This window comes from Rana temporaria, chromosome 1 (assembly GCF_905171775.1).
Source record: "Rana temporaria chromosome 1, aRanTem1.1, whole genome shotgun sequence".
NCBI classification, from domain to species: domain Eukaryota; kingdom Metazoa; phylum Chordata; class Amphibia; order Anura; family Ranidae; genus Rana; species Rana temporaria.
The window spans coordinates 223,253,992-223,398,170 of NC_053489.1; positions in this window are offsets into that span (position 1 = coordinate 223,253,992).

Genomic DNA, 144,179 nt, shown 5'->3' on the forward strand with positions numbered 1-144,179 from the left:
GGAGGGGGGGTGGTTTGTCATGGGGGTCTATATTGATGGAGGGGGCTCTGTACTGAGAGAGGGGTTTTTTACTTAGTGGGGAGTCTGCACTGACTGAGGGAGTCTATACTTAGTGGAGGGGTCTGAACTGAGGGGCGACTATAGGTGGAGGAAGGGGGGAGACACCATGTTTTACCACACAGTGTGACACCAATCTAGTGATGCCACTGCAGCTGGGGGCTCTTCTTTCCTCCTCCCTCTCCTCCTCCTCTTCGCACGCATAGCTGTACTAGTGAGCGGCGCTTGCCAGCACAGCCACCCACTATGTTTCTTCCCCCACCTTCATATCGGCCAGGGAAGAAATAGAATAGAAAAGGGAGCAGAGAAGAGGATTGTGGGACATGTAGTTTGAGGACTGGCAGCCCCAATGTAACAAAGAAACTGCAGCCCACACAGCATGCCCAGCTGAATGGGAGAGAGAGACAGCCAGGAGCCGGGAAAGCTTTCAGGGAAGTGCACCCAGAACCCAGAGGGAGAGGACAGTGCTGAGAGAACACCATCAGAGAGAGAACCCCGCTGCCGTGTGCCACCAGAGGGAAAGCCACACAGCCTAGTGCCATCCCTGGTGGAGAAAGGAATGGAGTCATTGCCAGAATACAGATCTGGGCTCTACCCAGCGGAGTCGCCATGGGAAATGCAGAGTGAGCTGACTCCTGATCAGAGGAACCGTTGTTGCTGTATCGCTGGGTCAGGTGAGAGCCGATCGGCCATTATCTACTTATGTCCATAGGAACTGCAGTCTCTGACCATCTCATGTATTATATCTGCAGTCTCTGACCGTATCCTGTAGTATGTCTGCAGTCTCTGACCATCTCCTGTATTATATCTCCATTCTCTGACCGTCTCCTGTAATTTGTCTACACTCTCTGACTGTCTCCTGTAATATGTCTGCACTCTCTGACTGTCTCCTGTAATATGTCTGTACTCTCTGACCATCTCCTGTACTATGATTGCAGTCTCTGACCATCTCTTGTATCATGTCTACAGTCTCTGACCATCTCCTGTAGTATGTCTGGGGGCACTTTCTAACAGACTCTCTAACAGAAGCCCTCTCTGTGTGCATCAGAGAGACTCCCCTCCAGGTCTCATTAGTGTACGCTCTTCCTTTTTTTTCTTTATTGTTAAAGGATCATGGGAGGATCCCAGGGTAACAAAGACTTCTTAGGGGAGCATCTCTGTGTTTGAGTCATTGCCATAGAAATGTTTGTAAAGGGGAGGAGTTGGTAAGATGAACACGCCCACGTAGGGGGCGCCAGAAATATTTCTGCACCCAGGCGTCTGTGACCCTAGGATCGGCCCTGGTGCTCCTACATCTGTCAGCTGTTCTACCACACAATATTGATACTACTTAGACCGTTCATGATCATTTACAGTTGGATCCTATCTCCTGCTTCTCTATCCATCAAGCCTTCCAAAAATATATCCTGCATAACAGAACGGAAGATGTTTCACCTCTTACACTTTTGAAAGCATAAAAACTCACTGCATGGGGACATTGTATCCAAATAGCTTTGCAGGCCAAAAAAATCAAGAACCCGGGTCTTGCCCCAGGGAACATGTATTAATGAAAAAAAGGTTTGAAAACGGTTGTTTTTTCTGGAGCAGTGATTTTAATGATGCTTAAATAAAAATAAAAAATAAAGTGAAAAATTCCTTTAAATATTGTACCTGCTGGGTGTCTATAATATGCCTGTGAAAACCTCTTTGAGAACCCGGGTCTTGCCCCAGGGAACATGTATCAATGGAAAAAAGTTTTAAAAACGGTTGTTTTTTCTGGAGCAGTGATTTTAATGATGCATAAATAAAAAAATAAAAAAATTCCTTTAAATATTGTACCTGCTGGGTGTCTATAGTATGCCTGTGAAAACGTCTTTGAGAACCCGGGTCCTGCCCCAGGGAACATGTATCAATGGAAAAAAAAGTTTTAAAAATGGTAGTTTTTTCTGGAGCAGTGATTTTAATGATGCTTAAATTAAAAATTAAAAATTCCTTTAAATATTGTACCTGCTGGGTGTCTATAGTATGCCTGTGAAGTGGCACGTGTTTAGAACTGTCCCTGCACAAAATTGAGATTACTATAAGAAAAATGTAATTTAAAACTGCTTGCGGCTTTAATGTAATGTCTGGTCCCTGCAATATGGATGAAAATCATTGAGAAAAATAGCACAGACACAGACAGTACACACACCACGTAGCTTTAAGTGCACACTGCATAGGACACGGGCAGTACACACTACGTAGCTTTAGGTGCAATCTGCAGAGGACACGGGCAGTACACACCAAGTAGCTTTAGGTGCAAACTGCAGAGGACAAAGGCAGTACACACACTACGTAGCTTTAGGTGCAAACTGCAGAGGACAAAGGCAGTACACACACTACATAGCTTTAGGTGCAAACTTCAGAGGACACGGGCAGTACACACCAAGTAGCTTTAGGTGCAAACTACAGAGGACAAAGGCAGTACACACACCACGTAGCTTTATGGTGCACACTGCAGAGGACCCAGGCAATACACCATGTGAGAATACTGCAGCTAGCACAATCACCTGCCTGCCAGTAAATTAGGAAGAGCTGATATAGCTAAACTATACAGTGTATAAAAATATATACAACACCTGGGATGCATATATATCCTCTACACACTGTAACTTTAACTGACTAGCCTGCCTGCCTGCTCTACCTACCTGCAAAAAATGACACTCTCTCTGTCTCTCTCTGTTCTCTCTTAACCACTGCAACACACTACACAAGGCCAACCTGCAGGCGACCTTTTATAATGCGGGGCGTGTACTAAACCCCCTGAGCCATAATTGGCCAAAGCCACCCTGGCTTTGGCCAATTATGGCTCTCCGTTTTTTGCAAGCTGTGATTGGCCAAGCATGTGGGTCATAGTGCATGCTTGGCCAATCATCAGCCAGAAATGCACTGCGATGCCGCAGTAAATTATGGGCTGTGAAACGTAACTCAAATTTGGCGCGAGCGGCCCAAAACATTCGTAATTCAACGAACGATCGAACATACGATGTTCGAGTCGAACATGAGTTTGACTCGAATACGAAGCTCGTCCCTACTCTTCATGTAGAGTCCTCCTTTAACCAAGCCACACTAGTATTCCAATTACATCCTTCACTGCAGAACAGGCTCTCCCTAAATAAGGCTCACAAGGACGTTGATGCCTTCCTCATTGACGCTACCAAAACACATATGTAGAGTTTCAAGCATATATTTTATTCAAAGGGAAAAGAGCAAGATGCTTTAGAAGCCCATAGACTGCAATGCCCTGATGCTGACTACAAATCAATCCAACTTAAAGTGGTTCTAAAGCCTTGTTTGATTTTTGTTAAACTTACCTGCCCCAATTCACCTCTTCTTGCGTCCTCTGCTGGTACTTCTGGACCCTCCCCATGCTGAGTGTCCTGAGAGCAAGCTGCTTCTTCTGGGAGCACTTGTGTATGCTCACTACCGAGCCGATTCTTTGTATCTATGGGACACAGACAGCGTGACTCAGTCCCACCCCGCTCCCTCCTCTTTGGCTGTGATTGACAGTAGTGGGAGCCAATGGCTCTCGTTGCTGTGTCTCAAGCAATCAGGAGAGAGATTCCCGGGAGAGCCTTGGCTCTCCTGCACATTGCTGGATTGGGATCGGGCTTAGGAAAGTATTAGGACTGCGGGGGAGCTACAAAATCCTATGTGAGTTTTGCACTCTGTGCTGTCTATATTCAGAATGGCCAGATTCACAAAAGAGATACAACGGAGTATCTCAGATTCTCTGTCGTATCTCTCAGAGTATCTATGCGACTGATTCATAGAATCAGTTACGCATAGATATCCCTTCGATCCGACAGGTGTAATGGACTTACACTGTCGGATCTTAGGATGCAATACCGCGGCCGCCGCTGGGGGGAGTTTGCGACGTAAACCAGTGCCGGGTATGCAAATTAGGAGTTACGGCGATCCACAAAGGTTTTTACCGTCGTTACGTCGTCGCAAGTGTTAGATTTCCGTCGCAAAGATAGGGCACCTTTAATATGGTGTAAAAGTACTCCACCATGTTAAAGTATGCCCGTCTTTCCCGCGTCGCTTTTGAATTTTTTTAGAATTTTTTCTTTTTCCCGGCGTAGGTGCTTTGATCACGTTGCGATTCTCAAAACATTGGCGCGTCGTAATTTCGCGCAAAGCACGTCGGGAAATTAGCGACGGGAGCATGTGCAGTACGTCCGGCGCGGGAGCGTGCCTAATTTAAATGGTTCCCCGCACCATTTGAATTGGGCCGACTTGCGCCGGACGTGTTTACGATACACCTACGCAAATTTCCAGGTAAGTGCTTTGTGGATCGGGCACTAAATCTGAAAACTTGCGGCGGTGTAACGTAAACGGGTTACGTTACGCTGCGCCGCAGCTACGTGAATCTGGACCATAATCCCCTACTGACTACTTTTTACCTACAGGTGCTTGGACTAAACTGGAAAGCCTGATCACCTCTGAGGAGGTCCCAAAAGCGATAGTCTTTAAAAATCCTAAAACACCCAGGCACTAATGGGTTCACTGCCACCTACTTCAAAAACATTTCTGATCTTCTTACCCTTCTTTTGAAGGCATCTTTAACCATATCATCAATGGCCATAGGTTCCACCAGGAAACATTACTGGCAAAGATCTCTATAGTTCTCAAATCCCAGAGAGACCAAACTTGATATGAATTATATGAATTACCTCAGGTCTATGTTAAATATGTGCGCTATAAATCCACCCAAATCCCTATAAGTGTGTCACCTATCACAGGAATTTTTGGGGGTTAGGGATAGAGCCCCTAGCTATAGCAATAAAATTTAACTCAACTATTCCCGGTATTGCAGTAGAGAGAACTAGACAGAAATGCAGCCTATTTACTGATAAATTTAAAGGTTAAGTTCAGCTTTTTTTTTTAAATCTCAGCTTTCCTATGTACCAATATACCATCAATGTACCTCTGTTGCAGAAAAGAAAAAGCTTTCTCTGTTGTCTAGAACAAGCCAAGTCTTACCATTCTCACTGAATACATAGCCAGGGTCTTTCACATTTTGTACCTTACCTTCTTCTTACATTGATCGCTCATTTGGCAGAGTGTGCAGGAGCTGAGCGATCACATAACATCCTATTTGTAGCAGAGGTGAGTGAATACCCTGAGGGGGGGCACAAATGGTGAATGCATTGAAGCATGGAGCATGTGGGGAAGTTGTGTTCAGTCACAGGCTTCTGTATGGTGTGCGATGACAGAAAGCTCCACTCTGACCAGTCTGGAACATAGAAGCGGATGTGACGTCACCACAGCAGGGCAGACATCCAAGCTGGGGATTGTAATTCAGGAAAGTGCAGGCTATGCGCTTAGAGTTTACAGCTCCTTCTACTGCCCTTCTGTTCTTTGGAGGAGAGCAGTTTAAATACCTAAACATGATGTCAGCGGACATGGAACTATAGTGGCCAGCAGACCAACAATTGTAAAAATATTTTATTATAAAAAATATATGTTTAATGAAAAAAATAAAAGATAAAATATGTAAAAAAGATGAAAAATAATAAAAAGCACTATAATAATCATGTAATGGAACACATTGTAATACATACTGTTGGGATTTCTGGTAAGAAAAAGGATACAAAATACAAATAAGAATAGAGGGGAGGGTTTTTTTATACCACCCCCCCCAACTTGTGAAGAACTCGATGTCCAGGGCTAAGTAAAAAACTACCGCAAAAGTTATGCTGTAAAAACACCAAAGAAAAATGGGGGATTAAAAGACAGGAAAAAAGATGGTAAATGGGACTATAGTAAGGACTGTGTCTCTATTTCTTCATTGAGCCCCCCTGGCGAGAGAAAATTCAACGAGTATATCCAGTATGTCTCCTGCTGGCATAGGCGTTTAAACCATTCCACAGTAGACATGTGCAAAAGGAAACAATTTGTTTTGTTTTGTTTCGTTTTAATTCGTTATTTCATTAATTTTGTTAAGTTAGATTCGTTAAATTTGTTAAATTCGTTTTCGGAATCCGATCGTTTTCGACCGAATTAGAAAAAACATGGTCAAATTAGATCGTTTTCGACCGAATTAGAAAAAACCCGGTCGAATTCGATCGTTTTCGACCTAATTCGAAAAAAACCCGGTCGAATTTGAAAATATTTCTACCGGATTCGAATTCGATCATATTTTGATCAGATTTGAAAATATTTCAACAGAATTCAATAATATTTCATCCGCTATTGTTAATATTTCAACCAAATTCAGATTGGAAATGATTTAAACCGGATTGGAAATTATTTCAACCGGATTTGAAATTATTTCAACCGGATTGGAAATTATTTCAACCGAATTTGAAATTATTTCAACCGGATTGGAAATTATTTCAACCGGATTGGAAATTATTTCAACAGAATTTGAAATTATTTCCACCGGATTGGAAACTATTTCAACCGAATTGGAAATTATTTCAACCAAATTTGAAATTATTTCAACCGAATTTGAATTTTTTTTAACCGGATTTGAAATTATTTCCACTGGATTGGAAATTATTTCAACCGAATTCGAAATTATTTCAACCAGATTTGAAATTATTTCCACCGGATTGGAAATTATTTCAACCAAATTTGAAATTATTTCAACTGGATTTGAAATTATTTCCACAGGATTGGAAATTATTTTAACCAAATTTGAAATTATTTCAACCGAATTGGAAATTATTTCAACCGAATTTGAAATTATTTCAACCGGATTTGATTGTATGCATTTGTATTTGTATTATTGTATTTGATTAATTCCATTAAATTCTATTCTGTTCTTTACTATTCTTTGATTTTCATTCTATTGTTTTATTATTTTATATTCTATTTTATTGTATTCTTTTTTAGAAATCGATTTATATATTTTAGATTTTGATTCAAATTTGCTTTAAATTTTCATTCGAATTTGTTTTCGATTCGAATTGTTTTTGAATTTGATTTGAATAGAATTTGTTTTCGAATTCAATTCGAATTCGTTTCGAATTCGATTCGAATTCATTTCAAATTCGACTTTCGTTCGCGTTTTTCGAATTTAAACGTTTAAATTCGTTAATTTTGTAATTCGAAAATTCAGATGCATCCAAATTTCCGAATAATGAAAAATGTGTCCGAATTCGAATTCGTAACGAAACGAAATGCACATGTCTATTCCACAGCAGGAAGACCTCTGGGGATGGCCTAGATGACCCAGACTCTGAGGCCCATAGTGGATTTGCGATGTTCTTTGAGAAAATGTAGAGGGATACTATGTTTGTCCCAACCATTCTTAATGAAACGCCTTAAGACAGTCGTCATGCTCAGGTATTTAAACTGCTCTCCTCCCAAGAGCAGTAGTCCAGTAGAAGGAGCTGTGAGCTCCAAGTGCGTAGCTTGTACTTTCCTGAATTACAATGTTTGGCACATTTTTGCAAAAATGTTTGCATTTTCCCAAAATAATGAGTACATGTTAATATGCCAGAATTGAGTGAGCTCCTAACATCCTTGCTTTGCTAATGTGAAGTAATGGAGCAATGCGCTGTATATATTTTTTTATTTATCACAGATATTGTATACACATTCATTGCCACATGTTTTAGTGATTAAAGAAAAAATAATTGGACATGCACATGTCATTGGCCTAAACCTAAAACTCTACAATGTTAATGAAAATTCTTAAATTGAATGTGTATATTGAGGTTGTTTTTCTAAGGGAGTATAGATCTTTGAATACCCAAGCATGTGCAAGGGAAATAATAAAAATATATATATATATATATATATATATATATTTTTTATTTATTTCACGTGATTAGATAATTGAAGTGAACAGTTTCCCCTTTTTACTAACCCATATGGAAGAAAAATATATTTCCAATATATTTATTAAAAACAATTATATATTTTAAATATATTTACAATATATTGGCGTACGCAAATATATTTTTACATCTATTCCAAAAATGTAAATTAAAATATATTTTCCAAAGGCATATATTTGAAAATATATTTTTTTTAATATATTTGCCAGATATTTTTAAGCATCTAAAAAAATGCATTTAAACATATATTTTTAAATATACTTGTAAAGGCATTCCAAAATATAATTTAAATGCATTTTCCAAAGACATATATTGGAAAATATATTTTAAAAATATATTCTTCAGATTTTTTTTAACACATAAAAAAAGTAATTTTAACATATATTTTTACATATATTTGTAAATGTGTTCCAAAAATATAATTTTAATATATTTTCCAAAGGCATATATGTGAAAATATATGTTTGTAAATATATGTTTCAGATATTTTTGAACATATAAAAAAAATGCATTTGAACATATATCTTTAAATATACTTGTAAATGCATTCCAAAAATATAATTTAAATGTATTTTCCAAAGATATATATTAGAAAATATATTTTTAAAATATGTTTTTCTGAAAATATTTAGGGGCAGATTCACAAAGCGAGTACGCCGGCGTATCTACTGATACGCCGGTGTACTTTCAAATTTCCCACGTCGTATCTTTGTTTTGAATCCTCAAAACAAGATACGACGGCATCTGGGTTAGATCCGACAGGAGTACGTCTTCGTACGCCTTCGGATCTAAGATGCAATTCTTCGGCGTCCGCTGGGTGGCGTTCACGTCGTTTTCTGCGTCGAGTATGCAAATTAGCTATTTCCGACAATCCACGAACGTACGAGCGGCCATCGCATTCTTTTACGTCGTCTCTAGTCGGCTTTTTTCGGCGTATAGTTAAAGCTGCTATTTGGTGGCGTATAGTTAAACCTGCTATGTTAAGTATGGCCGTCGTTCCCGCGTTTAATTTGAATTGAATTGAATTAAATATTTTACGTTCGCGTAAGTCGTCCGTGAATCGGGATGGACGTAATTTACGTCCACGTCAAAACAATGACATCCTTGCGATGTCATTTAGCGCAATGCACGGCGGGAAATTTAGGAACGGAGCATGTTCGTTTGGCATGGGGACGCGCTTCATTTAAATGAAACACGCCCCCTACTCGCCGCATTTGAATTCCACGCCGTTACGCCGCTTGAGATACACTACGCCGCCGTAACTTACGGCGCAAAATCTTTAAGGATTCGAACCAAAGCCAGGTAAGGTACGGCGGCGTAGCGTATCTCAGATACGATGCGCCGGGCAGATCTTTGTGGATCTGCCCCTTAATGTCTGAGGCCTGGTACACACGATAGGATTGATCCGCGGATACGGTCCGCCGGACCGTATCCGCGGATAAATCCTCTGAGGATTTTGATCCAATGGAGTGTACTCACCATCGGATCGAAATCCGCGCCGAATTTACACCACGGTGACGTGTCGCGCCGTCGCCGCGATGATGACGCGGCGACGTGCGCGACACTGTCATATAAGCAATTCCACGCATGCGTCGAATCATTACGACGCATGCGAGGGACAGGTTCGGACGGATCGATCCGGTGAGTCTGTGAAGACCACCGGATCGATCCGCTGGAGCCGATTCCAGCGGATAGATTTGTAAGCATGTCTACAAATTTTTATCTGCTGGAAATCGGAAATATCCGCGGATAAATATCCGCTGGAACGTACACACCAGGGGATCTATCCGCTGAAACCGATCCGCTGATGGATCCTCTCGTGTGTACGGGGCCTAATAAAGACATTTCAACATATATTTTTTCTGACATTTTTGTAACTATGACATAGATAACATTCTGAATACATTTATAAGAGAGCCACTCCCATTTTAAAATGGTTTGTTTTACTCCTTTTAAAATAAAAAAATAAAATAAAAACCAAAAGATTCAAATAAAATATTTTTTTTTTTTTATAAGATTTTAAGCACATAATCCATTTAATACAAAGCAGATAAACCTCTCGCATCCACTTTCCATTCCCAAAGAATGTCATTCTGAATTGAGAACACTTGTCGGCGGACCAGCAAAATGTCTTAAAATACAGCAAGTCCAGTTAGTTTGATTTATTGATTGACCTGAATGAATGAGAACCTTCACAGACATCCACATCCATAGTCCAAGGATCTTGTCTGCTTACAGGGTACCGAGAGAAACTCCGGATATAAATCATCAATGTTCTGTTTAACCACTTAAGCCCCGGACCATATTGCTGCCTAAAGACCCAAGGGGTTTTTACAGTTCAGGACTGCGTCGCTTTAACAGACAATTGCGCGGTCGTGCGACGTGGCTCCCAAACAAAATTGGCGTCCTTTTTTCCCCACAAATAGAGCTTTCTTTTGGTGGTATTTGATCACCTCTGCGGTTTTTATTTTTTGCGCTATAAACAAAAATAGAGCGACAATTTTGAAAAAAATGCAATATTTTTTACTTTTTGCTGTAATAAATATCCCCCAAAAACATATATATAAAAAAAAAAAAAAATTCCTCAGTTTAGGCCGATACGTATTCTTCTACCTATTTTTGGTAAAAGAAATCGCAATAATCGTTTATCGGTTGGTTTGCGCAAAATTTATAGCGTTTACAAAATAGGGGATAGTTTTTTTGCATTTTTATTTTTTTTACTACTAATGGCGGCGATCAGCGATTTTTTTCGTGACTGCGACATTATGGCGGACACTTCGGACAATTTTGACACATTTTTGGGACAATTGTCATTTTCACAGCAAAAAATGCATTTAAAGCGGATGTGCCACTAAAAAAATATATTAAAAGCCAGCAGCTGCTGACTTTTAATATAAGGACACTTACCTGTCCTGGAGTCCAGCGCCGATCGCAGCAGATGATGAGCCGATCGCTCGTCACCCTGCTGCTCCCCCCTCCATCCACGGTAAGGGAACCAGGAAGTGAAGCGCTCCGGCTTCACTGCCCGGTTCCCTACGGCGCATGCGCGAGTCGCGCTGCGCCCGCCGATTGGCTCCCGCTGTGTGCTGGGAGCCGAGTGTTCCCAGCATACAACGGGGGACTGACGGGAAGCGGAGAAAAAACCCGTCTTTTGCCCGCATCGTAGGGCCGGAAGTGGGTGCAGATACCTGTCTGTAGACAGGTATCTGCACCCCCCTCCCCCCTGAAAGGTGTCAAATGTGACACCGGAGGGGGGGAGGGTGCCGATCAGCGCGACTTCACTTTAGAGTGGAGATCCGCTTTAAATTGCATTGTTTATTGTGAAAATGACAGTTGCAGTTTGGGAGTTAACCACAGGGGGCGCTGTAGGAGTTAGGGTTTACTTTGTGTGTGTTTACTAGTGTAGGGGGGTGTGGCTGTAGGAATGACGTCATCGATCGTGTCTGCCCTATAAACGGAATGACGCGATCGATGCGCCGGCACAGTGAAGCACGGGGAAGCCGTGTTTACACATGGCTCTCCCCATTCTTCAGCTCCGGGGAGCGATCGCGACGGAGCGGCTATAAACAAATAGCCGCGCCGTCGTCCCGGGTCGCTCCCCGAGCGGACCCGACCTCCGCATGTACGGGGGGGTCCCGATTGGAACCCCCACCCACGTCTAGCAGAGGACAAACAGGTACGTACATGTGCCTGTCCGTGCCATTCTGCTGACGTATATGTACATGAGGAGGTCGGGAAGTGGTTAATCCATGAATCAGTAGTTGCACTATTATTACCAAACTCCCTCATCAGTGTCTTTATGGACCTTGCTTTGTGCACTGGTGTGCAGTCATGTTGGAACAGGAAGGGGCTGTCCCCAAACTGTTCGCACAAAGTTGGGGGCATGAAATTGTCCAAAATGTCTTGGTATGCTGACGCTTTAAGAGTTCCCTTCACTGGAACTAAGGAGCCAAGCCCAACCCCTGAAAAACAACCCCACACCATAATCCCCCCTCCACCAAATGATTTGGACCAGTGCACAAAGCAAGGTCCATAAAGACATGGATGAGCGAGTTTGGGGTGGAGGAACTTGACTGGCCTGCACAGAGTCCTGACCTCAACCTGATAGAACACCTTTGGGATGAATGTGCTTCTGGAAGAATAGGACAGCCTTCCCAGAGGAATTGAATCTGTTATAGACTGGGATGCCATTAAAGTTCATGTGCGTGTAAAGGCAGGTGTCCTAATACTTTTGGCAATATAGTATATATAGTATATATACTGTATATTCTTTTTATACTAAGTCCAGTCCATTGTTTGGACTTAGTACCTGCCGAAGGGTAATTCCAGCAGCCAAATAAAAGGAATTGGGATATTAAAGTTCTCCCCAGCACAAAATTAAAACTCAGCAGATACACAAAGGGGGTTATTTACTAAAGGCAAATCCACTTTGCACTACAAGTGCAAACTACAAATGCAAAGTGCACTTGAAATTGCAAGGAAAGTGCACTTGGAAGTGCAGTCGCTGTAGAACCAAGGGGAGAAAGGAAAATAAAAAAACAGCATTTTAGCTTGCACATGATTGGATGATAAAATCAGCAGAGCTTCCCCTCATTTCAGATTTACCCCTCAGATTTACAGCGCCTGCACTTACATGTGCACTTTCAGTGCAATTTCAAGTGCACTTTGCACTTGTAGTGCAAAGTGAATTTGCCTTTAGTAAATAACCCCCATACTGTACACATACCACAGCTGCTGACTTAATATTAGGACACTTACCTGTCCTGGAATCCGGTGATGTTGGTACCCCAGCCAATGTTTCCATTGGCTCTCGGTTGCTGCTGCCGCCATTCCCTATAGGGGCCAATTCACACCACATGCAGTCCAGTGCGTTTTTTTTCTGCATGGAAAGTAGGTTATATGGTTTTTAATGACATAATTCACACCAGTGCTTGCAGTTCCAGAAAAAAAGTAGAGCATGCTGCATTTTTCCTGCACTGGACTGTAATGGAACACTGTAAAGCACATCAAAAACGCACTTAGAATGCACCTGAACGCACATGTCCTTATCTAAGGTTAAGAAAAAAAGGAGGAAAATGCACTGGAATGCTTTAAAAACACACCAAACATGCCCTGGAATGCATCAAAAACATGCATGCAGAAAAGCATCGGAAACGCATCAGCCGCAGCGAGATCTCTCGGAAGTGGGGACAGGTACCTATCAAAAACAGGAACCTGCTCCCCTCCCCCGAAAGGTGGCAAATGTGGCAAAGTAGGGGGGGGAAGCAAATAAGTGGAGCTTCCACTTTTGGGTGGAACTTCGCTTTAAGTGTCAGGCCCCGTACACACGACCGAGTTTCTCTGCAGAATTCAGCCAGAAACTCGGTTCAGAGCTGAATTCTGCCGAGAAACCCGGCCGTGTGTACACTTTCGGCCGAGGAAGCCGACGAGGACCTCGGCGAGGAAATAGAGAACATGTTCTCTATTTCCTCGTTGTTCAATGGGAAATTTCAGCTCGCCGAGGTCCTCGGCGGCTTCACAAGGAACTCGACGGACAAAACGATGTGTTTTGCCTGTCGAGTTCCTCGGTCGTGTGTACGCGGCCTCATATCCCTGCCCAAGCTGCACTGTTGTCATGTGCCAATACTAGGCTGGGCTGGAAGATAAATATGGAAGTGATGAGAGCTGCATTCTTGTGTGTGTGTGTATACACAGTATATATGTGTGTATATAATATATATATATACATACATACACACATACACACACACACACATAGAGTATATCTGATTATATATATATATATATACACACACACATAGCAGAATGAATATACAGTGTGTATGTATGTATGTGTATATATATATATATAGAATGCCTCTCCCATCACTTACTTACATGTATAAATATTTTTCTCATTTCTTTTTTTTCATTCCTTTTATTGGGATGTGGGTCTGTGATTTCTGTGCCTTCAATCTTCTAATATGTAAATCCTGCCCTGGGAAAAACTCTTCAAACAGACAGACTTCTATCATAATACAGGAAGACAGGAAGTGAGCTGGGTGGGAACCAGAGGGGTGGTGAACTTCCACCTCTCACTTCCTGTAAGGCCTAGTCTGAAAAGGAAAGCATGGCATGGTGGAGATACTCTGTATTCTCCTGGATGGATTCTCCTGGATTAAAGGTATGTCTTCTATCAAATAATATTAGAATTGTGACAGTTTGGTGCATGAGTTAAGTTGCATTTGTCTATTTCCTGCTGAATAGTTCTCATTCTGTGTGCATTCACCTTCCCAGTTACCATGCAGCATGTGCACAGTAATGTAATTTTATAGAGCTCCTCTTCCACAGCATGTCACTCTGCTTCATATAATATGTGTGGCTTATATCCAGTAACTGTGTAGCATACTTTCAGTGCACATTGCTGCATATAATATTATACGGATTCCATTCTTTATCCACTCATCATGCAGCATAGGGGTTGATTTACTGAAGGCAAATCCATTTTGCACTACAAGTGCACTTGAAAATGCAGTCGCTATAGATCGGAGGGGAAGATCTGAAATGAGGGGAAGCTCTGCTGATTTTATCATCCAATCATGTACAAGCAAAAATGCTTTTTTTTTTCCATGTCCCCTTCAGATCTACAGCGACTGCACTTCCAAGTGCACTTGTAGTGCAAAGTGGATTTGCCTTTAGTAAATATACCCCATTATAATGTCAGGGCACAGTGCTACCAATGTTTTATGTCTCCCTCCCCTTTTGCATATTATTATCTGCCCTGCTACTAGGTGCCAACAGATATGGATTTTTCCATACAGATACCAATTATGGGCCACCTTTCAGGCCGATAACAATATGAGGTACTGATATTCTGTTTACATCTAGCTGCCCCAGAAGTAGCCTGATATCAGTTGACACCTAGGCCTTTTTTGTATTCTAACAGCCACTGGCCACTGTCAGAATACAGGAAAAAAGAGCAGATAGCAGGGCAATCAATAGCCAGTTGCTATTGACTATTTTAAATTGCAGTAGCCAATAGCTAGTGGGCTATTACACCCGCCCACTGCCTGTTGTCAATCAGCAAAGGAGAGGATTTGAAGAACATTCTTCTTCAGGTCTTCCTCTGCTGATTGACAGCAGGCAGTGGGAAGGGGGCGCAATAGTCAGCCTAATTTTAAAATTTAAACAGCCAATGGCAGTCTGGCTATGGTTCCCCCACTACCTGCTGTTTACATTCAGGTGCCATCAAATAAAGTGTGCACAAAGAGGTTAGCGGTGTGTGTGGGGGGGGGGTGGTGGATGGGGTGTGTGTGTGTGTGTGTGAGGGGGGGTGGATGGGGTGTGGAGGTGGAACGCTAAATTTTTTTTTTTTTGGGGGGATTCTGACAGATGGGCCGCCAGCCGCTGTCAAAGCACCTGACCACGACTGACAGCTGGTGAATGGAAAACCGGAATAGGCACTTGGAAGAAGGAAACCAACAACTGAGACAACTTGCCTTTGGTAAGCAGACAACTTAATTACGGTGGTGGCACCTTCCATTTTTTTATATCACCGCACTCAACTGGCACTGTATCTGATCATCATATCTGCATCATCCTTCATTATTCATTTGGTCATCAGTGTTTAAGTTTTGTGGCGATATCATTAAGAACTTTTGAGGTTTGGTTTGCCAATTGTGTGCTGTTGGCATACAATTTTGGGATCACCAATTTGGTGTATTAACCTCTCAATGTTTATACATATAATTGGACATTCATTTTGTAAATTTATATACTAATTTTTCCGTGCACTCTGATTTTTTGTTTTGGTTAATTATTGTGCACCGTTTTTGGCATATCAGCCCCTGGATGCCAATATTTCAATGTGAATTGGTATTGGTGAAATTTTTGTATTTTAATCGAATTTTTTATATTGGCGCAGTCTTTTCATTTTTTATCTATTTATTGTGTGTTATTCCACCAGTACTGATTTTTTTTATCTTTATTTTCTGTTTGACCAATCATTTTCCCTTTCATTCTACAGTGTTTTATGGCAGAGTTAGGCAACCTTAGGCTTCGTACACACGACCGGATCTATCCACTGGGATTGATCCGCGGATCAGTTCCAGCGGACAAATCCGGTCGTCTGTACGGCCTAGCGGATATTTATCCGCGGAGATTCCTCCGGCCGATCGATTTCAAGCGGATAGAAATTTCTTAGCATGCTAAGAAATCTATCCGCTTGAATCGTGTCCAGCGGATTGATCCGGTCGTCTGTACAGACTCACCGGATCAATCCGTCCGCTCCCCTCCCTCGCATGCGTCGTAATGATTCGACACATGCGTGGAAGTACTTACCTTCCAGCGTCGCGGCGACACGTCACCGCGGATGTATTCCGCGCGGATTTTGATCCGATGGTGTGTACAAGCCATCGGATCAAAATCCGGAGGAGGAATCTCCGCTGGAAACGGTCCGGCAGACCGTTTCCAGCGGATATCCCCTCGTGTGTACGGGGCCTTAGAGAGGTAGAGATCTACCTGAACAACATGGGAGAAATCAAAGATCACTGGGCACAGTGTCCTCCAATGTTGCCTCCTCACACCTGACTAAAACCTATAATTGCCGTACTACCGCGCTGCAATCACGTGCCTTTCACTGCAATTATGGGTGTTAACATTTTGCCTCCTCACCACCTTGCAGAATGTCTGAGGAGCATTGCCTACCGCACTTGTGAATGAGCCCTTAGTTGCATTTGGCAATAGCACTTTTAAGGCTCATTCACATGTGAATTTGGGGGTGGTAAAACCCTGCCCCCAATCCCTACCCCCTTTAGCTTCTAAGTGGGGGTCAGGGTGCCATAGGAGGTGGATGCTTGAGAGTTACTATTAGCTCTCAAGCAACCAGAAACAACAGTACCAATGGGGATCGTTGGGTAACTGGGAGTTTACTGTACTACATTCATTATAGTATCAGTGAGGTAACTACATACTATATACACAAGTAGGATTTTTGTTTTGTGGAACATCTTTACTTTTACCTTGGGTAAAACCCTCCTGGAATATTTTTGATCTAGTGGGGGGTCAGCAGCAGACTGGAGGAAGCCCTCTAATCATGTAAAAGTACATTTTTCCATGTCATCAATTTCTAACAAATGAAATGAATGGATATAGTGAGAAAATAGGCCATTATGTTACTTAAAAAGTTTTTATGCATTTCCATAGATTTGCCTGGCGTAATGGATACTTTGAAAACCACAAGAGTGCAGCTAATAGTACTGAAGAATGATGGTGGAAGTTCATCCTGTGTGGGTGTATCGTGTGCATCACCTTCTGTCCCGTCTGAAGAGTTGAGCTCATCTCCTTGTCAAGTGTCGTACTCAAGGCCTAAACAGGTAGGTTTTCTTTTGGTACCGAAACATTAAAACGTATTTTTTTTAAATATCAAACATGTCCTACTCCTATTTACCTGCTCTGTTACCATTTTTGCACAGAGCAGCTCAGATCCTTCTTTTCTCAGGTCCCATGCCAGTGCTCCTGAACCAGAGCTCTGTGTGTCCAATCACACACTAAGCCTTGCCTTGGCCCCATCTCCTAATTAGCTCACTGGCTGTGATTGATAGCATCGGGAGCCAATAGCTCCCACCGCTACAGAAAGCCAATCAGCAGTGCAAGTCCCTGGAGAGACAAGGCTCTCGTGGACATCGCTGGATCGAGAGAGGACTCATGTAAGTATAGGGGGGCTGCTGCACACAGAAGTTTTTTTTTTTTTTTTACCTTCATGCATAGAATACATGAAGGTAAAAACCCTTGTGTCTTTACAACCACTTCAATAAAAAGTAACCTTTAAGGCGGTGCCTCCAAGCGGCTGACAGATGGAAAGAAGCAGGTACAGTTAGACCCTATGAAAACATCAGCTTTGACATGTAGACTGTAAGCCAATTTGACTGTTGTGTCAAAATGAGATATCTTGCTCAGTCTGAACTAATAAGGCAAGTTGTAGGCAAGATGTTGATTTTTATACAGATTTTTGAAAAGTCTACAATATTTTGATGTTTTTATACATGCTTAATTTTGTTAGTTTTATTTACTCAGCTGCATCTGTTAGACTCCTTTCACACTGAGGCAGTTTTCAGGCGTTTTAGCGCTAGAAATAGCCTCTAAAAAGCTCATAAAACTGCATCCCTTTCAGTGCAATGAGCAATTTCACACTGGGGCAGTGCGTTTGCGCAACATTAGAAAAAGTCCTGCAAGCAGCATCTGGGGCGGGTTGGGAGCGCTATAAATAGCGCTCCTAAAACGCACCTGCCTATTGAAATTAATGGGCAGTGCTTCCAAAGCACCCTAAAAGCGCATTAAAAACTGGACTTTTTCCCTTTAAAAAAAAAAAAACGCCTAAAAAGTGCTACAAAAACACTGCAAAACCGCCGGAGCTTTAGCAGCGCTGCAGTGTGAAAAGGGTCTTATATGGCTTTTGATTCACAGGGAAAATCTAATAAGTCTAATATTTTCCATTTACTTTTTAAAGCTGCTACTTTGGCAAAGTTTCCTGGGACTTCATAAGCTGTGATCAGTGACGCTGTTACGAGAAAAATTGCGGCGTTGAAATATCACCTGAAGGGAAACATCAGGAACCTCAGCAGAATACCACAAACTTTTATGTCATTAATGTCATTTACCACAGTTAACACCACTTTCTATTCCCTGTGTTGTAGTTTTTGTATATTTACATGATAATAAAGTTGTGTGTATTGTACTGCGTTATTGTTTTTTTTCCAAATGTTTGCTAGTTTTATAGGCCTACAATATATAAAATACAATATATAAATACACAGCATTTCAAAATGTAATAGGAATGTATTTTTTTAAAATTTTGCATTCAGAAGTACATTTACATTTATATTTAAAATATATTTTAAAAAAACATTCTTAATCTATTTTTCCGAAATATATTGCCATATATTTGAAATGCTACAATTTTGGCCAGATTCAATATATTTCAAAAATATATTTCAATATATTTGTGCATATATTTCGGAATGCATTGTGAAATATGTTGCAAATATATTCATAAATATATGTTAAATGTACTTCTGAATGCATTTAGCAATATATTTTTGCAGCCATAAATATATTGCAAAGGGCATTTTGGAATGCATTGTGAATATATTCATAAATATATGCGAAATGTACTTCTGAATGCATTTAGCAATATATTTCTGAATATATTCACAATGCATTCCAAAATGCACATTGCAATATATTTATGGTTGCATAAATATATTGATAAATGCATTCAGAAGTACATTTAACATATATTTATGAATATATTTGCAACATATTTCATAATGCATTCCAAAATATATTCACAAATATATTGAAATATATTTTTGAAATATATTGAATCTGGCCAAAATTGTAGCATTTCAAATATATGGCAATATATTTGAGAAAAATATATTAAGAATGTTTTTTTAAAATATATTTAAAATATATTTTACTTCCACATGGGTAAGCTCAGTAAAATATCACTTTACAAAATGACAGCCTCTACATCTTTAGCAGATCAATCTAAATTCATAAACTCAACATGCAAATAAACTCACCAATCTATGTTTTAAGAACACTATACTTATAACAGCTTTTGTTCTTCTTGGCATAGATTCCATGTTGCCCATGTATTCCTTTAAGATTCAGGTCCAGGTTGGCATGATTGAATAACATAATTTCTGCAGATGTGTTTGCTGCACATTCATGCTGCAAATCTCAAGTTCTACTACATCCTAAATGTGTTCTATTGGATTCAGATCTGGTAACTGGCATACCATCTGCATGCCTCAGAAGAAACTGAAACAGTGTTGGGTACATTTTCTAAGTCTCCAACTATCATATTTACCGTAATTGTACCCACTGCAACATCAGCTTTCTGGGCCAGATCCACAAAAGAGATACGCTGACTTAACTCGATTTTTCTAAATTTACACGGCGTGTATCTTTGCGCCCGATCCTCAAAACGAGAAGCGCCTGAAATTCCGGCTTTTCCGTCCTACCTAAAATAATTACACCGGCGCATTCTCGGGCGCAAATTACGCTAGGCACGCCGCTTTATTTGATAGGCAAAGATGCAAATGAGGGAGATAGGGCAATCCACAGAATTAAGTGTGTGCGCCGTAGATTACGCCCTGTGCGCACCTGTTAGTTTCCCGGTGGGAATTTACACTTTATAAAAGCAGCCCTAATTTTACACATGCCGTCTGAATGTCTGCTGAAGCAACACCATTGCTGAAGAGCTCAGCACACACACACTTTCAGGACTACATCTGTCTGCCAAAATGCCAGGACCATCAATGATCCTAGCTGCATTAGTGTCTATAGAGGCGCAAAGAAGGAGGAGGGCACAGAGGAGGAGGAGGAGGGCACAGGAGAGGGTATACCGCCCACGCCAAGATCTCTTTGGCATGCCTGATTCTGAAGTATTCCGCATCTTCAGATTTAACCGTGAGGCCATCCTTGAATTAACAACAATACTTCAGGATGATCTTACCAGCCCAACACAACGCTCCCATGCACTGCAGCCACTCATGAAAGTACTGGCAACTCTTCATTTTCTTGCCACTGGCTCTTTCCAATGCACAACTGGAGGCGTGGCTGGGATGGCACAATCCTCCATCAGTAGGTGTGTGCACCAAGTGGTCCCTGCAATCCTGCGGCGCATGGGAAATCAATTTCAAAAACCCACCCAGGAGGACCAGCGTTTGAAGACCATGACAGACTTCTATCAGTTTGCCAGATTTCCACGCACCATCGGGGCCATTGATTGTACCCATGTGGCACTACAACCCCCCCATGCTACTGAGCACATCTTCCGGAATCGTAAAGGCTGGCATTCCATAAATGTGCAAGTGATCGTAGATGCCCATGGCCTCATCTGGCACGTCTGTGCTAAATTTCCGGGATCCTGCCATGATAGTTATATTTACCGGTTGACCCAGATCTCCAGAGATTTGGACCAGAACATGTATGGAGACAGCTGGCTGATTGGTGAGTGACATGTGTGTCAGGTATGTCCCCCCATGATGCTGACATCACAAGGGGCACATGCATGACTAATATCCTCCTGTCTTTTCCCTTACAGGTGACTCTGGATATGCCCTGGGACCTCACATGATGACCCCATTCAGGAACCCCCAAACCCCAGGAGAGCAACGCTACAACCAGGCGCACATACGTACCCGGGCGTGGTTGAACGTACCTTTGGCCTTCTGAAGTCCCGCTTCAGATGCCTGGACAAGACTGGGGGTACACTGCTCTATTCCCCAGACTTTGTGTGCCAAATAATTGGGGCATGTTGTATACTCCACAACTTTGCCCTCAGAAGGGGACTGCATATTGACTTATGTGATGACCTGACCCCCGACCCAGGCAATACCCCCCCAACCAACTCTACCCGGTCTGCTGAGGGCACAGCAGCCAGGAGACGCCTTGCAGAAGGCATTTTTTCCCAGTAAACGTACATGATTAATGTCACAATAAGAATGTATCTTTTCCCTGTAAATGCACATCAATAAAGTCACAATGATAATGCATGAATGCACACCACTGTGGTTCCTAGCACAGACACATCACATGCACATCGAATTGGATTAGATCCAAGTCCCCCCCCCCCTTTGGGACTTGGGAGCAGTAACGCCACGCCACGGCTCCAATTATGTCACTGTGCATTCATACACCATTCAGGAACCTGGGATTGCACTTCTCCCTGGTCCTGGGGATCCCTACTCCACCAAAACTGAGGGTGACACCCTTAATTTCTCAGGAATGCCACCCCCCCACATTCACACATCATTCACACACATAAATCAAATCATAAGTACAGAAGACCAAATTAAATAATAAAAAAAAAATATGCATAAACAAAAAAACAAAAGTATCCCAGCAAATTAATTAGCGGCGGCGATTGCTACGCCTTGGCTGGGCAGGGGCACGGGCAGGGGCATGGGCAGGGGCACGGGCAGGGGCACGGCCACGACCACGGGCACGGCCACGGCCACGCCGTCGCGGAGGATGTCCATTGGGGGGGGTGAGCTGGGGAAGGAGGAGCCTCCTGGGGGGGATCAGCTGGGGAAGGAGGAGCCTCCTGGGGGGGGTCAGCTGGGGAAGGAGGAGCCTCCTGGGGGGGGTCAGCTGGGGAAGGAGGAGCCGCCCCTGCTGGCCTGCCCTCCATGGCCCCTGCAATGCGAGTGAGACAGGCAGTGAGGGCAGCCGCATTGGCCTGGCCAGACCTAGTATTGTCCTGCACAGCCTGGGTCAGGGCACTCAGCTCATGGGCCATGCGTGTTGTGGCGGTCTGTATGTCGTTCAAACATGTAATGACCGCCGTTGAGTTGGTGGCCACATCACCGAGTGCCTCCATCATTTCACCCTGGCTGTGCTCCATCTGCGTAATTTTTTGAAGTATTTTCCCAAGAGTGCGGGTCTGCCGGGCATTGTCCTTCAACACACTGGCCGACAGACGCTCGCCCACAGCCACGGTCTCCTGGGTTGGTCCCCTGGCTGCCGCTGAGTCTTGCGGGCCTGGAGGAGGGGAGAGAGTGACCCTGGTGACTGGAGGCCTGTTGGGGGAGAAGTGGGAGGGGCTACCCCTGATGGTGGCCTGACTGGTGCCAGCCTCAGGGGTAGCCTCAGGGGAAGACTCAAAGGTCATCATATCAGTGGCCAGGAGGACTTCCCGGCCAATCTGCATATTTTCGTCCTCCTCCCCCTCATCATCCTCCTCCCACTCATCCTCCTCCCCCTCAACCTCCTCCCCCTCAACCTCCTCATGAGTGGAGGTTTGGCCAATCCCCTCCCCTGGGGAATCCTGCCCTTCTTGGGACTCATCATCAGCCTGTCTTGGGGGTGGTGCTGCAGCCTGGCCCGATGGGCCTGCAACCTCCTGGCCTTCAACCTCCTGGCCTGCAACCTCCTGGCGTGTAACCTCCTGGCGTGTAACCTCCTGGCCTGCAACCTCCTGGCCAACTGTGGAGGACACAAAACAATCACATGTTTGAGGAACCACACACTTGGCACATCTTCCCTTCCCCCACCCACACATGCTAATCAACAGAGAATAAACAAAAAAACGTACCTGTCCTCCTAGGAACATCTGACGTATAGCCAGGCAGGCCCACCACCTGCTGTGGGTGGAAACACTGGGCCACTGCCCATTCCTCCTCCGTCAGTCTGACTGGGCAGGGTCCCCCTCCTCCAGTGCCCCTGGTATGGGCGTCGATCCTTGCCATCTTATTCCGGACGACGCTCCTCAGATCATTTATTTTTTTCTGTATGCCAGCGGGGGTCCTGGTCTCCCCCCCCCCCCGCCGCATTGATCTGGTCCGTGATTTTTTTAATAAGCTGCCTCCTCCTGGCCGGGTGGTGTTCTGGCTCTCAGGGCCATGCAGAAATCGCCCATATTTCACAATGCCCCGAGCAAGAATTTGCTTCTCTCCCAGGATGAAATTAAGCTTCCTGCGTTTGGGGGGCATCACATACACCACCCAGCAACAACAAACACACCCGACAAACAATCTACAATACACACCCAAAAACCAGACAAAAATATACACCACAAAAAACTAACCAAAATCTAAACACACAAGGACACAGCTAATAGTAATTCAAAAACAAACACGCACCAACAAACAAACAAAAAACAAACACCAAAAAACATTCAGCAAAAACACTAACAAACAAATTAAATAAAGACACTTCGCAAAAACAAACAACAACTAGACTCTCCAACTCCTCAAACACTTTTCTCACAAACACAACTTACCAACACACAAACAAACAGAGCAGAAGCAAATTGCTCATGGAAGGGAAACAATGGGATATACTTTTGCAAGGGAAGTGTGTGTGTGTGGTGCCTTTTACACACAGGGCGATCCTCAAACTAAGTACACTTGGCCTTTTACCTATCTCACTGATTGCACCGAGACCAGTTCTGCACATGCCCAGTGAGGTCCCGATTTGTGCGCGCATGCGCAGTACGGCCGGCGCCTCATTTGCATGGGGTCACGGCTCATTACAATGAAGCACGCCCACTTCCTTCCCACTTGCAAAAACCCCGCCTTACGCCTCTGAATTTAAGTTACGCTGGCGCAAATTTAGACGCAAATGCGCTGTGGATATGGCACTTACGACACCAACTTAGGGCAACGTAACTTAAATGACATAAGTTAGGACAAACTAAATTTGCACCGCTGGCTGAGGATCTGGCCCTCTGTTTTTAGCTGATAAAAGTGGAAACTGATGTGAGCTTCAACTGTTGGAACACATCCACCTTAAGGTTCAAGGTGCGTGCAAAAAGTGGTTATTTGAGTTACTGTAGCCGATCAACACAAGTCAGACTGGTCATAACCTTCCAGCCTTTATCATTACAAGGTGTTTCCATCCAAACAACCACTGCTATTGTGATTGTTTATTTCCACATCAATATAACTCGGTTGGATGCCCCTCTTACTAGAATTCTTAAATCAGGAGCCATTCAATCAGAGCTGTTTGGAGTACGAGGAACACCAATGTACCGGATGGAATATTAGAACTAATGATTTAATACAAGCGCATTTGGCTGATCATTTTCTGTGAGGCAAAATCTTCTGTTGAGTCATCCACACAAAGGGGGACTGGTTGAGCACTTTGGGTGATTTATTGAAGTGAGAGATCTGCACTTGCATCTTTCACATCATCTTTATCACTACTGCTTTTTTTGTTGGAATGGTTTGGCACTTATTATTATTTAAAGAGACACTTTGATACCCAGCACCTCTGAAATCTATGAACTATGAATGATTTCACATCTTATCAAACTAGAGGCAATATCCCCCTTCCCCATCGACCATTATAGCTGAGATTTTCAAATTTCGAAGATGAGCATTTAGGCTGGGTTCACACCTAATACCAATGCAGCTCCCAGCAGGGGTCCTGTGCTTCCCAGATGAATTCAGACCTGAAATTTACCTAAACACGCACAGGACTCCAAATTCGCACTGGAGCCACAGCGGAGATATGATTGTCAGCTCCATATCATGGACAACATGCAGTATATTTTCTGATTATTTCAGAAAATGTATAGCCTTTTGGCAACTAGATGGAGCGGACTAGCATAAAAAGTCACAGTATTAGAGAAAATACTGGGAGAACTTGAGCAGCCAGAATGAATGCTTGTGACATTTGTCCACCAAATGATTTATAAACAGACCCATAAGTTTTTTAAATAAAATTTCCACAATTAAAATGTATGTCAGACAGATACAAAAGTTATTTTGATACAGGCATATTGTGAGCAAATATGATTTGTTGTATGAACCTAAGTATTTTTACATACTAGTTCCATACATTTTTGCATGTTGGTTGTCCATTAATGGATTTCAAATCTTGTCTCTCATATTTTATCTTGGGCCAAGAAATTAAATAGAATAAAGGTTTTCTATGTGTTTTACAGACTACACATTTGCTTCTGTCATTAAGACAAGGTGCTAACTGTCAATGTAGTGTCTCACAGTACTGCCTGTGTCTAGAAAAGGTATCTTGCCAGGACCACTGAGGGTTTCTATTATGGACAGACAACCAGGGCCGGACTTACCATTGGCCTTGACTGGGCTCAAGCCCAGGGGCCCCACCCAATAGGGGGCCCCCTTTAAAAAAAAAAAAAAAAAAAATTTTTTTTTTTTTTTTTTTTTTTTTTTAGGGGTCCGGAGGTCCCCAGGGGCCCGGAGGCCCCCAGGGCCCCGGACGGCAACCCCCCTTTTTTTTATTTATTTTTTGTAAAAAAATGTTTTTTTTTATATATTTTTTATTTTTATATATATAATATTATATATATATATATATATATATATATATATTTTATTATTATTATTAAAGGGCCCAGGGGTCTCCAGGGCCCCGGATGGCAACCCCCCTTTTTTTTATTTATTTTTTGTAAAAAAATGTTTTTTTATATATTTTTTATTTTTATATATATATATATATAATATATATATATATGTATATATATATATATATATATATATATATATATATATATATATATTTTATTATTATTATTAAAGGGCCCAAGGGTCTCCAGGGCCCCCGGATGGCAACCCACCTTTTTTATTTTTTTATAAAAAAAATTACATTTTTTTTTTATATATATATATATTTTTTTTTATTAAAGGGCTCAGAGGTCCCCAGGGCCCCATGTGGCAACCCCCCCTTTTTTATTTTTTTTATAAATGTTTATTTTTTTATTTTTGTTTATTTTTTTATTTTTTATTAAAAGGCCCAGAGGTTCCCAGGGGCCCAGAGGTCCCCAGGGCCCCCGGGTTTGGCAACCTCCCTTTTTTATGTATTTTTTATAAATGTTTTTTTTTATTATTATTAAAGGGCCCAGAGGTTTATTTTTTCTTTTTATTAAAAGGCCCAGAGGTCCCCAGGGCCCCGGATGGCTACATATATTTATATATATTTGTTTTCTTCTTTATTTCTTCTTTTTTTTGTAAAGGCCCCCCCGCTTCTCAATTTGCGGCAGCCCCCACGCTTCTCAATTTCAGGCGGCAGCACCCCCACCCCCCCTAGGTTCTCTGCTTCAGGGGGCCCATGCCTTAAGCTGTGCAAGGGGCCCCAAAATTCCTGATGGCGGCCCTGCGCATACCTCCCAACACGCACGGATTCTGTGGGACTTTCCCGCACAGACAGCTTCTTCCCGCAGTCCCGCAAAAGGGTTAATTTTCCCGCACTGCAAGAGGAGGCAGCACGGAAGCAGGAGGAACCGGAGTGGTGTGTGGAGGACTGTGGCTGCTGAAGGGAAGATAGCCGAGAGCCGGGCTATTGACAGTCTGTGGCCCCGGCTGTTGGCACAGGTGAGAGGCACCCCCCCCCTCAACAACTGCAAAATCCCCCCCCCGCTCAACAACTTTAATGCGCTCCCCCCGCTCAACAACTTCAATTCGCCCCCCCCCGCTCAACAACTTCGATCCCCCCCAATTCTCGGCTCCAGGGGGCCCCTTCAACACTCAAGCCCAGGGGCCCCCACCACCCTAAGTCCTGCCCTGCAGACAACCAAATACTAGCTGTATATTACAAGTTTTAGGTGTCATTTTTTGGTGCTGTTTTAAACTGTATGGACATAATACAAATTTTGACAATATACGTACTATAGTTAAGCTCACCACAATTGGGTGTATCTATACTAAAAAATGTGGTAATACTGCGCTGTCAGTAAACAAAATATTGGAGATGCTGCAACTTTAAATGTGAGACACACACAAATTGAACAAATATAGAAAAAAAAAGCTGCGCAATAGATGTGAAAATTCCAAAAAACAAACAAAAAAAATGTGAAATAATTATAATATTGGTGTGTTAAATTCACTAAAACAAGTAGGTTGCCCTATTTGTATCACAGTCTGATGAATCCCAGTGAAAAAGGGTGAACAAATAAAAGTCCTCTTTCCCAAAAAAACGCATCAGATGATGTTGAAGATATGCTGTCCTCCTATAGGTAAATTAGTGACATCAAAACCCAAAAAAATGCAGAATAGTGATGTGATAGAAAAAGAAATCCTCCACCTCTTCTATAGCTGCCTCTTACCGAAAAGGAAGATCCCAACCAGAGATCTTCTGCTGGCGTGTGGCTTTCTACCCAGCCTGGGGATCTATGCAGCTGGATATCGTTTCTCCAGTATCCAATTATTCTCCTACCGCTCACAAATGGTAAGATGTAATTACAACCCGGTGAGGAGGGAAAAAAAGCTGACATAGCGTAATCCAGTAAACACTTTAATGTAAAATTAAAACGATAAAATTGCACTTACAATATGAAGATAGAAAAATTGCATGTCAAAATTTGTAGCCGGCCGGCTAACACAGCCTGTTCACTCCGGGACTCAGTCTGTAGTGATGACGTCAGCACGCCGCTTCTCCCTACGCCGTTTCGTCACAGGACGAAGTCATTTGTGACGAAACGGTGTAGGGTGAAGCGACGTGCTGACATCATCACTACAGACAGAGTGTGATTTGAGGCTAGAATGGAGGTTCACCTTCCAGCAGGACAATGACCCCAAACACACTGCTAAAGCAATACTTGAGCGGTTTACGGGAAAACATGTAAAAGTATTGGATTGGCCTAGTCAAAGCCCAGACCTCAATCCAATAGAACATCTGTGGTCAGACTTAAAGATTCCTGTTCACAAGAGCAAACCATCCAACTTGAAGGAGCTGAAGCAGTTTTGGGCAAAATTCTCAGTGGTAAGATGTGGGAAGCTCACAGAGACTTATCCAAAGCAATTTGGAGCCGTGATAGGCGCAAAAGGCGGCTCTACAAAGTATTGACTTTAGGGGGGTGACTTTTTCTGTTATTTTGTCCTATTTGTTATTTTCTTCACAATAATAAAAAAAAAATCTTCAAAGTTGTGGGAATGTTCTGTAAATTAAATGATGTAAATCTTCAAACAATCCATGTTAATTTCAGGTTGTGAGGCAACAAAACACGAAAAATGCCAAGGGGGTGAATACTTTTGCAAGGCACTGTATATTGTATTTGTTTTTGTAGAGCAGTGCCAATATTTTGAGGCTTGCTTGGGGACCGGATAATTATTAGAACAGAATGGGCTGGTTTGTGTTACTTAGTTTGTCCAACAACATGGTTCAAAACTGCTAATTTTACAGTACGTATAATGTACGCCAAATTGTGCTATTGGGAATATCATAACCCCTAAGGAGCTATATATAAATTTGTTTACAGTGTACTATGTCTTGCTCAGATATTCTATATCTTTCTTCCCAATAAGTGTTCATCAATGTTTCTTTCACTCTGTAGGTAAAAATCAATTCACAAAAACTATTGAACAAGATTTTGCTAGCTTATAATTGGCATTAATCGCGAGGTTCTGTGTGGTGTCTTTTGAGGAGAAAAGAACACTGCACAATTCAAGGTGGAGAGGAATTACAATTCTTGAGAAAAAAAATTCCAGTGAGAAGAACGAATGATTTCACAATTTTTTATTTTTTTTCAAGGAAAATTTTTATTATTTTCAAGCACAAATACAATAACGTACCGTTAGTATGGTACTTGGATACCAAAATAAACAGCGGTATACAGCCTATTAAACCAAATACTGTATGTTAACACTAATATTGTAGTTAAATACCGTAGTAAAAAGAGGTATACAGTCTATTGACCTAAGTATAGTATAGTAGTACCAAAACTGTAGTAAAATGCTGTAATAAACAGAGGTATACAGTCTATAACACCAATCCGAGGACTACATAAACCAGTAAAATCAGAAATCAAATGTAAAAGTCTACGTTGTTAACTATGACTTTATATCGAGACAGATATAGTATTCACATTTTGGACAAGTGTCCATGGCTTCCAGGCATTGGAATAGTTTGCAAGAGTACCATTTTGCATGGCTGAGAAGAGTTTGTTGTCTTTGACTAAATTTAGTTGTAGTTTAACATCTGATATATTTGGGGTTAAAGAGCTTTTCCATTTGCGCATAATACAGTAACTAGTCTAGCAGAAAATAGTATGTGCATGACTAAGGTTCTGAGGGTTTGTGGAAGAGATTCTATTCCCAGGCTGAGAACAGCTAGTGGGGGAGAAGGTTTTGTTAGAATTCCTGTACATTCTGAAATAAAGGAGAATAGCCTATGCCAGAAGAAGTAAATATGTGGGCATTCCCACAGAATGTGAATTAGAGAGCATGAGTATGAGCATCCCCTCCAACATTTATTATCATCTTGATTAGCGAATTTACACATTTGAATGGGGGGTAAGGTACCATCTTTGATGATTTTTCTGTGATAATTTCCAATAGCTAACACATTTAGAAGCTTTATGGTTGTATCGAATAGCTGTCCTCCACTGGTAGCCAGTAAAGGAGGTATGAAGATCTCTTTCCCATATTTTAAGTGCTGACGTTTTAACAAATGTAGTTTTACCCTGTAGGAGATTGTATAGAAGTGTAACCCCTTTCAGTTTAGGAGTAGTTGATGCCCAGAAAGACCATGCCTAGTAGGCAACTTAACATTCAGAAAGTTTTTTTCTTTTTTGCAGGTATGAGGCTATTTGCCTATGTGTGTAAGAACCTCGTGGAGGTATATGATGTTTTAATTGTATAGTCGAGAAAATAAGTTGGTCATTCTGCACTAATACAATGGTTGGCTTCTGATTTATGACTAATGTTTTACATATGTGGAGCTAATGTTTTGGTGAATAATTTATAATATTTGGGTAAAAAGCCATCAGGGCCAGGGGCTTTGCCCTTGGGAAGTGCAGCAATAGCTTGTGATACTTCTTTGATGGAAAAAGGGGCATTGAAATTTGCTAATCGTTCGGATGACAATTTGGGGAGATTCAAGGCTTCTAAGAAGCCTGTGATTCCATAATCAGTAATTTGTGATGTTGAGATGTCCTCTTTTAAGTTGTATAGTGCATTATAATAAGCTTGAAAAACACATTGTTTGTGTCTTTGGGATGGCACAGTTTATCTCCGTTTGTGGGGTGAAGTATGCATGGAATTTTTTGTTCTGCCTTTCTTTGATTAATTTGGGACACTATCAGCTTTGCTGCTGACTGTATAAAAGTCAGCATGCAATTTCAGTAAAAGTTTGGCATGTTTGGAGTTGAGAAAGGCCCTAAGGTAATTTCTTGCCTGAAAATTTGTATCACTCATTGTTAGTGTGGGGCTATTTTTGTTGAGCTTCTCCAGTTTGTCAATAGTGCCTAAAAGTTTAGTCACCTGCTGTGTCCTTTGACGTTTAGCTTGAGAGCTAAGTTTAATAAGTATACCACAGATGTATGCCTTGTGGGTTGTCCAAAGAGTGGAAGGGTTGGTAACTGAGGATTCATTAAGGTCAAAATAGTCTTTCAAGTGTTCTTGTACAAAAGTAGTATAGTCGGGAAGTAACAGTAAGTGTGGATCGTTCCTCTAATTAGTGGCAAAGGTGTGGACTGATTTGTCGTCAAATAGCATGGAAATGGGCGCATGATCTGGCAGCGCTATAGTATGTATTTCTAAAGAAATGGCATCTTGGAGAAGCTGTTTATCTCCTACGAACAGGTCTATTCTGCAATAAGTGCAGTGAGGTTTAGAAAAAAGTGAAGTCACTTTCAATAGAGTGGTGACATCCCCTGATGTCGAACAGGTCGTTAGCATGTAGGAAGGAAATTAGATTGGATTGCCAAGGTCTTTTTGGTGTGGGGCCCTTAATATCAATGGATGTATCTGGTGCCAAGTTAAAATATCCATAAAGGATGGTTCAACCATGTTTGGTCTTGTTACCTTTTTTCCCTAGTTTGCGAAGAAAGCGCATTTTGCCCATGTTTGAGGCATAAATGTTCACAATATTATAAGTAGTATTGTTGATTTTACAGGTAAGGATAAGGTATCTTCCCTCTGGATCTACAGTAGAGGTGATCAGTTTAAAGGCTACTGTGTCCTTGATAGCTATTAGTACCCCTTTTATTTCGTTTTGGAGAATTTGCAGAGAAAATATGTGTGAGGTTTTTATGAGACATATTTGGGGCTTTGTCTTGACAGAAGTACATATTTTGATGGCACAGTATATCACATTGGAGCCTACGAGCTTCCGATCAGAGGAAATACCGTTTCCCCAGGTGATTAAGACCTTTTACATTTAAAGATGTTATTTTGAGAAGCATGGTGAGAACTCTTATACTACAGTTGTAGTTGTGTTGTTTTATGACAGAAATTTCTGGCCAGCTAGAGTGAATATGGGCCAAATGTCTCTAGCAGGATGAAGTGTAGGTGCCATGACAAGAAAGAGGAGGACTTATTGTTTGATGGGAACTTACTCTCGGCAACAGGAACTCTGGATGTGGGGTTGTAATGTTCACATCTGGATAGAGTAAAGCGTTAGACTGTAGGCTGTAAAAATTGGAAAAGGGAAAAAAAGGAGCAGCGGAACTCTGCTTGAGCGGTGTATATTGCAACTTATAATTGGGGTATAAGGCTGACGAGCCGGGCTCGAGCAAACATTTCAGGGCTTGAACAAAAGCCTAATAAAGCTGAAGTGTTACAGGTGGTCATTTCATTATGGGGATCATAGTCATCCCAATCACAGTTGTCCTTTGTGATTACTAGTTTGACTGGGTGGCACCATTCGTATTTGGATCTGGTGGTTTCGGAGGGGTTATGTAATAGTGGCTAAGTTCTTTTTTATCTCAATATTTTTTATTGATTTTAAATGTGTTACATGTGTAACACAGAGATAACGTTCCAGATTCTATAACATCAAAAACATTCAAATCAGCACAACAGTCATGACTGATACCAGGAGGTTGTTCAGGTATTACCAGCAGGATTATATGAATAATGATACTCTAGACCAGGGGTGTCAAACTGGCGGCCCTCCAGCTGTTGCAAAACTACAAGTCCCATGAGGCATTGCAAGACTAACAGTTACAAGCATGACTCTCACAGGCAGAGGCATGATGGGACTTGTAGTTTCGGAACAGCTGGAGGGCCGCCAGTTTGACACCCCTGCTAGACCATTGAGACCAGGGGTGCCAATTATTTAGTGCTTTATTAATCCTGCCCTTGCTAGAAGCCATCATTAATTTGTAACTGTAGTGTAGGTTCACAAATTCAAGAGTGTTTTCTATAGTCGGGGTCTGGTTAGTTTTAGAGATTCTTGTTAGGCTTAGTCTGGCTGCTGTAGTGTGTTACTACCTGTCTGAGAGAGGTGGGGATCACTTCTATCGATAAATTCAGTATTGCTAGTGCCGGAGTGGGAGGTATGGGGCATTGTGTGATATCTGTCAACATACGAAAGATAGTGTCCCAGTAAGTTTGTATATATGAGAACTCCTATAGAATAGGCATTAAGTTGCCTTTTGCTGCATTGCATCTCCAGCAAATATGGAGTGGTAGCACAGAATGAGACTAGCTTTCTGTTTGTTAAGCACCAGCGTAGAGATATTATTTGTGTGAGCTCCCAAAGAGTGGAGCATTGAGTAGATTTGTAGATAGATTGTAAGACTTTTTGCCATTGTGCTTGAGTGAAGTTACCTCTGAGGTCTGTTTCCCAGTGAAGTAAAATTATTTTTATTGTGGTTGAGGTCGGGGGTTGTTTAGATATGTCCATACTTTGGGGGATAATGTGTACATTGGGATCGGTATGTGGGATAAGCAGTGTCTAACTTTAATATAATTAAAGAGTTCTGAGTTGGGAAGATTAAATTATTTCTGTAGTTAAGGAAACGTCTTAAAGGGGTTGTAAAGGTACAATTTTTTTTCCTAAATAGCTTCCTTTACCTTAGTGCAGTTCTCCTTCACTTACCTCATCCTTCAGTTTTGCTTTTAAATGTCCTTATTTCTTCTGAGAAATCCTCACTTCCTGTTCTTCTGTCTGTAACTCCACACAGTAATTCAAGGATTTCTCCCTGGTGTGGAGCGTCGTGCTCTCCCCCTCCCTTGGACTATGGGAGAGTCAGGACGTAAGGATTTCTCAGAAGAAATAAGGACATTTATAAGCAAAATCGAAGGATGAGGTAAGTGAAGGAGGACTGCACTAAGGTAAAGGAAGCTATTTAGGAAAAAAAATTGTACCTTTACAACCCCTTTAAGGGTTGTTCCTTGAATTAGATCTTGTATATGTTTGATACCCTTTGTTGACCAATGAACAAGAGAAAGGTTTGTGGAAAATTGGTGGAGTATTTCTATTGGCAGAGGTGGAGAGAAAGTGAAGTAATGTGTGGTTCTTATGTTGGATAGCTTCTTCCAAGCGAGGGCTGAAGCCCTCATTGTGGGGGGTAGTGCTGTTATGCTGGTATGGGAGCTCTGAGCGGAGTGCCTAGCAGCCACCTTTGAAGGCTAGTGCATGTTATTGTAGCTGTCTCTAATTGACCCCATAGGGTCTGGGGATGTGGGTGAAACCAATCTTGTAGTTGGGTTAGCACTGATGCTAAGTAATATTCCTCAAAGTCTATGGAACCTTCCCTTCCTGCAAGTTTATGTTTGGTGAGTTTGGCGTGTGCACGTCTGGGTTTTATCCCTTGCCCTATACATCTGTTAAGTATGGTTTGGAGAGACTTAAAATAGGATAGGGGGATAGGTATGAGAATGGTTCTAAATATGTAGAGTGGTTTTAAATTATGCCAATCTGCCTGACCATGTCAATTCCTGTTTCGCAAGATGCTGTGTATCTATCTGTAGCTTGAAAAGAAATGGTTTAAAAATGTCCGAAAATAGATTTTGTTAATTATATTATATTATATTTTTTGTCATTTTCTGCCAAAGTATAGGAGTTTTGGGCTTGTAGTAGGTTTCTGGTTGTGGCGTCTATTCCAATTCTAGGATATACGATTTTGTTGTATTTACCTTGTAATAGGATACATTACCGAAGCATTGAAGATTTTTTTGTACCTCTGCCAGGGAAGAAGCTGGGTTTGTGAGCATGAGGATTATGTCATAAGTGAATAGATTAATTTTATGGGATGTTTGGCCTATTTCAAATACTGAGATCGGGGGTTTTTGTCTGATATGTTCCGCTAGGGGTTCCATAAGCAAATAAAAAATTAGTAGAGATAATAGGAATCCTTGTCTGGTTTCATTTGTTATGTGTGAATAGCCAAAAAAAAACTTGTGCTGAAGGGGTGAAATACAATGCTAGTATGGCTTTTAGGATATGGCCACTAAATCCATTTTTTTGGAGAACCTTTTGGAGGTATGACCAGTGGATTCTTTCGAACGCCTTCTCTGCGTCCAAGGATAGAAGCAGAGAAGGCTTGATCAGAGTTCTCGTGTTATCTTTTAGGTTTAGGCCTATCTTACGTGTGAAAGAGTACTACTTCATCTATGTGTCTTTTATCAGTTGCTAATTAATTAATTAACAAAAACTCCCCCCGCCTTATATCTCTATATATCAAAATCATCTCATTGGGCAAGGCACTTCTTCTGAGGGGCACTGGTGCTTTTGCTGATATAACCTCCAGGACAGTGGAGCATGTACATGTATATCAATTTTACTCCCATCTTACTTCCCTCACAATCCTGCTTCTCCTAACTACAGTACTACAGATATTTTCCCTAATCTTGGCCCTCTGGTATCTAAATCCAGCCATACATGAGTCGAATTCCGAAAGAGTTTTTTCAAAAATCGTAACTAAGAATTTTCGTTCAAATTTTGCACCATTAGTTGGTTGTAGCAACGGCCGATGTTTGTGCGGCCATCAAATTTGAGTGATCAGGCATGTTAGAATTTTTTTTAAAAACAAACAAATTTCTAGAAAATTATGGGAGAATAATGCGACAAGTAAAATAAAAAAATAAAATAAAAAATGCGCATGAGCTATGACCTGGAAATAAAAGAAGATTCCCTGCCACGGAAATTCTTTTATCTAAATCAATAGTGACACTATTAGATCACAAAACGCTTGAAATTTCTGATATTTCAAAAATAATATTTGTCCGGTATTCGACCCATGTATGGACTGCATTAATTTCACCCCCTACACCTGGTACCCTAATACATAAGGTGCCAGGTGTATACATACACTCTCATTTCTATTGCCCTGCTTCAAAGATCCAGCCCCCCATCTTCATGTTCCCTCTAAAATGTCCACTTTGTCTGTAACAAACTATCCAGAAGACATGCCTTTATCTCTAGTAACCTACCTGCTGCAACTGAAACTTGGCCTTAGTAGTCTGCCTCTCCAGCTGCCCTCTCCCATGGTGGTCTCCAGTAAACTCACTCACCTAAACCACGGGACCAAAGGTAGGTGGAATTGGTATCCTCCAAACTACCTAAAGCACTTTCAAAATTCTCCCTTACTATTTCTCTCTCTTTTAGATATCACTATATTTCTCTGTTTTTCTCTAATTTCTCTGAGAATTGCTGTGATTTTTTATACACTTTGATCATTGCCAAGATTCTTTCATGAATCCCGTTTTGGCTTCCCTACTTTCTCTCCTTCCTCTTACATAGTTACATAGTTGATAAGGTTGATAAGGTTGTGTAAGGACACCAGTCCATCCATTTCAACCTGTGTGGGTGTGTCTGTGTAGAAAATCATTTCCCATGTCCCTGTATATTGTGTTCACTAAGATGCACATCTAAGAGTCTTTTAAAACTATCAATACTTCATGCTGACACTAAGTCCTCGTACACACGACCAGTTTCCTTGGCAGAATCCATCAAGAAACTTGGTGGGAGAGCTTTTTTGCCGAGGAAACTGGTCGTGTGTACGTTTTTCATCGAGGAAACTGTCGAGGAGCTCGACGAGCCAAAAAGAGAGCAAGCTCTCTTTTTCCTCAACGGGAGTCTCAAAACGGGCTGGTTTCTGACGAGAAACTCGAGCTTGTGTATGCTAAGAAGCCCGCGCTTGCTCAGATTAAAGTATATGACGGGAGTAAACGTGGCATTTTTAATGGAGATAACACATTTTTAAAGCTGTAACAGACAGAAAAGTGCAAATCGTCTCTTACCAAACTTTTATTTAACACGCAAACAGAAAGGATTAGCAAAAGCAGCCCCAAGAGTTGTGCAAGTGGAATCGAAATCCCCCTGCCGTTGTATGTGTTGCACATCACCGCGTTTGAGAACGAGGAGATTTTGTCTGTTACGTGAGTACGCAAAGCAAGCTTGTCGAGTTCCTCGACAAGCCTAACAAGGAACTCGACGAGGAAAATTATGTGTTTTACCCGACGAGTAACTCGGTCGTGTGTACGAGGCCTGAGTGTGGAAGAGAGTTCTACATCCTTATCTTCAGGACAGTGAAAAACCTCTTATGCAGCTTAAGGTTAATCTGCTTTTCCTCCAGTTTCTTTGTGTTGCCCTGTGTCTTCTTACACTCCCTGAGACTTAATAGTTTCCTACGCTGGGATTACCATTGAGATATTTGTATAATGCTATCATATCTCCTCTCAAGCGTCATTTCTCCAGGGAGAATAAGTTTAAGTGCTTGTAGTCGTAACTCATAATTGAGATCCTCCAGTTTCCTTATTAATTTTGTTGCCTTCCAGTTCCAGTACATCCTTCCTGAGGATTGGTGACCAGAACTGGGCAGAATACTCCAGATGTGGCCAAGTCAGAGTTTTATAAAGTGGCAGGATTCTCGTTTTATCTGTGGAGTAAATTCCCTTTTTAATGCATGCTAATAGTCTGCTGGCTTTGGTTACTGCAGCTTGACATTGCATGCTATTACTCAGTCTGTCTTCTACTAGGACACCCAGGTCTTTCTCCATCCTGGATTTCCCCAGAGGTTCTCTCCCTAGTGAGTAACTTGCATTTATATTTTTAATACCTAAGTGCATTACTTTACATTTTTCAATATTAAACCTAATTTGCCATGTAGTTGCCCACCCCATTCATTTATTGAGATCTTCTTGTAAAGTTTCTGTATCCTGTTGTGATGTTATTGCCCTACTTATTTTTGTGTCATCAGCGAACACTAAGATTAAGCTATTTATACCAACCTCTATACCATTTATAAATAAATTAAGCAGAATTGGTCCCAGGACTGAGTACCATTCTGAGTACTCACTATTTATCATCACCCTTTGGACGTGCCCCTGTAGCTAATTTTCTACCAAAGGAACAGTTACATAATCACAATCGTATCTGTTTCATGCTCTCCCTGTCTTCAATTCCATATCCCTCCAAGCAGGAAATGGTTACACAAACCTGTGACACTTTAAACCTTTTCTTCCCTATTTTTCTATGGACCGTCTCTATGAAAAAATATCTCCCTGTCCTGTTCTAGCTACTCCTGTCTATGACATCTCCGAAGACAAAGTCACGTTCTTGAGCGAGTATGGTGTTAAACAAAATCCCTGAAAACTTTCCCCTTTCCCCCCTTTATGTGCTGTTAAACATAAGTATTTCTCTCATTGTCACTCTCATTGCCACCCTCTCTTCCAGTCCTTGTAAACTTGTTTCTACCTTTAACTCTCTACTTTGTCCTACACTGCCATACCAACTAGATCCATCACTGCCCAGGATACCACCACTCTAAACAAATTAAGACCCTTCTCTTTTCTCCTGCTTAAATCCAGACTGCTAGAACACCTGGTCTATCATGTCTGAACTGTTACTTCACTGATAACAAACTTTGACAACTTAGTCTTAGTGTTTTTTTCCCACAAAACTCCACATACATCTTTACTCTTCATCTTACCCCTTCAGTATCCTTGCACATTACTAATTTACTAGTAGACATATCAGTATGGATGTCACAACACTCTCTAAAATTCATTCCAGGATGATAGCTGTACAGTAATTCTCAACTCTGAAAGGAGGACGACGAGCTCCACATCCAATCTGTTCAAATCCTTCTACCCTCATCTTCAAAATATGCCTTTCCTTAACCAATGACACCACTAAGATACTTTATTGTACCCATTTTACCCCTTGCATTAACTATTGCAACTCCCTCCTCATTGGTCTCTCTTTAAACATGCTATTCCCACTTCAGTCTATCATGAAAGGTACTGCCAGACATGTCCACCTTTCCAACAACTCAGTGTCTGCTGCCCCTCTCTGCCAGTCATTCCACTAACAATAATATTCAAAGCATAATTATAAAAAAACAACGCAGCACTAATAATTACAAATGACAGATTATAAATCAGAAAGCACATTCAAATAAGGTGCAAACCGAGCACAATAGAAAAGGAACAAAAAGTGGTGCAAAACAACTACAATAGGTGGATTAAGTCCATAACAAGTCCTTGTAAGGTTACCAGTTGTTGATGGTGTTCACAGAGACCTAACACTAAAAGAAGAGACCTTCACCTTCAAATCAATTACACAGCATCTTACTATAAACATTTGACAACCCTGAAAGGAACAGTAAAAAAACGCAGTTATACACCCACAAGTAATGGTCAGACCTCCAGAAATGGATTATCTACCAACTTCTCTAAAGCCATCCACAAATCTGTCCTGTGCTACATCACCAGCCTTGTCCCAAAATATCACCTTAACCATTTTTTTCATTCAACCCAAAACCTCCTAACCTCTACAGTATCTCCCTCTACACCTCTTCCATGCTTGCCACCATGACTTCTCTAGAGTCTCTGCCATCCTCTGGAACCCTCTACCCAATTATGTTAATGAAAGATGCATATTTAAAATCTTATATGAGATTTTGGTGACCTACTTTAAATAATAAGTGTCGCTGACCAAAATTCATAATTTCTTGCAAAGAAAGCATTGGGATTTTTGTTTGCTTGGCATATAGTTACATGTATGGATATGCATCTAACGATAGCATATGTATGATTTTATACATCTCTGTAAATGAGCATGTGCTGATGTTACAGTAAATCTTTTACTTAAAATTAGAACAAGCAAACAATTCATGCAGACTATCATCAATGCAAATTATTAGTCATTTACATATATTAATGGTAGCATTAATTCAAATTAACAGTTTGATTAATGCATCCTTGTGCTTCTGTTAATCACACAGACCACACATTTGTATTTTAGCCCCCTATGCTTAGTTTAATTTAACACATAGGAAAAGATGCAGGATTGTTCAGACTGGCCAAGGGACAGGTATACTTATAGGTTCTAACCCTAGAACACTCTTGACAATATAGGGTGATTTGGTTCCAGCTGTGTAAATGTTTTCAGTTACACTGTTGAGGCCTTGATTTTGATTTTCTGCCAAGACAAGCTTTGCTCAAGTTGTTTTTGGCAGATTATGCTGGCTGAGGAATGTCAGCATGACTTTAAAAATATGATGCTTTGCAATTCAGACCACAGATTGAAAGTTGAGCTTCTGGTACATTTTGCGATCTAATTACGAGGTTTCCAATTATGGTCTGAGAATATGCTTCTACATACAAACATGCATCAATGTTCACTAAAATATCACAAACTCAATGATTATCAGATAGGCAGACAGAATAATCATTTTGAAGTGTGCATTTTGAAGTGTGCAATATTTAAGTTGTGGCTAAGAATGTGTAAAAACATTATACATTTTTCGTATATGATCATTATTTTGTAACTAAATAATGATATTGTATTAATGTGAATTTGCATGAAAGATTTTCATTTTTTTTTTCTTTTATTAACATTAAAGTGGTTTTACTTAGGTACCCTGGCAGTATTTTGTACTCTGATTTCTTTCTTTAGTAAAAACTTTAATGATTTAACATTAAAGTGGTTTTAAAGCCTTAAGGTTTTTTTTTTTTTACCTTAATACTTTCCATGCATTAAGATAAAAGGAAAAGCGTCTTCCCCTCAATCCCCTCCCTTTTTCTTACCTATGCTCAATCCTATCCAACGTTGTGCACAAGAACAGTGGCTCTTGCCGTCGTCTTCCTCCTCATTGGGCAGACTGATAGCAGTGGGAACCATCTGTCAATCAAATGCTGTTACAAGGGAGAAGGGGCACTTGCTGAAGAGGAGGGGCTTGGAGCGCCAGCAGGGCGCTTTCCATAGGAAAGTCCTGTCGTGGTGATTGCTGTCACAGGAATCCTTGTAAAATGTATGTACTATGCATTTTTCAAACAATTTCATTAAAGTGGTTCTCCACTCTGAAACAAAAAAAAGGCAGATGACTTCTAATAAGAGGACACTTACCTGTCCAGGGATCCAGCCTAGGCGATCCAAGATGAAGTGGGGCCTTAACCCCTCAAGGACAGAGCCTCATTTTGAGATTTGATGTTTACTGGTTTAAAACATTTTTTTTTGCTAGAAAATTACCTTTTTGTTATTTATTTTACTTTCTATTTTTTATTTTTACACTGTTCTTTTTAAAAAATGTGCTGCTTTTATTCCTATTACAAGGGATGTAAACATGCATGACAGGACCTCTTAAATATGAGATCTGTGGTCAAAAAGACCTCAGATATCATATTTACACAAAAATTAAATAAAAAATAAATATGTATTTTTAAATAAGATAAAGAAAAATTCCTTTAAGAGCTATGGGCGGAAGTGAAGTTTTTTTATGTTGCTTCCCCCCTGCAATGGTATGGAGCTGGGTGGGGCCATCTTCCCCTCACTTGTCTCCATACCACAGAGTAGAGTGGACCTGATCACCTCTGCGGGCAGGCTCCGGTAAGCGTCGGACACCGGAGCACGGCGCCACTGATAAAAGTGATTTTGCAGCGACTCCACTGCAGGGACCCCTCTTATATGAAAGCCAACTGTCTGCTCTTGAAGAGGATACCGGGGTTATGGTAGCTAGCTACTGCCATGACAATGATTTTCCTCTTCAAACAGCCGACTTATAACGACGGCGGGCGAACGGCAAGGGGTTAAAACAATACAAATAATGATGTAGACCAAAAATGCAGAGAATAGCACTTTTATATAAGGTTTTATATTCAATTACCTGCATAAAAATACTCAAGTGTGAACAAAGTCTAAGACTGGCCATAGACGGTTTGAATCTTCCTGCTGAACTGGCCGAGATTCAAACTGTGTGTGAGAAGGCTGAATATGCCAAGTTGATCAACCGATCAACTTGGGTACTAACAGCCTACCGGATTCACTTGTGATTATGGCTAGTGGCTACTATACCAATAATCACTGTCTTCTGCTCCCCCCCAACGATGGGAGCAGGCACTTGCTTGGCAGGAGGAATTCCTGTCAGTGTTGATGGGGAAATTGTGCACATTTCTTTCCTGAAATAATGATAATATTTCAGGAAATAAGGCTTGCTTCACACTTGTGTGCGTCTGTTTTCATGCTTTATTATTAGTTTTTCACTATGTGTTTTCATGTGTTTATGTGCTTATTTACTGTGAGTTTTCTCAAACCTTTTAACTTCTCGATATATATATATATATATATATATATATAAAGCAACAGGATGCCAAGTAACATGGATTTTTAGGCATTGTAAACTGCACATTATAACACATAGGTATAAACAGGGCCTTTATCAATGGGAATTATGTAAAAAAAAAAAGAAAGTAAAAGTGATGGGTATAAAATCATCTCTCACTCCTCTCACTGCACAGTACCTGTTGAAATCTGTAGTTTAGCGAGTGAATTGGCCCCATTATATAGCTGCCATCTCAAACTACAACTCCCAGGGTTCTCAGTGCTTTGCATAGAAATCATTATGCTTGCTTGGTTTTAGCACTCCCCTTTGCTGGCCAGAGGAGAATATTGCATCATTTTGCATGATGTACTCTGCATATAAGTTAAATAAGTAGAGTCACGGGTGACAATATACATCCTTGCCGCACTCCTTTCTCAATTCTGAACCAGTCAGTTGTTCCATATCTTGTTCTAACTGTTGCTTCTTGACTTGCATACAGGTTTTTCAGAAGACAGGTTTCAGAAGACAGTATTTGCCACATCTTGTTGTGATCCACACAATCACAAGGCTTAACTGTAGTCAATAAAGCAGAAGTAGACATTCTTCTGGAACTCCCTTGCTTTCTCCATGATCCAGAAAATGCGTGCAACCAATCCTCTGATTTTAACATATACAGTTAGACAGTTGAATTTGGCTTGCTGTTTTCCTCAGGAAGCTTCCTGAGGACGAATTTAAACATTCGAAACGCGTCGAGGTGTGGGGGTACCACAATTTTCACACGACTCTGACCTCTGCAACGATACTGCACAGGCACTTCCGCCCGCTGGAACGCACCACGGCCGAGGCTTGGAACGCACGCCGGGGAGGTAGCAGTGACGCTGGACAGGCTAGTGCCGGCTTGGGCACAAGAGCATGTGAGTGCAATATTTGCTTTTTAAATGCTTCATGAATAAAACTGTTGGAACGTACTACACCATATGGGCATTTTCTTTTTCTGGGAGAAAAAAAAGAATCCAGAATGAGTTGGAACACGGAGGTTTCGGGACCAGCAGTGGAAACCGCACACCATATGCTTACATGCAGTTTACCTTTTTGAATCTGGTGAGAACATAGCGTAATAGGAGGTGGTGGTGACACTTTATATCTAAGGTGGAAAGTCACGAGTTTTTGGCAGCAAGGCACAAATTCCTGCACTACTGGAGACACGCTTTGAGGATTTTACATTAACGCACGATTGTATTGGACTATTTCATATAGAGATTGGTTACATTTTTGTATTTTACACTGTTGCCAGCGCATATGCGCTTCTGAGTTTGAAAAAAGGGGTGTTCTATTTATTATTTATGCATTATTTATTCTGAGTTTGGAAAAAAAGGGGTTTTCTATATATATTTTTGCTACATTATAGTATATGTTGAAGGGATAACGCTTTATAATAGTTCGTTTATGATTGCCACGTATAGTTTAATCATATAAATTTATTCATTTATATATATATGCATTTATATATTCATTTTTTAAAGTCAGCGCAGTAGTACAAATTGTACGAACACTTTTTCAAATCTTTACACTACTGCACCATCTTGGTGGAGTACACCACAACTGTAGCAGACTAAAACACCTTTAATTATATTATCACATACAATTTATTTTGTTTTTTGCGCCGGTACAACAACTCACAGTCTAATCCTCTGCTTTTAACATATACAGTTAGACAGTTGAATTTGGCTTGCTGTTTGGGTGGTAAGTGTGAGCCTGGTTATTACGTATACAACTTTATTTATACTTACTTTGCTTAAAAACGCATCTCATTCAAAGTCCCAAAAACTCCTTTCTCTCTTTGATCCAGCAAATGTCGGCAATTTGATCTCTTGTTCCTCTGCCTCTAAGAAATCCAGCTTCTACTTGTGGTAGCTGTCGGTCCACATGCTACTGAAGCCTAGCTTGTAGAATTTTCAGCATACCTTGCTAGTGTGTGAGAAGAGTGCCATTGTACGGAAGTTTGAACATTCTTTGGCGCTGCCTTTCTATGGTATCAGAATGTAAACGGACCTCTTCCTGTGGCCATTGTTGAGTTTTCCAAATTTGTTTGCATATTGAGTGCAGCACTTTAACAGCATCATTGTTTAGGATTTCAAATAACTCAGCTGGGATACCCTCACTTATGCTAAATTTGCTATTAGCAATGCTTTCTAAGGCCCACTTGAATTCACTCTCCAGGAAATTCTGTTCAAGGTCAGTGATTGCATCATTGTAGTTTTATGGGACATTTAGATGATTCTTGTAGTTCTGTCTATTCTTGACATCTCTTCTTTATTTCTTCTGCCTTTGTCAGGTTCTTGCCATTTTTGTCTATTATCATGTCCATCTTTGCACAAAACTTTCCTTTGACACCTCCAGTTTTCTTGAAAAGCTCTCTAGTCTTTCCCATTCTGTTGTTTTCCTCTAATTATTTTCACAGGTAGTTGTGTCTCTTCTTGCTATCCCTTGGAAGTCTGCATTCAGTTGGGTATATTTTCCATTTTCTCCATTGCCTTTTGCCTTCCTTCTTTGTTCAGCTATTTGTATGGCCTCATCAGATAGCTACTTTGCTTTCTTGCATTTCTTCTTCTTTGGGATAGTTTCATTGCTGTGTCTTGTATATTACACACTTCCTTCCATAGTTCCTCAGGTGCTCTGTCGATCAGATCTAATCCTTTAAATTTGTTTGTCACCTCCACTGAGCATTCACAAGGAATTTAATTTAGACCACATCCCACTTTCTTAAATTTAAGCCACTGCTCCCGAAAAAACATCAGTTTTAAAAACTTTTTTTTTTTTGCATTGATACATTACAGGGGCAGGACCCGGTCCCTAAACACTTTTTATGGCAATAACTTGCATATAAGCCTTTACAATTAGCACTTTTGATTTTTCATGTTCGTGTCCCATAGACTTTAACGGTGTTCGAATGTTCGCACACACTTTTTGTCTGTTCGCAAGTTCTGCTGCAAACCGATCTGGGAGGTGTTCGGCTCATCCCTAGTAATAACAAACACTATTTTTTCAACAACCAAAGAGGTGACTTAAAGGGGTTGTAAAGATAAAAAAAAATGTCCCCTAAATAGCTTCCCTTACCTTAGTGCAGTCCTCCTTCACGTACCTCACCCTTCGATTATGCTTTTAGATGCCCTGATTTCTTCTGAGAAATACTCACTTCCTGTTCTTCTGTCTGTAACTCCACACAGTAATGCAAGGCTTTCTCCCTGGTGTGGAGTGTCATGCTCGCCCCCTCCCTTGAGGGGGCGAGCATGAGAGTCAGGAGCATTAGAGTCAGAACGCCCACAAACACATAGCTTCTTTCTCTATCTGCAACATAGAGAGCGTCCTGTCTCTCCTGCTCACCCCCTTAAGGGAGGGGGTGAGCACGACACTCCACACCAGGGAGAAAGCCTTGTATTACCGTGTGGAGTTACAGACAGAAGAACAGGAAGTGAGGATTTCTCAGAAGAAATAAGGACATTTAAAAGCAAAATCGAAGGATGAGGTAAGTGAAGGAGGACTGCACTAAGGTAAAGGAAGCTATTTAGATTTTTTTTTTTTTTTACCTTTACAACCCCTTTAATACATGGACATCACTGGATGCTCAATACAGAAATCTGATTGATTATATTCTCTGCAGCCAAAGATGGCAAAGTGTTGCATGAAATCAATGAAAATAATTCATGGACAGCCGCACACCAAAATAAACCTAAAAAGGTAGCCTTTATTGGTGTAAAAGGATAAAAAGCTCTACAAAACACAGCACAACAAGCAGTGGGTTAAAAAACTGACGCATTTCGCAGAAACAATCAGTGCTTAGTCATAGCTAAGACTAAGCACTGATTGTTTGTGTGAAATGCGTCAGTTTTTTAACCCACTGCTTGCTGTGCTGTGTTTTGTAGTGTTTTTTTATCCTTTTTACACCAATAAAGGCTACCTTTTTAGGTTTATTTTGGTGTGCGGCTGTCCATGAATTCTTTTCATTGATTTTTTGCCTTGTGCATTGCCAGCACCCACAGTCTTTGAGGAGGACATTGATTGCTTATTGCATTTGCCTGGAGCGGCGGTCTCTTTTTCTTCAAATTTTTTCTATGACCGTGCAATTGTCATTCAAAGTGTAACAGTGCTGAAAGCTGAAAATTGTCCTGGGCAGGAAGGGGGTAAAAGTGCTCTGTATTGAAGTGGTTAACTGCATTACCACCTTATAAACCAAGTCTTTAGAAACACAAACCTTTACATTTATTTGTATCTGCTGGGGACAGAATTGTTCCTATTTAATTAAATGTCTTTCCGGTTAAAAAGGAATGTTTAAAATGTTACTGAATTCTATTGCTAGTATCTCAGTACTCTTCTGTGAGAGTTAACGTTTCCCTGAGATGCATTGAAACTAAGTCAAACAAGTGGATTGATTGTATTAACTAAGACTTTTTATTAAATATTGTAAGATTGGTTGTATATAGTTGGTGATGTGTCCTTTTGTATAAAAATCCCTATATCCCCTTTTAGTCACCTGAATACTGATTTATTCATTTTAATAAGGTCCCACTAACTCTACTTTGGACTTTTCAATGCCCTGAATAAAGGGTGGGATGACTTGTAGGAATCTCTTAAGTGTTTTATAATGGAGGAATCAGTCTGCTCACATTGATGGCTAGGTTATATCAGACCCACACATCATTTATTATGGAAGCATATATAAGGGTGATCATGCTCCATATATCTTTTCTGTTCCCATAAAATAGCTATTAAAGCATAGATATAGGAACACAGGGTATATCAGCTCAATCCAGGTGATAGTTACTGTATGTCTGTCATCCTGTAATATGGGCACAGGAAGGTTTACAGTTGCTGAGCCTTTTTCTAAATTTTTAATAAAGCAAGGAAAAGTTAGAGCCCCTGAAACTTTTTTCCCCTTTATCCCTGTTGCAGATTTTTGCTCACTTCCTGTCTGGTGAGTCTGTTGTCACCATAACAGTAAGTAAGGAGAAATCACACTCTCAGAGCCGTGGGTCACAGTAAAAACCTGACAGGAGTTCTAATCCTCCCCCATTCTATGTAAAACTAGATAAAAGCTTTCTCTTGAAATATACTTTAAAGGATAAGTTCACCTTAAAAAACAAAAAACAAACACATTTTGCAGCAAAAAAATTTGCATTTATTATTTGGTTTAATTATTATTAATATGAGCCTGTAAAGCACTGCACCTGTGATGAGCAGATCACGGGTGAAATCTTAGGCTCCTGCAGACTGTCAATGTAGCTGTCTGCCTGTACCTTGTATGGACAGACAGTTACAGAATGACAGGAAGAATCAATTAACTACCTAGAGCGCTCATCGGAGCTCTGGTAGTACATTGAGAATAACAAGCCATGAGCTGCAATGGATGAGGATAGTTGCAGTTCTCCCATTAACAGTACTCTGTAAATGAATTATGCGGCTGGGTGTGTGGAGCCTGGCACAGCCACATGTATTTTTAAAACTGTGACAGCAGGTGCAGGAAGAAGATCCCCAGCCCACTGTCACAACAGAAACTCAGGGGAGGGGGGATCCCAGTCTGTATATAATGTCAAATATTAGCAAATGTGTTATCTGTACATGCAGGTTTTCAAAAAAAAACATTAAAATAGAACATAATAGTATTATCACAAATATGCCTTGCCTTTCGAAACTACAACATTCTGTACCTTTTCTTCCAGCAAATGTTCCTCCCCTATCTATATATCATAAATTGGGTGACAATTCTCTTTAGAGAAGATGTTTTGCATGCACAATTTTTTTTTTAATTGTAAATTTTATTGAATTTTAACTAGAATGTACTATAATAAACATATAAGAAAAATAAAATCCTAACAGAAAAAAAGTAATCAAGTCAAATACAGGGTCAGAGGGTACATAATGCAAATAAATAAATAAAAAAATTCTGTTACTAAAGTTGTAAAATGTCAATCAGTATAAAAAAAATTGTAAACCTAATAGGAAAAGGAGGACTACATACAGCAATCTTATACAGTAAAACCTTGGTTTGAGAGTAACTTTGAGAGCGTTTTGCAAGACAAGCTACATTTTTTAATACATTTTGACTTGATATACAAGCGATATAAGAGTAGCATCATGTCACAACTGAGTATAAAATAGAAGGGGCGCCTCTAAGTGTAGCAATATGGTTACATTTAATGAAGGCAGAACATTCAGATACTCACATGGTTGATGAATAAAACAGGCACATATACTTATGCAGGCATCCGGGGTAAAGCTGTCCACATAGACCATCCTCCTCACTGATAGTGGTGAGAGTTGGCAGTGAGGATGACGGTCTATGTTGACAGCTTTACTCCGGATGCCTCTTTTAATCATCACCCATGTGAGTTGCTAAATGTTGTACCTTCATTAAATGTAACCATATTGCTACACTTAGAGGCGCCTCTCTTCTCTTTTATACTCTGTAGCTCCTACTGGATTTCACTTCTAATCCTCCTGGGGAGGCTGCCATTTGTGGATGGTCATTTTATTGTTACACAACTTATTACATTGCTATAATCTTTTTATATGGACTATAGACTGAAGGACTTATGGATAAATGGTTGTGGAACAAATCATTTGAGTTTCCATTACTTCTTATGGTGAAATTTGCTTTGATATACAAGTGCTTTGGATTACAAGCATGTTTCCGGAACTAATTATGCTCGCCAATCCAAGGTTTTACTGTACTAAAATAAGGGGAAGAGAGGGAAAATGACAGCTTGAGATATTTAATTTGCAGTATGTCTGTAATAGAATCAATGGAGCTGATTTACTAAAACAGGAGAGTACAAAATCTAGTGCAGCTGTGCTTGGAAGAAAATCAACTTCTTAAATCAGCTTGTTCAATTAAGTTTTGACAAAGAAACCTGGAAGCTTATTATTTTTATGTAGAGCTGCGCCAGATGTTGCACCCTCCAGTTTTAGTAAATCATCCCTAAGGCTCCATTCACACAATTGCGTTCCGTTTTGTGTGCAGAATCGCTGTGATTCTGCCCGTGATTCAAAAACACTGTATTACTTTGAATGGCACCAAATCGCGGTTACCATTCTGCCGCGATTGTTGCTAGACGAGTTGCGGTAAATTGCACAAACAGATTATGTCTGCGCGATTTTACCGCCATTTTACCGCAATTCAATAGGGGAGAATCGCGGCAGAATCAAGTCGGGATTTGGTCCCATTCAAAGAACTGGGGATCACAAGGGCATCCCATGATTTGCACCGTTTCTGAATCGTGGGCAGAATCGTGGCGATTCTGCCCGCAACGCGGAATGGAGCCTAATAAGTCGAATTTGAGAAGGGATGTTGTTGGTTCTCCAATATAGAATTGGAATAAGTCTCCTTGCAGCCATCAGTACATGAGTGACCAACTTTTTGGATAATTTAGAAATACCTAGATAAGGTAAGGATACAATGTACAGGATCTAATTGCAATGTAATTTGAATTAGTTAATCCAGTAGCTGCACAACTTTCCATCAAAAAGGTTGTATCCAAGCACATAGCAAAATATATGATGTAAAGTTCTCTTCTCTTGGTTACATCTTCAATACCCTGGGGAATCTTATGTTGTAGCTCCCAATGGGATCTGTGTTGGTGCTCCAGTGAACCTGCTTTCCTGAACCACCCAGAGCTCCATCCGCAGCAGTAAGTCCCAGGGACCACTAAATTAGCCGTGCACTCCTGACTCCAACGGTGTGCATCTGTCATCTGACCTCAGGTGACCTGACAGGCCCCCAAGCATAGCGGAAAAGGGCAGGCTCAATGTGGGGATTGTAGTTCTCAATGAGGCTAAAGAAGACTTGAGGCTGGGTAGGGAAGAATATGTTACACAACTTATTACATTGCTATAATCTTTTTATATGGACTATAGACTGAAGGACTTATGGATAAATGGTTGTGGAACAAATCATTTGAGTTTCCATTACTTCTTATGGTGAAATTTGCTTTGATATACAAGTGCTTTGGATTACAAGCATGTTTCCGGAACTAATTATGCTCGCCAATCCAAGGTTTTACTGTACTAAAATAAGGGGAAGAGAGGGAAAATGACAGCTTGAGATATTTAATTTGCAGTATGTCTGTAATAGAATCAATGGAGCTGATTTACTAAAACAGGAGAGTACAAAATCTAGTGCAGCTGTGCTTGGAAGAAAATCAACTTCTTAAATCAGCTTGTTCAATTAAGTTTTGACAAAGAAACCTGGAAGCTTATTATTTTTATGTAGAGCTGCGCCAGATGTTGCACCCTCCAGTTTTAGTAAATCATCCCTAAGGCTCCATTCACACAATTGCGTTCCGTTTTGTGTGCAGAATCGCTGTGATTCTGCCCGTGATTCAAAAACACTGTATTACAGTGCCGCGATTGTTGCTAGACGAGTTGCGGTAAATTGCACAAACAGATTATGTCTGCGCGATTTTACCGCCATTTTACCGCATTTCAATAGGGGAGAATCGCGGCAGAATCAAGTCGGGATTTGGTCCCATTCAAAGAACTGGGGATCACAAGGGCATCCCATGATTTGCACCGTTTCTGAATCGTGGGCAGAATCGTGGCGATTCTGCCCGCAACGCGGAATGGAGCCTAATAAGTCGAATTTGAGAAGGGATGTTGTTGGTTCTCCAATATAGAATTGGAATAAGTCTCCTTGCAGCCATCAGTACATGAGTGACCAGCTTTTTGGATAATTTAGAAATACCTGGATAAGGTAAGGATACAATGTACAGGATCTAATTGCAATGTAATTTGAATTAGTTAATCCAGTAGCTGCACAACTTTCCATCAAAAAGGTTGTATCCAAGCACATAGCAAAATATATGATGTAAAGTTCTCTTCTCTTGGTTACATCTTCAACACCCTGGGGAATCTTATGTTGTAGCTCCCAATGGGATCCGTGTTGGTGCTCCAGTGAACCTGCTTTCCTGAACCACCCAGAGCTCCATCCGCAGCAGTAAGTCCCAGGGACCACTAAATTAGCCATGCACTCCTGACTCCAACGGTGTGCATCTGTCACCTGACCTCAGGTGACCTGACAGGCCCCCAAGCATAGCGGAAAAGGGCAGGCTCAATGTGGGGATTGTAGTTCTCAATGAGGCTAAAGAAGACTTGAGGCTGGGTAGGGAAGAATATGCGCAGAGTGTGAGAAGAGAGGGAGAGAGCATTTTTTTTAACCCTTTACCTTCTACCATTTTTAGTTTTTTGTGAGTTCTTCCAGGTCAGATCGACAATACACTGCACAAGATGACAAAGACCTCATTAGGTCACAGCATCAAATTTTTTTCTTCCAGATCTAGACACCATAGGTCATCATCAAGGCCCAGGCATCACAGTGAACTAAGGGACATAATTTTGGATGAGTGGAGCAAGGTCCTGACATACACCTCCCTTCTGAGCACGATGGTCAAGCTCTATCCATTTAGGGATAAGGATGTGAAGCATCTATAAGCTGTCTCTATAGTTGTTGAGGTCTTGATGAGGCTAGCAAGCATGTCACCCTTGCTTGGAAGATGCAGTAAATGGCCTAAAAGTCAGACTGGACTCTTGTGGCCATGTTTAAAGCAAGGAAAATTTCAAGAATGTTTTTAGATGAAACGGCCAGAAACTCAGCAGTTCAGGAGGCAGAGCTGGTGTCGGTTTCAATGGTGAGGCTTCAGTCATCAATATTCGCATAAAGGCGCAGGTTATGCTCTCGTCAGTTATGGAAAAGTGAGCGCTCTTGCTGTGGCCTTGGCTTGCTGATCCCACCTCTAGCAGTCATGGTGTAAGATCTCTTTAAGGGAGCTTAATCTTTTGGCAAAAAGCTGGATAGCACCTAACCCGGGTCACAGCTAGCAAGTTAGGGGTTTGCCTCAGGACTGGTGGCTGCTAGGTCGGAAGACGACACAGTCCAACAGACAAAGTTCAGAGCATTTTGGATGACGTTTATCTACTGTCCCAAGACAGAGCTCAGGTCTTTTCAATGCTTTCAAGAGCCACCTGGAGCCCACTCAGTCTCTTGTGTATCTCAGTGCTCAGTTTGATATAATAAAGAGGAACATTGCTCTAGAATAGAATACTCCTGGCCCTGTCTTCCCACCTGCGTGCCTTCCGGAAGGGCTTTCTCCAGCAGTGGGAGTCAGGAAGCAGAATTCAGGTCATCTACATCAGCGCTCAAAATTTTAAGTCCTGAGCTACTAGCCAAGTCTTAGCCTTAAAGGTTACTCACCACCAGTTGACCAACCCTACCCCGCCTCGCCCCTAAACACGCCCTCATCTTATGAAATGACACCTAAATGTTTTATGCAGAATTAAGTTACAAATATAAATATTAACAATAACTTTATCAGTGCCCATTAGTGCAGCCTACCTGTGTCCAGCAGTGCAGCCTACCTGTGCCCATCAATTTAGCCTCACCTGTGCCCAACAATGCAGCCTACCTGTGTCCAACAATGCAGCCTACGTGTGTCCAAAAATGCAGCTTACCTGTGCCCAAAAATGCAGCCTACCTGTGTCCAACAATGCAGCCTAGATGTGCCCAAAAATGCAGCTTTCCTGTGCCCAAAAATGCAGCATACCTGTGTCCAACAATGCAGACTACCTGTGTCCAACAATGCAGCCTACCTGTGCCCAACAATGCAGCCTACCTGTGCCCATAAATGCAGCCTACCTGTGTTCATCAATGCAGCCTATCTGTGCTGATCAATGCAGCCTATCTGTGCTGATCAATGCAGACTATCTGTGCTGATCAATGCAGCCTTACCTTGGCCCAACAATGCAGCCTACCTGTGCCCAACAATGCAACCTCACCTGTGTCCAACAATGCAGTCTAACTGTGTCCAATAATACAGCCTACCTGTGTCCAACAATGCAGCCTACCTGTGTCCAGCAATGCAGCCTCACCTGTGCCCAACAATGCAGTCTACCTGTGTGCAACAATGCAGCCTACCTGTGCTAAAAAATGTAGCCTACCTGTGCCAAACAATGCAGCCTACCTGTGTCCAACAATATAGCCTACCTGTGTCCAACAATGCAGCCTACCTGTGGCCAACAATGCAGCTTCACCTATGCAGAGGAAGAGGATTGCCGGACGGATAATCTGAGAGTGGGGAACATCACTGTAACAGCTTTAATTTGAATTACTGTGTGTTCCCGACTTTTGCAATCACATACAGTCCCGCCTCCTGGCCTGGGTATTTTGATATACGTCACATGTCCTGGCATTGGACGAGTAATCTGTCTATCAAAGTACCCGGGCCAGGAGGTGGGGCTTTATGTGACTGCGTGTTACAGTGATGTTCCCGCTCTCTGATAATCTGACTACCTGCTCTCCTCTCTCTTCCCCGATTGTTGGGAGAACGGCTCCCATTCAACCCCGTCTGTCAGCAGTGCTCACCCCCACGCTCCCAGGCAGCCCCTGCTCACCAGCCATTCTTTTCCACTTGCAAAATTCAAGTAGGCGAGTGGAAAATTTGAGGGCTGATCTACATAACCTCAGTCAAGAGAGAGAGCCCCTGGTGCCTGCAACAGAGAAACTTACTCATTTGCCATTCCATTGCCCCCATTTCCTGGTTCACAATCATGTCCAATACCAGCAATATGGGATGGGGACTTACTGCCTGTCAGAGATAGCTCAAGGCAGGTGGGGCTGTCAATTCCACAAGATTGTGTTGAACATTCTGAAACTACGGGTAGCCTTTTGCACCCTATAACAAACAAAGCATCAGTGCGCTTAGGCTAGTCAACACTATGTCAGTCTCCTACATAAAGGGACAAGGGGGGACTCACAGCCTGTTCTCTATTACAGCAAGTGGAGCCAATTATGTCTTGAGCTCAGAAGAATCTAGCCCTCATCTTAGCTGATTATGTCCCCGGAGTCCAGAATATTCTAGCAGACTATCTTTCCAGATTCCAATTGGACAACAATGGATGAATGGTCTTTCTATGTAGAGGTTTTTAAGTCGATTTTGTCCCTGGTGGTAAGTCTAGAAGTTAATCAGTTTGTCTCCCCATGCATCAACAAATTTGAGAAGTATATGTGGGGCCGGTATCTCCAGGCCTTCAGGACAGATGTCCTGATGGATCATTGGAAATGCAGAGGGACCTGTGCGTTTCTTCCAGTCTTAGTCATCCTTGGGTTTCTATGAAGACTCAGAACAGAAGTTGTGGAGATAGTGGCAGTGATGCCTTATTGATCAAATACACCATGGTTCCCCTTGCTAGCACAGCTCAGCTACCGTAACCCAGTGCTCCTTTCCCTATGGCCAGACCTTCTGTCACTGGGTGCAATTCTACATCCATGTCCAGCATGGTTGCGCCTGATGGTCTGGTTCTTGAGATCAGAGGTCCTAGGCTGACCCTCCAGAGTCTTCTCCACTCTCATGAATACTAGGGGAGTGAACACAAACACAGTTTAGGGAATAATCTGGTCAAAGTTTGTGCAATACATGTCTGCTGCTGATGGATCATGTAATGATCCAAAAGTTAAAAAATATTCCGGGCTTCCTCAGATTTAGATCTGGCCCTATTGGTCAGCTCCCTCAAGTACAAGTGTACTTGTACGAGTACAAGTGTCAACATTATGGGCTTTCACAGGTGTATCCAGGTCTAGGCATCTTTTCCTGTCCGACAATTCTTCAAGGAACAACTAACCTCAGACCTCTCTGGAATTGGAGTGCAGTGTTTTAGGGCTTTCTCCATTAAAGACCTCTCTGTCAAGTTTGCCTTTCTTGTGGCTATTACGTCAGCATAAAAAGCCTCAGAAATTGAATCTTGAGTTTGACTTTCAACAGTGCATTTTCTTTGGTTCTAGGACTCTCTGAGATATTGTGAAGTTATATTTACCATCTACAGCTTCCTTCGGGTTTCAGAACACCTGTTAATTCTTTTTGCCAGAAAGAACAAAGGGAAACTGAGCAATTGGGGCATGGATTGTCCAGAAGGTGATGACTCGACCAGGAGTGTGTCTACATCTGGAGTGGCTTTGCAGCATGTGATTCCCAATGTAATCTGTAGGGCAGCCTTGTGGTCCTCGATCAATACATGTATGGCTCATTATTGTGTGGCGCCTGCTTCTTTATCCTCTGTTTATTTTGGTTTGAAGGTCCTGTCTGTTGATGGTACAAGTTAAAGCCTTTGGTTCAGCATTGCCCGCTCATAGGGTGTATGGCTAGCTATTTCCCATATATATGCTGCCATGGAGTCTGTCAGGAAAACTAAAACATGTACATTAAATACTTACTATAATTTTTCTTTCCTGATGGACTCCATGGCAGCAGGAGTTCCCTCTCAGTGTCATGAGTAGGCTAGTTACGGAATGCAGACTCCAGCTCTGGGCAAATATTTATGGGAGTCGGATACTATAGGATTAGAGAGGAGGTGGGGTTAACCCATACTTATGCTTCCATTTTTTTTTCTGGTGTGGAGAAAGCCTCTTGAGGGGGGCGTCCTGACACTCCTGCTCGCCTCCTTCCCCCTCAAGAGGCTTTCTCCACACCAGGGAGAAAGCCTCCCATATTACTGTGTGTAGTAACAGACAGAAGAACAGGAAGTGAGGATTTCTCAGAAGAAATAAGGACATTTAAAAGCAAAATCAAAGGATGAGGTAAGTGAAGGAGGACAGCACTAGGGTAAAGGAAGCTATTTAGGGAAAATATTTGTTACCTTTACAACCCCTTTAAGGAGAGATCTGGGTCAAAAAGACCTCAAATTTCTTCTTTACCTTTAAAAGCAAGAGATCAAAATAAAAATATTTTTTTCTTGATCTTTCGCTTGAAAAATAATATATATTTTTTCTTCCAGCCTTGACCAGAATAGACGTAATGACATCACTTTGGTTCTCCAAGGCTATACAGTCAATCAAAGACTGTTCACTCCTTGATCACTTATGGGAGCAGCTGGCTGCACTGCCGGATAATTTCTCGGGTGAACCAGTGGAAACAATAAGCCCCAGAAACACCAGGAGTGCTTCGGAAACTGTTCCAGTCACTCATGAGCTGTTTGGACCGGTTTCATAAGAAAGCCGCTGCATGCCGAAAAAAACAGTACTATGGCCTATATTTTAAGCCATAATCCTGGTAAACCACTTGCAAACTGCAACGTATACATACGTATTGCAGTCGGCAAGTGGTTAAAATGTGAATTTTCTGTGTTACTTGTGACCCAAAATCAATGTGCATTGTGAATAAATAGAAAATACATTGGCCCGGATTCACATACATTGGCGCATATTTATGCGGGCGTAGCGTATATCCTTTGCGCTATGCCGACGCAGCGCAGAGAGGCAAGCATGGAATTCAGGAAGCCAGTGCTCCCAAGCTGCGTCGGCGTGGCTTAGATTTCGGGGGCGTAAGCCGGCGTAGGTGGAAGTGAGTATGACCCCATGCAAATTATGGTCCGAGCGCGGAGCAGTGTTTTACGCCTGGCGTATCATGAACTTGAGCATGGCGTATCATGAACGCGAACGTATGACCACACCCCTGTGTGCATGCTCACAACTACGCCGGCGCAACTTCCTGGGATACGCCGGCCCACCAGCTTACGCCGAGCGCATAAATACGCCCAGCCGTACGCCTGTCCGGCGCAAAAGTACATCCTGCTTGTTTCCCCCCTGAAGCAAAGTACTTTTTCTGAGCAATGGCAGCTGCAAATGTTGGCAAGGAGAGGAGGAAGAGGAATTTTTCGAAGGAGGAGAGGGATGAGCCAAATTTGATAAGTACCTCCATGGTGCCCACAGTGCCAGGACCAGCAGGGCACGTAAGAGGGAGATCCTGGAGGAGATCACCCTGGAGGTCAATGCCATTGGGAATGAGACTAGGACCCCTGACGATGTCAACAAAAAAATTAATGACATGAGACGTCGGGTCCGTGAGAAGCTGGCCCTTATGAGGAGGCACGCCAGGGGCACGGGAGAAGGACCAGCTTCTGCTCTGCGGTTGACAGATGAGGAGATTGTCATCGCCAGATGTCTGGAGAGGGAGCAAGTGGAGGGCATGGAGGGCTTTGACTCCGGTGACCAGGCCTTGAGGACAGGTAAGTGTGTTTTATCCCCTATCCGGTGTGTAGCATGTGAGGGGGTGGAAGGGAACATTTGACAAGTGTGTGGGTCCAACAACATGTGAATGCTTTGTGTCATCCACAGATGTGCTTGAGGGAGCGGGCCATCGTCAGCTGCTGGATGACTCAAGCCATCCCCGGAGGAGTGTGCCCACACCTCTCCTCTAGAGGAAGTTGAGGAGGAGCATGGGAACCTTGAGGAAGGTGTCTACCTCAAGGAGGATACCATCATCCCTGGACCCTCCCAAACCTCCTCCCCCATCAGGGGAAGATCCTCACCCTCCCCCCATCAGGGGAAGCCCCTCACCCTCCTCCCCCATTAGGGGAAGCCCCTCACCCTCCTCCCCCATCAGGAAAAGCACCTCAAGGGCCTCCCCCATCAGGGAAAGCCCCTCCAGGGCCTCCCCATACAGACAGCCCCAAGCCTCTCCTGCCCAGGAAGGATACGCGCAAGACAAGGGGTGTTCCTGAATCCCTCCAGGAAGGGCTTGCGAGGGAACAGGCCCACCAGACGCGCCATATGGGTGCGATTGCCGTGACCTGCGATGTGTGGCAGACAGCCTGGCCTCTTCAGCCAAGACCCAGGCTGAATGCACACTGGCTGTGCAGGGCACCGCAGCCACTGTGCAGCAGTGCCTGACACATCAGGCTGAGCAGACCAGCTCGATATCTGAAAGCCTGCAAGATGTCAGTGCCAACTGCGCTGCTCTGGTCCCCTGCGTTGGGGAGCTGCAGGCCACAACATCAGGCATCGTGACAGAGGTAGGAGCCTGGGAGTTGCGGTACAGGCCAACACGGCTGCCATCGAGGCGGAGGGACGGCAGACCAGGCGCCACCAGCGGCACACCACCACCCGCCAGCTGCGGATGCAGGCTCAGACCAACGCAGTCCTCACCCGCATTGCCCTTGCATTGGAGGGCAGGCATCCAGCATCTGCCAAGAGGGACATACCAGGCGATGATCCTCCTCCTGATGCCCCACCCCCCCACCCGAGGCTCCCCCAGACAACTGAGGAGCCGGAGCCGTGGCACCATGCCTGGCCCATGACAGGGCAAATGAGTGCCTTTTTTTTTCTTTTCTTTGCTCAGGTTATGAGCTTTTTGTATTTGTTTGCTCAGGTTATGAGCATTTTTATTTTTGTAGTGACTGCACACGGTCAGTAGTGCAGGCTACAGTGTGACTGGTGTGTGAATGTGGGTGACATGCCTGCCAGCAAGGTGTGTCACCTTGGGTCGTCGGGGAGAGGTTATCCCCACGATCGTGTGAATGTGGTATGAGAGGACAGCAACACCATTGGGGCCTTGGTGTGGCGTTGCTGCTCCCAAGTCCTGCATGGTGGACTTGGGCTAAACCAATGTGAAATGGATATCGATCAGACCAGCTCGATATCTGAAAGCCTGCAGGATATCAGTGCCAACTGCGCTGCTCTGGTCCCCTGCGTTGGGGAGCTGCAGGCCACAACATCAGGCATCGTGACAGAGGTAAGGAGCCTGGGAGTTGCGGTACAGGCCAAACACGGCTGCCATCAAGGCGGAGGGACGGCAGACCAGGCGCCACCAGCGACACACCACAACCCGCCAGCTGCGGATGCAGCCTCAGACCAACGCAGTCCTCACCCGCATTGCCCTTGCATTGGAGGGCAGGCAGCTAGCATCTGCCAGGAGGGACATACCAGGCGATGATCCTCCTCCTGATGCCCCACCCCCCCCAACTGGTGTGTGAATGTGGGTGACATGCCTGCCAGCAAGGTGTGTCACCTTGGGTCGTTGGGGAGAGGTTATCCCCACGATCGTGTGAATGTGGTATGAGAGGACAGCAACACCATTGGGGCCTTGGTGTGGCGTTGCTGCTCCCAAGTCCTGCATGGTGGACTTGGGCTAAACCAATGTGAAATGGATATCGAGCAGACCAGCTCGATATCTGAAAGCCTGCAGGATGTCAGTGCCAACTGCGCTGCTCTGGTCCCCTGCGTTGGGGAGCTGCAGGCCACAACATCAGGCATCGTGACAGAGGTCCTCACCTGCATTGCCCTTGCATTGGAGGGCAGGCAGCCAGCATCTGCCAGGAGGGACATACCAGGCGATGATCCTCCTCCTGATGCCCCACCCCCCCACCTGAGGCTCCCCCAGACAACTGAGGAGCCGAAGCCGTGGCACCATGCCTGGCCCATGACAGGGCAATGAGTGCCTTTTTTTTCTTTTCTTTGCTCAGGTTATGAGCTTTTTGTTTTTGTTTGCTCAGGTTATGAGCATTTTTATTTTTGTAGTGACTGCACACGGTCAGTAGTGCAGGCTACAGTGTGACTGATGTGTGAATGTGGGTGACATGCCTGCCAGCAAGGTGTGTCACCTTGGGTCGTCGGGGAGAGGTTATCCCCACGATCGTGTGAATGTGGTATGAGAGGACAGCAACACCATTGGGGCCTTGGTGTGGCGTTGCTGCTCCCAAGTCCTGCATGGTGGACTTGGGCTAAACCAATGTGAAATGGATATCGAGCAGACCAGCTCGATATCTGAAAGCCTGCAGGATGTCAGTGCCAACTGCGCTGCTCTGGTCCCCTGCGTTGGGGAGCTGCAGGCCACAACATCAGGCATCGTGACAGAGGTCCTCACCCGCATTGCCCTTGCATTGGAGGGCAGGCAGCCAGCATCTGCCAGGAGGGACATACCAGGCGATGATCCTCCTCCTGATGCCCCACCCCCCCACCCGAGGCTCCCCCAGACAACTGAGGAGCCGGAGCCGTGGCACCATGCCTGGCCCATGACAGGGCAAATGAGTGCCTTTTTTTTATTTTCTTTGCTCAGGTTATGAGCTTTTTGTTTTTGTTTGCTCAGGTTATGAGCATTTTTATTTTTGTAGTGACTGCACACGGTCAGTAGTGCAGGCTACAGTGTGACTGGTGTGTGAATGTGGGTGACATGCCTGCCAGCAAGGTGTGTCACCTTGGGTCGTCGGGGAGAGGTTATCCCCACGATCGTGTGAATGTGGTATGAGAGGACAGCAACACCATTGGGGCCTTGGTGTGGCGTTGCTGCTCCCAAGTCCTGCATGGTGGACTTGGGCTAAACCAATGTGAAATGGATGTGGTGTGTGTGAGCACAGGACCCCAGATGGCAAGTCACCTTTTTTAATTAAAAAAAAAAAAATCATATATATATATATATATATATATTTTTATATATATTTTTCTTTATTATATATATTTTTCCCCCCCCAGGCCTATGCCTGAAGCTGTGTAAGGGGCCCCATAATTCCTGATGGCGGCCCTGCCTGGCATGTTGGCATACAGGTGTTGTCCTGCAAGTGTGGTTGCTCAGCTCGTCCGTAACGGTGCTGCTGCAGCTGCTGTCCAGCTGACCTGTGCACGTCTGGTGCTGAGTTACACCTGCTTTATGTGGAATAACTTTAGGCCGGACGTTGAACTTACGCGCACCGCCCGTAGCCTGCGCCGGGCACACGTACATTTGTGAATCGCTGTATCTCCCTAATTTGCATATTTGAATACAAAATCAATGGGAGCGGCAAATGTGCGCCTACGATACGCCGGCGTAGGAAAGTTACGTCGGTCGTAGGAAGCCTATTTTCAGGCGTATCTAGTTTTGTGGGCACGGCGCACAGATACGACGGCACATATTTACACATATTTACACTTACGCGGCGTATATCGAGATACGTCGGCGTAAGTGCTTTGTGAATCCAGGCCTATGTGTATATGACTATGCTTTGTTATAGTACACTATACCCAATAAAAAGCTCCTAAATGTTCTTATTCAATGCATGCATTTTAACAGACATATCTATGGGGTACATTTGAGTTCAGAAAACAACCTCTGGGTCTTGTGGCCAATAGCTTTTTAAACTGTACAAATCATACTGTTTAGGTGTACATGTTTTAAAGTGTGTTAAAAAAAGGATTAGTGTGATCATTGGATTATTTGATAGCATCCATATTTCCAAATTATACAATTTTTATTGTTGACAAAATTCAGGAATGTGAAACAATTGCCTTTTATTTGTTCATCATGGGATAACTCCTGAAAATGTATTATGATTTTTTTTTTTTTATTCAAGAGTGATATACATTTTATGCCATTAAAATGAACCTGAAGACAATTGTTTATTAACAAATCATCTGTTAATTCAAAGACCAGAAAAAATCACTTTGTTTGCAATGTTAACTGTGCAGGATTTAAAACCTTTGCTGCTAGTTGTCAAGAAGAGCTAGACAAGGCAGCTTTGTTGAGATGCAATAAAAAAAAAAACTCACTCTAGACATTGCTATCTCATTAGCATATTCTTGGTATAATTCTCATAGGGCATGCAAATGTATGCAAAAAAAACAATCCAGAGAAAGTCAAAAATAGCAATGAACATTAAAATCACCCCGCTTGAATATTGTTTTATGCAAAAGATATATTCACTCTGTAGTTTATTTAAATGGACCAACTTTCGGTATTTCTGTTAATATTTCATAAAATGAGAATAGAACAAAAAGACAGTGAATTTTAATGAGCATTCTGATGAGAATCAAACCCCTACTTATAGTGTAAATTCTGGATTTCTCCTTAGTTATTTCTGCATTATTATGCATCTGACAAAGATGGTCTCTCTCTAGTTACTTCAGATACAGTGCCTTGAAAAAGTATTCATACCCCTTGAAATTGTCCACATTTTGTAATGTTACAATCAAAATTATAAATGTATTTTATTGGTTTCTTTTATGTGATAGACCAACACAAGGTGGCACATAAGTGTGAAGTGAAGGAAAATGATAAATGGTTTTCAAAATGTTTTACAAATAAATATTTGAAAAGTATGGCGCACATTTGTATTCAGCCCCCTTTACTCTGATACCCTTAACTAAAATCTAGTGAAGCCAATTACCTGTGTGTAATTTAATCTCATTATAAATACAGCTGTTCTGGTAAGCCCTCAAAGGTTTGTTAGAAAACCTTAGTGAACAAACAGCATCATAAAGGCCAAGGAACACACCAGACAAGTCAGGGATAGAGTTGTGGAGAAGTTTAAAGCAGGGTTGGGAAAAAAAAAAATATCCCAAGCTTTGAATATCTCACTAAGCATTGAATATCACCTGAAAATGGAAAGAGTATGGCACAACTGCAAACCTACCAAGATATGACCGTTCACCTAAACTGACATGCCGGGCAAAGAGAGCATTAATCAGAGAAGCCGCCAAGAGGCCCATGGTAACTCTGGAGGAGCTGCAGAGATCCACAGCTCAGGTCGGAGAATCTGTCCACAGGACAACTATTAGTCGTGCAACCACAAATCTGGCCTTTATGGAGTGCCAAGGAGAGAGCGATTGTTGAAAGAAAGCCATAAGAAGTCCTGTTTGCAGTTTGTAAGAAGCCATGTTGGGACACAACAAACATGTGGAAGAAGGTGCTCTGGTCAAATGAGACCAAAATAATAATTTTGGCCTAAAAGCAAAGCGCTATGTGTGTTGGAAAACTAACACTCCACATCACCCTGACCACTCCATTCCCACGGTGATGCCTCCAAACTCCTTGAACGTTTAGTCTACAATCGACTGAGCAACCACCTCCTTGAGAATAACCTTCTTGATCCCCTTCAGTCTGGATTTCACCCACAGCACTCCACGAAAACTGCCCTCCTAAAACCCACAAACGACTAACAGTGAAAACTTATGGTCATTACTCCATACTCTTACTCTTGGACCTTTCCGCTGCCTTTGATACAGCTGACCACCTCCTCCTCCTCCTCAAAAAACTCAATTTGCTTGGTCTCCATGACTGCACTCTCCGTTGGTTCGAATCTTACCTATCTCACCGCACCTTCAATGTTACGAACAACTCCTCTTACTGTTGGGGTCCCCCAAGGTTCTGCCCTTGGACCTCTTCTATTCTCGATCTAAACATCCTCCCTGGGTCAGCTGATAACCTCCCATGGCTCCCACTACCATTTATATGCTGACGACACCCAAATCTATCTCTCTGCCCCTCAGCTCACCCCATTAAACTCCTCATGCATTACTGATTTACTAACAGACATATCAGCCTGGATGTCAAACCACTTCCTCAAACTGAGCTCTCAATATTTCCTCCCCCACGTGCCCCTTCCCCTGACTTCTCTATCAAGATCAATGGCACATCTCTCAGTCCGTCCCCACATGCCAGGGTTCTAGGGGTAACCTTAGACTCTGAACTGTCCTTTCAGGCCCACTTCCAATCCCTGTCCAAATCATGCCACCTTAGCCTTCACAACATTTCCAGAATATGACCCTTTTTAACTAATGACACCACCAAGCTTCTAATTCACTCCCTGGTCATCCTCAACTACTGCAACTCCCTCCTCATTGGATTACCTTTACATAGACTATCCCCCCTTCAGTCCATCATGAATGCCACTGCAAGACTCATCCACCTTACCAACCATTCAGTGTCCTCCACCCCTCTCTGCTAATCCCTCCACTGGCTCCCACTCACCCAACAAATAAAATACAAAGTACTAACAATAATTTACAAAGCCATCCACAACTCGGCCCCCAGCTACATCACTAACCTAGTCCCAAAATACCCTTGTCACCTCCTCCAATGCTCAACTACAGGATTTCTCCAGAGCCTCTCTCATCCTTTTGAATTTCCTACCCCAATATGTCTGACTTTCCCCTAATTTTTCCATATTTAGACAATCCCTGAAAACTCTTCTCTTTAAAGAAGCCTATCCTGCTTCTAACTAACACTGTTTTACTTCCTCCATAAGCTCACCCCCCTCAGCTATTACCTTTTGTATCAATTGACCCTCCCTTTTTAGATTGCAAGCTCTAATGAGCAGGGCCCTCTGATTCCTCTTGTACCAAATTGTAATGTAACTGTAATGTCTGCCTTAATTTTGTTAAGCACTGCACAAACTGTTGGCGCTATATAAAACCTGTATAATAATAATAATGGTAGTGGCAGCATCATGCTGTGGGGGTGCTTTTCTTCAGCAGATGGAGCAAAATACAGCACAATCCTAAGCCCTATACACACGACCGGTTTTCCTGCCAGGAAAACTGCCAGGAGAGCTTTTGGCCGGAAAACCGGATGTGTGTATGCTTCCTCACAGTTTTCCAGTTAGAAAAACAGCCGGGAATCCCGACGGGAAAATAGAGAACCTGCTCTCTATTTTCCCATCGGGATTCCCGTCAACTTTTTTGCTGCCAGATTTACTAATACTCTATGGGAAACACAGTGAGGCAGTGCCCATGAAGCATACTCATGGCTGGGATTCCCAGCCAAAGCTCCATGGCAGTTTTCCTGCCGGGTTCTCGGCTTTCCCCTCGGTTTTGACGGCTGACTTTTTACCGCTGTGAGCGTGTGTACAGGGCTTGAGAAGAAAACCTGTTATAGTCTGAAAACAGACTTGAGACTGGGGCAGAGGTTCAACTTCCAGCAGGATAATGACCCTAAACATAAAGCCAGAACTACAATGGAATGGTTTAGATCAACGCATATTCATGTTTTAAAATAGCCCAGTCAAAGTCCAGACCTAAATCCAATTGAGAATCTGTGGCAAGTCTTGAAAATTGCTGTTCACAGATGCCCTCCATCCAATCTGACAGAGCTTGTGCTATTTTGCAAAGAAGAATGGGCAAAAATGTCACTCTTTAGATGTGCAAAGCTGGTAGAGAAATCCCCAAAAGGACTTGAAACTCTAGATGCAGAGAAAGGTGGTTTACAAAGTATTGACTTACATATTTATTTGTAAAACAAAATGAAAAAACATTTAGCATTTTCTTTCCACTTCACAATTATGTGACACTTTGTGTTGGCCTATCACATACAATCCCAATAAAATACTTTTATGTTTTTGATTGTAACTTGACAAAATGTGGAAAATTTCAAGAGGTATGCATACTTTTTCAAGGCACTGTGACTATGAGCCCATGTTATCCAGAAAATTTTACCATATTTATAGGTAGTCTTGTTTAATATGCTGGACATTTTTTATTGTATTGTTTTGTTTTTTTTAAACAATAATTTTATTGAATGTCATAGGCATCAATAATCAGCCTCGTCACTATGGTACCTAAAGTTACTGTTTATTGGCAATAGGGAGTTTCATGTATGCAGCTGATTTAGCCATTGTAGGATCTTCTCCACTGCATGAGTTTTGATCTGCAGCATGCAATGCAGCCCCAGTAGAAAAGGTATCTTGAATGTTATTCATGGTTTACCATGCTTCAAGTCATCTAATGAAAATAGTATAGGCTAAAAAAAAAAAAATAGTATAGGCTGAAAACAATTACATTTATTGTCCTATTTCGTATAGAGTTTGTTAGGCAGCACTAGTGAAAGTTTTATAGGTTCAGTGTATTAACACACTTCAACACTGGATGGGCTTAAAGTTGAAGCACACTTTGCACCTTTGCCAAAGAACTACCAGCACAGACTATATTACTGGGCAAAAGTTTTGGGCAGGTGTGAAAAAATTCTGTATATTAAGAATGCTTTTAGAAATAGAAGTGTTAATAGTTCATTTGTGTCAGTTAACAAAATGGAGAGTAAATGAACAGAAGATAAATCTAAATCAAATCAATATTTGGTGTGGCCATCCTTTTCAATTCTTCTACATACACTTGCACACAGTTTTTGCAGGTAGGTTGTTTCAAACATCTTGGAGAACTAACCACAGATATTATGTGACTATAAGCTGCCTCAAATCCTTCTGTTTCTTCATGTAATCCCAGACAGACTCGATGATGTTAAGATCAGGGCTCTGTGGGGGCCAAACCATAACTTTCAGGACTCCTTGTTCTTCTTTACACTGAAGATAGTTCCTAATGACATTGACTGTATGTTTGGGGTTGAAGTCCTGCTGAAGAATACGTTTGGGGCCAATCGCATGCCTCGTTGAAGTACATGCCTATACTGTATTTCTCAGCATTGAGGACACTTTTGATTCTGACCAAATCTCCAACTACATTTGCAGAAATGCAGCCTCAAACTTGCAAGCAACCTCCACCATACTTCACTGTTGCCTGTGGTTACTTATTATTGTAACGCTCTCCAGCCCCTTGACTAACAAACTGCCTCCTGCTATAGCCAAATATTTCAAATTGTTTCTCATCAGTCCAGAGCACCTGCTGCTATTTTTCTGCACTCCAGTTTCTATGTTTTTGTGCATCATTTAGTCGCTTAGGTTGGTTTCCACGTTGAATGTATGTTTTTTTTTGGCTGCAATTCTTCCATGAAGACCACTTCTGACCAGGGTCATCTTAATGCAAGGGCACTCCTGGGCACTGCCCAGGGGCCCCAGGTACATGGGGGCACCGACAATAATCTTGCATTACATCATACTTGCAAATGTCCCGGATTTTCAGGAACAGTCGCGTTTTTTTCTAAACTGTCCTGATATGGTCATGTCCCGGGAAGCATCCCAGAATCTATACTGTGCCCTTCTGCATTCCCCCCTGTACTGTGCCCTTCTGCATTCCCCCCTGTACTGTGCCCTTTGAGTTGACTAGTCTTTGATTTATGGAATGTTTTCCTTTTGTAAAATCGATTTTATTGAAAGTACTAATAAATATTTGTTTAATTCTATCAACTATTTATACTTTATTTCTTGAAAGTAGGTGTGTAAATTGGGGCAAGCTGGTGGGGCCCCAGTGCATTATTTTGCCCAAGGGCCCATAATGCTATTAAGGCGGCCCTGCTTCTGACCAGACTTCTCTGGGCAGCAGATAGGTGTACCTGGGTCCCACTGTTTTTTTCCAGTTCTGCACTGATGGCACTGCTGGACATATTCCAATGTCAAAGGGAAATAAGCATGATTTGTTTTTTATCTGATGCATTATGTTTCCTTGACAGACGACTGTAACTATGGTCATCAATGTTGCCCATTTCTTTGTAGTTCTTCAAAAGAATTTGAACAGCACATCTTGAAAGTCTGGTTTGAAATGTTTGTCTGGGAGAGACCTTGCTGATGCAGTATAACTACCTTGTGTCTTGTTTCTGTGCTCAGTCTTGCCATGGTGTATGACCTGTGACATGAAACTGTCTTCTGTAATCTCACCTTAGCAGCAGAGTTTGGCTATTCCTCAGCCAGTTTTAATCCTCCTACACAGCTGTTTCTGCTTTAGTTAATGACTGTTTTTAAAACGTTTCTGCTGTTTTCTCACTTTGCATTTTGTAAATTGATAAAAATAAACAATTTAAATACCGGTATATATTTTTAAAAGCATTCTTACATTACAGCATTTCTTCACACCTGCTTGAAACTTTTGCACAATACTGTATAACAGTCTTTCAGGAACAAAAAAATATACAAAAAAAACAAACAATAAAACACACAAAAAAAAATAAGGTATGTATGTGTGTGTGTGTGTGTCTGGGGGAGGAGGGTTAGGCAGAAGCGGAATAGAAAGGACTGCTGGGTCTATGCATTGTGAACACAGGGGGGCACAATAATATGTCACCCACCACACTGGAATTAACAGTAGTTTAGCACAATACAGCACTGTGTTCAGCACTGTACATAGCACAACTATCTCTCCCTAACCAGAGGGGTTAAATTGCTAAAACTAGAGAGTGCAAAATCTGGTGCAGCTGATCATGGTAGCCAATCAGCTTCTACCTGTAACTTCAGCATTGTCGATTAAGCTTTGACGAAGAAAAAAAAAATGAAATCTGATTGGTTTATATGCAGAGCAGCACCAGATGTTTCACTCTCCAGGTTTAGTAAATCAACCCCATTGTTTTTTTTCTCTACTTAAACACACAAATGCTTGCTGGGATCACTGCCTTTTTACTTAGTGGGCTGGCACAGAGCAAATACCCCTTTGTTGACCATTCTAAGCCACCTGACTTACACTCAAAGGTCTGGAAGTTGATAGCGGGTAGCTATGGTGCTGACCAGCAGCATTGTGTGCTTGGTTCCTCACACATCTATGCTCAACCTCAACTTGAAGTTAGTCCCTAGTTCCATACCAAAACACTGCTCATCTGTAAAACAGCTTTACAAATCTCTGGAAAACTGCATTAAGTATTTTCTAGTCTGTGTGTTATGACACTTGTGCACTCCCCTGCTGGTTTCTTGTAAGAAGTGATGCTGGACACTTCCTCTGAGGTCATGTCTGGGAAAGCTATTTAAATCTGCTTAGTGCCCAAGCTAAAATATCTCAGAATATCTGTTCTAAGGCCTAGGTACCGATAATGTCAGTTCCAGTTCTTATGTTGTATACCTGTTTACAACTTCTGCCCTTTTCTCAATGATTTTGTTTTCTGTCTGCCCTCACCTTTGACTGTTTCCCAATAATACTGTTGTTTCCCCTGCTTTGTCCTTTTGCCTGCCTGATCACAACCCTGCTTGTTGATTTTTTTATTTTTTTTATTCTATATTTTTATTTCGTTTTTTTCCCAAAAAAACAAAAAACAAGAAAGCGATACAGGAAACATAAGAAGAGGACTAGGCACAGTCCTATAAAACAACATATATATGGATACTACATTACTTCTCTCTCTTCAACTCTATTTACTATTCATAGATTACTACCGAAGGAGATTATAATATTCTATGTCACAGACAATTTTCAAACCATTCCCCAAAGAGAGATGTAGTAAACAAAATACTCGCTACTTTTGACTAAATTTCAGACTACCCCAAGTATTTAATCTCCGCCCTAATTATCCATATATTCTCTGTATATTAGGCTAATTCCCTCTTTATCCCCGTCGCACTTCCTTCCTCATTTTATCCCCTCATTCCCTCCCCCCTTATCCCTACCTCTAGACCCCCATCTCCACCTCTTCCCCTCCTCCGACTGTGTATACCCACAGACCGGAAGGAGAGAGAAACAAAAAAAAAACACATATAACAAAAAACAGGCAACAGCAACCCTCCCCCCCTCCGCTGTCTCCCCCACGTGTGCAATATAATCTCTCCTTCTTATTTACCTTTCTATTTCCCCTTCCTTTCCTTTCTACCTTTACCATCTCCTCCCTTACTACTCCCTTTCCCTCCTCTCTTCCCCTCCTTCTTTCCTTCCCTCCTCCCTTTCCCTTCTTTCTTCCACCTCTTAATTTTTATTCTTGTTCCCCTAGTAGCTTTTTACCTTCCTCCGATTGTACAAATAGTTCCCAGGGTGCCCATATCATTTTAATTTGCTCTTTCTTATCTATTGTCCTTGGCAGGAGTTTCTCCATTATCCCTATTTTCCTTACTTTTTTCAGCCACATAGATATTGGAGGCGCTTCGGGGTCTTTCCATTTTGTTGCAATGCAGCAACAATATCATTGATCCCGTATATCCTTTCAAGGAAATTTCTGTATGATGTAGTAGGAAGAACGAGGGGTCATCTGGAATCTGGTATTCCGTAAATGCTTGGGTAATTTTCCGTACCATTTCCCAAAATTGTCGTATTATTGGACAGCCCCAGAATGTATGTAACATTGTCCCTTTCTCCCCACAGCCTCTCCAGCATCTATCTGACATTTCAGAAAATAATATATTTAGACACGCTGGCGTGTAGTACCACCTTTTTAATACTTTATAGTTTAATTCTTGTTTTTTCGTACATCTTGAAGAATTTAATGCTAAATTTATAATATTTTGGCATTATATTGGGGAAAAGGTTCGGCATAAGTCTCTCTCCCATTTGACTAGGCTCGGCATTCTAAAGTCTTCCGGTGGTGCAGTCAACAGTGTATACATTTTAGAAACCATATGGGCTAATGGTTCCTTTCCTCCACAGTACTCCTCAAACTTTATAAGTGCCCATTTATACTTTTCTGCACCACCCAGAGTCTCTAGAAAATGTCGTACCTGTCGCGCTTGCCATATTGGTATCTCACATCGCCCTCCCCCTTGTGCTATTTCTCCTATAGTCATCCACCCCCTTTCTCCCAGAAAGTGAGAGGCTTGAAATCTACCCTTTTCTTTTAATTTCTTAAATATTTGAGACTCCATGCCTTGCTGAAATTCTGGATTTCCTATTATCGGATAAAGGGGGGAGTTTTTAGTCGAAAAATTCAAGTTATGACATACTTTATTTCCAGTCCGTAGAGTTGGACCTATCGTTGGGTGGGTTTTAACTGTAAGGGGTAATGCGAGATAACACCATATTGCCCTATTTAATGGTACAGGGCACATTTGTTGCTCTATAGTAATCCACAATTTATAATCCCCATGTCTACTCCAGTCCGCTATCTTTCCCAGCTAGACTGCTTGATAATATTTTAACATGTCCGGTGCTGATATCCCTCCAGCCTTCATGGGTAGGATCAATAGTTTCCTACCAATCCTGGGCCTTTTACTCCCCCATATAAATTTTGTAAATAAAGCCCGGACTTGATTGAAGTATGACATGGGGATCTGAATTGGTAGAGCTTGAAAAAGGTAAAGAAATGTTGGTACTACGCTCATTTTTAAAATATTAGATCTCCCAAACCAAGAATGCATCCCTCTACTCCATCCATCCAGCATTTTTCTAACTGTACCCAATAATGGTTTAAAATTTAACTCAAAAGTATCCTCTAAATCTGGTGGCATTTATGTTCCCAAATAATTCAATGCCCTCGTCCATTTGAACTTAAAGCTATATTCTAAACCATTTTTAATCAACTCCGGTAGAGCAACCCCCATCGCCTCAGATTTACTATAGTTTATTTTGAAATTTGACATCCTCCCGTAAAGTTCTACTTCTTTCATTAGATTTGGAAGGGATATCTGTGGTTTTACTAGGGAAAAGAGCATGTCATCTGCGTAAGCCGATACTTTATATTCCCTTCCTCCTAGTTGAATACCCACTATATCTCTATTCTGTCAAATCTTATTTAATAGTGGTTCTAATGTCAATGCAAATAATAAGGGCGACAAGGGGCAGCCCTGCCTAGTACCATTTGTGATTGCCAGAGGCTCAGAGTATACCCCATTTACTTTTACTAAGGCTCTGGGTCCCGCATACACCCCGCTATCCACTGTAACATCCGCTCTCCCAACCCTATTTGTTTTACTGTTCCTAGCATAAACTCCCAATTTACTCTATCGAATGCTTTCTCTGCGTCTGAATTCAGGAAAACACTTGATATCTTCTTTTGATTTGCTTGATTTATTAGATTCAACACTTTAATAGTACTATCTCTCGCTTCTCTAGTTGGTATAAACCCAACTTGGTCTAAATGAACCCGTTTTGACAGATAGGGCTGTATGCGGGATGCCAGAATCTTTGTCAATATTTTAATGTCTACGTTTATTAATGATATTGGTCTATAGCTAGTGCATGCCCCTGGATCCTTCCCTTCTTTTGGGATAACCGTGATATGTGCTAGTAACGCCTCCGGGGGTAGCGATCTAGTTTGTCCGACTGTATTAAATAATTTAGTCATATAGGTCCCCAATAGTGTACTAAAACTTTTATAGTATTGTATAGTGAACCCGTCTGGGCCTGGGGCTTTACCATATTTTATTGTTTTCATTATTGATTGCACTTCCTCCAGAGTAATTGGTTTTTCTAGATCCCTTCGTTCTGGAGATGTTAATCTAGTCAAACCTGCTGAAAATATATATTTCTCCACAGATCCAGAGGGGTTCACCTTCCCTTGAAGATTATATAATGAGGCATAGTATTTCCTAAATTCTTGTTCTATTTCTTTTGAAAGGTAGAGTTTTTGATCTTCTTTGGTTTTAATAAATGGGATATATGACCGTGACTGTAGTTTTTTCAATTTTTTTGCTAGTAACTTTCCACATTTATCACCTGAGTCATACGTCATCTTCTCTGCGTATTGTAAAACCGCTTCAACCTTATATCTAAGGAGATCTGCTACCTGTCTTCTTAAATGTGTTAATTCGGTTCCTATACCTATGTCTGTCTTCTTTTTGTGTTGTATCTCCAATCTCTGTATCTTTTCTAATATTTCTTTTATTTGTATTTCTCTTGCTTTCTTAACTCGGGAGCCATGTTTAATTAGAATCCCCTCGGATCACTGATTTATGGGCTTCCCAAACTATACCCGGATCATTTTCTTCATTATCATTTATCTGGAAATACCACATTATTTCTTTTTTTACATCTTCAATTATATAGGGATTCTGTAGTAAACTCTCATTTAATCTCCACCTCCACTCTGACGTCTGAGTTCCCTCTCCCCAAGTTATTTCCATCGTTACCGGGGCATGATCTGTCCAAGTTATGTTCCCAATTGAAATGTCCTGTATTAAATGTAACCACTGATGAGGTATCAGGAAGAGATCTATTCTTGAGTATATTTGATGTGGGTTTGAATAATATGTGTAGTCTTTCTCTCCTGCATGTAATTTACGCCATCCATCTACTAACTGAAGTTCATGTAGTTTTTGTATGATTAGTTTCCTGATTCCACTTGGTACCGAAGACACCCCTACCGAGGCATCCACCTTTGGGTTCAAGGGTATATTCAAGTCCCCCCCACAGATCAACTTACCCTCTTTAAAGTTCATCAATTTAGTGATCACCTTTACTAAAAAACTATCTTGATGTATGTTTGGTGCATAAATGGTGGCTAATGTTACATTCTCACCCCCTATTGCCCCTTTGAGAAACAGAAATCTCCCTCCCTGATCTGTGTAGTTATCCATTAAGGATCATGGTATTCTATTTGCTATTAAAATTGCCACTCCTTTATTTTAGCTTCCTGATTTGAGGCCTGGTATACATTGGGGAAATTCCTATTTTGAAGATATTTATATACCCCCTCTTTGAAATGTGTTTCCTGGATAAATCCTATATCCGTTTTGAGAGATTTTAATTAATTTAATAATATTTTACGTTTTTCGGGGATATTAAGTCCTCTGACATTTAGGGAAGTAACCCTTATTTTATCCATCTAACCCACCACGTTTGGCCAGCAGCGGAGAGGGAGGAGACAAAAAAAAAAAAACACACACAAACTCCTCCTATAGGGGTCTTAGGAAGTACGGGTTTTATATTACAGCTTCTACGTGGGACTTCTGTTTTCCCGTAGTTACCGAAAATAGGGGGAACTGACCTCCAATAGCAAGAGTGGCTGAGCTCCTGCTACCTCTCCTCCCTTTATTTAATTCCTCTCTAAACCCTTCCAATCCTATTTACCCTGTGGCTCCTTTTTTTCCCTTTTTCCCCCCTCTTCTCCCCTTATTTTTCTTTCTCTCTCCCCTCTCCTTTCCTTTTCCCTCCCCCTCACCTTCTGATCTCTATTCTGGTATCTCTCTTCCACCTCCATGTTCCTTCACCGTCCCCTCTCACTACTGCCCCCTCCTCCTAATTCATTTCTTTATATACACATATCCTACCTATAACAAATCTATTTTCACTTCGTATCATATATATTTTAACAAGTTATTTTCACATTTATAAGAAGTCAAACATTCAAAATATAATTATTATTCATAATCCTCATATTATTCATATATAGATATTGAATCAATTATTTATGTATATCATCTCTACTTTTAAATCCAGTTTAATTCTTCTCCCTTTCCACCTCCCCCTCCCCAGCTTGTTGATTTGTATCCGAGGGCTGCTATCTGAGAGCCATCTGCAGCAAAGCCAATCATTCCTTGCCAGGTGCTCTGGTAAACACAGGGTGGTTCCTTGAGCTAACCTTACTCTATACAATCTGATTGTACAATCTCTTTAAATCTCCTTTAGGTCTACCAAAACTTTGTAAGAGGGAGACATCCATTCAGTTTGTATAATTCAAATAATAATAGTAATAATAATAATAATAATATCGGGCCTAAAATTGTCTGGGACACAGTGGTGCACTGCCTCCATAACAGTAATGCTGCATACACAAGACCGTTTTCCATGACAAGAAAAATGCCATTTTTTAAATTGGTCATTAAAAACGATCGTGTGTAGGCTCCAGAGCATTTTTCTCTACGAAAAAAATGGGCACTAAAAATGTAGGGAAATAGAAAAAATATAAAGTCCTTAGGGGGACGGCAAAGCTTCTATTCACCCGTGTAGTGAAAAAAAGAAGATGAACATATTGATCCACAAATAAGTCCAAGGTTTAAAAGTGACTATCCCAAAGCAGTGATCCACCACCGAGAGCAAATATAGCCTCTTACCGGATGTCCGGCGGTCTCTTAACTAAAAGAAGACCCCAGAAAGCATGTCAAAGTTGAACCGCTGAAAAACAGAGTGCAGGTGGGCTGAGCTGGAAACCAATCTTTATCTCATTCCAGTACTTGCAAACTCAATTACCGGGTACCATGGAAAAACATATGGGAACCGCAATAGTGTAAAACCATAGATACGTTTAATTTAAAAGAAGTCAAAAACACACTTACATTTATACAGTGTTATAAGGGCATGTCTAATTGGAGCTCCGGCCGGAAGCTGACCAAAAATGACCCGTCCAGATGGTGAAGAAGTCGTGCAAGTATGCGGGGGGTGATCCGATGCAGCACTCGTTCCGCCCGACCGGTTTCACAATAAATCGCGATAAAATCTGTGCCCCAGAGGAAGCGATTTATTCCATCGGATTTTATTGCATCAGAAATCCATCAGGAATCCGATCATGTGTACACGGCATTACAGTCTTATATGAATACACTGCACTACAATTGGGTGAATAGATGAATAAAGTAAGATGGTCCTCAGTGTCCCCAGCACAGCAATGTAGGGGCCCCTGGTCATGCAGATTTCTGAACTAGGTCTTTGCCAAACTCAAAATATAATGACGAACAGTGATACATTTGTAGGTCTTAGTGGAAGATTCTTCTCTCGGCTTGGATGTTTCCTTGGAATACCGAGTTGTCAAAGGATGGTTATCTACATCAGTAATTCTGGGGCCAGATTCACGTACCTCCGCGTATCTTTCCGCCAGGCGCAGCGTATCTAAGATACACTACGCCGCCATAACTTATTTTTTTTTTAATCCACAAAGAATCCGCCCCGTAAGTTACGGTGGTGTAGTGTATCTTTGGCGGCGTAATGGTGCGTAATTCAAATGGTTGTGATGGGGGCGGCTTTTATGTAAATACGTCGTGACCCGACGTAAACAACGTTGCGCCGTCCGTGGGGGTATCCCAGTGCACATGCTCGAAATTAACCCAGGACAAGCCAATGCTTCCGACGGTGACGTCATTCTAAGCAAATCCCTATTCGCGAATGACTTACGCAAACAACGTAAAAATGTCTAATATCTACGCAGGAAGGACGGCCATACTTAACATTGAGAATGCCTCATAACAGCAGCTTTAACTATACGCCGGAAAAAGCCGAATGCAAACAACGTAAAAAAATGCGTCGGGCGGACGTACGTTCCTGGATCGCCATAACTAGCTAATTTGCATACTCAATGCGGATTTCGACGGAAACGCCACCTAAAACTGGAGAGTGTAAAACATGGTAGCCGATCAGCTTCTAACTTCAGCTTGTTCAATTAAGCTTTGACAAAAAAAAAAAATGAAAGCTGATTTGTTTCTACGCAAAGCTGCACCATATTTCTCACTCTCCGGTTTTAGAAAATCAACCCCACTGTATCAATAGATACGCCAGCATAATTGTTTTGTGGATCTGCCCCCTGATATATATTGGAGACCTAGTCTATCATTTTATGGCTCCTGACTCCAAAAGCATTTAATTTCATAATCACAGAGTAAAACGAAAGAATGATAGAGGGGTAGAAGGTGGGTAATTAATTAACTTATTTAACTAATTTATTTTAGAATTTGGGCTCTATGTTAAACTTGTTTAGCTTGCCATAAATGGATCAAATCTTGGCCAGTTCAGCAGGGACAGGCCAATGTTCAATCCATCTATGGGCAGGCTAGTTGTGCAGAAGTTGAAAATGTGGAATAGACTCCCTCAAGAGCTGGTTCTGTCAAGCTCAGTGCTTTAAAAAAGGCCTGGATTAATTCCTAAATGTACATAATATAACTGGATACTAACATGTATAGGCAAAGTTGATCCAGGGAATATCTGATTGCCTCTTGGGGGATCAGGAAGGAATTTTTGCCCGCTTGCAGGAACAAATTGAATCATGCTTTGCTGGGTTTTGTTTTTGCCTTGCTCTGGATCAACTATGGGTATAAGATTGTGTAAATATGATTTTATAATTTTGTTTTCCCTTTTATTGGCTGGACTAGATAGACTTGTGTCTTTTTTTCAATCACACTAACAATGTACCTATGGTGAGCCTTTTAAATACTGTTTAATGTCTTTTTAATGTCATTTATTACCACACACAATGCACACAGTGCTACTGTACCGTAGTGGTCCAGAATGTATAGGGTTAAAACTGTTTAATGCTATCTGAAGAACACTCTGAATGTTGATCACTCTTTACAGAGCACTAGATGTGTGAATGAGCCCTTTATTGTTTTCTTTAATTATTTTTTATGATTAAAAAAAAATAATGTTTAATATTTTTTTTTCTTTTACATGAACAAAAATCATTGTCATCCAGAGCAGTGCAATGTTACTAAGACATTATACCAGCGACAATGACATTGATTTACTAAAACTGGAGAGTGTAAAACATGGTAGCCAATCAGCTTCTAACTTCAGCTTGTTCAATTAAGCTTTGACAAAAAAAAAAAATTAAAGCTGATTTGTTTCTACGCAGAGCTGCACCATATTTTTCACTCTCCGGTTTTAGAAAATCAACCCCACTGTATGATGCAACCATAGTGACACTGCATGCACTGCTCTAATGGCATTGATCAGTGAAGAATCATTGTTTTGATTTTTTTTTCACTTTTTTAATGTGTAGTACAGTGCCCAGCAATCATCTAGAGTATGTGAAGAAAGACTTCACAGTCTGAAGCTAGAAGCCTGTGTTTACATTATGATCGCAATGGTCTTGTACCCCAATCTGTGATCCACTATGTCCTGTGAACACAGCGATCACAGATCATGCAGGTGAGCAGTCTGGGGACTGTGCATCAGCGTCTACATTGAGAGGTTGTATGTCCTCCCAGAACAAGGAGGCTCCAACCCAGCCATATAAGTATAGTAGGTGAGTAAATAAGCTCAAAAGAAGTGATTACTGATCAGATGATGCAGTACAAATCACAATGGTCTTATACCCAAATCTGTGATCTACTATGTCCTGTGGACACAGTGATCACAGATTGCACAGGTGAGTGATATGGGGACTGCGCACTAGCGTCCACATTGAGAGGTTGTATAGGTTTGTCCTTCCAGAACAAGGAAGCTCCAGACCAGCCATATATGTATAGTAGGTAATGGTGGAAATTTAGCTGGAGAGAGGGCTTCTCTTGCGCACCCCTGGTAGTGATGGTAGGAGGTGTGAGGACACAAGGGCAGGTGTAGCATTTTGCACAAACTGATGTTCACAGGATGCAGATGACCAGACAGTAGCCAGGAACTAGAAAATGGTGACATTTGATTGGCAGACAGAAGTGTAGTAAGGACACAAGCTGGAAGGTCAATAACAACTGGGCAATGAGGTACAGGAACAATAGGCAAAGGCAGAGTCATGATACAAGCCTGAGGTACAGGAATGTAGCACAAAAGTAGAGTTATGCCGCGTACACATGATCGGAATTTCCGATGAAAAAAAGTCAGATGGACTTTTTTCATCGGAAATTCTGATCGTGTGTGGGCCCCATCTGACTTTTTTCCGTCGGTGTTTAGAAATAGAACATGTTTTATTTCTTTCCGATGGAAAAAAACAATAGAAAATTCCGATCGTCTGTCAACTCCGACAGAGAAAAAACCTACGCATGCTCAGAATCAAGTCGACGCATGCTCGGAAGCATTGAACTTAATTTTTCTCGGCTCAACGTAGTGTTTTACGTCACCGCGTTTTGGATGGTCGGAATTTGGTCTGACCGTGTTTATGCAAGACAGCTTAAATGGAATTTTGACGAAAAATTCCATCGGATTTTAGGCCATTGGAAATTCCGATTGTGTGTACGGGGCATGAGCGTACAAGCCAAGGTCACAACCGGGGAAGCAGAGATCCAGAGGCAGGTCAGGAGCAAGCCAGGTTGTGCATAGGAAGGAAAATATAACAGATCAGGGTATGGGTAAAGCAGGAACTAGCTGAAAGCTACTCAGCACTCTGTTCATGTCATAGTCCAGTTTAAATAGGCTGATTGGCACCAATGTCAGTGCTGGTCATGTGCATGCATATTCTCATGTGCATTTGCACGTTCCATTTTGTGCACATGCTAATACATTTACATTTGCATGCCAATGCAATAGTCTTCCAGTTCCAATACATATTGGATTTTTCTTACAAGAGGATTTAGTTAACCACAATAGAAAAAGATGCTATGCTAAGTCCTAGCATGTATTGTAGGAACGATCAAGTTAGCACCCAAGTTTCACTATAGGGGTGCCTTCTTCTCTAGGCAGCAAATAGAGTTGTTATCTAAAGAGACAATTGTATGCATAGTTCTTTAGCTGGCTAGCATAGGGGCCCAGTCTTTATGTACTTTACAAAAGTACAGTCCCAGCAAAGACTGCATGGAGTGGTGAATGTTGTACTCAGTTTTTACTAGCCTCAAGACAGGTTATGCCCATAAGGCCTTCTCACCAACCCAGTGATACAGCCACCAAAGCCCTGCTGTTCAGGTGCCCTCTGGCTTGGCTTGATGTTATTCTGGTCCTCAGTCCACTAGACTGCACCCCTGTACTTGAGCTGCAAGGGACCATATCCCACAATGTCTCAGTCCTTTATCTCTTCACACTTGGATTTCTCTCTTTCTCTCCAGCCCCCACTCAGTCCACTGGCTTAGATGGGCAGGTGCAGCTCCAGAAAGTGGGTTGTCCTCTCTCTTGTTCCCTTACAGCCAAGAGAAAGTAAATCCATCCCAGCCTAGGAAAACAGCCGCTGTCTCCGCCCTTATCATTGTCTGTCTGTAGGGGTTGTAGTTTAATAGTCCACAGAAGTCTACAATTTGTCTCCTCTTCGAACTTCAACTCCCACCCTCCAAAGTCTATGGAGCTTTGGCTTGCTGGCCCGCACTGCTGGCAGAAGGCAGACAGTGTGCTTAAATGCATTATGTCAATTCAGCAGTTTTTTTTCAGAGCCACTGCAAACATTGTCATAATCTGGCTACACACATACAGTACTACATAGATTAAAACTCCTTTATTTATCAGATTCGTTTTCTATCACACTAGTGTTTTAATATTTGTATTGTCTTAAGAATACTCTATAATATATTGTATGGATTACTATAAAAAAAAATTCTATGAATATTTGATAGTAAATAATTATAAGTTTTTAGATACATGTTGTGCCTCAAAAGTCCCATATTTGTATTTCTTGTATAACTCTTTTATTTAAGCTCTGCCATCCTGCAGCAATTTTCTGCTGAGATTTCTGAGTACACCAGAGGCTTTTAGATGTTTTTGATTTATAATATGGTTTCAGCTAAGCTTTATTTGAACATTGTAAGCCGGGGCTTACATAAGTGTTTTATAAGTAAAATTTGATCATTGAATGACCTTTTAGGGCCTAACATGTACAGTCACTGGGCTATGAACATAACATTTAAATTGAAAGAGAAAAAGTTAGACCCTCTTTCACATTTCTGTATCCCAGATGGGGGTGGGTTTACCCTTCTTTTATACTGGAGATAATTGTCCATGAAACAGAAAATAGGTGCAAATTCTTAAATTTGTTGTTAAGAGTTGTCATGAGAGCAAAATGTTAGGTAAAATCTACCTCTGGGGACACTTCTTCCGATTACACCAGCCTTAATAGGGAATTCCCCTAATTTGTGAAAGCTATCTTCTTACTTCTTTTTGTGTCCTTCTGTGTCTTGAGGCTGGGAAGTGAAGGGATATCTCCCCAGCAGGACACAGACAGAAACCTGGTTTGGTGACTTGGAGATCTGGAGAGCTTGTTTGGTTTGGTGGAGGTGGCTGTTGGCTGGCTAGTCTTGGAATAAGAACCCCTCTTTTCTTTCTCTCCCTCTCTTCCCTTAATTTTCCTTCTATTTCCCCCCTATTTATCTCTCACTGGTTTCTCTTTTTTGTTATCATATGAGGTGCTTAATAGAGAAGTATGTTTGTTTTTTGTAGAATCTTATTTATCTATGTCCCCCGCCGAATCTAACACTGAAAACTGAGCAATTAAACACTGCTAATCACTCGATTCTCAGGGCTCCCTGAGCATAGAGCTGGTGACTGTCAGTCACTGCTTTCTGCTTAGCCCCCTCCTCATTTACTGGAGCGCTGGGCTGTGGAGGGTGCGGGAGCAGCCTTTCTCCAGGTTCTCATAGGCTTACTGGGAGGCTGAACTGGGTGATGGTCAATGCATGTGGGTGGATCCTGACTTTATTGTCGCGATCTTCTTCAATCCTGGACTGGCTCTGTGACTTCACCTAACAGCAGGCTTCAGCGCGATCTGCACCACTGTGACCCCCCCCCCCCCCGAGAAGTTGAGCCAAACAAGTGTTGGCCATACCTCTCCTTTAATCTCCCCAATTATAACTACAACTTACTATTATTACTGGTCACACCTGTGATTTAAGATGTTTATGGACAGGAATATTATTTAGAATATAACAAAATCCTTATTTTAACCATCTTGTAAGAATAATTGCCATATTCAGGGGCCAGCTTTTGAGACAAGTAGCTATTACAGTAGCGAGGCACCCACTGACCAGCTGGATAAGTACAGAAGCAGGTCACTTAGGTGGATGCTATATACTCACCTGAGTTGTTAAGTCTAAGTACTAACCACAGAGCTCTTGATGGTGGAGATGGGGTTTGCTGCATGCTAGTACCAAGTCACGGTCCTCAGGATCGCTCCATCAGAAGGTGAGTAAGCCGGGATTTAATAACAAATATAGCAGGTAGGGATAAGCAGAAACATAGTCAATAAACAAGACAAAGGTCAGTAAAGAGTGATTGTAGGTTTGGATCAAGCAGAAACGTAAATCGAGGAACAAGCCAAGGGTCGGCAAGGAGTAGTAGGAAAGATGCGAACTGCAGCAAGACTGATAAGTGCAAGGTATTGGATGGAGGGAGCACAATAATCTGGCAAACAGAAAGTGAAAAGCCATGGCTTAAATAGGAAATTCATGGGAGAAGTAAGGAGTTCAAAGCTCAAGACAAACAACCTTGGAGAAGATCCTTATGAATTTCCTGTAGAAGTTGGTAAATTCAACAAATCATTGTATTGCCTTAACATTTCTAGAGGCAGGCCAATCCACCAATGCTTTGATCTTCTTGTGCTCCATGCACACTCCTTCTGAAGAAATAATATCTCCCAAGAACAGGATCTGGGTTTGTTCAAACTTTTATTCTCCAGTTTGATGTAAAGTCAGTTCCTCCCTAATCTTTTTAGGATAGTGCAGACATGCTTGTGATTCCTTCAAGTTGTCAAAAAAGATGAGAATGTCATCCAGATATACAATCACAAACTGGTCCAACAGATCTTAAAAACATCATTAATGAAGTGTAGAAAAGTTGCAGGAGTGTTGCAAAGGCCAAAAGACATAACCAAGGACTCAAAATGTCCATATCTGGTTCTGAAGGCAGTCTTCCATTTGTCTCCTTGACAAATGCTGACAAGGTTATATGCTCCCATAAGTCTAGTTTTGTAAAGACTTTGGCTGAACGGAGTCTTTCCAACATTTCAGGGACCACCATCCAGAGAAACTTTTGGATCCTTCTGAACAAATGGACTAGCAGAAAAAAATGCCACTATTACTTCAATACATTCACAGCCTCTCTTTCTTTCCTGTAAGCCTCTGATCAATTCAAATACATACATGGATGAATACCTCAAGAATCGTTAGAAGTCTCTACTCTGGCAAGCTAATTTTTTGCCTCTTCAGAGAGCCCATGACTGAACTAACACTTTTGCACTGCTGTGTTTCAGGTGGTATCTGAGATCCGGCATCGGAATTCAGCAGTGTACTCAGTGACAGACCACTTACCTTGTGCAAACCATGTAACTTTGCTTTGGCAGAAGCACAGTGGTTAGGATTATAAACAACCTGATTCATAACAGTCATGAAAGTCTCAATTTTTTTCTAAGTGGTGCTGTTTTGCTCTGTATAAGGGTATGCCCAAGCTAGATCTCCCCTAGTCAGATGGCTGATAACAAATATTACCTTTTTTTCCTCAGAAGTAAACGTAGAGGGTTGCATTTTAAAAAATATGCTGCATTGATTAAGGAAACCTCTGTGATGGCAATGGTCTCCATTGAACATTAGTGGTAGAGGCATATGTGTTTTAGTATCTACAGCAGCAGTCTCTTGGGAACATAAGTCCTGCAATTGTTAATGCAGTTCAAGGATGTCCTCTTGTAGCCCTTAACTTCAGTTTGTATTTCAGAAAACTTTCCCTTTCACTTCAGTTTGTATTTCAGAAAACTTTTCATGTTAGTTAACGCCAATAACTTGTAAACCATAATTTATGCCATGAGAGGAGCCATAACAGCTACTACAATGGCAACTATGTTTTGGGCCAGATTAGTTTTGTCGCTCTTAGGGGTCAGGCTTAGAGACTAGTAGCTATAGCAGTAGTCAGACATCCACAAATCAGCTGTATAATTACAGTTGCAGGTGACTCGGGCAGATGACACTGACTCACCTGGGGTGCAGAGTTTAAGTACAAACCGGATTTCACCAGAGGTCCTGACATCGGAGATGGGGTTTGTTGTGTGATAGTCCCAATCCCCATGACTTTCCCACCAGGATGTGAGCAAGCCCGGATCCAATAACAGATATTGCAGGTAGGTATAGGCAGGAAGGTAGTCAGTAAATTTCTGATATCTCACAGGGGCAGTGTGTTCTGGATCCGTCCGCCTGTAAAAGGATGTCAGGAAATGAATGAAATGGGCGTGGATGCAATTAGAACTAACATTCTATGGGGTTTGTTCGAAAATTCGTAACATTTTTGTTTCGTCCAGAGTAAGGATGTGGCCGCCCTACCAAGCTTTGTTAATTTGATTTGTTCTCTGATGGAGGTGACTCTACATAGTTTCGCCACCAAGGGGGCACACGACAGCCTCCGCTCTGCGGTGACTAGAGCTGATGTCAGGGACTGAAGAAGTCCATTCCTATCTTTGTTCAATTGAGAGCTTTCAGCTATGCAAATACCATGAAATACAGCTTTGTGCGCCTCCCACAGTGTAGAAAAATCAGAAACTGACCCTATGTTAAGTTGGAAAAAAACTTCCAAGCCCTTTGCTAAAGTAGAATGTGAAACCTTAAAATGTAAGAGATGGTCATAAAGAAGCAAGTGACGGGGGCGTGGCTTGGACATGAGACTGTGAGGACACGTCTCGTGTGAGCTCCGGCACCGGCACCTTAATTATTAGCTTTTACGGTAACCTACTGCTGTTTTACTCTCATGGCCAACATGGTCAGGAAGTCGGGGAAGAGCCAGATCAAAAAAAACACCTCGGCTGGCTCCATCAAGCGATTTCTCGCCGCGGAGCCTGAGGACCTTGCGGAGGCGGATGGACTAGGCCGCTCGCCTCGTGGGCCAACACTTAGCTCCACCTCTCGTAACAGGGCGGAGACCAGTCGCAGATCCCCTGTGTATTCGGGCGGCTCGGAGGGAGAAGGAAGCCCGGATAGGAGATCTGGGGTCGCAGAGCTGGTGAGCGGACTCCCCACCAAAACCGACCTAGCATATATGCTATTGGGTCTAGAAAAGGCCATCAAAAAAGAGTTGTCGGGGGTTTGAGCTGATCTCGGCCAGGTCTTAGAGCGCATGGAGGAGTCGGAGCATTGCCTAGACAGACACGCCACGGCGATAAGGGACTTACAGGCCTCCACACGCGCCCTTGCTATTGCCCACAGGATGGCTATGTACAAAATCGAAGATCAGGAGAACCGCATTTGGAGAAATAATATCCGCATACGCTGTTTACCAGAAACGACAAGAGATGATGACCTTGCGGCCTCCATCCGTGGCGTCTTTAACCTACTACTGGGCAATGACGCGGACTATCCTCTGAAGTTGGACCGGGTTCATCGCACCCTCCGCCCCCGCAATTTATCTTCTGATGTCCTGAGGGATGTGATCTGCCGGGTCCACTATTACGAGGAAAAAGAACTCATCATGTGGAAGGCCAGAGAAGCCACCATGCTGGATTTTGATGGCGCCTCGCTATCGTTCTTTCCGGACCTAGCCAGAGAAACCCTAGAGCGGAGGAGAGCCCTTAGGCCTCTGACGGCGAAGCTACGTGAGGCCTCTATCAACTATAGATGGGGATTCCCCGCCGCGCTGATTGCCTCCAGAGATGGGAAGACAGCGGTGCTTCGCTTTCCAGAAGACCTGGAGGTCTTCTGCATGGATCTGAACATAGAACCCCCTGAACTCCCTGGCTGGCAAGACGTGATCCCCGCCATCTCTACTGTTCCCGAAGCCTAGTGGCAAAAAGTCTCCGGAAAACGGCGTTCTAACACCCCGGCTTCTATACAGAATAATATCTGAATCGATTGATCCCCTGTTTGGCATGAGGGCTCTCATGCACCTGTTGGCCATGGTCACGCAAGTATACCCCTGCAGAAACTACTGGCATCCCCCCTACCTTATTTTTCCACAAAGTTTGACCCACGGTGGTTGTGAGACTGGTGGCGCACTTTTTGTTTTTTATCTCCTTTTTTTTGTTCAGTCTTTACTCTTAGTGTTTGCGCACGATCAACCCAAGATAGGTTCATATGGGTGTTATTTATACGTTGGTGGGTGGATGAGATGGTATACTCCATGGGCCATATAGCAACTATTATATAGAGTTTACTATGTTCATTATCCTTATGATTGGTTACCTAATATTCATGCTATTTGTGCCGGTGTTATGACTCTGCAATACTCAAGATACGAGACTATAAGTTTGGATCTCAATTGCGGAGGCTACTCAGCTCTCAACCACCGGTTCACTCTCAAAGTGATATAGAGAGTTTGGGGTTAGGTCATCACAACCTCCAGAGAACAAACGTATAATATAGATAGCTTATTAACTCATAAGCTTGTTGTCTAGTGCAGCATAATCACAGTCTTACTAATTAGTACAAGCTGGCGTAGGTATTGTTTCAGGTTAACTGCACACTTAATTGAGAAAGTAAGAGACTGGCAACGCTCACAGAAGTATACTAATATCCTTTAGACAGTTAGTACGGGGTTGAATACAGTCCTGTATAGTTCAGCACAACCTATAAGCAATACATCTATTGATAGTGAATACTTGCGGTTAGGAGATCTCTTCTGTAATTGGTTGTTTTGTGAGAGGAGAGTTGATGCTGAGCAGGGGTTCTGTGACATGCAGAGGCAAAGAGGATGAGTCCCAATAAAAGAGGTTCCTGGTGGGGTTTCAGCTGAGGTCCACTGGGGATGAGAGCCCAGGGAGGAGAGATCCAGGGAGCAGGGTCCAGGCTGCAGGGAGCAGGAAGCCGAGTCCAGTGGGCAGTGGTTCTCTAAAAGGTGCTACAGCACGGTACCGGGTTCCAGGTGGCGGCAGTGTCCAACAAGAATAACCGAACACCCTGCCGCCGATCCTGGGGGGTTTAAATAGCCCGGGTGCCGAGCGCCGAGCGTGACACGCTGGGACGCGCTTCCGCGTTCCAGCGTGGAACGCAGACGTCCGCGCACCGGAAGTGACGCGGACGTCTTACAGAACGGAGCGCAGCTGTTAGAAACAGGGACAGCTGCGCTCGTTCTGCATGGAGTAACGCCGAGGGCGTTACAGCCGGCGCCGGGCCCTGCAGACTACGTGTGCCTGTCATGGACATGCGCGGTCTGGTTTGGGGTGCGGCCCCGCCTCGTTGTGCGGGGAGGTCGGGGGCTTGGCTCCCCGTTGGGGTTGCCCTTTCGGGGGCGGCCTACGGGGGGGGGGGGGGCGGGCGCCGGTCCGTCCCGGGCGTTGCACTGCAAGGCTTTGCGTGCAGATTGGCATTTTCGCCTTCTTTGTATTGTGATGTTCTTTCTCTGTGTCTTTCTCTTTCCTAACTCTTCCTCTCCCCCTACTCTCTCTCGTGATACCCCTTCCCCTTCCCCCACCAGCACAGCGGGATGTTTCTTAGATGCTCTCCTTCTGCGGGAACCATGACTACGGTAAAGCTGATTTCTCTTAATGTGAGAGGGCTCCATGCTCCAGGTAAGAGGCATTCGCTTTTCAGGGAACTTAAATGCCTGCGGGGGGATATTATCTTCCTGCAGGAGACGCATTTGACACATACATCCACTGTAAATCTATCTGCACACCACTACCCGTCATGGTTTTACAGTCTTTCTGATGTGTCAAAGGCAAAGGGTGTGGCTATTGGGCTCCGACGGGGGTCATCCTTTGTTTTGGAGGAGTCCCTTGCGGATCCGTATGGGAGATATCTCTTTTTGAGGGGCAGTCTGGGTAAACTGAAATGTACGCTTGCAAATGTTAATGCTCCAAATCATGGCCAGGTGGGCTTTTTGTCCTCCACGTTATCTAAACTGAGTGACTTTGCACAGGGGTGCATTTTGCTGGCAGGGGATTTTAATGTTCCTCTAGAACCTTCCCTGGACACCTCACTGGGTAGGTCCTGTGTCTCCCATAGACATCTCACGTACGCTCGTAAGAGATTACATGAGACACAACTATTGGACGCCTGGCGCATTATGCACCCACGGGAAAAAGATTTCACACACTTCTCGCGCCTTCATAATTCCCACTCTAGGATAGATTACTTCCTTATAAACCATAATTTTTTGAACTTGCTCACTCACTCCGCTATTGAAGTGTCTATGATCTCCGACCACTCCCCTGTCAGCATATCCTTGCACATACCGTCTTTGCCCTTAAAGTCCACCAACTGGAAGTTAAATGACTCCCTTATTGCAGAGGACATAGATAAACTGGAGGTAGAGGCGGCGCTTTCCCTCTATTTCCAGGAGAATGGCCCTTCGGTCTCATCGCCTGGTGTCTTATGGGAAGCTCATAAGGCTCACATACAGGGTAAGCTCATGGAATTAGGTTCTAGGAAGAAAAGAGAGAGGACTCATTTACACCTACAACTCGTCTCAGAGATAGGGGTGCTGGAGCGAAACCATAAGCTGTCCAGCTCCCCTATTATTTTTCAGTCCTTGACACAGAAGAGGGAGGAGTTGAGGGATCTACTTCATAAAGAGAATACTGCTCGGTTCCGTTTAGTCTCCCAACAATTCTATGAATGGGGTAACAAACCTAGCCGCCTGTTGGCTAGGTCCATGCAGCAAAAGAAATCGGCCTCATATATAGCTAAAATTAAATCCCCTCCTGATAAACTGGTATATGATACTAGTGAAATAGCACAGGAATTCCGTGCTTTTTACCAAAAGCTCTATAATGTGGGTCAACCAGTCTTGGATGGGGAGAGTAGACCGGATCTTATAAGGGATTACCTAGACCGAGCCCGGTTACCTAAACTTCCTCGTGGAGCACTGGAGGCTCTGGAGTTCACCCCTGCAGAACTTAAAATGGCCCTTAAATCTATGGCTAATGGCAAGGCGCCGGGGCCTGATGGCTTTACTGTGGCCTACTATCGGGCCTTTGCCGACACGCTTCTCCCTTTCCTAACCTCATATGCCAACTCCATTTCTGCGGGGGGGGGGACTTTCGCCCGTAGACTCTATATGCCCATATCACAGTGATCCCCAAACCGGATAAGGACCCAAGTATCTGCAGTAACTACCGGCCTATTTCTTTGTTGAACATAGACGCCAAGTTATATGCCAAGGTCATAGCGCTGAGACTGTTGCCGTTTCTGCCCCAATGGGTGTCAAGGGATCAGACAGGGTTTATCCCGGGCAGGGAAGCAAGGGACAATTTAAATATGCTCTCAAGAATCTCGGCACTGTATAGCACCCCGTCAGCTCAATTGCGAAACAATGGTTGCCTGAGTGAGCCCTTTTTTTTGCATAATGGAACTAGACAGGGCTGTCCCCTCTCACCTATACTTTTCGCCCTTTCTTTAGAACCCTTTCTAGCTACAATTCGGAATGACCCCAATGTTCACGGAATTAAAATAGGCAATTCGGAACATAAATATGCTGACATGCTGACGCAGACAATATCCTTTTTTACATTCAACAACCCTTAACCACTTTACCCACCCTCATATCAGCTTTTGCCAAATTTGGCTCCCTCTCTAATTTTAAAATTAATCTCTCCAAGTCGGAAATCTTAAATATATCCATCCCCCGCATGCTCGTAGCCCAATTGAAACCATTATTCCCGTTTGCTTGGCAATCCCGCTCCTTGAAATATCTAGGTATATATTTGACACCTAACCTAGACTCCCTATTCCGTAACAACTATATCCCCTTACTAAACACAATTAGGTCGGACTTACAGAAATGAACTCAGATGGCTCACTCTTGGCTATGACGCATTAGCATTGTTAAGATGAACATATTGCCCAGACTGCTCTTTATTTTTCAGATGATCCCATATGGGATTCCCCTTGGGTTCTTTAAGATTGTGCAATCATTGATTCGTAGATATGTGTGGAACCGTAAGCGCCCCAGGATCGCATATAACTGGTTGATTAAGCCAAAACGGGAAGGGGGCCTTGCGCTTCCAGACTTTAGGAAGTATTTCTATGCCATTGTTCTAACAAGATTATCTGATTGGAAATACCATGTCGATACAAAACTGTGGGTTCAATTGGAAAGGGATATGTTTGGAGCTGACCCTTTCCCTCAGATTTGGATACCTCCCAAATTCCGCAACCTAACTCCGAATATATCCCCCCTCTCTAAATCCTCATTGGCAATATGGGACTCTTTGTGCAGGGCGCAAAAGTGGCTCTACAATTCACCGTTGATGCATATTTTGGGCCATGACTATTTTCCTCCTGGGAACATTGACCACAGTTTTGGGACTCGGTTCTCTAGGGAGCCTTTGCTACTACACCATGTGTCCTCTGGCGGGGGAACCCTACCAATGACTGATTTATTCACAGCACCAATCTCTTTTCTGGATCAATGGAAATACCACCAGCTCTCTCAATTTGTGCGAGCCCTCCCCCAGCCACTTCGATCAGACTCGGAGTTGACATCTGTAGAATCTTTGCTTGAGGGCAAGCTCCCCCCTGAAAGGCCGGTCTCAAACTTTTATCAAGCCTTATTAGCCATGCCGCCTATTGCCACACATACGTTCCTTGCCAAATGGGAACAAGATCTTCAAAGTCAACTACCTGAGTCACAACGATCTACATTGTTCCAACACGTTTCTGCCATTTCTTCAAAAACAGCGGAAGTTAACTATAAATTACTGATGCGATGGCATTACACCCCGGAAATCCTTCACAAAACGTTTCCCTCAGTCTCTGACCGTTGCTGGAGGGGGTGCGGAGAAAGAGGGTCACACGCACATATTTGGTGGTCTTGTCCACTAATTAAACTGTTTTGGTCCTCAGTGTTGTATTGGATTGAACAGATTCAAGGATCAAGGGTACTTGAAGACCCGTGGGTAGTGTTATTTCACTGTACTAATGAACCAGCAGGAGCATATTCAAAATCTATTACCCCCCATCTCCTTAATGCGGCCAAGGCTCTTATCCCTAGATTTTGGAAACAGTCAAGAGCGCCCTCCTTATGTCAATGGCTATTGGAGGTAGACCACACTTACTATATGGAAGACATTACACTAACACTAAGAAACAAATCTGACCTAGCCCGGAAAATATGGTCCTGCTGGTTTGCATTTAAGTTCTCCTCGTCTTATTCTGATATTTTAGCACAATCCTCATAATAATAAGTAAATGATAAGATTGTATAACTGTTTATGGATACGGGTCCTGCTGTAGCTGGTATCAACCCCCCCCCTCCTCCCCCCCTCTCTGTCTTTCTTCACTCCTCCCTTCTATCCTTTCTTTTCCTTTGTCTTTTCTTCCGTTGCTGCTCAGGTGCATAGTTATGATAGTACATGTGCAGTTGTGTTGGACTTTTTGGAATGGTGTCGATACTCATCGATCAGTATTTCAATTAGCTTGTATGTTTCTCTTAGCCTGGATGATGGGTAGGGATGTAATTGTTGTGTACCGTGTGACACAGTGGTCTATGCCTTATTTTGCATACAGATGTATTGTATCGAGCTGCAATGTATTTCATTCCTTTTCTGTCATCTCTGTGTATTTTTCAATAAAAACGTATTGAACAAAAAATAGAGAAGCCAGTGACAGGATTTGGCGTAGGCCTGAGAAAGCATAAGATCTAATGTAATGGGAGCATGGTCCGACCATGTAATGGGTGATATATTGGACTCAACCACATAAGGAATAGTCGGGGCTGAAATAAAAAAATGGTCAAGACGTGAGTACATTTACACCATTTAGCCATATATGTTTACACCGATGCACCACTATACTACACGCAATATGGCTGGAAGACAGGACGCCAAGCAGAGCGAGATTGAAATCCTGGGGACTAATAGAAGTGGAATGCGGTTGTCCCTACCTGAAACCAGCGCGCACGCACCAGCTATCTCCACTTTACAGCGAGATCAGCGTCAGCAGCTGCAACAGCAGGTAGGAGATATGGCAACATTGGGGGGTGTTACCCCGGAAAATGACACTGGTGATCCCTTAAAGAGCTGGTCTGATCAGAGTAACTGCAAGGAGATACAGGTATGCATGCCTGACCCACTCCATAGAGAAATGGAAGGGACAGAGGGTGAACCTAGCATCAGACAGTTACTATTGCTGATTCAAGCATTGCCTACCAGATCAGACATCCAGGAGATGATGGCCAATTTTGCTGGCCCTATTAGAGAGGAGATTGAAAGTGTAAACAGGAAAGTAGCTGTAATTGAGAATGGATTGCAGAGTGTGGAGACAATTCAGGGAGTGGTGGAGCTACGTCTGAAAACTCTGGAGGAAAAGGTTTACTCCCAAAACTCCCAAATAACAATGTTACAGCTATACTCTGAAGAAAATGAGAATAGGAGCAGAAGAAACAATATAAGGATTAAAGGTATAGCAGAGTCGATTGAAGGACCAGCATTAAGAGATGTAGTACTGACCATATTAAATAAACTTCTTAAAAATCCTTCCAAATACTAGTATGGAAATGGATCTGGTGCATAGGATACCAGGCTTTAAACAACGCAATCAGAGCTACCCCCGGGACGTGCTTTGTAGGATACATTTTTTCAGGATTAAGGAGGACATTGTTAGGGTGGCCTGGCAGTCGGGGACCCTGGAGTATGATGGTGGGGAGATTCAAATCTTTCCAGACCTTTGCAGGCAGACTAAAGGCAGATGACGCATGTTAAAACCACTATTAGACCTTATACTTAGCAGTGGAGTTACGTATAAATGGGGGTACCCGCTAGCAATGTTTGTAAGAAAGGGGGGGGGGAAGCTTTAACTTGCGTACCCCTGAATAACTTCCAGAACTATTCAGGTTTTTGGAGACAGCACCTATAGAGGTCCCCAATTGGATTGAACTAAGAACTACAACGGATTTTACTTCATAAATCAATAAAAAGGACTAAATAATAACCTAAATTATTGTTAAGGGGTGAAGAGTATACTACAGGATATAATGTGTTAATCCCTTCGTATCTTTAATTTTCCTCGTCGTTTTCTTCCCATATTTGTAGTTGTGGAAAGCGTTAAAAGTGCTAAAAGTTAAGGGCAGTTGAAAGGCCTTTGGTTGTTTCTTATTTTTTTTTGTATGTGCGTTTTTTTTGTATGTGCGTTTTTTTTTGTCTGTTTTCTTTTTTTTCTGTATGTGCGTTTTATTTTTTTTGTCTTTGTCTCTGATTTCTTTTTTTTTTGTCAGTTTTCGTTTTTTTTTGTTGTTTTTTTATGTGCGTTTTTTTTCTCTTTCTCTCTCTTCCTCTTACTCCTTTTCTCTCTTCTCTCAGCCTCTCTCTCTTGTGGGGGGGGGGATCCGCCGAAGATATCCGGGGGGAGTGGGCGGGGAAGGGGGGGTGGGCGGTTTTTGGGGGATAGGTGATGGGGGGAGTTGAGGTAGGTAAGCTGCGGGGGGGTATCACAGAGAGTTAGTAGATAGGTAACAGGGACCCCAATATTTATACCCGGGGGTTTTCTTTCATTCTATCACATTATTAAAGTGCCACTGCATGGTAGATTATAACTCACAATTATTTATTTTATTTATTTTTTATCTGATTCTCCTTCCCTAATTTGAAGGGGTCATACAACACAGGGAGGTAGACACCATTGGGGAAAGGGCTCTCAGGAGAGGGCGGTTGTCACATGTAGAATATACCAGTCTCTTTTTTTTTTTTGTAGGGAGACTAATGTAGATTCACGGTATTCACGGTATTCACGGTATACTTTGTATCACGTGAGGAGGGGTAGGCGGGTAAATGGGAGTAATATCACTTTACAAAGGGAGGGGGGATGGGGTAGGGGGGAGAGGAGGAATTAGATAGAGTATTGGGAATGAATAAGGGATAATAAAGGATGAAAGAAGAAGAATAAAGAAATGCGGGCTCATAAATGGGAGCGTAATTATTGTTATCGATTGGATCCCACGATTTTGGAGAGTATCCCTTAATCGGGGTAATGGGAGGTGTATGTAGCGGTATGTAGTGGTAGGGAATATGGGAAGATGGGGAATCAGGGATTAAGTTAAGTGGGAGTGATTGGTGGGTAATGGTCTATACTAGATATGTTATTTGGAAAAACGGTCTTATCAGGGGGTCCCAACCATCTGAAACAAATGATCGATGTTAGTGGACGCGTCTATATTAGGGTATTTATCCCTGGACCCTCTCCCTCCCTCTCTATGGTCAACTTATATGTATATATGTGGGTATGGTGATATGCTGACAGGGGGGGGGGGGGAGGGGGAGGGGTAATAATGTAATGAAGGGATGTTGTATACACTCCTGTATAGATAAATGTGCAGATGGGTTTAAGTTAATTGTGCAATTCAATCATTTGAATAATTCATTGATAGTGGTGGTTATGCTATTATTTATTTATTATTTATGTAGGTCGATCCCCTTTTTCGTTTCTCTCCTCTTTCCCCCTCCCTGCTGGTGGGTCTGCATATACCCATGTGGGTGTGGGGATGCACTGGCGGCGGGGGGGTGATGGAGGGGAGTTGTTTCTATATATATCTGTATAATCCGGTATAGTTAAACGTCCAGGAGGGGGCAGTGTATTTGCAATAAGGGATAAATGTATTAATGTTTGTATACTTCTGTTATGCTTAGTATAGTGTATCTGGAAACAGGGATAAGTGTCAACCCGTGATAAAATAGGGTTTAATAGGCGTGTGCAGGATGGCATAGGCCTCAGCTCTCTGTCTTGGTTTACCACTACCCCCAATTTCTACGCCTCTCCTCCGCTGGGAGGGAAGTCGGAGGCGTATGTCCTTTTTTTTTTTTCTCCTTTTTTTTTTTTTTTCTTTGGTCTTCTCTGGGATCCTAGGGGACTAACCATATTGGAAGACATTGAGTGGAGGCGCAGTTAGCGGCCTCTATAAAACCTTTTTTTTTTCCTTCTTTTTTTTTTTTTTCTTCCTTTTTTTTTTCTCTATCCCTCCTTCTTTGAAATATTGGAGATAGCCTAAGAGAAATATTAAAATGACTAGGATTACTTTAACCTCTTATAATGTGAAAGGGTTAAATAACCCAGAGAAACGGTCTAAGCTGCTGGCGGAATTATGGAGATTAAAGGCTCATGTTGTATTCCTCCAGGAGACACATTTCAGGAAAAATAAAATTCCAAAATTAGGAAATTACAGATTCCCAACTGTGTATCATAGTGCCTCGTTGACAGCAAAGACAAAGGGGGTATCGATTATTTTCTCAAAGACGATACCATGGAAAGAATCAAATATAATCCAGGATGAGGAAGGGCATCTACTTATTGTAAAAGGATATGTAAATGAACATAAGGTGACTTTAGTTAACTTATATCTACCTAATGAAGGACAGGTTTCAAGTCTGGAGAAATATTTAAATATCATACATCAGAATAAGGAAGGTATTGTGATTTTGGGAGGCGATATGAATATGGCATTTGATCCTATCTTAGACACATCTAAAGGTACCTCACATATAGCGTATAGTAAACTAAGTAAAGCAAAAAAACTCTTACAAGAGCTACAGGTGGTTGATAGTTGGAGGACTACACACACACACACATGATAGAGACTATATGTTTTTTTCTGCAAAACACAAATCATACTCCAGAATAGATTACATATTTATATCTCAAAACTTTTTGCAGTATATAGTGGAGGCCTACATTGGATCATTTTCAATTTCAGATCACGCACCAACAAATTGTACAGTGGAATGGGGAGAACCGTCTTTACGTGAGTGGCATTGGAAAATTAATGAATCCCTTTTGAAAGACCCAGAATATGAGGAAAAAATAGCACAGGAATTAGAAGTATTTTTTTCTATTAATGGGGGGGGGTTACCCCAGGGGTTTCTAAGAGACATCAAAGCAAAGTTCGCAGGATTTATATGGGCAGGTAAACCAGCCAGCGTGCGTAGAGACATTTTAACGCTACCAAAGGAAAAAGGGGGGGTGGGATTCCCAGACCCACTCTCGTATTATGAGGCAGTACATCTGTCAAGAGTATTGGATTGGTGCGTCACACCAAAAAACAAACCATGGATCATTTTGGAACAGGCAATGTCGGAACTACCATTAGAAGGCCTAATTTGGTTAAGTGACTCCACGATACCACAGACAGTTAAACGACATCCAACGATAGGGACGACTATCAGTGTGGTTAAAAAGATTTTAAAAAAAATAAATAGACCAACGGAAGTGAGTCAGATGATACCAATTTTGGGCAACCCGGCTTTTGTACCTGGTTTAAAGGACCCAGGTTTTCTAAATGTGAAAAGACGGGGTAAAACCAGATTAACACATTTTATGAAGGATAACCATATAATGTCAAGTGCGGAAATTGATTTATCAGAAGATCTGGATCCATATAGGAGGAGACAGCTAAGGGCATACCTTCGATCAATCGCGGGGCAGTCGACGGAGATTGCGACATTGTCTGAATTTGAGAAGCTATGTCTAAAAGGAGACTCGCTGAGACATTCGCTATCTCTGTTTTATACCCTAGTGAACGAACTAAAAGCTCCACAAGAATTAGGTTATATGCAGGCCTGGGAGAGAGATCTAGGGGTAACCTTTTCAGAGAATCAAAAGAACAAAATATTTGAATTTACCCACAAGGCATCATTAGCATCTAAATACCAGGAGGGGGGTACAAGATTTTGAGTAGGTGGTATAGGACCCCGGTAGTTTTGAATCAGATCTTTCCATTGGTGTCGAACCTTTGTTGGCGTTGTCAAAAAGAAGATGGCACTTTGTTACATATCTTTTGGGAGTGTGAAGGAGTAAAAGACTTTTGGAAAATGGTATCAGAGGTAATTGAAGAAATAACTGAAGTAGCTCTCGGAGAGAATCCGGCGACATATATGTTGTTTGACATTCCGATTTCATTGGAAAAATATAAAAAATCTTTGGTAAGACATTTGCTCACAAAAGCTAAAGCATGTATTCCGGTTCTCTGGAAAAGTAATATCTCACCAAGTAGACCACAATGGTTTGCAAAAATTACTGAAATTCAGCATATGGAAAATCTTACAATGGCCCTAAGGGAACAAGAGGACACGTTTTGGGAAATCTGGGCCCCCTATATTAGATACAAGGAACGAGGGGAATGGGGTAGGGAGGAGGGGTAGTGGGGAAGAAGGAAAATAAATATATATATATATTTTTTGTTTTTGTTTTTGTTTATGCTTCTGCTGGTTGGACATACAGTTTTGGAGCAGGGGGGGTGGGTATAACAGGGGGAGACCTCAGGTTACTGACACCTTAAACAGGGAGAGAACACGTTAAGCGTTTAACTAATGGGAAGTAGTAGGAAGGTGAGGTAAATCTCTACTTGTTTTTTGCTTAATTAGGAATAAGAAAATGTTGTTAAGAGAAAGGTCATTCTCGATTAAGAAAACCTGAATTCTGGCTGAAATGTATGACGTTTAATTGTGATGTGTTATTATCCCTGTGTGAGGGAAAAAAATGGGAAAAATAAAGAATTAAAAAAAAAAAGACGTGAGTACATTTTATGAGCTGGGGAATAAAATGTGAATTGTTTGGTTGATGGGTGCTTGATCCTCCATGAGTCGAAAAGTTGATGGGACCTAATACATTTACGGAAAGCATTAGCTTGGGATGCAATCTTTTTAGACGGAGAAGCATTAAGGAGGGTTTGTCTATCTTTAGTGGGAGACATAACCAAATTAAAATCTCCACCAATAATCATAAGGTTGTGCACATTATTGGGGGGAGTTAAAAAGTTTGTTGAGGAAATTGGGGGCATAGAGATTGATTGAGTAAATGAAGTGGTCAAACATTCACAATCCAAAATGAGGAATCTCCCATGGGGGTCAGCATGTGAGTTTTTAACCTTAATAGGGCAGGACTTCTTGATCAGAATAGCCACACCCGCCCTGCCCGTGGAATCAGAGGCAAGTAAGGAGGTGGGGAAAAACTTTGAGGCAAATTTAAACAAGCCTCCTGCCTGGAAGTAAGTTTCCTGGATCATTACCACATCTGCGCCTGAAGCCCTGAAATCCTTTAGGGCCATCCACCGCTTGTGGACGGAACCCAGACGCTTCACATTATATGACAGAATCCTTAAGGCCATGTAAGCAATCTATTTAAATAGGCTTGTGTACGAATAATGAAAATGGAAAATAGCAAAATACAGGAAACATAAAAATAATAATTAGAAAAAAACGGTGTATAAACATCTCTGGAAACAACATAACATTGGTACCTGCGAGTTAACAGATATATCCTGCAATAGAACATCAATGAGTAAGGAAAATAGAAACATAGCAGTTTCAACCTATAGAGCTGATCAGCATGTATGAATACAGTAAACCAAAAAAAAAACACATAAAAAAAAGATAAAAGACCTACATTTTTGAAAGCCTGAGTTGTAATTACCACTCAGAAAGCCCTGGACAAAGTCCAAGGCCAGGTAGGGGCATATACGGACTTCCATCAGGAGACTCTGGGTAAGGAGATGGGGAGGACCATCTGCTCTCCTTATGAACTTGGTAAGATGGCCACCGACCTCCAGGGGTAGGCCGAAGCCGCAGACTTTCCTGAGGATGTAGGCCGGCCAGGTAGGCTCTGTTCCGTGTAGGCCTGAAAACTCCCCCACCAGGACAAAGATCAGGGCCCCGCAGATGCACCCACGACAAATCACAGCCCGGGGTGTCAGGTATGAGAGAGGAGAGGCCGGAGCCCAGCTACTCACTGTGACCAGGAGGAGGAGAAAACCGGGTCAGCAATCCACAAGATGGCGTCTAGTCGCGGGATTCTGGAGCAAACAGCAGGGGTCTCCGGATGAGCACCTCCAGCAGGGTGATTGACCAGAGTCCACCGGGATTGCAGCGGCCAGTGGGTCAAAGGGAAGCGGTTGTCTGACTTCCGGATCGTGGGGGATAAGAGCAGGGGGCCCAGGAGGATCCGCAGGCTGCAAGATGACAGAGATGTAGCGTGAGACCCGGTGCAGTCCAAAAGATGGGTTTTGTTGGCCAAAAGTCCACAGTAGACAGCCGAGGTTGTAGCAGAGGAAGCCATGATACTAGTGCTGGGGAAATGGAGCCTCACCAAGGTGATTTGGGGCAAGAATGCCAGTGGATGCACTCTATCTGTGTGGAGCTCAGCACCCACATGTCTTCCCTGCTTCACGTCCGGCCACACCCCCCTCCAACCAAAAACAAATTTGAATTTCAGAAAGGGCACATAGACTTTTCTGCATGGTGGTGGTGGTGGTGTGTGGGGTAATAGTGGACACTTATTAGGAATGGGTGACAGGTTTTCTTGAAGAATGGTTCTTCATATTTAATTAGGATGTGAGCAATAACTAAAGGCTAAAACAGAGGAAGTTGACCATATGATGTAATACAGAACCCCTGAATATAGTATACACTGGGGAATTGGCTATGGTCCAGGTCCAGATAGTGTAGTTTTAATTTCCAACACGTTTTGAGACTGAAACTCTTCTTCAGGGCAGATCCTGGAACCTTGACATTCAAAAATGGACACTCATCAATACACTTTATTAATACAGCAAGGAAGGGCCAACAGGCAGGGCCAGGCAATGCCAACAGAGATCCATGAGAGCTGCGGCAGCAAAAAACGTACCTGTTGTCAACAATATAGGAGACAGATCTGGCCGCATAACCATCCAACATAACGCGAGCAGTGTCAGCCATGCGGCCAAGTGTGTCCCCTAAATACAAAAGACACAGGAAGAGGAAAAGAGGTCCACCATAGAGAAACCAACAAGTTTGGTCCTGATAGACTGGATCAAATATAACCACAGCTCTCATATGGACAGATTGGCTGCCAACAGCACTGCCCTGCAGCATCCTCAACCTTAAGACATGTTTTTTTATTACAAGAAAAATACAGGAAAACCTTGGTTTGAGAGTAGCTTGGGCTGAAAATGTTTTGCAAGACAAGCAACATTTTTAAATAACTTAGAGGCGCCTCTCTTCTCTTTTATACTCTGGAGCTCCTGCTGGATTTTGCTTCTAATCCCCCTGTGGAGGCTTCCATTTGTGGATGAACATTTTAAGGTTACACAACTTATCACATTGCTATAATCTTTTTATATGGACTATAGACTGAAGGACTTATGAATAAATGGCTGTGGAACAAATCATTTGAGTTGCATTATTTCTTATGGGAAAATTTGCTTTGATATACAAGTACTTTATATTACAAGCATGCTTCCGGAACAAATTATGCTTACAATCCAAGGTTTTACTGTAAAAGGAAAAATTGAAAAACATACCTGTTGCCAATCATATGGGAGACCCATCTGACTGCATACTGTCCAACATAGATTGAGCAGTGTCAGCCATGTGGCTGGATGTGTCCCCCTTAATACAAAGAACACAGGAAAAGGAAAAAATCATCACTATAAAGGAACCAATAAATTTGGTCCTGAAACACAGGGTCATCAAGCAACCACAGCTCTCGTATATACAGAACAGCGCCCAACACAGCAGCCCTGTTGGAGCCCCCATCATGAAGGTGCGGGACAACAGACTATGTCCCCAAAGGTCAAAAATGTACTGAAACCAAACTAGGGGGTAATAAACCCATCTCAATAAAGAGATAAGGACTGTGCCAACCCCAAGTGCCCCCACAGTCGAACAATGATGGAAGTGGGCTACCCATGCAGAGTGATCCTATTAAAACCAAACCAAGAAGGGCAAAATCTAGTCCCAGCAAGATGAGCAACATGTAACAACATTTGTTCAAAATTACAAAAAAAATATTTTTTATACAATAGAAAAAACAAACAAACACAAGAAGATAAGTACAATTTGAATATTAAGTACATACAAATGAGTGAATAAACTCAAAATAATGGAAAACCATACTGTACCATAAGAAATACCAGATAGTTAAAATGTGAAGAATAAGCTACACAGAAGAGTCATGAGGCAGGTTTTTTTAACCTTTGAGGAATAACCTAGGACAGTGATGGCAAACCTTGGCACCCCAGATGTTTTTGAACTACATTTCCCAAGATGCTTATGTACTCTGCATTATAACTGAGCATCATGGGAAATGTAGTTCCAAAACATCTGGGGTGCCAAGGTTCCCATTACTGACCTAGGAGAAATGATTGAAAGCTGTTAGTCTTGTTTATGCCAGGAGTCACAATGGCCTTAAAGTGATTGTAAAGTCTTGTTTTTTTTTAATAACAAACATGTTATACTTACCTGCTCTATTGCAGTGGATTTGCACAGAGCAGCCTCTTCTAGGGTCCATCTTCACTGCTCCTGGCCCCTCCCTCCTATTGAGTGCCCCCACAGCAAGCAACTTGTTATGGGGGAACCCAAGCCGAGCTGTAGCTCTGTGTCCACAGAGCTGCCATTTAGCCCCATCCCCTCTCTCTCCAGATTGGCTAACTGACTTTGACAGCTATGAGAGCCAATGGCGCCACTGCTGTGTCTCAGCCAATTAGGAGGGAGAGTCTCTGACGGCCGAGGGACTCGTGGCTGGACAGAGATAGGGCGTTAGGTACGTTTTTTGGGGGGGCTGCTGCACACAAGGCTTTTTTATGTTAGTGCATTGAAAGCATTTATACCTTTACAACTTCGTTTATAAATCAATCCCAATTTTATCCCAATTCCCTCCCCTAGGGCTGGGGTGGATATGGTCCAATGCAAAAAATGGAAAATCAAGAGAAATGGTACTGATGGGTAGGGATGAGCCCGATGTTCGAGTCGAGCGTAAGTTCGACTCGGACATCAGGTGTTCGCCTATTTGCCGAATAGTTAACAATTTGGGGTGTTCGCGGCAAAATTGAAAGCCGCTGAACACCCTTTAAAAGTCTATGGGAGAAATCAAAAGTGCTAATATTAAAGGCTTATATGCATGGTATTGTCATAAAAAGTGTTTGGAGCCCTTAGTCCTGCCGCAGGGGACATGTATCGATGCAAAAAGTAATTTAAAACTACTTGCAGCTATAATGAATTGTCGGGTCCCAGCAATACAGATAAACGTCATTGAAAAAAAAACGGCATGGGTCCCCCCCCCCCAGTCCATTACATTAAATGATCTCCAGTCATACTATTTCATATTTAATATCATTCCTATATTGAGTAATCAATAGTAAATTAAAGTATCCCCAGACAGTCCCCAGAATGATGCTAAGATTTTCAATGAACATGTGTTGAGAAACACCAGTCGCTGAATAATTCTTCCCTAGTACATGAATTATCTTGGAAGACAGGTGAAAACCTTTCTTAACAAGGATATGTCAAAATTACAAACTATGACAAAAATGCTATAGTGGATAATGGCCATAATGCTTTTATTTTTATAGACTTTAGATGTCTTGAGAATGGTGTGCTATGCCTGCCAAACATTGACATTCTCGAAACTACATTGGAAAATTCCTCCTGTTGTAAATGCCGTTGAGTGTACCTACTGCCTGCTTTAAATGTTATAGAGGCTAATGGCCAATATGCTTTTATTTTTATAGACTTTTAAACAGATCAGTTCATAAATTATATAAATCATATAGGTATCTTAATCTGTACTTTATTGTGTGTGGTGATCTAAAAACTAAAAATCCATAAAAACATCTGTATGCATTAAGTTTCTGAAATGGAAGGGAAAATTGTCACAGTATGAACATTTGTTTAATAACTAGCATAACAAAAAAATATATACAGGTGTTTTAGCTACATGAATTTCACACGTTCACTGGCTGCTTTTTAAGATAGCTGCAGAAAAAAAAATGTCATGCTACGTTGACACTAGCAATATAACGTTACGCTTTAGGAGTTTTCTAATGGTTCACATCTGTGAGAAAGCAAAAGATGTGCTGGCTTGTTAAGATTCGTTTTTAAGAAGAGTAAAACTACATGGAGCAACACAAAGCTTCCCCAGGGATTACAGAGGGCAACCATATGAGATTACAGCATGCCTGAGAAATGTATTTATTTTGCAATGTTTTACATCGGGAGGAGAAATGGGGGCAATTGTTTTTTTAGTGATAATTATTTCTGTATGATTTCATTTTATACACGTTAACTTCAACTAAGACTAAGTAAGTCTGTTTGTTTCAGTATTTTACGGGAATTACTATGAGTACATAAAAACAGGGCTGAGAGGTATATTTTATGTTTACTATGTTCTCATGTACTATGTGCAAATTTGGAGTCCTGAGACAGAAAAAAGGATACTACGGCTACTGTTACTACTACTACTACTACTACTACGACTACTGATACTACTATCATTACTATGACTACTAGTAGTTGTAATAAAAATAAGATTAATAATATTAAATCTTCATCAGTATACATCTTGCAAATTGCTTCTGGATCTACTAAGTGATCAGCACTTAACTGTAGCATATAAGAAAGCCTGAAGTATTCTCTGAAGAATGGATACATTATTTGTATTATTATTATAATACAGGATTTATATAGCGGCAACAGTTTGTGCAGCACTTTACAATATAAAGGGAAGCAGTACCATTACAATACAATAACATTCAAGAAGGTTGGAAGGGCCCTGTTTATAAAAACCTACAATCTAATAAAATCTTCATGCATAAATTCAGGGGAATAAAAAAATAATGATTTGCTTGTTATTCAAAGCCATTTTGTCATCAGTAGTGTTTAGGCAGGCTTTAAGGCTTGGCATGCATTTTTGTGTATGGGTAGTGTAGGTAAAAGCCACCTGTCTGACAGGGGCAGTAATTAGCATCAGGGAGAGGTTCCAGATGCATAGGGACATGCCATTCTTCTTGGACACCTCCCCATTTGTGTCCAACAAGGCTGCATTGCGTCCCTCAAGAAGGACACTTTCGACATGCCCGAGACCAGCTCTGCTGCAAATTGCTGTTAAATTCTGTGAGTATTCCCAGTCGGGTGCCTAGCAGCCAGGCTTGTTGGGATCTGCTGAATTTTTACAATAATACAAGTTCTGTTCGGTGCAATTGGATCACACTTGGCAGCAATCAGCAGAATATGTCCCTTCTTGCAGCTGGTGCAGAAGGTGGAGCAGGAACCATCATGGCACCACTAGGATCGGCTCTGGTTCTGGTGCACAAGTTTAATGGCTCCAATGGGAGGATAGATTGGAAAGTGCTGCACACCTGTGTTGGCTTCCCACTCGGCTGATTTTGGATCTGGCTATTATTGTGGAGGATGATGCCCACTGGGGAGTGATGGCACTGCTGGAAGAGGACCAGGCCATCTTGGAACAAATTGTGACACTTATAGAGGGCCTGTTTAAAAAGAAAATGATGGTCCCAGAGCCAACAGGGCAACAGGAGGATGAGAGCCTCACTCACTTTGCAGTAGCACTCCAGAACCTATGGAAGCAACAGAAGCAGAGGGATGCACATGGATGTGCTATTATCACCAACTCAAAACTCCTACCGAGGGACCAGTTCATGGAAGGATTAGAGTCTGGCCCAGTCAGAAGGGCCTTGCAGAAGCGAATTAGAGAACAACCCACCATCTCTTTTCTTGATGTGGTGATGGAAGTATTTGCACGGGAACAGGAAGATGTGAAAGCAACTGTGACAGTGACAAATAGTTACGATTATACATGAAATAGAAGAAATGAAATAGACCTCTCACTGATGTCAGCCATACAAACAGCACTAATGGATCTTGCCCTGGACATGGCTTACCTGTAACAAGAACTGCCCTAATTCAAACAAGATGTGGCATCTACTTTAAGGATGAGAATCTGTTATGGAAGAATCCAGAGGAGTACTGAAAGTGTTGGCAGTGCAGCTGCATTGGTCATGTAAGCAAGAACTGTGGTTGGTCTGAATTCAAAAGCCATGTTTAAACTAGTGGCTCCTGGGACAGAGGGATGACAGTCAACACAAGACCCCAACAAGCCAGAGTCTATGGTTTCCCCAAGTGCAGTGGTGGCCCCCCTCATAATTGGACAAAAGGTCCCGTGCCTGATTGACACAGGTTTCCGAGATCACCGCCATGGAGTATGATTTCTACAGCCAGTTGTTTGAGACACAAGACCAATTGGATACCTCCTGGTTGTCTCTCAAGGCAGCCAAAAAATTGCCCATCCTGGTAGAGGGTATCACCTGGATGAAAACCCAGACTGACGATCAAGTGGTGGACCAGGAAGGGGTAGTGGTGACTTGCGGCCTAGTAAGCTCAGCAGTGCCTTTTGTTTTGAGTAAGAACATGTTAAAAGTGTTGGACTTGCACCCTTGCTGCCCAGGTTTGAACATTCAGGCTGGTGTTCAGGGCTGAGATCTAGAGCTGTGTGGCTGAATGTGATACGAGCATATGAAGATCACCAGAAGGCAGAGAGAAAACAGCCAGAACAGGTGGAAGTGATCTGCAAGCCCCCAAACATACACTACTCCCCGCAACCTCTAAAAGGTAGTCTGGCCTCTTCCCATTGGGGCCCACAAGAAGCTTTAAGGGCTCACAGTAATGGAGGAACCCTGCAAGTGGCACACACCTTGTCCAAGTCCATAAAAGAAAGGTTCTGGTGCAGCTCATTAATCTGGGAAAACCCCAGTTTTACTCCTCAACCATGCCACCTTAGAAGACCTGTACTATGTAGTGCCCCTTCACTGCATCTCAGAAGCTTAACCCAAGCTAGAGGCAATTTGTGCACCACTATAAGCAAGCATGTCCTTGTTGGACGAAACACAATACAAGTTACTAGCAAGAGCAACTGGACATCCCATTCTGGAACTATCCTCCACTGCAACAAAGGCTGCTTCACCAACTGCTTGAAAAGCATATACATGTTTTTGCCAACAATCTGGAAGACTACTGCTACACTGGGGACACTGATCACCCAATCCATACAGGGGATGCTCCACCCATTCGGGAACCATACCACCATATTCCCCCAACTTTAGGCCAGGAGGTCAAGGATTTGCTCTGAAACATGCTACAAAGTCATAGCCCATGGCCTGCTCCAATGATTTTGGTTCAGGCCATTTGGTTACAAGGTAAATGCATGTACCCACCCGGATGCTTACCCATTATCCCAGGTAGAGAAATCACTGATGACATTGGGTCAAGGCAAGTACTTCTCTACCCTTAAATTGGCAAGTGTCAAGTCCCAGAGAGAGATCAAGATCGCAAAAAGACTGCCTTTGTCACACCCCACAATGCCCCCTGCACACTTCAGCTATGTTGGGCCCAAATGAAGAGGGTGTGGAGGGTCTGGTGGATCTGCATCCACCTATGACCCTGCAGTCACAGCCAGAAGATGATTACTCATGACATGAACCCAGAGGACACTGTTGCTCATCGCCCTTTGTGGTCTAACCACGGGCATCTTCCTATAACATACTATTTTTGATCTTTTTCCTGTTGTGTTCTAATTATGTCCATTGCATTTCTCATGTTGTTCTTTACTGTGTTGTGTTACAGAGGACAGCATCTGTCAAAGAGGAGAGGAGTGCAGCCAGGTGCAGTCTATTTTCACCACTGTAGGCGGTGCTTGACTGCATTGCAGTTGGATGGGAGGCCATGAGGAACATGGGTCCTCTATGGTTTCTTGGGTCACTAGGGAAGTTATCTGATTGGATGATGTGACTTTGGCTGCCATCTTGGGTCAGGCTGTCTCTCAGGCTTGGTGTACATTTTCACATGTGGGCAGTGTAAGGACAGGTCTCCTGTCTGTCAAAGACAGTGATTAGTGGCATGGAGAAGTTCTAGATGAGTAGGGAAATGATAGGGACACATCAAACATCCTGGACACTACTCTGTTTGGATACAGCCTGGCTAGGACGCATTCCACCCCTCAAGACAGACACTGTTGGCATGCCCAAGACCTGCTTTGGGGAGGTGCAATCTGTACCCAGAAGTGACGTCATCCCACGGCTGTGCTCCAAGGAACGCTGTCCTTCTTCTCCTGCTACCGAGAGTGTGTGGTTCATTCACAGCTGCCAATAGAGGCAAGGAGCAACAGGGATTCCGCCCTACAACACTCTGGGCAGACAAAGCATCCATCACATCCGGGCACATAGCGGACAAAACCATTTACAGATAAGCCCTATATTACAGCTCTTTTGTGAGTGTTATATTTATATGAATTTCTTTTGAATAAAGATTCTAACTACTACGCTTAGAAGGCGCTGCTTTTTTCCCTTTTGTTAGAGTAACACACTGCACTACGGATTGCAACACTGTGTGCCCTCTGGGGCACGCGCACGTGGCTTATTCTTCTGGCCATCAAATGATGCCCAGTCAGGATAATGAAACCAAATATATATATATAGCAAAATAATGCAAGGGGTTGTCATACAAATGGCATGAGGTTGGCACTGCTTTGGGGAACATATAAGAATGCAAAATAAATAAATTGATATTACTGTTCAGAAGGTCCTTCTTTTTATGCAAACATGCTCATGGAAAGCCTCAGGCATACCACATGCTGGTATCACATAATTTGCTTCTGTAATACAATTTGTTCCTTTTAAATTATTGCTTGAATTAAAGATTAATTTACATATGTGTTTAGGGCAGACTATGAATTCCTACAGGGGACTCTGCAGGTTTTCTGAATACAGCTGTGGGCAGGAAACCCAAAAACAAAGCAAATGATCAGTGCTGGATGCAAACTCAGAAACACCATTTACCCAAACTGTAACAAATCAGGAACATAATTTACCCTCAAATGACCCAGAACCTACGCAATGAGCCTGGCAAAATGCTGAAACTGGTATGCCTGGTGGACAACAGCAGGCTGAGAGGCAGCTGACACCATGCCAGCTTGTGCCAGGCCAGGTCATACATGACAGTGGCACCAACCTGTTAGCTTCCCTTCAGCTGGGAAAGTTCACTTTCATGTAACTTGTCTAGAATTTGTCCTAAAATGGTGGTGCAACTATTCCTTATTAGGTACCAAAGCATTCAGGCTGTCCTGCAATATGCCAGAACAGAGTGTGGATACTTTCGGTGTACACCATGTATTCACCTGTCAGAAATTCAGTATCAACACAAGCTGCCTGCCAACTGCTTGATATACAATACACCAATTGGCTGGAACTTCATGTTGACTATGCTGTAGTGCCAGCACTAGCATTACTGGGCTATAATCCACAGAGGTGTCTCTGATTCAGGATTTAAAAACATCTTTTCACCATTCAAAGAGCGACCACAATAGTAAACAGAGAGGAGGCAGGAATCAGCAGGGCACACAATTTGCGTGGCATTTAGGCCACCAATTGCCAATGCAATATCACAAAAGAGCAAAGTCTACAATAGATAAAATGACTATTTCACAGTCTGACATTCTTTCCAATGCCCCTCAGCATTTTATTCATATATTTGTGCTGTACAAAAAAAAGGTATCTTCCAAAGTATTGCATGCTGATAAATTGGGGGGTTTATCAAAAGAAGAAATTCATGTAAAACTGCATCAATGGCAATACATAAATCTACATTTCTCTGCAGAAAAAAACACATATTTTGTGGGTTAAAAACCCAGAAGGAGACATTAAAGGGGTTTTAAAGGTAATTTTTTTCCCCTAAATAGCTTCCTTTACCTTAGTGCAGTCCTCATTCACTTACCTCATCCTTCCATTTTGCTTTTAAATGTCCTTATTTCTTCTGAGAAATCCTCACTTCCTGTTCTTCTGTCTGTAATTCCACACCGTAATGCAAGGCTTTCTCCCTGGTGTGGAGAAAGCCTCTTGAGGGGGGAGGAGGCGAACAGGAGTGTCAGGACATTCTCTACTGTGCAGATAGAGAATGGAGCTGTGTGTTAATGGGCGTCATGACACTCCTGCTCGCCCCCTCCCCCCTCAAGAGGCTTTCTCCACACCAGCGAGAAAGCCTTGCATTACTGTCTGACTGTGTGCAGTTACAGACAGAAGAACAGGAAGTGAGGATTTTTCAGAAGAAATAAGGACATTTAAAAGCAAAATCGAAGGATGAGGTAAGTGAAGGAGGACTGCACTAAGGTAAAGAAAGCTATTTAGGGATTTTTTTTTTACCTCTACAACCCCTTTTACTTGCCTAAATTTGATGATTTTTACCTACAGGTAAGCGTAAATTAAGGCTTACCTCTAGGTGAAGTGAATAATACCTAAACGTGCACCGTTTAGGAGATATTCACCTTGGATGCAGCCAGTGACGCCACCGGCACATGCGCTCTGAAGGTTCGGCATACCGTGCCAGACCTTTAGAGCATCGTGCCGAAACCGAGGTGCAGGAGTGATGTCGTCGCAGATCATGCTGCTCACACAGCCAGAGTCCGTAAACCTGGACTGTTGGTTGACTTCAGGGTCAATGGTACTCAGAATGCCTATCAGCTAGTGATGAGACAAACATACCTGGGTTTGGTTTAGGTTCAATGAACTTTACAAAAGTTTGGGTACCAAATCTTAACCCCATTGAATTCAGGGGGAGCCAAATTTAAGAAACATGTAATGACAATTTTCTAGACTAATGCATACGTGATTATCAACTAAATGGTATGTAGGGTGGACACTGCCTTGACAAACATATACCAATTAAAAAAAGAGCGGTCATTTTAATTATGTTTAATATGAGCAGCCATTTGTTTAACCATTCAGACAAACTCCAACTACCTAAATTTTAGACCAAACATGGGCCTATCCCTACTCTTAGCTTTTTTACAATTGAAACCAGCTGGTAGGTGGCTGGAAGCTGGCATTTAGAAGTGGTAGCAATAGCATCACTAAATGCAGCAGCAGAAGTTCAGTTTGGTAGGCAAGTGAACTGGCCAAATAGGGCCATTTAGTTCACCCGTTTGGCAAATTGTAAACAGCTTGGGTTCAGGTAAAACTCATGGACTTCTGTGTTCCTAATATCATCTCTGCTGATGGTTGCTGAGAGTGGCACTGATGAGATGTAGTGAAACACTGTGCATGAAGGGTGCTTTGGCGATACCCCCCCTGTATTCATGCTTGAGTCTTTTGTCTCCCTGGTGGTGGGATTCTGGTCATTTTCAATCCTAAGTCTAATGACATTATGTGGCCAAAAAGAGGGGACAATACTTGGATAAGATTAGTATTGCAGCTTACTAACCTATGTTTTTGTGTTTTTTTTTTCCTAAAAAGTGGACAGAGTCCAGAAAAGGAAGGAGCTGGAAAATTACATATTTACCAGCTCCTTTCTCCGCTCTCCAAACTGACAGATCCGGGACATTGGGGGGGGGGTGGGCGGAGGAGCACAGATAGAGACCGGAAGAGCACAGAAGAGCACATGGAGGGGGACTGGAGGAGTGCAAAGAGGGGGACCAGAGGAGGACACATAGGGGGAACAGAGGAGCACGGAGGAGCACACGGAGGGGGGCTGGAGGAGTGCACAGTGGGGGACCAGAGGAGAGGGAGACATGGTGAGGGAACAGAGAAGCATAAAGGAGGACACAGGGGACAGTCAGTGCTGATCAGTGCGGTGGTGGGGGGACTTACAAGTACCAATCTCCCTGTATAGATTTCAATAAAGCAGTTGAAAGCTGGGGGGAGGAGGAGCTCCTATCAGATCCTTTATTGAAAGCCACACAGGGAGATTGGTGCTTTTAACTCCCTCCCCCTGCTACACTGATCATCCCCGATTGTCCAGGTGTCGGGTCAAGCATCGGAGCATTTGCATGAGCACAAGTACTTGTGCAAATGCTTGGTATCCGCGCTGATACCGATACTAGTATCTGTACAACCCTACTTAAAAGAATTGGGACTGCTATAGGACTGCTATAGGTGATGCTAAACTAAGCTATATTCCCTGACCTCTCATATAGAGGCAACCATCACAGTGCATTGGTTTTGATACAATTCATTGAAGTCTACAGAAGACTCACTGTGCCTCTTATAAAATATCTTGAGGTGTTTGATTTCCAGAATGTGGTAATTTTGTGATTATTTCAAATGTCCTGGTGCTCCAGGGCCTCCAAAAATTTGATAAGTAATCAGAAAATCAGATGCATAATTTATGTCCCTTGAACACCTGAAAGTGCTCCCTGGATTTTTGGTATCTCTAGCTAATCTGTGAAAAAGTCTCACACATGTGGTATCCCTGAGACATAGCAGAATGTGTTTTGGGTGTAATCATAAGTATGCTTATGCTATGTGTGAGAAATAACTTTTTAAAATTACAACTTTGTGAAAAAAATTACAAAAACTTTAAAAAACTTGCCATGCCTCTTACTAAATATTTTGGACTGTCTACTTTCCAAAAAGGGGTGTTGGGGGGGAGGGGGGTGTATTGTCCTGGCATTTTAGGGCCTCACAAATTAACTACATTATATATATATATATATATATATATATATATATATATATATATATATATATATATATATATATATATATATATATATATATATATATATATATATATATATGATAGTTTGTAGTCTCTATACCTTTCATACAGACTAAATATTATACACTGATTAGGGTTATGTTTATCAAAGAAATGTACTATAATACATGTTGGCCTAAATTTGTGAAGAAGGATTTAAATTTGCAACATTATATAACAGAAACAAGTGTTTTAAAAAAAAAAAAATATATGAATTTTTTGCTTAGATAGAAAAAAAAAAACCACAGTGGTGATTAACCACTTAATGACCGGGTCACGCATATATACGTTGACACAATGCCTCCTGTGGGCAGATCCATGTATATATATGTTCCCTTTAAGATGTGGCATTGTGGGCGCTCCCACTGCGAGCTCCGTGAGTCTGACCGCGGGTCCCACTGACTCGATGTCTGCGATCGTCTCACAGAGAGGAAGAAGGGGGAAATGCTGTTGTAAACAAGCATTCCCCCCTTCTTCCTAGTGACAGGACACTGATCACAGCTCCCTGTAATTGGGAGCAGTGATCAGTGTCATGTCACACACAGCCCACCCCCCTAAAGTTAGAAGCACTCCCTAGGACACACTTAACCCCTTCAGTGCCCCCTACTGGTTAACCCCTTCACTGTCAGTGTAATTTTTACAGTAATCAGTGCATTTTTATAGCACTGATCGCTGTATCAATGACAATGGTCCTAAAATGGCATCAAAGGTGTCCGATGTGTCCGCCATAATGTCGCAGTCATGATAAAAATCGCTGATCGCCGCCATTATTAGTAAAAAATATATTAATAAAAATGCCATAAAACTATTACTATTACTATTTTGTAGATGCTATAACTTTTGCACAATCCAATCAATAAACACTTATTGTGATTTTTTTTATCAAAAATATGTAGAAAAATACATATCACCCTAAACTGAGAAAAAAATATATATCTTTTTGGGGGATATTTATATTAGCAAAAAATTAAAAATATTGCTTTGTTTTCAAAATTGTCCCTCTTTTTTTGTTTATAGCGCAGAAAAATAAAAACCGCAAAGGTGATCAAATACCACTAAAATAAAGCTCTGTTTGTGGGGGGAAAAAACGTAAATTTTGTTTGGGAGCCACGTCGCACGACCGCGCAATTGTCAGTTAAAGTGACACAGTGCCGAATCGCAAAAAAATGGCCCGGTCATTGGGCAGCCAAATCCCTCGGGGCTGAAGTGGTTAAAGGTATTTTGTATTCTTAATGTTGCCATTTAAGTATTACTCCCCACCAAACAGAATTATTTAAAACATGTCTTTGTTTTGGTGCATGCAATTTGTTTGAAAATCCTTTGCTTGTAAGCCTAGAAAAAAATGGACATTCCTGTTTTGTTAAATTCAGCTCCCAGTGATTTCTAAAGAGGTTCAAATTCAGCACCTAAGCTTTCATTGGCAAACTAACCCTAATTCTCAGTACCTGGTTATTAGTTTATCACTACTACCTATTTCTTTTCTCTTCTTTTGTAAATTGTGCATTCTACATCTTTTCATACAACTCATCATTTGTGGTAGGTATTAACCAACAAGTATGTTTCTACATAGCAACAGAACTTGTACTGTTACTTCACGTATTAACAGTAACAATAATTTCAGCCATCTTTTTCCTCTCATTCTCTAAAATTAGAAAAAAAAAAAGTGACATATTTCAGAAAGTACTCCACCAAAAGTTTGTATACTTTAGTCTTAATAAAAATTATATTTTGTATATTTTCATTTGGCAGTTTAGCAAAAATCTGATTTTGGAGCCAAATTATTTTCCCACATTATCTAAGGAAGGCTTGAACCCCTTCCATGAAACAAATAACACAAAACATTATCTGTAACAGCTGCCTATCATTTTGTGACACGTATCAGAACATGAACATAGGATAAGCAGGGAAAAACAAAACTCTTATCTCAAACAAATAGATAGGGTCAAGGAGACAGAGTAACAGTCAAAAGCTAAAGAGAAATGGACAAAATGAATTTGAGATGCATCTTTAATTGAGGTCCATTTAAAACCTAAGTTGACATTGATATGTTTTCCTTCTTCTCATCAAGTAGTGCAGTCCCCTGGGAATACAAATCTGAGATATTGGCTGTTCGTTACCTTGGAGACAGTATTGTAGCTCAACAGTATTTCCTTAGGGGCTTACTGAAAACAAGATGGTACACTATTAGGAAGATTTTCGCACAAGAGATATATCATATTTGCACCTTACATTTATATATGTACAATAAAGCAATACAATGCATTTTTTAAGGGATTTTCTGTTGCATATTACAGGCAGTTTGATGGCTATATTTGTACATAAATTCACTACTAATTTACTATGTTGTTGAGTTGATTTTTTTGTCATAATTAAAGCAGATATTTTTAAAGGAGATAAATAAAATAAACCTGCTAAAATAATATCTCTTCTGTGTTTTTTTTTCTTTTAAGTATGTACATACAGTGCATGTCTATATGAATCCTCATTATAAAATGCGTATTGGTCTTGCTTATTTACCTGGATAATAAAAAGAACAAGACATATTGTATTATTACCAAAGCACAAAAAGCAAATAATGGGACTCACTTAAAAAAGTATTCATTACATTTTATTGGTGTATATTAAAACCATACTGACAAATATTAAAATGCATATGAGAGGCCATAAATGTATCAAAAGCAACTTCCTGAAAATCCCAGATGGGGTGTCCAGACGATCGCTTTAGCAAGACTCTGGTCCGGCCGCATCTTGCGTATGCCATCTAGTTCTGGGCAACAGTCCTCAAGAGGAATGTGCTGGAGCTGGAGAGAGTCCAAAGAAGGGCAATAAAGCTAATAATGGGACTGAAGAACCTCAGCTATGGGGAAAGACTACAAGCATTGAACGTATTCTCTCTCGAGAGGAGACGCTTGAGAGGGGATATAATATTGATGTACAAAAACCGTACTGGTGACACTAGCATAGGGAAAAAATTTCAGTGAAAAGGAATTTAAAAAGACTTGTGGCCATTCACTAAAATAGAAGAAAAGCGGTTTAACCTTAAGGACTTTTTATTGTCAGAGTAGTAAGGATATGGAATTCTCTTCCACAAGCAGTGGTATCAGCAGGGAGCATCAATAATTAAAATAACAACTATTAGATGGACACCTTAACCTCCCTGGTGGTATGATTCTTTCTGGTTTTAGGTGCTGAAAGTGGTACAATTATTTTGCATGTAAATTTGGCATTTTACATTGTAGGCCTGTAATTCTTAGGAATAAGTGTCTAGTAGACATCCCGGTTATGATAAAGTTTGAAAAACAAAATCATAAATTATAATAAAATAAATAACTATAAATAATTATAACAAATAATAATGTAATTATAATAAAAATTATTCAATAATGTAATCAAATCAAAAACACTGAAATTTGCTCAGTTGCAGAATTGTTGCTGTCATTACTTTTATTTTTTTTATGACGAATTTCCCCACCAATCACTATCGCTCAATTCTGCAAGTGATTCAAATTTTATATCGCTGTTTTCTAGCTGGTCTAAAACCACTTTTGATGTAAAGGGACACTTTTTGGTTGCTATGGACAATCTCCAGTTTCCAGGCAGAAAGAACAGTTTTTATTTTATAAAAGTACATGTAGGACACTGGGCAGACCACGGGGGACAGAGGGGGTGTCTATTTTTTTCATACAGTACTGTAATCTATAAGATTACAGTATACTGTATGTATTGTGTGTATTTACTTTTTTGAATTTGGCGTCGATCTTCACCCCCGTCGCAGGGAACAGAGCTCTGCGGCACACAGGCACTGTGTGAATTGAGCAAGGACACAGCTCGATTACACAGCGAGGAGGCATCGCAGGATCCAGGGAGAAGGTAAGTAACTCCCTGCCTGGGGACACTGCGAGGCGATCCCGAGTCTGGCTTAGGTTACCACTTTTGGTTCTGAAATTCCACCCCGAGCCTGACTCGGGAATACCGCCAGGGGGGTTAATGACCACAACATATAGGGATACACAATGTATATTGACATAAACACACACACAGGTTAAACTGGATGGACTTGTGTCTTTTTTCAACCTCACCAACTATGTAACTATGTAACAAGGTCTATGCATTTCACTGGAAATCCCTTGCTTCCTCAAGACCTTACAGACCTTTTAGAAATTCCAATATAAGCAATATATTCAATAAAAGAGTAGCGCTCAAAAATTTTGAAAAAATGTAAATACGAAAAATTTGAAATACACCACTATGACAATTGGTATAAAGAAAATAACATAGCATATCAGTCCATCTTGATTGAATATACCATAACAGTGTGAGTAAACATTAATCAACACAAGTGTAAAATCGAAGGTGATAAATCTTGAAGAAAGTGCTTGATCATGAAGGGCAGTCAAAAAAATAAGGTTGGCACTCTTACCAGATGGGGTGGACACATGTACCATACAGCACATGAGTCAAATGGCAATGGTGAGGACTCGGCCTCAATGTAGTGGTCTGTAAGTGAAGCAGTAGGTGGATAGTGGACATCAAGGATAGATGATGGAAGATCGTACTTCAGACGAATGATCTCCAAGTATTAAATCATTCCATTGGCATTGAACATGAAAGACAAATGGATCCATATAGCATAATACCATAAGATATTTTATTTTTTTTAAAAGATGGGTTCACACTTACTGTAATGTAGATAAAAACAAGCTTGTTCTTTAAAAGGTAAAGAGTGATCGCCACGGACGTTACCCAATGCGTTTTGTCCTACCAGACATCATCTGGGGTGTCACACCAAAAAATACAAGCTGGCATGATGCCAGTATAACTACTTCAACGCAAGGATGTCCATGGTAATATCTTCATGTATAAATATTTCAGTTTAATTATTAATTTGTATTGTTTTTTGGTGAAAAATATTGTCATTTTATTTATATGCTGTTTTCTATTTTCATTGTCGTTTATGACATTTTAATTATTTTAAAATATCTATCAGGTCTGCAAGGTCCAGAGGAAGTGGTGGCTTTCCTGCAAAACATGTTGATCTTTTTACAGTAACCGCCTGCTTGCACACCCCATCTGAGCTTTTCAGGAAGTGGTTGTTGATACATTTATGCCCTCTAATATGCATTTTAATATTTGTTTGGTTGTTTGAGTTTGGAGGTACTATCGGAGGCATATGCAAAGTCCCATTATTTTGCTTTCTGTGCTTCAGAGATATGTAGGGATGATGCCTTTGGTAAGAAGTCTTATATAAAGATCACCACAAACCTTGCTTTAAAGACATATAATTATTATTAATAGTATATAATAATAATAATAATAATAATCAATAGTAATAACAATCTATATGCCCTTTTAAAATGTAAAACTAAGGTTTTCTGATCCTTTTAACCACTTTCATACCGGGCACATATACCCCCCTCCTGCCCAGGTGAAATTTCAGCTTCCGGCACGGCGTCGCCTTAACTGACAATTGCGCGGTCATGCGACGTGGCTCCTAAACAAAATTGACGCCCTTTTTTCCCCACAAATAGAGCTTTCTTTTGGTGGTATTTGATCACCTCTGCGGTTTTTATTTTTTGCGCTATAAAACAAAAAAAGCAACAATTTTGAAAAAAAAATCAATATTTTTTACTTGTTGCTATAATAAATAGCCCAATTTTTTTTCCCAAATTTTTTTTTTCTCAGTTTAGGTCGATACATATTCTTCTACATATTAATGGTAAAAAAAAAACAAAAACAAAAAAAAAAAACGCAATAAGCGCTTGCAAAATATGGGACAGCATTATTATTATTATTATTATTATTATTATTATTATTTTTTTACTAGTAATGGCGGCGATCTGTGATTTTTTTATTGGGACTGCGACATTATGGCGGGCACATAGGACACTTTTGACACATTTTTGGCGCCATTCACATTTATACAGTGATCAGTGCTATAAATATGCACTAATTACTGTATAAATGTGACTGGCATTGAAGGGGTTAACACTAGGGGGTGAGGAAGGGGTTAAATGTGTACCCTAATTAGTGTTCTAACTGTGGGGGGAGGGGGGTGACTGGGGGAGGTAACCGATGCTGTGTCCCTATGTACAAGGGACACAGATCGGTCTCCTCTCTCCCCTGACAGGACGTGGAGCTCTGTGTTTACACACAGAGCTCCACGTCCCTGCTCTGTCATTACCGATCGCGGGAGCCTGGCACGCGCATCGGCATCTCGGGGACGCGCCGGGCGCGCGCTCGCGTGCCCCCCAGGGGCCGGAGGAATCCAGGACGTCAATTGACGTCCTGTTGGATTTCCAGAGCCACCGTGAAGCCGCCATTTTACATGACGCGGTGCTCAAGTGGTTAAATTGACATTTCCAAAACATGTAACCTAACATTCAGGTAAATTTATAGAAAGCTTTGATGTAAGAAATAAAAATCAACCCTTTATTCAATATGTCAGTTTGTATTTATAATTTTTATCTTTTTAGAGAATAATTCTTAAGAAATATAAGAACAGGAACATATTAAGAAGTTTAATAAAGCAGTTTCCTATTTCCCCTGTTTTTCCTTTAACTGGCTTTTCTCTTAATTGACCCTTGTAAGCAACTGTTTTATGACAGTAGTAGAGACAGAACATCAAGTTTCACATCACAGAAACTGCTCTGCATGGCCAACTGTTTAAAGTGCATAATATATAAATAATGAATAATCAATACTTAATGAATCAGAGAGAAAAAACTTGCCACTGTCAAGCCAAGAATTTTATTCTTCTCCAAAAATCATTATACAGATTTTAACACATAGGGGACAGAAGCAAATGAGGACTTTCCATTAAATTTGGCTCAAAATATAGTGGCTAATTTACTAAACTAGTTCTATGCAGGTGTTGTTCATTTCAAGATCCAACTGAAGTTTAAAGGAAATCTTGTTTTTCTTGTCAGAATCTGATTGGGTATTTTTTTAAAAACTTCTTTTTATATAGTTTTCATAGAAAAGTACAAAATATAAAAAAAAAACATGCAACAGTACAGTACCTTAGTACCAGTAGACAATGCAACTCATATTAAAGGTAATGACATCATCATTAAAAGGAAACAATAAGGTATTACGTCACATAACATTAATTTAACCCAATAGGTACAATAAGGAAGTTTAAAACATATCTTAATAGACTCTCAAAGATTAGTAGGGCAGCCACAATAAGGGTAAATCAAGTCCTAAACGATCAATCAGATACACTGAATTGGTCATTTATCCAACCTCCCCACACCTTCTTAAATGTAGGTGGTACACCTCTATTTGTATATGTAGCCTTATAAAAGGGTAATGCTTTATTTACGCCAATACAGAAGGAGCTGCTTTTTTTTTTTTCCATTACAAAATAATAAACTTTTGTGCATAATAAAACAGTAAAGTAAGGAGCTTGTGGATTACCTTTGTGGGTGCTAACAGATCAATCAGGCACAACAAACAAACTTCACCTGAGGGAGTAATACTAATCATCGTGACCAACATTACACAGCACACATCCTCTGACCAGAACTGTTCAATGGCTGTCCAATGGCAAAAAATACACATGAAGTCTGCCACAGGAACAGCACACCTGCAGAAAAATGCCTGCCAATTTAGCAGGGGTAAAGTAAATTTTATGAAGGAATTTATATTATATGAGGTGATCACGTGCTGACTCCAATCTAGAAAAGGTGGGCCTCCATATGTCATCCCAATCATTAGTGTCTAATTGCGAGAAATCAGATAACCATGCATTACAACCAAATAGCAAAACCTTTGGGGTATCCATGAATAACTGTTGATAAATAGTGGACGGGGCTTTAGTGAGGTCACCATCCCTTCTAGATCACAAACCTTTATAAACAAAGTAGAGGTGCCAAACTGAGCGCCAAATGCATGTCTGAACTGGAAATATCTAAATAGATGGGCGTTGTGTTACTGTATAAAGTTTTAATTTTTTTAACACACATACACAGTATCTCATAAAAGTGAGTACACCCCTCACATTTTTGTAAACATTTTATTATATCTTTTAATTTAACAACACTGAAGAAATGACACTTTGCTACAATGTAAAATAGTGTGTACAGTTTTTATTACAGTGTAAATTTGCTTTCCCCTCAAAATAACTCAACACGCAGCCATTAATGTCTAACCCACTGGCAACAAAAGTGAGTATACCCTTAAGTGAAAATTTACAAATTGGGCCCAATTAGCCATTTTCCCTCGCCAATGTCATGTGACCCGTTAGTGTCAAGGTCTCAGGTATGAATGGAGAGCAGGTGTGTTAAATTTGATGTTATTGCTCTCACTCTCTCATACTGGTCACTGGAAGTTTAACATGGCACCTCATGACAGACAACTCTCTGCGCATCTGAAAAAAGAATTGTTGCTCTACATAAAGATGGCCTAGGCTATAAAAAGATTGCCAATACCCTGAAACTGAACTACAGCACACTCAGAACAGGCCTCGCTATGGTCGACCATAGAAGTTGAGTGCGCGTGCTCAGCATCATATCCAAAGGTTGTCTTTGGGAAATAGACATATGAGTGCTGCCAGCATTGCTGCGGAGGTTGAAGGGGTGGGGGTCCATCCTGTCAGTGCTCAGACCATATGCCTCACACTGCAACAAATTAGTCTGCATGGCTGTCGTTCCAGGAGGAAGCCTCTTCTAAAGATGATGCACAAGAAAGCCTGCAAACAGTTTGCTGAAGACAAGCAGACTGAGGACAATGATTACTGTAACCATGTCCTGTGGTCTGATGAGACCAAGATAAATGTATTTGGATCAGATGGTGTCAAGAGTGTGTGGCAGCAACCAATTGAGGAGTACAAAGACAAGTGTGTCTTGCCTACAGTCAAGCATGGTGGAGGGAGTGTCATGGCCTGGGACTTCATGAGTGCTTCCGGTACTGGGGAGCTACAGTTTATTGAGGGCACCATCAATGACAACATGTACTGTGACATACTGAAGTAGAGCATGATCCCCTTCCTTCGGAGACTGGGCCGATGGGCAGTATTCCAACATGATAATGACTCCAAACACACCTCAAACACAACCATTGCCTTGCCAAAGAAGCTGAGGGTAAAGGTAATGGACTGACCAATCATATCTCCAGACCTAAACCCTATTAAGCATCTGTGGGGCATCCCCAAATGGAAGGTGGAGGACCGCAAGGTCTCTAACATCCACTAGCTCTATGATGTCATCGTGGAAGAGTGGAAGAGGACTCCAGTGACAAACTGCGAACTCCATGCCCAAGAGGATTAAGGCAGTGTTGGAAAATAATGGTGGCCACAGAAAATATTGACACTTTGGGCCCAATTTATACATTTTCACTTAAGGGTGTATTCACTTTTGTTGCCAGCAGTTTAGACATTAATGGCTGTGTTGAGTTATTTTGAGGGGACAGCAAATTTACACTGTTATACAAGCGGTACACTAACTACTTTATATTTTCTTCAGTGTTGTCACATTAAAAAATGATATAGTAAAATATTTACAAAAAATGTAAAGGGGTGTACTCACTTTTGTGAGATACTGTATAAATATCTATATATATATATATATATATATATATATATATATATATATATATATATATATATATATATATATATATATATATATATATATATATATATATATATATATATATATATATCCAGTACAGACCAAAAGTTTGGACACACCTTCTCATTCAAGGAATTTTCTTTATTTTCATGACTATGAAAATTGTAGATTCACACTGAAGGCATCAAAACTATGAATTAACACATGTGGAATTATACATAACAAAAAAGTGTGAAACAATTGAAAATATATTTCATATTCTAGGTTCTTCAAAGTAGCCACCTTTTGCAGCAGACACATCTCTAGAACTGTTAAGAGGAGACTTTGTGAATCAGGCCTTCATGGTAGAATATCTGCTAGGAAACCACTGCTAAAGAAAGGCAACAAGCAGAAGAGACTTGTTTGGGCTAAAGAACACAAGGAATGGACATTAGACCAGAGTAAATCTGTACTTTGGTCTGATGAGTCCAAACTTGAGATCTTTGGTTCCAACCCCTGTGTTTTTGTGCGACGCAGAAACGGTGAACGGATGGACTCTACATGCCTGGTTCCCACCGTGAAGCATGGAGGAGGAGGTGTGATGGTGTGGGGGTGCTTTGCTGGCGACACTGTTGGGAATTTATACAAAAATTGAAGGCATACTGAACCAGCATGGCTACCACAGCATCTTGCAGCGGCATGCTATTCCATCCGGTTTGTGTTTAGTTGGACCATCATTTATTTTTCAACAGGACAATGACCCCAAACACACCTCCAGGCTGTGTAAGGGCTATTTGACCAAGAAGGAGAGTGATGGGGTGCTGTGCCAGGTGACTACCTCTTGAAGCTCATCAAGAGAATGCCAAGAGTGTGCAAAGCAGTAATCAAAGCAAAAGGTGGCTACTTTGAAGAACCTAGAATATGAAATATATTTTCAGTTGTTTTACACTTTTTTGTTATGTATAATTCCACATGTGTTAATTCATAGTTTTGAAGCCTTCAGTGTGAATCTACAATTTTCATAGTCATGAAAATAAAGAAAACTCTTTGAATGAGAAGGTGTGTCCAAACTTTTGATCTGTACTGTATATATATATGTGTATATATATATATGTGTATATATATATATATATATATATATATATATATATATATATATATATATATATATATATATATATATATATATATACATATATATATATATACATATACATACATACCTATCTATATATATCTATAGATATATCTATTTATATATATATATATATATATATATATATATATATATATATATATATATATATATAGATAGATAGATAGATAGATATCTATTGATACATGGCTGTACTCACCATCATACAGAAATCCGCGCGTAAACAATACGCGGGGCGTGGCCGCGCCGTCGCCGCGACGATGACGCGGCGATGTGGGCGGCCCTGCCAGTTCAATGCTTCCACGCATGCGTCAAAGTCATTCGACGCATGCGAGGGATGGCGGGTGCTCGGACATGTACGGTAGGTCTGTACAGACGACCGAACATGTCCGAGCGGACAGGATTCCAGCGGGCTGTTTTAAAACAAGTCCAGAAATATTTGCCCGCTGGAAAAAGGCCCAGCGGGCAAATGTATGCTGGAATCCTGTCCGCTCAGGCCTACACACGACCGAACATGTCTGCTGAAACTGGTCCGCGGACCAGTTTCAGCAGACATGTTCGGTCGTGTGTACGGGGCCTTACCCTGCTGGATGCGAGCAAACTGCACCCATTGGATTGAGGTACCTTTGCATCTGTGGAGCAGGAGGATACATCAGGCTCCATCAGGGGAAGGGGTAAAAAAAAACATTGTTTTCCTGTTCTAAGCAGTTTTGTGCAGACAATTCTTTGTGTATCGGCAACATCTGTTCCGAGCGAAAGACTGTTCAGTTCTTCAGGGTATATTGTCAATAAAATGCGATCATGTCTGCTTCCAGAAAATATAAACACTCTGGTATGTCTGCGTGACTGGCTAAAGTGATGCCTACTTGCCTACTATAAAGTGACTGACAGTACGTTTTTCTTAAAGTTTAACCACTTCCATACAGGGCACTTACGCACCTTCCCGCCCAAGCCAATTTTCAGCTTTCAGCACTGTCGCACTTTGAATGGCAATTGCGTGGTCATGCTACACTATACCCAAACAAAATTGGCGTCCTTTTTTCCCCACAAATAGAGCTTTCTTTTGGTGGTATTTGATCACCTCTGCGATTTTTTTTGCCCAACAACTAAAAAAAGACTGAAAATTTTGAAAAAAAAATACGTTTTTATTTTTTTCTGTCATTTTTTTTGTAAATAAGTAAGTTTTCTCTTTCAATTACGGTCACTAATATGGCGGCACTGATGGGCACAGATGAGATGGCACTGATGGACATCGATGAGGTAGTACTGACGGGCACAGATGAGGTGGCACTGATTGGCGGCGCTGGTATGCGGCACTAATGGGCACTCATAGGCGGCACTGATGGACACACATAAGCGGTACTGATGGGCACTCATGGGCGGCACTGATGGGCACTCATGGGCGGCACTGATGGGCACTCATAGGCGGCACAAATGGGCACTCATGGGTGGCACTTTTGGGTGGCACAGATGGGCACTGTGGGGTGGCACTGTGGGGTGGCACTGATGGACACTGTGGGGTGGCACTGATGGACACTGTGGGGCGGCACTGATTTACTTATGTTGCCAGTCAGTGCCCATTTGTGGGCACTGATGGGCATCTTTATTTCCAGCCTTTTTTTTTTTTTAGACTTTTTTTTTTTTTTTACAGACTTTTTTTGCCCCCCTTTTTTTTGCCCTTCCCTGGTGGTCCAGGGTGGGCTTCCCTGGTGGTCCATGTGGTGATCTGAGGGGGGCTGCGCTGATAAACAATCAGCGCGAACCCCCCCTGTCAGGAGAGTCGCCGATCGGCTCTCCTCTACTCGCGTCTGTCAGACGCGAGTGAGGAAGAGCCATCAACGGCTCTTCCTGTTTACATCGTGATCAGCCGTGATTGGACACGGCTGATCACGTGGTAAAGAGTCTCCGTGAGAGACTCTTTACCGAGATCGGTGTTGCGGGGTGTCAGACTGACACCCTGCAACAACGATCGCCGCGATGCGCGCCCCCGGGGGCGCGCAGCAGCTCAGAATCCTGAGGACGTCATATGACGTCCAGTCAGGATTCTACAACCACTTTGCCGACGTCAATATGCCATTGGCGGGCGGCAAGTGGTTAATAAGAAAAAAATACTTACGTCCGTGCTACAATTTGAATTTAAAACGTATTTGTGTGAACTGCGAAGTTAAGTCATGGATTGTGGAAACTAACTAGTGTCAGGTGATTGTATATAGTGTATACCACATTTACCACTGACTAATGCAGAGTTGCAATGCAAGAAGATCAGTTAAAAGTAGTTGGATCTGTATGTGCATTATAATTAATCGAAATTAGTCAATTAATCAATAAAAAAAAATCGATTAATTGAACACGAAAATGTTAATCAGTAACAGCCCAGTGAATATGACATTTTCCAAACTTTAAATACAGATGAATGTTGCTGGTACATGTGGTTTAAATTGCAATATCTTATACACCTGCAGTGAATGTTTGGAGAATGTCGCATTCACTGTTTTAAAAATATGCCCCACATTGTGTTTTCCTTCAAGAAACAAATTGAAATTCATAGTAAAAAAAACAAATTTAACCTATACATGTTGGCTAGTTACAAAAAAATAAAAGGAAAAGAATCAAGTCAGTTTTTCAGTTTTTTTTTTTTTTGTGTGTGTGTGTGATTGAACTCATCTGGAGCACATGCTTTTTATTAGGAGAAGAAGGTTATAAACAAAAATGGGGAGCACAAGCCAAGACCAAAAGAACATTTTGTAGCTTAGAAGAACACACAGAACATAACTACAGTATCCCCTTTTCAAAACTGAAGTTATATTAGCATTGTCTGTAATTTTGCTCTGAATTCAGGCCAGTAAAAGCAAGTATAATTTTATTTTATACAAGCCGTCCAAGAATAAAATTAATTAGTAGGGCAAAATGTCACTGCAAAAAATGTTGACTATAACAATAAAGTCCAATAGGTAAGGCAAAATACACTGTTAAATATATGTATTACGTTTTTAAAAGGACAGATAGTAGATTCCTTTACGTTTCATATAGTCATATATTTGGTCAGAATGAAAAAGTCAAATATTATTTGTCATAACTCCTATGTTTCAAAATACACACATTTTTAATCATATGCTTTTTTTTCTATTAAACAAAAAAGCAAACTTTGGAATTTGGACTTGCTGAACTCCAAAAATGTTGTTTTTTTAGCCCAAATTTCATAAAGATATACAACACCTCCCATTTACGATATCAAAAATGTATTACATACATTATGTGAAAAAAGCACACACACCTAAAAACCATGGTATAGCAATAGAAACAAAGTAAAAATCCCCTCAATTACCCTCCACAAATGCAATGGTCCAAAAAGCAGATCAACAAAATGCCCCCCATGGCCTAACATGTTACATAGAAGGACACAGAACTCTATCTTACACATCACTATAACATGTAGTATAGCATGGGCACCTGCACTGCCTTCATTATATGTCAATAACACTTTATTCGTGAACAGAATGGGATATTCATTGAGAAACTCATCCATTTACCCATATGTTCATGCTAATCAAACATATGCATTTAGACATAGTACATGTCATGCCTGCAATGGTTAGTAATTAGTAACTCTTGCTTCCAGTTCTCCAAAGCATGGGCAGATAGATTTTTGTTCAGGACTTTCCATTGCTTAAATTACAACAGGCCCATTAGGAACTCATGGAAAGGGAATTTAGGGACAATTAGATAAAAGCAGCAATTAAAAGTATGAATCTATCCTAGGCTCCGGGCCCAAATGGCTTCTCTGCACACTATTGTAGGAAATAACTGAAAATTCTGCCCCCCATTTATATTCCATCTTTATTGCTCTACAGACAGGTCTATGCTTTTCTCCTCATGAAAATAAAACATTTACTCGTGTTTTACCAAAACCAGGGAAAGACCAATGACAAGTGCACAAATTATAGGCCCCCTTATTAACGTAAACTTGAAAATTATGTCTAAAATATTGGCTACCAGACTAAATACTTTTCTATCTCGTTATATACACCCAGACCAAGTATAATTTGTCCCACATAGACAAGCCCCTTACCAAATGAGATTAATATTATATATTATTTTTGCCATCCATTCTAACTGGAATGCGAAGGAGGACCAGCTGTGTATGTTACTCTCATTGGACCTACACAAAGACTTTGACTCCCTGTCATGGGATTATCTTTTCTATGTCCTAGAGAGGTATGGATGTGGCCAAAGATTTTTAAAGCTATTGCCTCCTTATTAGTAAATAGCTATAGTTCCAAAACTTTCAGTATTCATAGGGGTACTTGCCAAGATTCCCCCTCTGTCTAGTTAATTTTAGCCCTCACAACCTTGGCCATCAAACTCGGAAATGTAAGAGATGTTATTATATAAGGCATATACTGAGGTGAACACAAACACAAATGTGCATTATTCACAGATGACATCTTGTCCTCTCCCATCACTTCCATCCCCATTTTTTTATGCCATCTTGCAACCTTTTTCACTAATCTCAGGCCTTAAACTTATCTCTAGATGATCATATTGTCCAAACGCTTAGAGAAACCTTTTTGTTTAAATGTCAATCTGAGGCTCTTCCTTATCTAGGTAGTTTCCTTACCCTATTAGTTCACACTTTGTACCATAAAAATGATGCTCCCCTATACAAAAAAACTGTCAGAAGATCTTGACAGATAGAAGATCATCCCTCCCTCAGGTCGCATTCTATTAAAATGAAGGTTATTCCAGGGATACTGTATCTGTTTTTAACCCTCCCATTGGTGTTACAGTTTTCTGAACTTAAGGCCTTTCAAAAGAAGATGTTTGATTCTATATGTAGAGACAAGAGGCCCATGGTTCAGGAAGAACCTTAGAGAGGCTAGTCCTGAGTTAGTACACCCCAATAAATATGCAAAAGTGTATGATGTTGGGGTATCAGCTCAGGGCTGGCATTGCTTGACCAGCCCCTCTCCCATAGCTGCCAGGAGAATGACTACTTCAGTAAAGAAATGGGCAAGGTTAGGCAATTATTGTTATTAGGGGACTCAATTTTTAGAAAGACAGACACGGCAATCTGTTACAAAGACCATGATTTCCAAACAGTACATTGTTTACCGGGTGCTTGGGATTGGCATATTGTGGACTGGATGGACAGATTATGGGTGGGGCTGGGGTGGACCCAGCTGTCATGGTGCATATTGGTACCAAGGAAAAGGTTAGAGGAAGGTGGAGCATTCTAAATAAATGATTTCTGGGGCTACATTGAAGAAAAGTACCTCATAGGTGGTATTCTCAGAAATACTGTTGTCTGTACATCGAGCCACAGTAGAGAGGTAGCAGGAGCTTAGGGAACTTAACACGTTACTGAGAAATTGATCCAGGAAGGAGAGCTTTGGATTCCTGGAGAATTGGGCTGACATTACAGTGGGTTACTGGCCCTATAGAAGGGACAGACTGGTGTCAGCAGGTAAGTATGGATAGTGTTAAAAGACTCTTGGACATGCATCTCAGCGAAAACAATTTAAGGAGATATGGGTCAATGATTTTTCTACACAAACACACCTAGACAGGTTGAACTGGATGGACTGTTGTCTTTATTCAATCTTACCATTTTTGTAACTATGTAACAGTATACAGGGATATGAGAATTTGTTTTTGACATGAGCACACACACCAACACAGGTTGAACTGGATGGACTAGTGTCTTTATTCAACCTTACCAACCATGTAACTATATACTGCAGACAGAGGCTCGTGAGAATAGTCTAAAGTACTATATAGAAGAACACTGTAAATTAAGATATGTGTTATATAAATAGATCATTCAAACATTCAATCAAATTCAGTGCAGATGTTCCTTCTAAATCCTTGAAACAAACAAAAATATTTCTTGGTAATAGTGTAAAATCATTTACTTTGATAAACATCAAGGGTGACCATCCCAGTGTTTCTTTTCATTTTGATTTCACTTTATTAATTATTCTAGTGCAGTGGTTCTTAACCTTGTTGGAGGTACTGAACCCCACCAGTTTCATATGCGCATTCACCGAACCTTTCTTAACCACTTCCCTACCGCTTCATTGTGAAATGACGGCGGCAGGGACCCCTTCTCGATCCGGGTGGACGTCATATGACGTCCTGCGTTCCTGGCGATCTAGGGTGTCAAAAGTGTCCGATGTGTTCGCCGCAATGTCACGGTGACAGTAAAAAAATCGCAAATCGCCGCCAATACTAGTAAAAAAATTAATAAATAAAAATGCCATAAATCTATCACCTATTTTGTAGACGCTATAACTTTTGCGCAAACCAATCAATATATGATTATTGCGATTTTTTTTTACCAAAAATATGTAGAAGAATACGTATCGGCCTAAACTGAGGAAAAAAAATGTTTTTTAAAAAAAAATTGTGATATTTATTAAATAAAAAAGTAAAAAATATTGTGTTTTTTTTTAAATTGTCGCTCTTCTTTTGTTTATAGCGCAAAAAATAAAAACCGCAGAGATGATCAAATACCACCAAAAGAAAGCTCTATTTGTGGGAACAAAATGATAAAAAAATTGTTTGGGTACAGTGTAGCAGGACCGCGCAATTGTCATTCAAAGTGTGACAGTGCTGAAAGCTGAAAATTGGCTTGGGCAGGAAGGTGCGTAAGTGCCCGGTATGGAAGCGGTTAATTGGAAAAATAAAATATGATTTTGCGTGTGATGGGCACATTGGCTGCATTTGATGGGCACAGTGGCTGCGTGTAATGGGCACAGTGGCTGCGTGTGATGGGCACAGTGGCTGCGTGTGATGGACACAGTGGCTGCGTGTGATGGGCACAGTGGCTGTGTTTGATGGGCACAGTGGCTGCGTGTGATGGGCACAGTGGCTGCGTGTGATGGGCACAGTGGCTGCGTTTGATGGGCACAGTGGCTGCGTTGGATGGGCACAGTGGCTGCGCTTGATGGGCACAGTGGCTGCGTGTGATGGGCAAAGTGGCTGCGTGTGATGGGCACAGTGGCGACAATTGATGGCACAGAGGCTGCATGTGATGGCATAGTGAGGCTGCAATATATATATATATATATATATATATATATATATATATATATATATATATTTTTTTTTATCTGCCATTTTATTTTAACCACTTAAAGCGGTGGTTCCCCTAAAAATAAAATTTTGACATCGCATTTAGCAAATAAATTACAATTAGAATCGGCTTGTTTTATTTAAAAAATACCTCCGTACGTATCGTTTCCTATATTCGGTCCCACCGCCACTTCCGGGTACGATGCAGGCGGTGGGCGTTCCTAATTGATTGACAGGCATCCGAACGACGCATCCATCGCGTCACGAGATGCCGAAAAAAGCCGAACGTCGGTGCGGCTCTATACGGCGCATGCGCACCGACGTTCGGCTTTTTTCGGCATCTCGTGACGCGATGGATGCGTCGTTCGGATGCCTGTCAATCAATTAGGAACGCCCACCGCCTGCATCGTACCCGGAAGTGGCGGTGGGACCGAATATAGGAAACGATACGTACGGAGGTATTTTTTAAATAAAACAAGCCGATTCTAATTGTAATTTATTTGCTAAATGCGATGTCAAAATTGTATTTTTAGGGGAACCACCGCTTTAAGCCCCGGACCATATTGCTGCCTAAAGACCCAAGGGGTTTTTACAGTTCGGGACTGCGTCGCTTTAACAGACAATTGCGCAGTCGTGCGACGTGGCTCCCAAACAAAATTGGCGTCCCTTTTTCCCCACAAATAGAGCTTTCTTTTGGTGGTATTTGATCACCTCTGCGGTTTTTATTTTTTGCGCTATAAACAAAAATAGAGCGACAATTTTGAAAAAAATGCAATATTTTTTACTTTATGCTGTAATAAATATCCCCCAAAAACATATATAATTTTTTTTTTCCTCAGTTTAGGCCTATACGTATTCTTCTACCTATTTTTGGTAAAAAAAAAACGCAATAATCGTTTATCGGTTGGTTTGCGCAAAATTTATAGCGTTTACAAAATAGGGGATAGTTTTTTTGCATTTTTAATTTTTTTATTTTTTTTTACTACTAATGGCGGCGATCAGCGATTTTTGTCGTGACTGCGACATTATGGCGGACACTTCGGACAATTTTGACACATTTTTGGGACCATTGTCATTTTCACAGCAAAAAATGCATTTAAATTGCATTCTTTATTGTGAAAATGACAGTTGCAGTTTGGGAGTTAAACACAGGGGGCGCTGTAACATTTAGGGATCACTGTGTGTGTGTTTACTAGTGTAGGGGGGCTGTAGGAATGACATCATCGATCGGATCTCCCCTATAAAGGGGATCACCCGATCGATGCGCCACCACAGTGAAGCACGGGGAAGCCGTGTTTACACACGGCTCTCCCCGTTCTTCAGCTCCGGGGAGCGATCGCAACGGAGTGGCTAAAAACAAATAGCCGCGCCGTCGTCCCGGATCGCTCCCCGAGCGGACCCGACCTCCGCATGTACCGGTGGGGGGGTCCCGATCGGACCTCCCACCCACATCTAGCAGAGGACGTACAGGTACGTATATGTGCCTGTCCGTGCCATTCTGCTGACGTATATGTACATGAGGAGGTCGGGAAGTGGTTAATAAAGTGCTGGTCACCTCACCTCAGTCAGCCTCCTCCCCTCCCCCCCAATCCAGCCATTTAATTATATGCTCTTAACAGGTTCTACTTACTTTTAAACAAGTTCAGTAGTCTTTTTTAGCTCGTCACAGGCAGCGCCGACACACAGCTCTGTGCGCAGCGCTCCGAGTCCCCCCCTTCCGGCCGTGAGTGGAGTGACGTCACGCCGCTGGAAGGGACCAAGAGACTCCTTCATAGGGGGATTAAACAGGCCGCAGCAGACAGGAAAGGGAGCCGGGAGGTGATGGTCCCGGATGCAGGAGTGCACTCGGCACACAATTTGTACAGTGCCGCTGGCCGCGCTGGCGGCCACGGCCGTGGCAGAGCTTCACCTGCGGCTACGCCCCCCCTCCTATATTAAATGGTATCGCCCAGGGCACCCGTCCGCCCCTGCCTTGTACTGGCTGCCCTGTGTGACCTTCGCCAAACCCCCGAGACTCACTCACCGAACCCCTGGGGTTCGATCAAACCCAGGTTAAGAACCACTGTTCTAGTGTCTTCAATAATTCATCAAATACAATAACATAATAACTCCAAATAACTAGTAAAAAGTCATAAGAAATCTTTCAAAAAGCTTTATTCCTACTAAAGTTCAAATGTAACCACTTTTATGTATTTGATATTACAAACAAATATTAACTAAACACAGAAAAATCAAGACTTAACCATAACTTGACATGAGATTCAAAATAAAATTCTCTACGGAATAAAGATTATTTCTTAATCAAAAAGGTAAGGAGACAATTACCTGATCACTAGACACAACGGGTCTTTACATTTATATGCATATCTGCACATGCTATTATTAATCATTTAACATTTTTTTTGTAAATACAGACATTACCTATTGGCATTAAACACAGAAAATACCTAGGTAATGATGATCATTTATTAGAAATTCTAGCCAAATTCTAAAATGCTTGGGGAAGAGCACAATTTCATAATCACTTGATTATATGAAGACTATTTCCTTATAGTATATAGAGTTGTTACCTATACATCTGTTTCTGTATCACTGTTGATTTTGCAAACGGAAGTTGAAGAAGAATTGTTAATGTATATTGCTTTAAAACATTATATTTTCATTTAGGAAAGATTCACAGATGGTATTTTCCTAATTTCAAGAACAGAATGATCTGTCCAATTTCACAGAAGCCACCAGTTTGGTGATACATTTAGCAGTTGCTAATCACACATTAATGGGGAACACACATGTTTCCATATTTTTTATGTTAGAAAAGATTTAAAAGAGTAAAAAATTATATTTGCCAGTTTCTGTATGCATTTAAACCTTCAATTTTCCCAAAAGATCAGTTGATTGTTAAATGTAAGTGTTTTATAAGTACTGTAAGCTATTAAGTTGGGGAAGAAAGCCCCTTTCCTTCCAAATATTTCCACAATTTTATAGAAATGCTATACTTGTAGCTCAAATAACACCTTTTGAACCACATGCTGAATCGTTAAACGTATTATGTTGAGGAATCATGTAGCTTCAGTTTAAAAGATCCAAGACAAGGAAATCTTTAATGCAAGATTTTTTTTATTTTCTAACAAGTATTTTATATTCTTATGGTATAGCTAATTATAGTTTGACACTTTCAACTGGACTTGTTCTGTAATATTGAATGCATTTTATAGATTCTTCAAGCCACTTCTTCAGTTTTTTATGAGGATCAGGAAAATAACGTAGCATTTATATCCACACAGGTGCTACAAACACCTTAATCCAATTACCATGGAATGCATAGATGTTGATTGTCCAAGAACAGGATGGAAGGAGTGAAAAATCATGGAACCACCCTGTTCTAGTTACATAATCCCATCCTTGGTTCCAGGGAGTCTGCATAGGTGTTAATTCCTCGATTTACATGGCTAAAGGTGTGAATTATTGTCAAATAGTAGAGATGTTAAAATGGCATTACATCTGAAAGAAAGATAATTGTCAGGGATTGGATGGGAGACTGATTTGATGAGGTCGGCCTCTCTTGTATCTCTTGTCCTGGCTCCGCTGAAGGTGAGTCAGAGGAAGCCGAAGGACAAGAGGGACACGAGTGCCTGGAGCAGGAGTTCCCGGGAGAACAGCTTGGCAGGGTTCAGCTACCTGGAGTAGACTATGATGAGCTGCGCAGGAACAGGTAACAGCCAGGCAGGTAACCGAGGGTTAACAGCAACCAGGAACATAGACAGGAACAAGGTCTCAGGGATAGCCAGGTTCGTCAGCAAGCGGGCAGTGAGGTACCAGATCATAGACAGAGCCAGAGTCAGGAACGGAGCCGGGTCAGGGATGGGCATCAGTGCAGGAACAGAACATAGAGCCAAGGTCAAGAGCAAGCCGGGTCAGAATACTGGGAAGACACACAGGATCAGAGCAGGATTCAGGAACACAGCTGAAGATCAGTCAGCAAAGCACAAGAGCCCAGACTCCCTTTAAATAGGCTGTCTGGCGCCAAACGGGATTGGGCTCGTACGTGTGCTCGTACGTGTGCACGCGTGTGCTGTGCACATGCGTGCCCGCAATTGTGAGCTCTGGCACGCATGCACGCACCTGTATGCCATTCTATGGCAAAGGCTACGCGCTTGCGCACGTCTATGTGCAAAGCGTCTCACAGGAGTTCCCTGACAATAATTTTGAAGGTCTCCACCCCTGTTCAGGGATAGTTGTTCTGGTGTAAAGCAGTTGTCCTCTTTGTACGAAATGTGCACATTCCTGTCCTTGAAAGAATGTTACTTTCTTTAAGATGTAGGAAACCTGTACAATGTGCCCCCCTATGTTGAGAATGTGTTTGTTGCACATTGTACAATTCTTTGCATTTCTCACTACACTGCACTGCAAGTTATTTTGCTTATTTTCACAATTTGGGTATTTTGGTTATACAAGCTGTTGTCTTGTATTGCTGGACTTGAAAGACACAGCAGGGTGATGTTTGTTTCAGATTTTTTCTGCAACTTCAGCTACATACACAATGGCCCAGATTCACATACATTGGCGCATATTTATGCCGGCGTAGCGTATCGAATATACGCTACGCTGACGCAGCGCAGAGAGGCAAGCACAGTATTCAGGAAGCCAGTGCTCCCACTCGCTCTCAAATCTACGCTGGGCTTCCTCGGCGTAAGCCAGCGTAGTTGGAAATGGGCGTGAGCCATGCTAATGAGGCGTGACCCCATGCAAATGATGGGCCAAGCGCCATAGAAGTACTTAAAACGAACAGCACATGCGCCGTCCCGTGGCCGCATCCCAGTGCGCATGCTCAGAATCATGTCGGAACTACTCCCTAAGATACGACGGATCACTGCCTACGACGTGAACGTAACCTACGCCCAGCCCTATTCACGTACCACGTAAACAACGTAAAATACGACGGCTGTGTTCCCTGGTCCATACCTTTGCATGAGTTGCGCCTCCTATATGGGGAATAACTTTACGCCGGACATACGACTTACGCAAACCGCGTATATTATGCGCCGGGCACAACTACGTTCGTGAATCGGCGTATCTCCCTCATTTGCACATGTGCATAGAAAATCAATGGGAGCGGAAAATGCGCCCAGCTTAAATATGCGCCCACGATACAACGGCGTAGGCAAGTTACGTTGGTCGTAGGAAGCCTATGTTTAGGCGTATCTCAGATTGTGGGCACGGCGCACAGATACGACGGCGCATAGATAGACTTACGCGGCGTATCTCGAGATACGTCGGCGTAAGTGCTTTGTGAATCCGGGCCAATGACTATGGCCCGGATTCAGATACGAGTTACGACTGCGTATCTCCAGATATGCCGTCGTAACTCTGAGTGTGCGGGGTCGTATCTATGCGCCTGATTCTTAGAATCAGTTACGCATAGATTTCCCTAAGATCCGAATGGCGTAAGTCTCTTATGCCATCGTATCTTAGTTGCATATTTACACTGGATGCTAGGTGGTGCTTCCGTATATTTACGCGTAGAATATGTAAATTAGGTAGATACGCCGATTCAGAAGCGTACGTCCGCCCGGCACATTTTTTTTACATCGTTTACGTAAGGCTTTTTCCGGCGTAAAGTTACCCCTCATAAAGCAGGGGTAAGTCATGTTAGTTATGGACGTCGGAAACGAACGAACAGCGTAGTAATTTACGTTGTTTGCGTAAGTCGTTCGCGAATAGGGCTGTATGTAAGTTATGTTCACGTCGAAAGCATTGATAGTTTGCAGCGTAATTTGGAGCATGCGCACTTGGAAACGTTCACGGATGGCGCATGCGCCGTTCGTAAGAAACGTCAATTACGTGGGGTCACAAGTAATTTAAATAAAACACGCCCACATCATCCACATTTGAATTAGGCGGCTTACGCCGACACATTTACACTAAACTGCCGTAACTTAGGGCGCAAGTTCTTTCTGAATACGTAACTTGCGCCCTAAGTTACGGCGGCATAGTGTATCTGAGATACGCTACGCCCGCCGATAGCTACGATAATGTATCTGAATCCAGGCCTATATTTCTCCATCTCCCTCTCCACTTCAAGGTTGCATGGTGCCATGTTTTGCCTGACCTTTTAGATATTTCACTAAAAGCCCAATCTAAGTATCCACATCTTTCAAAGGACCCCAGAGGCATCTAAGACTCAGCACTTTTGACATAATGACAGGTTGTACTACCAGAAGTAACATTTTCCACACTAATGGAAACCTAACCTCTTTGGGGGGCAATCTTTGCTACAAGCAAGCATTTTTATTTCTGCACAAAAAAAAAACTTGCTTGGAAACTACCAATCACATCTGGAGTGGGAGAGGATACTCCTGTTTTTAAAAAAAGATAATCAAGTGATAATATGCCTAATATGTAATATATGTTTTATATATATATATATATATATATATATACGTCACAGTACATAAATATTGTGTGTGAATTTTGTGACATCTTACTTATACTGTATGTCCGTGTGTGTGTGTTTAAAGCAGGAGTTCACCAGAAAAAAATGTTTTAACATTAGATTGATGCTCATTTTGTCAAGAGGAATCGGGTGTTTTTTTTTAAATCGAAGCAGTACTTACCGTTTTAGAGATAGATCTTTTCCGCCGCTTCTGGGTATGGTCTTCGGGACTGGGCGTTCCTATTTGATTGACAGGCTTCCGACAGGCTTCCGACGGTCGCATACATCGCGTCGCGAGTAGCAGAAAGAAGCCGAACGTCGGTGCGGCTCTATACGGCGCCTGCGCACCGACGTTCGGCTAGTTTCGGAAAATCGTGACGCGATGTATGCGACCGTCAGAAGCCTGTCGGAAGCCTGTTAGTCAAATAGGAACGCACAGTCCCACGGCCCATACCCGGAAGCGGCGGAGAAGATCGCTCTCTAAAATGGTAAGTACTGCTTCGATTTTAAAAAAACTACCCGATTCCCCTTGACAAAATGAGCATCAATCTAATGTTAAAAATTAAGTTTTCGGGTGAACCTCCACTTTAAACACATACCGATACACAATTTTTTTCTTTCTTCACATTCACATTCAATCATTCATTCATTTATTATTGTTGTATTGTCTAATACTTTATTAATTTATGGTATACACATATCACTTTTTTCACCATATTGGTTATGATATACACACATGGGCATAGATAATAATCTTTATTTTTTCCTTTTATCATCTTTTATCACCGGTATGAGATTTTTATTTAATCCCATACACGATAGTAGTCCATGTGTGACACATCATGGTTCATCAAAGTGTTCCATTGACTAACAATCACCTGTGGGTTAATTGGTAAAACACCCCATTCACCTTTTCTGCCCTCCTCTTTTTAAACACAGTTTTTGCCATTGTTCACTAGCTATGAGTGAGCATCACATGATGTGAAACATGTCAGCCACCTTTTTCCTGTTGTTCACTACATTTTGACTGTATTGCTTTGGTTGTTTTTTGGATTTTATTTGTACAATAAAGACATTGTTTTAAGTGCGGCAGTCCAGGATCTTCTTCTATCCAATGCACCTGTGCATAGCCAGCACCCTTTTGGTTTAGTGGGATGGAAGCTAAGCCAAGGGATCAGCAATTTTTAGAGCGGTATTAGCTCTTACTTCAAAATGGTAATGCAGGCACAGGGCAAGGGAAGGATGCATTGAAACACATTAGCTAGGGTGTGCAAATATTATGTTGATGTGGATGAAATATGATATGTGCTGGTCCACACTACACTAACAGGGCTGACAGGGGAATCCCTCCTGCCGAGACATTGGGACTGATTTACTATGCCTTTGCTCCATAGAGCAAAGGCTGGAGCAACGGCCGTTTCGGCATTTACTAAAGGAATGAGCTGGCAATGCAGCACAATTCCTTATTTACTATAATGCCAAGTGCGCCCAGAAGGGGGCGCATGGTGCGCCTAAGAAGGGGGCACGTGGTGCGCCCCTATGGACCTGGTGCACGGCATCGCGAAATGTAAATAAAATGTGTTTGGGAGTGAGTTTATTAGGGGGGTGTGGGATGATGTGGGGAAGTGTAGTGACATGTGTTTGTATAACATTTACGGGCTGAATTGAAAGTGAAAGCGACTTTTGTAAAAACGAGCCGCTGCACCTGCTAGTACATATAAATAGTGTTGAGCAGAATATGCCATATTCGATTTCGCGATATATCTCGAATATATATTCGAATATTCGAGATATATTCGCTAAATTCGAATATTCGTGATATTTTATCGAAATTAATTGAATGCGATTTTTCGCTATTGCGAATGCGAAAATAATTGCGATTTTTTAATAACTGCGGTAGGAGCGCTCTGATTGGCTTAGAATATTCGTGATATTTTATCGAAATATCGCAACATGCGAATGCGATATTTATTGCGCAATTTCGAGATATGCTGGAGGAGCGCTCTGATTGGCTCAGAATATTCGTGATATTTTATCGAAATATCGCAACATGCGAATGCGATATTTATTGCGCAATTTCGAGATATGCTGGAGGAGCGCTCTGATTGGCTCAGAATATTCGTGATATTTTATCGAAATATCGCAACATGCGATTGCGATATTTATTGCGCAATTTCGAGATATGCTGGAGGAGCGCTCTGATTGGCTCAGAATATTCCTGATATTTTATCGAAATATCGCAACATGCGAATGCGATATTTATTGCGCAATTTCGAGATATGCTGGAGGAGCGCTCTGATTGGCTCAGAATATTCCTGATATTTTATCGAAATATCGCAACATGCGAATGCGAAATTTATTGCAGATATTTCGAAAACTGCTGTAGCAGCACTCTGAAATCGAATATGTATGATATTTTAACCAAAATACATATTGCGATTGCGATTTTTCGATCGCGCATGCGCAATTGCGCGAACAACACGCGACCATTTCCTGGAGCCTTGCCAGTTTCCCAATATTACAGCAACATGGTGGGAAGCAATTTCTCAAAGTCTGAGGAAAAGTTGCTGATTTGTGTAAGTATTTTGACCACTGTTATTTCATCATCTTCAACTGCATTTAAGTCTAGTTTAAAAGTTAGTATATATGATCAGATATTAGTATTTAACCAAAAATGTGTCTCCTGCTTTTACAAAACTACAAGTCCCAGCATGCCTGGACAGCTGCAGACACCCTGGTTGGCAAATGTGTATTTAGGCACTTTTCCTTGTTATTTAGCATAATGAATTTAAAATTTTTTTGGACATAGGACGTATGCGAACGTCCTGACTTCAGTGTCCTCAAGGCCCAAGGACGTTCGAATACATATTGCCCTTTAGATGTTGCAGAACTACAACTTCCAGCATGCCTGGGAATGCTGGCACTTCTAGTATTGTAAGTTCTGCAGGCCCACATTTTTCAGGCCTTTATGCACGGGTCTCTAAACTGTGGCACCCTAGATGCAGCAAAAGTAAAATTCTTAGCATGCACTGACAGACCGTGGCTGATGGGAGTAGTAGTTTTGCAACAGCTGGAGGTGGACTGGTCTTGAAACCCAGAGTTAGGTAACAAACCCGTAGTGTTTTGCAACCATTCTGCCTCCAGCTGGTTATTTTCTGTTGAAAAGCCTGTGGCGTGCAAAACACAACCCAAAAACTCCACCCGTTGCAAGGAAAAATTTGCACACACCTAAAGAGTGACATCACAAAAAACTGCGACGGTTGCATACGTCAGTGGTCCTCCGAAAAGGTCCCGTCTCTGACCCCCCGGGGCGTTAGGCTCCTAGGCTCCTGACAGGGAAAAGAGTTACTGTGGTCCATACAGCCGAAGCCATATGGACCCATCTCGGTCCAAGCAGCGCAATCAACACGCGAACAACACGCGACCATTTCCTGGAGCCTTGCCAGTTTCCAACTTATGATCGCAGCGCAATCACACAGCAACATGGTTGGAAGCAATTTCACTAAGTCTGAGGAAAAGTTGCTGATTTGTGTAAGTATTTTGACCACTGTTATTTCATCATCTTCAACTGCATTTAAGTCTAGTTTAAAAGTTAGTATATATGATCAGATATTAGTATTTAACCAAAAATGTGTCTCCTGCTTTTACAAAACTACAAGTCCCAGCCCAGCCCAGCATTTAAGTCTAGTTTAAAAGTTAGTATATATGATCATATATTAGTATTTCACAAAAAATGTGTCTCCTGCTTTTACAAAACTACAAGTCCCAGCATGCCTGGACAGCTGCAGACACCCTGGTTGGCAAATGTGTATTTAGGCACTTTTCCTTGTTATTTAGCATAATGAATTTAACATTTTTTTGGACATAGGACGTATGCGAACGTCCTGACTTCAGTGTCCTCAAGGCCCAAGGACGTTCGAATACATATTGCCCTTTAGATGTTGCAGAACTACAACTTCCAGCATGCCTGGGAATGCTGGCACTTCTAGTATTGTAAGTTCTGCAGGCCCCCATTTTTCAGGCCTTTATGCACGGGTCTCTAAACTGTGGCACCCTAAATGCAGCAAAAGTAAAATTCTTAGCATGCACTGACAGACCGTGGCTGATGGGAGTAGTAGTTTTGCAACAGCTGGAGGTGGACTGGTCTTGAAACCCAGAGTTAAGTAACAAACACGTAGTGTTTTGCAACCATTCTGCCTCCAGCTGTTTTTTTCCTGTTGAAAAGCCTGTGGCGTGCAAAACACAACCCAAAAACTCCACCCGGATGCAGTGAAAAATGTGCACACACCTAAAGAGTGACATCACAAAAAACTGCGACTGGTACATACGTCAGTGGTCCTCCGAAAAAGGTCCCGTCTCTGACCCCCCGGGGCGTTAGGCTCCTGACAGGGAAAAGAGTTAGCAACGCATATCTCCCCTATACGTGTATCCTGTGTTGTTAATAATATATTCATAATTATGCAAATGATAATGGCTGCTATATTTATGCAAAAAAGGTGGCGACCGAAATGGCAGGATATAAAATCTTTCATGTTACCCCTGTCATTGATTAATAAGGCGAGAATGCTTCCAATTGTTGAATAGCATACATTTACGTCATATATCCATAAGGCTGTCAACAGAAGTATTACAATATACTTTGTTCTTCATCTTGCAGAAGTTCCTGGAAACAGGATACGATGACCTGCGGCGGCAGCCACAGAAAAGGGCTGTGGTCAGCGCCCTAATCGCTGACTTTGGCGGCCAACATGACCACAAGGCCATTGTTAAGAAGTGGTCTGACCTCAAGAGGCGCCAAATGGGTAATGTCAGACGTCTTCGGGCTAAATATCATCCAGGTAAGTTATTGTTGACAGTTATGTTTTTTTTTAAAAAAGTGTATTTTGTGCGTGAACTCGAAAGAGAGAGGAGCCGGCCTGCAGGAGTTGGGAGGCCTCCCCCAGAGGCAATCTGCCACCTTTCTCCATGCCCCGGTTGGCAATGGCGGGTGTGAGGGGGTCCTCCCAACCCAACCTCGCATAGCACACCCACCAGGGGCGGGGCTGAGACCACCAAACTCAATTCACAGGTAGCCGAGAGCGGGATCCGAACCCCTAGCTGCAGAGGTGAATCAGTTGTCAGTGCAGTGGCAATCGCGTGGAGCCACCGCAGCTCCTTTGGTGACAGTTATGTAAGGTCATATGTAATTCATGTAAGGTCAGATGTTGTTAACCAAGATGCCATGTTGTGCTAACATATATCACCACCGGCCAAGGTATTCATAGTACTGTTGAAAAAAGACATGGGGCAGCAGACAGGAACACAGAAGTTATGTGGGAACATAATTTTCCCATTGCTTTGCATGGGACTTTAAAGAAAAACCCCGACCATGGCAAGTGGGGGTGGGTAAGGTTTAAACCACCTATCCTATGTTTGTGGCTGACATATAAGTAACCTGTGTGCCAAGTTTCATATAAATATCTTTAGCCGTTTGTACGTGATGCTGGAACATACATACATACATACATACATACATACATTTATGCACACACACACGTTGAGTTTTATATATATAGATTACCACTAAATTCCTGTGTTAGGAGTGGGGTTGTTATAGTAATCCCGTGTGCTCCATCAGGCCCTTTTTTTAACATGAGATGGTCTGAACAAAACAAAGGAGACAAAAACAGCTCATTTTAACATGGTTGCATCCCAGCTCACGCTCAGTCCCCTGTAGTGCCCACAAGACCCTTTAATATAACATTGTCCCATTGGTTAACTGTCTATATAAATCAATTTGTATTCATATACAATACAGCACAGTACACAGAATTTGCATACGTCATTAGAAAACATTTTTATAATATATGAACATTGTGTTATTATAGGAGCTCCAATGCCAGTTGTCCGCGCCAAGCGCAGAAGGCGCCAGGCCGATGAGGAGGAGGAGGAGGATGCGGCAGAGGAGGATGCGGCAGAGGAGGACATGGATGAGGAGGAGCAGCCAGGGCCCTCCCACTCCCCAACCCCAGCTCCTGTTGAGGAGCAAGCTGAGGAGCTTCCCCCCCCCACCACCCCAACTTCTCAAGCAGAAGAGCAGGAGGAAGAGAGCGGTCCTGTGAGCCTCATTCAGGAAGGTAAATATGTGCACAATGATTAATAACATTTCAACAACAAAATGTAGATATAAAAATGGACAACATATAAAGCGCACCTGTCAGATTGTATAACCATAATATGGTATTGATGCTAGAAGTATACAGGTAGTGCATAATTATTAGGCAAGTTGTATTTTTTGAGGATTCATTTTATTATTGAACAACAACCATGTTCTCAATGAACCCCAAAAACTCATTAATATCAAAGCTGAATTTTTTTGGAAGTAGTTTTTAGTTTGTTTTTAGTGTTAGTTATTTTCGGGGGATATCTGTGTGTGCAGGTGACTACTATTACTGTGCAGAATTATTAGGCAACTTAACCAAAAAATAAATAGATAGCCATTTCAATGATTTATTTTTAACAGTGAAACCAATATAACATCTCAACATTCACAAATACACATTTCTGACATTTAAAAACAAAACAAAAACAAATCAGTGACCAATATAGCCACCTTTCTTTGCAAGGACACTCAAAAGCCTGACATCCATGGATTCTGTCAGTGTTTTGATCTGTTCACCATCAACATTGCAATGTGCAGCAGCAACCACAGCCTGCCAGACACTGTTCAGAGAGGTGTACTGTTTTCCCTCCTTGTAAATCCCACATTTGATGATGGACCACAGGTTCTCAATGGGGTTCAGATCAGGTGAACAAGGAGGCCATGTCATTACTTTTTTTTATTTAATACCCTTTCTTGCCAGCCACGCTGTGGAGTACTTTGACACGTGTGATGGAGCATTGTCCTGCATGAAAATCATGTTTTTCTTGAAGGATGGTGACTTTTTCCTGTACCACTGCTTGAAGAAGGTCTCTTCCATAATCTGGCAGTAGGACTGGGAGTTGAGCTTGACTCCATCCTCAATCCGAAAAGGCCCCACAAGCTCATCTTTGATGATACCAGCCCAAACCAGTACTCCACCACCACCTTGCTGGCGTCTGAGTCGGACTGGAGCTCCCTGCCCTTTACCAATCCAGCCACGGGCTCTTCCATCTGGCCCATCAAGACTCACTCTCATTTCAGCAGTCCATAAAACCTTAGAAAAATCTTTCTTGAGATATTTATTGGCACAGTCTTGACGTTGCAGCTTGTGTGTCTTGTTCAGTGGTCATCGTCTTTCAGCCTTTCTTACCTTGGCCATGTCTCTGGGTATTGCACACCTTGTGCTTTTGGGCACCCCAGTGATGTTGCAGCTCTGAAATATGGCCAATCTTGTGGCAAGTGGCATCTTGGCAGCTGCACGCTTAACTTTTCTCAGTTCATGGGCAGTTATTTTGCACCTTTGTTTTTCCACACGCTTCTTTTGTTTGATGATCACGCTTCAGAAGCTTTGCAACTTTAAGAGTGCTGCATCCCTCTGCTAGATATCTCTCTATTTTGGACTTTTCAGAGTCTGTCAAATCCTTCTTTTGGCCAATTTTCCCAAAAAAAAAAATTGACTAATAATTATGCACACCTGATATAGAGTGTTGATGTCATTAGACCACACACCTTCTCATTACAGAGATGTACATTACCTAATATGCCTAATCTGTAGTAGGCTTTCGAGCCTATACAGCTTGGAGTAAGACAACATGCATAAAGAGGATGATGTGGTCCAAATACTCATTTGCCTAATAATTCTGCACTCCCGGGATGTGTTAGACACATAACAAGTGTATACACATGATAATGATTGATTAATAAGCAAAAAAAAATATTTATTTATTTGGTAACGTTATTTGAAATCCAAATGTTTTTTTATTATATCCTAAAAGCATCAAGAGATCTGAAGAGGCAAAATATACTCATCCAAAAGACGCACCAGAAGATCCTTCAGAACCAGCGTAAGATGAGCTACCTCAACCAACAAAATGCTCTGCTAGAGCAGCAGCTATCGGGTCAGATTGCGGAAATGCACCGCATTCAAAAACGGATTGAGAGCTATATTTAAATTTATTTTTGTATTAAAAAAACTTATTTTTTGGAAATGTTTCATTTCTTTTTGAGATAGAGTTGTAGGTTTTTCAACACATCTAACTTCACATCAAACAAATCAACATCAACACATTTAACTTCATAATAAGCAAAAACATTTTATACTATTATTTTATTTAACATTAACCTAGGACAAACTAAAGCACACGACACAGACACGACGAACACAAAATAAACTGTTGAAAAATGAACATAACAAAAGCAACAATATATATATATATATATATATATACAAAGAGAGAGAGAGGGAGAGCAAGAAAGAGAGAGAATGCAGATGAGCTCTTGCAGTCAGCCCAATGGTTGCAGTATAAATGCCGCAAAACAGGGTTTAACATAAGGTTCATTGTTATAGTTACACTTGCTGTTTAGATCCGGTCTGGTAGTCCGGTCTGGTAGCTTGTAGCGGAGGCTGTTGGTGGATCCGCTGTGCCAGAAAGCTCATGAAGCTTTACTCAGCATGGAGGCAGCAGCAGGAGTATTAAAATATAATATAACTAGACAATGCATTTCCTGAGGAAAATGCGAGTGGGAATGCTGAATAGCTTAATTGGTGAGCCCCTTGCCAAAGACATTCACCATAACCACTACACTATCTTTAGGACACACAGCTTCTTTCTCTATCTGCAAAGTATAGAGTATGCTGACTTCTTGGTCGCCCCTCCCCCCTCAATAGGTTTCCCCTCCCCCCCAGGTCAGTGAGGAGGAATATTGCACTGAGGTCAGGAAAGTTATTTATGGAAAGAAATAACATTACAAACGCTTTTAATTCACAGATCTAATACATGATTTAAGCCTCCAAACAAAGCTTAATAAATCCTCAAACGTACATGCAATTGATACAACGACTACACCGTTTGAAATACACGGCCCTTGTAAACGCATCGATATGAAATTTATGTAGATAAACTTAAAAATGTGGCCATTTCTGCGATTTAGAAAAGAGCGTCTTTGTGAGTTCTGCAGCAACATTTTTTAGATAATTTCACATGAGAGTCTATGAGACATAATTTCTGGCTGTTGCTCCAATAATTAAAACTAAAATACGTATCGCAGAATTGGTCACATTGCCATAAACCAGACAAGCATAGCTACGTTTTGATCTAAAAATTGTGTATGAAAAGTAGATCTTGTGGGCGTGAGACCAATTTGTTTCCCCTTTTTGTAAAGATATTTTTAATTACAAAGATCTCCAATGTTAAGGTCACATGACAGACTCTAAATCCCCTCCATAGGATTACATTATAACCTATCGCATTTTTGTGAAAAATTCGCAAAACGTAAATTGCGTTTTCACCAAAAAATTGTAAACGATAACGATTTGAAAAGTCATAGCTGGATAGCTAAATATTTTGTGACCGCTTTAAAGGTTTTTCAGTGTCTGTAAGTGAAAGTATGAAGTAGCTGAAACTTTTGGCATGGCATGTGAATTCAAAGGGGAAAAGGATGTTCTCATTGACTTCAATGTTTAAAAAAAGGGTCTAAAAGCTTAAAATTTATAAAAGTGTAAAAAGTAGAAAAAAACTTGAAGAAGTCCCATCATTAGCTGAACGAGACGAACATTTTTACAGTTGAATGGTCTCAATAGTTGAAAGTATGCCGAAGTTACGCAGAACCAAAAAACTTAAGGAATAATAAGATTACTAAATTTACGGATATCAATACTGGAAATGTTTATTAAAGCATTCACACTAATTAAGATTAATACATTTACGGGTATCCATACTAGGAATGCTTATTAAAGCATTCCCACTAAGTATCACACAGGCATGATTTACAAGCAGTAGTGGTAATAGTAATACATAGCATAAAAACACTTGGGGAATACTTTACAGCATCAGTAGTGGTCATAGTAGTCAATAGTGTACCAAAAAATTGGGACACAGGTGTCTTGACTGAGCTGTAATAGTAGTAGTAGACATTGACAATACAGTGTCAAATCACTCGGGCAAGAGGTGCCATGATGAACAGCAGTCTTAATAAGAGTATATAGGGTGTGAAATAACTGCTGACATAGGTGTCTTGACTGGGCAGCAGAAGCAGCAGTAGTAGTATTAACAGTAGTAGTTGATACAGAGTCATATCACATGGGCAGGAGGTGCCATCATGAACAGCAGTAGGAATAGGAGTATATAGAGTGTCAAATAACTGCTGACATAGGTGTATTGACTGGGCAGCAGCAGCAGAAGCAGCAGTAGTATTAACAGTAGTAGTTGATACAGAGTCATATCACATGGGCAGGAGGTGCCATGATGAACAGCAATAGGAATAGGAGTATATAGAGTGTCAAATAACTGCTGACATAGGTGTCTTGACTGGGCAGCAGCAGCAGAAGCAGCAGTAGTATTAACAGTAGTAGTTGATACAGAGTCATATCACATGGGCAGGAGGTGCCATGATGAACAGCAGTAGGAATAGGAGTATATAGAGTGTC